Raw genomic sequence first — 126,131 nt, 5'->3', positions numbered from 1 at the left:
ATAATGTCCTCACACCATACCAACATGGCTTTAGGAAATATAGATCATGTTAAACACAACTAATAGGACTAATTGATGATTTTTCAAAAGGTTTAGATAATAGTGAACAAATAGATGCTATCTTACTAGATTTTTCTAAGGCTTTTGACAAAGTTCACCACCATAGTTTGCTTAAAAAATTAAAATATTTCGGCATTAATGGTCCACTGCATCAGTGGATTAAAGACTTTCTGATAGGGAGAGAACAAACTGTAATAATAAATGGCTCTAAATCAACACCGATAACAGTAAACTCAGGTGTACCTCAAGGTACAGTCTTGGGTCCACTACTATTTTTAATTTACATAAATGATTTACCAAATTGCATTAGTTCAGGAACAAAAGTCAGATTATTTGCAGACGATTGCATAATATATAGAACAATAAAAACAACACAAGACACAGATATTTTACAAAGAGAATTAGATGAATTACAGAAATGGGAATCAAATTGGAGCATGTCTTTCCACCCAGAAAAATGTCAGTTGTTAAGAGTAACAAAAAAACTAAAACAAATTAATTCCACTTATCTTATTCATGGCAAACCAGTATCACAGACTAAAAACGCAAAATACCTAGGTGTTATAATAAATGAAAAACTATCATGGAATCCACATATTGATGAAACTACAAAAAAATCAAACAAAGCATTAGGATTTATTAAAAGAAATTTCTATAAATCAAATAAGAACATAAAACTAAAATGTTACTTAACCTTGGTTAGGCCAATAATAGAATATGCATCCTCCGTTTGGGACCCCTCAACTCAAGAAAACATTAAGAAACTGGAACAGACACAAAATAGAGCAGTGAGATTCATAACAAACGAATATTCACATTTGACTAGAGTAACACCTTTAGTAAAATCACTAAATTTAGAAAGCCTTCAGGACAGAAGGCTCAAAAGTAAAGTAGCAATCATACATAAAACACTGAACCATAATCTTCAAATACAAAAACAAAATTTAATAAAATACTCTGAAAGACACAAAGATAAAGGCACATTCCTCGTCCCATATGCTAGGACAAATTTGTACAAATACTCCTTCTTCCCTAGTGCTATTAGAGCATGGAATGGGTTGCCTGAGCTAGCCAGGAAAACCAGTGACTTGGCAGAATTTAAGTCATTGGTTAATATGCATGACTAAATGCATGACGCGTAGGACGTAATCATCTTCTTTTTTGAAGTAACGTCTGTATTATATAAGATAAGATTAAGTAAATAAAAAAAAGTACCCCTTTCAGTACTTGCATATGATGTAAAGCTCATGTTTGTTTGGCCGACGGTTAACGAGAGCGTCATGTGGTCAAGCACAATGACCTGCCGCCATTACTTTCTCCGACGTATCTCAGCCTACTGTCAGGTCCTCATTAAAGATAAGTCGATTTAGGGCACTTTAATTTGGAAGCCAAGCGCATTACCTTGTCGGCACCCAATTACCAAATAAAAATCATATCAGATATTTCAAATGAAAACTTTAAATTATTTATAGAGAGTCAATTGAAATGATTGCTTTTACACCCATTTATCTTATATCTTTTCTTATTTGATCTTATCTTAATTTTATCTTAATTTTATCTTAATCTTATCTTAATCTTATCTTTATCTTTATCTTTATCTTTATCTTTATCTTTATCTTATCTTTATCTTATCTTTATCTTTATCTTTATCTTTATCTTTATCTTTATCTTATCTTTATCTTATCTTTATCTTATCTTTATCATATGTAACATTATTCTACAAACATTTCTTCCAAACAGAAAGAAGGGAAAAAAAGGTTTACATTTAAAGTTGTCTAATCAGTGCTACCGTCTCTAGCGATGGATGATTTATTTGGTAGCGTCCGAAACTACGTCCGAGCTATTTTATGCAAATGACCATCCCGACAGGCTGGACACACGATAAACAAGGATTATTAGACACCTACTGTCCAGTGTCTTGAAACGAACGCACTTGCCAATTAGGGTTTGGGACACATGAATGATCAGAAAAATATTTTAGTGACCCTTGGGTCTCTGAGGGTGGAAGAGAGAGAGAGAAAGAGAGAGAGAGAGAGAAAGAGAGAGAAGAGGAAGAGGTCGAAAACCGCAGAAATTAGAAGACCATTTTTTTTCTTTAGTAAAAGTAATTGTCAAGAAAAAAAAAAAGATCTAGTATTGGTCATCTCGCTTCAGGTCGTGTGGTCAGTTAAATTATGGCCACCATTCCTGTCATGCGGTGTAGGGCTCTCGCTCTGGTCCGTTCCACGGCCCGGTGATCTGTGCAAGATTACACCGACTTAAGAGACGTTGACGCACTCAGGCAGGAACAACTGGCCGCTAGAGGGAAAGGAAGAGGGTCCTCCTTTAAAGCCGGAAAGGGGCTGGACACCGGTCAGTTCCACTGATCAGCGTTGAGAAAATATCGCATTCTACCACCCCGTCAACCCCTCTACCCCAACAGGTTGATCCGCCAGAGCCCAGTTAGTCCCTTCTCTCTAACCAACTTTGCTGATTTACGATTATGAGGTAGGGAATTCTGGGAAATCAAAGCTAATTTGTCTTCGACGGACTGTCCGAGGGTGCTGGTCAGCTAGTCCGTGCAAGAGAACGTGAAGAAAAAATAATAAAACTTGATCAATAAAACAAAAAATGTAAAGCTGTCCATTATCTTATCTTATCTTATATAAAACTTGATCAATAAAACAAAAATATAAAGCTGTCCACTATCTTATCTTATCTTATCTTATAAAAAGAAAGATGATTACTTGCTACGCGTGTTCTTATGTCAATCTAATCAGGCATTATAATCAATAGCTTAAACTCTGCAAAATCGTTGGTTTTCCTGACTGATTCAGGCAACCCATTTCATGCTTTAATTCTAATAGCAATAAGGTTAAAAATACGACCACTTAAAACCAAAACTGATCAACGTATTGATTGATATAAATAGAAAAGACATATCTATAGTGACAGTGAATCACAACAATGCCACATTATCACCAACATTATAAGTAGAGGCTTTCTTGCTTTCCCCCTTCACTTAAACATTACTATCCTCTTCTGAATCTTTTACCATGATCCCGACACCATAACAAGCATGGATAGAAACAAATAGTATGGGAGAGAGAGAGAGGGAGGGTGAGAGAGAGAGAGGGACAAAGGGCGTGCGATAGAGAGAGCGTATGAGAAAGAGAATGAAAGAGCAAGAAAGAGAGATTGAGAGAGAGAGATGGAGAAAGAGTAAATATGAATCAGGGTGAAAGAAAGAAAGAATGTAAGATAGAACATAGAAAGCGACAGTGCTAGAGAAAGAGTAAATGGGAAAGAGTTTGCAAGATAGAAAGAATGCAAGAGATAAAGATAGAGAGAAAAAAACGAGAATGAGAAGAAAGAGAAAGAAGAGAGTGTAAGACAAAGTGTGTAAGAGTGAGAGAAAGAGAGTGTTGTTGTGTAGGTCACTCTTAGGTCTTGTGTCCCAAGGTTCCGGTCCGTTGGTCATCAACTGAGTTCGCTGAACGTTAGAATATTAAATGGTCATCGTTGCACCTTACGCTTTGGAAAAAATATTGAACGCATTTCTTTTTATTTTGTAAAACACACACACACAGCCATACAGACACAGTCATACAGACACAGCCATACAGACACTGTCAGACAGACACAGCCATACAGACACAGCCATACAGACACAGCCATACAGACACAGCCATACAGACAGAGCCATACAGACAAAGCCATACAGACACTGTCAGACAGACACAGCCATACAGACACAGCCATACAGACACAGCCATACAGACACAGTCATACAGACACAGCCATACAGACACAGCCATACAGACACAGCCATACAGACACAGCCATACAAACACAGCCATACAGACACAGCCATACAAACACAGCCATACAGACACAGCCATACAGACACTGTCAGACAGACACAGCCATACAGACACAGCCATACAGACACAGCCATACAGACACAGCCATACAGACAAAGCCATACAGACACTGTCAGACAGACACAGCCATACAGACACAGCCATACAGACACAGCCATACAGACACAGTCATACAGACACAGCCATACAGACACAGCCATACAGACACAGCCATACAGACAGCCATACAAACACAGCCATACAGACACAGCCATACAAACACAGCCATACAGACACAGCCATACAGACACAGCCATACAGACACAGCCATACAGACACAGCCATACAAACACAGTCATACAGACACAGTCGTACAGACACAGTCGTACAGACACAGTCGTACATACACAGTCATACAGACACAGTCATACAGACACAGCCATACAGACACAGTCATACAGACACAGTCATACAGACACAGTCATACAGACACAGTCGTACATACACAGTCATACAGACACAGTCATACAGACACAGCCATACAGACACAGTCATACAGACCCAGCCATACAGACACAGCCATACAGACACAGTCATACAGACACAGTCATACAAACATAAACACGCACGCCCGAATCCAGAGGTGCTACAAGGTTCCAAAGAGCTAAACCGTTCGGTTTTTACAGCACTCACATAAAAAACTGATTCTGGAGATTTTAAAAAGCCATTAACGCCTCACGAAACACACATAAGCAAATGTAATAATCTCTGGGGGCTTCCCCCCTCCCTCTCCTCCCCACACACCCCTCCCTCCTCCGTTCTATTCCTTATGTGTTCCCCCCTCTTGTCCAGCACTCGCAAAGAATCATACAGGATAACACTGAAGTATGTACCCCCTCCTACGGGTTAGTTTTAAAACCTGGTCTGTTGCAATAGTTTCTGCTGTAGAGCTTTTAGAGTTCTTGTACTTATTGAAAGTGCACTGATAGATCATCATCATATAGATCTAGTTTTACGAGAGTACGATACAAGCATAGGTGGAGTTGAAAAAGAAAACGGGGAGGGGTGAAATAGTTCGTTTTTAAATTTTAAAAAAGTCCGAAAATCGAAAATCTTCTTGCAATACTGAAGCGTTTCAAGAAACAAATAGAATTAGAAATATTAGCCACTTGTGCTGCCTTGACATATATAATATATAGGACCGGATGTAAGGGAGTGCAGGCTTGGAGGGCAGGCTTGGAGGGCAGGCACTGCAGCCCCGGAGAATCAACCAACCGCTATGCTCCGAATAAATAGGCCTACATCTCTGGATTTACGACAGGGGGGCTCTAGGTTGGACACCCGACTCGGGCAGAGTTGTGTTTACTGAGCGCCTAAAGGCAGCACGGAAACCCCCCAACTGGTCCACTACTGAGATTGGACCAAAGCGCTCTAAGCATGATATAAGCATGAAAGTAGCTCTTTATAAAAGCCTTAATAATAATAAATATGCTGTTGAAAAGGAGCGTGAGATTAAATCTACAAAACCTCTGCATGTTTCTTCTAAACTATAGCATGTTCTTAGATACCAGTATTTTCATTCATAAGTGGATCTTTATTAGAGCTTTCGAAAAATTGTAGGCGACTCCACTAGAGTCTTTTCCAGGGGCCTCCACAAACTTAAATTCGGCCCTAATGTACTATACATTGTTTCCTCACTTAGCTTCGCATTTAAATGTAAGAGTCACGTGATCAGATTTGTGATTGCTGTCGGCCAGGTTCAATAATTAATTATAAAATTCTTTTTAAAAATGTAATATACAGAGGTCATCGACTGTCAAAATATATCTTTAAACATTTGACTATAGATGAGTTGTTTGAGACCAAAAGATAATCTACCGCTGATGACAAACGCAGACGATGAAAGGAAAATCTAAATCGACCACCTGCTGACAATGGTTATGCTTGCACTGCTTGTGGCAAAATATGTAGGTCACAGCTGGGGCTGCGCAGCCAAGGGAAATAATGTATTCCTCACTAATCTTCGGACTCGAAGACAAGCCTTATATATAGATGAGTTGAAGTTTTAGAAACTCTATGCTCCATACACAGTCAATGTGTATGTGTGTCATAAAACAGAATACTAAACTGTTATATGTAATTTTTAAGGTCAATTATATTGGCAGGCTACTGTTGCCTAGAAGTCGAAGTACCTGAATAGATTGTAATGTAAATTAAAATAATTGAATAATTAGTGCAGTTAAAGGCCATACGCTGGCTAATCTGATGCACAAGTTACCATTACCAGTAATCAACCAAGACATCAGGATATCAAAGATTTTCATGCAGACCGCAGATCAATTTTAAGCCAAATAAGAGAACTCTGTTGATAACTTTAATTGCTGGGAAAGTTAGCTGCCTCCGTAAAATGTATTGCGTGAATAAGCGCCATTGTTCTCTTCTGACTACTGTTTCCATAAATAGACATATCAGGTTACAAGAGGAGACAACTATACAATAAAAAAATTAATTATATTGGTTCTCTTTTCCTTGTGTTAACAAATTAACGAATCAATTTTCGTTTTAACTCTTTCCCACTCATAAATGTTTCTCATAAAATCATCTCATTGTTGACATTTTCTACAGAGACATTAAAAATAAAAAAAAAAAACGAAATGAAGAAGTGTAATTACGGTATAACTAGATGCATTGTCCTGCCTTAAGCCGACCGTCAATCATACCCGCAGGATGATCTTGCGTTCAGGCTTACGTTGTATTGAATTTTATACAGATGCATTCTCAGGGACATTTTAGAGCCCTTGAAAAGTACCCCAATAAATAAAAGCCCACACGACAGTCAAGGACCAATTTGTTCGGGTACTGACTTCATGAAATCGATTTTTTTCATTTCTTTTAAATATTCGTTACTATTTATATACAATGAAAAGGGAAGTAACTGTTGACATGTTCAGGGTGGCTGGTTCCAAGATGATGACAAGGGCAGAGCATATTCTGAAGGTTGAGTTAAATATTTCATATCAGACAAGCAAACAGACTAGGTACTTACATATCCAGATACATACATATCCAGAAATTTATCAGTTTATTTATATTTTTTTAGAAAAAATATAAATATCTTACAACCAATAACACCACATGTGTTATTATAGATACATTCTTCTTATATACTCTAAAATTGAAATAGACAATCGCACTCCACTGTGCCATATAGCAATTGAATAGACCAGTGATGCCCAACCTAATTCGACCCGCGGGCCGTTTTAATTTCCGACACTCATCTAGCGGGCCACATGACCGAAACGTTACAAAAAGGAAAAGAAACTGTTATGAAAACTATTTTGGTAGAAACTTGTGGATTTAATACTTAACTAGCAGGTGATTTGACAATCATCTTTGTTACGTGTCAGACAATAGCTTCATTTCTCGGCTTCCAATGTGAACAACAGTGTAGGTAGCTTGACCACCGACTCATTTTATGGTCTCTTTTTTGGTAAATATTCCCATGGATCCTCCAATCTCTAGTTTTACAATCTTTTAATCGCGACTCAAACCAAGAATGCCGCCATATTTATTTAATAATGCCGTTTCTATGTTGTCGTTTTATTCAACAGACCAGACACTTTCTTGATCAAACAAATATATCGGCTTATTAACCTATTCAACAAAACAAGTAAAGACACGTTCACTTTTCGTGGTAAATTCTACATTCAGAGTTCCAATGCATAAACACACAAATGTTAAAGATCATAATACCAATCCATCGGAGAAAAAGTGATGGCCCAAACGTAGGTAAAGATACATTTTTTCAACCTTCTTTTTTTGGAAGGGAGATTTCTACACTTTGTGCCGACAATTAGGTGGGCCAAATGGAACCACGTCGCGGGCCGGATCTGGCCCGTGGGCCGTATTTTGGGCATCACTGGAATAGACGAACACTGGCCACAAGGTCGGAGGAGGAGTGATCATATAGAGCTAACTGGAAATACTAATAGTAATATTGAAGAATTGTAAGAGATAAATAAAATGAGAATTATATTTCCATATATATATATATATATATATATATATATATATATATATATATATATATATATATATATATATATATATATAAATAGTTTATTTTTCAGGATTTTAGAATAATTTACATTTATTTTTCATTGCGCAATTTATCTCAGAAATAAGATTTGTTATCTGAACCCTCTAACAGAATACGCCTTGCGACTGTGATAGTAAGTGTATGTGTTTTGAGTGGCTGGTGGTAGTGCAGTGTGTGTGCCTGTGTATGAAATGACCAGTGGACCTTGAGTGTACATGGTTCAGTGAACAGCAGTGTGTCAGGACAGCGTGAAAAAGGAGGTCAGTTTTTAGAGAACAAGTGGCTGGAGTAAAGAACATAAATAGAGACTAATAAAATCATTGGGTTTATTGAAGCTCATGTTGTTTTAGTGGGTCTATTACAGCGATCTATAGGTCAGAATATGTGAAGGTCTTCTGTTGGTATGACAGACGGATAACCAGAGTGTCATATGGGCAGCATAACGTTACTCGTACAAAGTCAGAATAGACCCCAAAGAGTCCTAAAAATCCTGAAATTCAAATTCCCAGTCTTCACCAAGATTCGAACACCGGACCTCTCGTTTCGGAAGCCAAGCGCTTTACCACTCAGCCACCAAGCCTCCCTCGAAGAAGTAAATCTATTTCAAATCTTTATTTACAAGTTGTTGTTTTTTTTTCTAAACAAATCCAAGTTTTTTAAATCCTGTCTTCTTTTTTTTTTGTGGCCCATCTGTTTTACTTTTGGTTTTGTTATTGAATTAAATATACACGACAACCTTACATCTCCTGCCTCGTCACGAGCAGGTCTCACGTGCGGCTGACGTATCCTTCCACTCTGCCTGTAAAAGAGCCGGGCCACTTGGGAGCGGATGTTTCTTGGAATGCGCACCTCCTGTGAGCTGGGTCCCACGCAGAAGTTGTTCTTTCAAGTCGTAAGATTTATCATGTAAATAGCCCTTGCAGGACAGGTATACGATGTACGGTGCCTGACCAGGGCGGCTGTTTGGTTTAACACCCCCCCCCAAACCTCACCAGGGCGCTGTTGTAAGCTCAGCTTCTCTTGTGTGGAGTATGTCAGAAAGTGTGTGGGCAGGGGCGTGACATGGGAGGGGGGGATGCTGGTGGCAAGAGAGGTAAGCCTCGCTATCATGAACAGTGTTGCAATGGTGGCGGGGAGAAAGGGGAGGGGGGGCGTTTGTTTATCACCCGTTCCCCGGTGGAGTAGAGGTATACATTTAGCCAATAATCAGACTGTTTGCAGTACAGTTAAACATGACACACACACCGAGGGAAATGAATGTTGCCGAGTCAGGGCTGGACTGATCTTTTGTCGAGATCTTTTTGGAATTCTACCGGTGATGTCGCTGTAATCAGCATGTCGTTTTTGTGATCTTTAGGGGGACCGTTACGGGCGCAAGGCTTCTCTGCAGCACACTCTAGATACCTAGGGAACAGCAATGAAATCATGTTGGATGCGTTCCTTTCAAGCTAGTGACATAAGTGTTTGCACCTTTCCTTTGGGAAATGAAGATCCCTCCAATTATTTACTGGCTTTCCGCCCCCCCGCCCCCCCCCCATCCCACCCCCACCAGTTACTGGAGATCTGGAATATATAGATCATCAAAGTTAAAGTAGCTCTGGACCAATTTCTCCTCGTGTTTGTTTCCTTGGCGTTAACTCTTTCTCTCCTAACTGACGATACCAGCGTTGATTCCACCAGAATGTGGTAGATAATTACGGAGAGAAAGAGTTAAGTTACCAATAATGTATTCAGAAGTTTCCATGGGGGGTTGTGTTGATATAAAGTACAGGGAATTGATCATATCTACATTTGATTTGTGGATCTAAGTGTAGCTTACATTGCAATACGCATAAATACACATTCAGACATAATACAACGAAAATTAAAAAAAAAAAGTGTTTTAAAATGTACTTAGTGCTTTTAAGTTCATGATCATAGATGTGAATATTTAGAGACAGGGGAGAGGGGGAGACAAAGCTGAGGAAGAGGAAGGTTAGGAGGGTGATAGGGAGATGGAGGTAAAGAGATGTAGATAAAGAGATGGAGATAAAGAGATGGAGATAATGAGATGGAGATAGAGAGATGGAGATAATGAGATGGAGATAAAGAGATGTAGATGGAGATAGAGATAGAGATAAAGAGATGGAGATAAAAAGATGGAGCAAAAGAGATGGAGATAATGAGATGGAGATAAAGAGATGTAGATAAAGAGATGGCAATAAAGAGATGGAGATAATGAGATGGAGATAAAGAGATGGAGATAGAGATGAAGATAAAAAGATGTAGATAAAGAGATGGAGATAAAGAGATGGAGATAATGAGATGGGGATAAAGAGATGGAAATGAAGATAGAGATGGAGATAAAGAGATGGAGATAAAAAGATGGAGATAAAGAGATGGAGATAATGAGATGGAGATAAAGAGATGTAGATAATGAGATGGAGATAAAAAGATGGAGATGGAGATAGAGATGGAGATAAAGAGATGTAGATAAAAAGATGGAGATAGAGATGGAGATAGAGATGGAGATAAAGAGATGGAGATAAAGAGATGGAGATAATGAGATGGGGATAAAGAGATGGGGATAAAGAGATGGAAATGAAGATAGAGATGGAGATAAAGAGATGGAGATAAAAAGATGGAGATAATGAGATGGAGATAAAGAGATGTAGATAATAAGATGGAGATAAAGAGATGGAGATGGAGATAGAGATGGAGATAAAGAGATGGAGATAAAAAGATGTAGATAAAGAAATGGAGATAAAGAGATGGAGATAATGAGATGGAGATAAAGAGATGGAGATAATGAGATGGAGATAAAGAGATGTAGATAATGAGATGGAGATAAAGAGATGGAGATGGAGATAGAGATAGAGATAAAGAGATGGAGATAAAAAGATGGAGATAAAGAGATGTAAATAATGAGATGGAGATAAAGAGATGGAGATGGAGATAGAGATGGAGATAAAGAGATGGAGATAAAAAGATGTAGATAAAGAAATGGAGATAAAGAGATGGAGATAATGAGATGGAGATAAAGAGATGGAGATAAAGAGATGGAGATAGAGAGATGGAGATAGAGATGAAGATAGAGATGGAGATAAAAAGATGTAGATAAAGAAATGGAGATAGAGATGGAGATAAAGAGATGGAGATAAAAAGATGTAGATAAAGAAATGGAGATAAAGAGATGGAGATAATGAGATGGAGATAAAGAGATGGAGATAAAGAGATGGAGATAGAGAGATGGAGATAGAGATGAAGATAGAGATGGAGATAAAAAGATGTAGATAAAGAAATGGAGATAGAGATGGAGATAAAGAGATGGAGATAAAAAGATGTAGATAAAGAGATGGAGATAGAGATGGAGATAGAGAGATGGAGATAGAGAGATGGAGATAGAAAGATGGAGATAGAGATACGGAGATAGAGAGATATAGATAAAGAGATGGAGAAAGAGAGATGGAGATAAAGAGATGGAGATAAAGAGAGTGAGATAAAGAGATGTAGAGAGATTGACATAGAGAGAGTGAGATAAAGAGATGGAGATAAAGAGATGGAGATAAAGAGATGGAGATAAAGAGATGGAGAGAGAGGTGGAGATAGAGAGATGGAGAGAGAGAGAGGTGGAGATAGAGAGATGGAGAGAGATGGAGAGAGAGAGATGGAGAGAGAGGGGGAGATAGAGAGATGGAGAGAGAGAGAGGTGGAGATAGAGAGATGGAGAGAGATGGAGTGAGAGAGATGGAGAGAGAGGGGGAGATAGAGAGATGGAGAGAGAGAGGTGGAGATAGAGAGGTGGAGATAGAGAGGTGGAGATAGAGAGGTGGAGATAGAGAGGTGGAGATAGAGAGGTGGAGATAGAGAGGTGGAGATAAAGAGATGGAGATAAAGAGATGGAGATAAAGAGATGGAGAGAGAGAGGTGGAGATAGAGAGATGGAGAGAGAGAGAGAGGTGGAGATAGAGAGATGGAGAGTGAGAGATGGAGAGAGAGATGGAGAGAGAGGGGGAGATAGAGAAATGGAGAGAGAGAGAGGTGGAGATAGAGAGGTGGAGATAGAGAGGTGGAGATAGAGAGGTGAGGATAGAGAGGTGGAGATATAGAGATGGTTATAGAGAGATGAAGAGAGAGATGAAAATAGAGAGATAGAGATTGAGAGATGGAAAGTTACCAATTAGTCTCTTCTTTATTGGTAGTAAATTAATTTAGTTCGCTATTGATTAAAAGAAATAAATGTTATTGTATTGATAGATATGGCAATAAATGTACAGCTATTTCCATTATTTAAACTTTGTTGATTTTTTAAAATATTTTTTTTTCCATTAATATGCATATTTTGTTAAAAATTATTATTTTTTTTTAAATTTGGAGATTTCCTTTAATGATGGGACTGTCTTGCACTGTGGTAAAGACGGCTCTAGCTGAGACCACTCGCTTTAGAAGGGCCTCAATACAGACCTGTGACGTCACCAACTGTGGGCAGCTTAGATCAGCAGCATGTTGCCACGTCGATACAGACCTGTGACGTGGCAACGAGCTATTGGTCTAAACTGCACACAGCTTGTGACGTTGCAGGTCAGTGTTCAGGCCTTCTGCTGGCCTCGCTCTGGTTTGAACACGAATCGGGATTAGGGAATAAGCAAGACACAAGAATAGCCAGCATTAAAGGAAATATATAGATTTGACCCACCAGAAGCAGAGAATGACGCGAGAATTAAGGCCGTGGTCGAATTAAAGTAGACAAAACGTTTATTCTACCGACTTAACTGGGAGGCTGCTAAAAAATGTAATTTCTATTCATCACTTTGTAGAGAGTCATTGTAACTTTGCTGGTGCCACAATCCCATGTTTATTTTTTTTTTGTTCTAAATTAGTTAATCTTACTGCACCTGCCTTGTTCTCGAACTGACATCTATTCTAGATGTACAATTAGATTGGGCTGTAATTTTCTTAAACCCAATACCCTACCTCTTCCTCCGGTGTTCTGTACCTAATTTCCTCTTTGTGTCGCTACAGCGCCCTCCCCCCCCCCCCCACACTCCCCGGCCTTTCTCGCCCTCCCACAATTTATTTGTACCTCCCATAGCTGTAGCTGTAACCAAGGAAGCGAGGCTGGCACTATAAAGATGCCAAGGGGGGTAAATGGAGCCACTGTTTGACACCTGGTGGGATTGTCCCCCCCCCCCCTTTTGTCGGCCTCCGGTAATCACTTTGTCCGACTTGATCTACCTTTCTCTGTCCCTGTAGAACAAGAGGGCCCCCACTTATATATATAGTCTAGAAATACAAGGCCCGCTTCAACAAATAGTACAAGAAACCTATTGACATTATGACAGGCTCGAATGAAAAAAAAAATTTGTATAAATGGACGAGTCAAATAATAAACAGACAAGTACTGTTATATATAGGATCATTTATATCTAGAAGCCGAATATACAATGTTTTTACTTGTTACTCTCCTAATTCCTTCTTTCTCTCTCACATTTCTCACATTGATTTTTATCTCTTATTTCTTTCTTATCTTTGTGCGTGTTTCTTACATTCTTTATCTTTCTTTCTGTTTTTTTTTTGTTCTTTCTTTCTTTCTTGTATCTCTTTAATTCTCCCGTTTGTTTCTCTCATTTTTCTCCCATTTCTCTCTCATTTATATTTCTTCTTTCTAATTTTCTCTTATTTTTCTTACTTATTTTTCTCTTGTCTATTCTGTTCCTCTCTTGTTTTTCTCTTATTTCAAACATCTTTTTTTTTCTCTTCTTCTTTCTTCTCTCTCTCTCTCGCTCTCTCTCTCTCTCTCTCTTTCGCACCTTGTTTACCAAAGTGTATTATGTATATCTTCCATTTTTAAACACACACATATGTAAATATATATGTGTGTGTGTGTGTGTGTATATATATATATATATATATATATATATATATATCGAGTTGTTTACATGTTCAGAGACCATCTTGAAAGTCAATATCCATGTTACTTCGCGTGTCTTTCAGCGTCACAGGTCGATGCCCATGGGCTGTCATACAGCTCTACACACAGAAAGGAAAAAATCGACTTCAAAGTAATTTCAATCTTTATAAAGGTCAGGCTCAACAAGTGTCAGAAGAAAAAACAGAAATACGTAATCAAAGTTGAAAAATACGGAGCCAATAGGAAGTGTTTAAAAATCACCGGAAGTATCTATTTTTATGGGATTATGTATTGTGTGTAAATATAGATATGTTGAACCCCCATTGTAGACAAAAAAATGTGTAACCTCTTGTGAGTTTGATTCGTTTCTTGATAAATGAGGATTTTTATGCCCTAAGCAAAATGCCCGTAGGCTGCAGGGCAGAGTTCAAACCCGGAACAGTCGTGCCGACAGTCCAGAGCGTAAACCACACGACGTGGCACCAATTACTCTCTGTGGTCAGTTTTAAAGCGACAAATGTTTTGGTTACAGTACGGCATGATTGTTCCGCTGTTTTATCCATTTAAGCACCATTAAGGAAAACATGTAATAGACATAGATATATAGTTGGAAAATTCTTCTGACCAAAGAATCTTCTTATCTTATCTGATCTTATCTTATATAATACAGACGTTACTTCGAAAAAGATGATTACTAATTAGGTCAATCTAGTCATGCGTGTTAATCAATGGCTCAAACTCTGCAAAGTTGTTGGTTTTCCTTGGTGATTCAGGCAACCCATTCCAAGCTCCAATAGATTCAGGGAAAAAGTATTTTGTAAAAATTTGTCCTAGCATATGGAACAAGGAATGTGCCTTTATCTTTGTGTCTTTCTTGAGAATTGTATACGATTTTGATTTTTGTAATTGAAGATTATGGTTTAGCGTTGTATGTACAGTAACTACCTTATAAGTGTAAATTAGAGGAAGCGGGTGAGAAGTGCGTCAGTAGAGAAGCGGATTGGTATACGTGATGTAGTGGACCCGCCCTGCAATGTGCTCAGATATAGAATGAGCGAAAGTGAGAAACTGTATTGTTGCTGTTTTTATGCAGCGTCTGCGCATCTTAAGTTGCCTGGCGTCCGGTGACGTTGAAACTGTTTGTTGTGGACGAAAGTTGTGTTTGAAAAAGTAGATAATATGTAGATAATAAGTAGATAATAAGTAGATAATAAGTAGATAATAAGTAAATAATATGTAGATAATAAGTAGGCTAGATATTATGTAGATAATAAGTAGATGTAGATAATAAGTAGATAATATGTAGATAATATGTAGATAATAAGTAGATAATAAGTAGATAATAAGTAGATAATATGTAGATAATAAGTAGATAATAAGAAGATAATATGTAAATAATAAGTAGATAATATGTAGGTAATATGTAGATAATAAGTAGATAATATGTAGATAATAAATAGATAATATGTAGATAATATGTAGATAATATGTAGATAATAAGTAGATGATAAGTAGATGATATGTAGATAACAAGTAGATAATATGTAGATAATATGTAGATAATAAGCAGATAATATGTAGATAATAAGTAGATAATAAGTAGATAATATTTAGATAATATGTAGATAATAAGTAGATAATAAGTAAATGATAAATAGATAATATGTAGATAATAAGTAGATAATAAGTAGATGATAAATAGATAATATGGAGAGAGAGAACATTGGCTAGAGCAACGTTGGGGGGGGGGGGAGGTGGCGTTGCGTGTTCAGCATTGATAGTGTTGTAATCTTGTCCTCCTCCCCCCCCCCCCCCGACTAACCTTTTACCCCACGTTCGAACTATAGTGAATTTTTTGTTTGTTTATTATTCTGGAGGGCGTAAAATGACCCATACAGTGTGTTAGTGTGTTACGGGACATTCAGTTTTGGATTTTCTCGATTGAAAGATTGAGGATTATTTTCTTTGTGTGTGTTTGTGTGTTTGTGGATCAGTGTATGTGAATTCCAGTTGGAGTCTTGTAAAGTATTTCTGTTACTGGGATTATTGACTCATCACGACTGTATTGTGCTTCGGTGAGAGGTCTGCAATCAGAGTGATAACGGCGTCCTAGAGATCGGTGAGTTCTCGATTTTTTTACAAAGCTATTTCCACCTCTGTCTGTCTGGTCAAAAGTTTGTACACGTTATTTCTCCCACACTAAATCTCGGGTCTAGCAGAAAATTTTACAAAATTATTTCTTCGGTCTGACAAAACAAGAATCAATACCAAAAAAAATATTACCAATTAGTTAATTAACTATAGGTTATTTTTAGCGGCCCCCGAAAGGGGGAAAGACGCGATTAGTTTTGTGCGAAATGTCTGTCCGTCCGTCCCGTTTAGATCTCGTAAACTAGAATTAGTTAATTAACTATAGGTTATTTTTTTATATCTATTTTGGTGTCTCGAACAAGGGAAAAATTGTACTTGACTGAAGTGGTGGCGTAAGCTGAGTTAGTCCCCTGTATAGGTCGCCGCTTTAAAGTAAGTTTGAAACAAACAATACATAACTATAGTCTTTTCTAGTCATAAGCACCTCACATACAGAGTGGTTAGTAATTCGGTTAGAGGAGGCCTGAGCCACGAGTTCGTGTTCAGGTCGCCCCCCCCCCCCCCCCGCTTTTTTTTTTTTTTGTGAATACTTTAAAAAATCGATTACGGTGAAATCCACCCAGATATCCCTTTCTTTCTCCCCCCCCCCCCCCCCCAAACTCTTTCAGATACGTGATAGGCTCATAGAGCATTGAGGAAACTAAAATATGAAATAGTGCCTAACGAAATCAATAGTCAAAATATTTTTTTTAATCGCACAGATTTAGTGTTGTTGGTCTAGATCTATAACAAATTTAATTACAAGACTGATCCATACTAATTGACGCAATTACACTTGGTATAAGTTTTGTCTTTAAAAAAAAAGTGTTTTTATTTCTTCTTTATTGTCTCAACCGACGTCCTAACAATTCAACGATTTGTATTTTCTAACTACTTATAAAAGTGAAAATCTTTGTTATGTCTGTCTATCAACTTACAGCTAAGATGTGTTCAGCAATAAAATGTGTCCAGCAATAAAATGTAGATATGTGTCCAGCAATAAAATGTGTCCAGCAATAAAATGTAGATATGTGTCCAGCAATAAAATGTAGATATGTGTCCAGCAATAAAATGTGTCCAGCAATAAAATGTAGATATGTGTTCAGCAATAAAATGTGTCCAGCAATAAAATGTAGATATGTGTCCAGCAATAAAATGTAGATATGTGTTCAGCAATAAAATGTAGATATGTGTCCAGCAATAAAATGTAGATATGTGTCCAGCAATAAAATGTAGATATGTGTCCAGCAATAAAATATATATATGTGTCCATTAAAGGGTGTGTGTCTATTAACTTTAAGCTCAAATGTGTACATTAGCTAATGAATAATGTGTGTCTACAGTCTGAATATTTGTGTGTGTCAAGGAATTAAATGTTGATATGTGTCCAGAAATTAAATGTTGATATGTGTCAGCGATATAGTGTTAATATGTGTCAAGGAATTAAATGTTGATATGTGTCCAGCAATGTAGCGTTAATATGTGTCCAGGAATTAAATTTTGAAATGCGTCCAGTGTTATGGCTCTTCCGCCGTGTCAAATACAAACAATGAAATAAACAGGAGGTAACCTTCAAACACTGTCAAAATGCCAAAAACAATCAAGTTATGTAGTCGACACTGATGTTGGTCAACAAATATGTTTAACTCTTTCTCTCCGTAATTATTTTTTCTCATTCCGATAGTATTTTTTGTTTTGCTCATTTGTATTTCACTATCCTGTTATAATTACGCTTCAATAACTTTTTTGTTTGTCATCAGAAAATTTTATGTTTGGTATTGAATTATAGGAGCGGGCATGCTCTTTGTACACAACACAAATTAAAGTTTATAAATCCGAAAATCAATTTAGTTTAATGGGGGTCAAATCAACGTTGACATCGTTAGTTGGGAGAGAAAGAGTTAATGATCAAGAAGGGACTCGTCCGATGTCAGCTAGGTCCGTACACTACTTCTTATTCTTGCTGGGATAGGAAAAGCGTCTTGTCTCTATCCAAGCCTAGAGCGTTCTTACTTTTTAACCAACTTTACGTCATCGTCGCTAAGTAAAAACTTTCCCCCCTTATTCCCGAAACAAATAACTAGTTCCTAATCATGTCATAACACCAGCAATTAAATTTCCAGCAATTAAAATCTCGATAAGTGACCAAAATACATGTTGATATCAGTCCGCCGAATAAATTACAACTGAAACGTAACGGGTGATCCACAAGTAATTAATACTGTGTGTCTATCGATCAGAGGATGATCTGGGCTTTATCTCAATGCTGATATGTGCCTAGAAACTGTATATAGTTTCTCTTCACAGGGCCTGACTTAGGTACGGAGAGGCCTTGTAAAAAAAAATGGTGTGTAGTCCCAAAGAATTTACAAGTTTAATCTCATTCTTGTTTTATATATATTATATATAAATTTTTAAATTCATGTTTAAAACTTGTATTAATTAATTTTAGGAGGCCCCCATCTGAAGGTGAGGCTCATGGCTGCTGTGCTGCCTCTACCGTTGTAAGTCCGGCCCTGGTGTTTCAAAAATCTCCAATTTTATGAGCCCAACATCTGATTGTGGTTAGTCCTACATTGCCATCATTTGCAAATAAAAATAAAAACTTAGATTTACACAAAAACACTCAGAAACCTGAACAAGTCAGAACAAATATGTACTTGTAGCTTTGATCCAAAAAAAAGAAGAAAAGACAACTCAGTCAACTCATTCTAAATTAAAACACTGCTCTGAATAAACGCCTTCGATTCTATATTTATTTATCTCCCTTAAGATTTCCTCATAGTTTACTATTATATCTAGAAAAAAAAAATCTGATGTATTTCTTTAGTACGAACTACTTTTGTGGCGGATGATGAAGAATAGAGAGAGAGAGAGAGAGAGAGAGATCAATGAGAACAGTTTTACATGTTCATTACTAACGGCTGAAAAAAAAAAGGAGCGGGAGGGAAGTGGGAGGAGCTACAGAAGTAGGACGCCTTCTTTGAGGCTTCTCCTTACCGTTTACTGTGTGAGGCTGGAGAAAGGTAGCAAGCAGGGAGAACTCAACGTCACGCGCGCGCAAGGCCACGCCCACTATCTCTCATTTCGTTTTTTCTTTTTCACGTGCCAGGCGCTAAATCCTTGCCCGAGGTCACGCCGGGTCACGGAAGACGGCCTTCTGATTGGTTAATGCTCCAGACGTCTGCTTTTATCACCAGTCGGAAGCGCGCGGTTGTGGTTCCTGTGCTTTGGCAAGTACCGTGCTACGCGTAAACGGGGCTATATCGTGTGGCGTTTATAGCCTGGGCCATTCTGTGCACCTTTTCTCTTCAAATGATTTTGTCGCTAGTTGAAATTATTTCATTGCTGTATTGATGGTTTCAGGCGCGCTTTACAGCCCGGGGTTTTCTCTCAGCCGACCCGTGGACAACAATAACCCCAGCGATAACCAGGCACATCACAGGATTATTGCCAACAACGCAGGAGGCTTCCGGGATAATCCTAACTCTACCATCTACGGCGGCGGGCGCCTTGGAAACAGCATCCACCCCACGGTTGCGTCAGCGGAGTCCGGGTTCACGACGCCCGGAGGCGGCGGGGATCTCACCACGGCCCTTTACGGAGGGGATTGCCACAGGGGCGGCAACGCTATGAGCTCCTACCTGCCTCTACGCCACTCGGGCGCCCATGGCGTGCCCACGACGCCAAGGGGACCCGTGGGCGCCGAGGACAATGTCATGCATGGCATGGGCGGCATGATGGACAGCGGCGGATATATGGAACACTTTCTGAACATCCCAGAGATCTGCCCCACGGGCAACTACAGGAACCCCAGGTACTACATGGGGGCGTACAACGCAGAGGCGTGTCGCATGGAGGCGCTGCAGCAGCAGCACCGAAACCACCACGACCTCCGAATGGGGCTGCAGGGCTCGAGGCCCTCATTCTACCCCAATATGAACATGGGGATGCGATTCGGGGATGGCATGGACTCAGCCCAGGTGGCTTCGAACTGCATCCCACAGCAGAACAGGGCGGACAATCTATCACCCTGTACAAAAGCAGTAGCCGTGCCAACGGAGTCGGATGCACCATCTTTTTATCCATGGATGTCTATAGTAGGCGAGTATCAATCTGTGTTACTTTAGAATTGTTTGACACATACACATACACAAACAATTACAAATCTCTTTATTTCTCAAACAAAACAAGTTGTTGAATATGTACAATTATCGCCGGCCAATGTTTCATAATTTAACTTCCAAAAATTTGCATAAAGAATGAACGTGATTCAAACGCTATGTAAAACGAAATCGCTCTTTCCTGAATCAAATATATAAAGCCATAGCTAGGTGTAAGCATATATGTTGTATATTGGGTCAATATTAGCACACCGTTTTTAATCTTGACACATCTTGGCATATTTAATACCTAGATCTATACAAAGGTAACATGATATGTAAGATTCCCTAAACACCATGTAGAAGAGAATACTAAAGAAAGAAAACTTTGTTGTATTGGCTTTGTCTTATAGTTGAGAGTAAACCCTAGCAAAGCAAAGCCGGGTACTTCTGCTAGTCCTAAGACATAGAAAACAACATATGTTAAAACAAAGAAGAAACAAAGAACAAATTTGTCGTGGAGTTTGTAATTTGAAAAATAAATAATAACCAACAAACGCACACCACAAGTTACATTGCTAAAATATGTAAACAACTAATCGAATTGTAGGAACCATGAATATACAAATGATAAGAGAATATAAGTGTATAAGAGATAGAGCTAGAGATTAGAGTATAATTAACAAGACATGAGAATATAAGCGTGTAAGAGATAGAGCTATAAATTTTTTAGAGTACAATTAGTAGGAAAGTGTTTAAAGATTAAGCTATGCGAGCAAGGTCTAAAAAAATCAACACAATTACGAGCTATTTCACAATTATTAACTAAATTAAATCTTAACCAAAACAAAAATGAATAAATGAAAATCTGAAGCATTGGAAATTATTGTTTCGGAATATATTTTCTAAAAACAAACTTTCAATACAAATATTTTATAGATCCCTTGTTGTCTTTCGAAACATGAAAATTCAGAAAAAATAAGTCTTCTTGGAATTAGATCAAACTTCCTAGCTTCTAGATCTAAATCCAAAGTCGCTTAACAACAAATTTATTGTGCAGGAATGGAAAAAAATTGTAAAAATATCAAAATGTTTTAAAAAAAAATAAGTGAAGTAAATTCTCCTAAGTGAACATAATTTAACTGATAGGTTTATAAAAATGTACTTTCACAATAATAATAATAATAATCTTTATTATCCATAAGGAAATTTGTCTTACAATTTGTGCATCACACCAAACAAAATATTATAACTAAAGAAACCCAAAATATACATTCACACCAGACACACTGATAATCTACATGTGAAAAGTTTATAACTGATCGTTCAATTCTAGTTAGTGATTTGATTGCCAGGGGAACAAAAGAGTTTTAGTGTCTTGTCTTTGCTATCAGTGTGTCTTGTATCTCATCCTTTGTGATGGTAAAATCACAAAATCCCGTAATTCTTTATTATAAATTCTTTTCACCTTTCTTATGAATGTTTGTCTAAAACAGCTGACCTAAAGGGGCTTGTTTATTTTGCCAGTGACCTTACCAGCAGCATTTATGAATCTATGAAGTTTATTTTTATTTTAAATATTCAGATTGCCATACCTGGCAGTGATAATAAAACTTATAATATTGCAGATATGAGCGTGATAAAACATAGCTAAGTCCTTTTCGCTAATATTAAATGAGGACATTTTTCTAAGTAATCGTAATACTTACTGCCTTTATTTTTTGCTGATATAATCAGTATTTGCAGTAAAGTTTAATTTATTATCTAGTATAGTAACAAGGTATATAAAAGTTTGCACTATTTCAATGGTCTCTCCAGCGACAACAACAGATGTAGCAAATGTTTTTCTGTTTCATACTATTTGATGAATGTTTTTAACCCAGTTTTAAAAATTGGCTGATGAATATATCATTCTATGTGATCTAAGCTCAATTATCGCCCAAACATTATTTCATTAAATCAAGATAAAACACAAAGCCAAATGTTTTGTGTAGAAACAAAACATTTTGAAAAAAAATATATTGACATCTCAGGAGTTACAACATTGCGTTTGCATTAGTGGATCTACACAACTTCAAAATGATGCATTGTAAAAAAAAAGTATTTGTAAATAAAACAGAAGAATTGAACCCTTTCCCACTGAGTTCAGTTCTCTTCATTTAACTTAATAGAAACCTTATTCTACATTCACTTTCATTTAATATCAATAATATTTTTTTTCCCGAAATTATTTTATTAATTTTTAAATTATTATTTTTTTATAAGTTACTCTAATAAAATGTCAATAATGATATTCCTGTGATGTGTCTGTTAGATTTTCAATTCATACAGAAAGCTATATTCAAACTTAAATGATTAGGTCTTAGCTACTCAATTTACATAATACTGCGACAGGGACTTATGTGAGGAAAATCTATGGTGATCGATTATATTCTTCAATAAATATTATAATTTTTAACTAATTGATAGGTATTGATCTGTTAATGGGATAAAGTTGATTGAACTGTCAAAAGTTAAAAACCTTTGCCAAGACTTCCAGAGATTATACTAGAAATAAATGTAGAAATAAATGTAGACCTTTATGGCTGTAAATTCGAGGTAGAGATTGATAACAACACTTGGACAGATAGGCCTAGACAGCTAGACCTAAACAGCTAGACCTAGACAGCTAGACCTAAACAGCTAGACCTAAACAGCTAGACCTAAACAGCTAGACCTAGACAGCTAGACCTAAACAGCTAGACCTAAACAGCTAGACCAAGACAGCTAGACATGGACAGCTAGACCTGAGCGAGCTAGATCTAGACAATTACACCTTGACAGCTAGACATAGGTAGACTTAAACCACTAGACATTGACTACTGTATGAAGAGAGTCATATTGTAAGCTCATAACAACACACTTCGTACACATCTCATGTTTTGCAAACGATTACAATTCTTCTCGGTAAATAACAGAACAAAAATAATCAATCAAATCAATATTAACGATTTCCTTTATAGAATTAACTATATTATTTAAATAGATATAAAATATATTTATTAAATGTTTAAGAAGGAAGTACGTTATACATAGTTTTTTTTTCTCTTTCTTTTTGTCAATATACTGTACCAACAGAATGTACGGGTTTTTATTTAAATAACTAACATATAATATTACGAACAAATTATTACATACTTATTCATATAGTGACTAATATTACAGCAGGTATAAATTAAATATGCTCTATATTCCAATAGTAATTAGTTTCAAAACATCTTGACTTTGTCTGTAAGTATATATTACAGACCTTTTTTGGGGGGACGGTACGCACCGGTACTGCGTACCGGCACCTTTTTTTTTCAATGTGGGGAAAAATTATTACTTTTCTTGTATTTTAAAGTATATTATTAATTTATAGTAGTAGTTAAAAGTTAGGCAATCAGTCACTGAGTACCGGCACCTAATCAATGAGTACTGGCATCTATTTTTTTTTAAACACTGTATATATACATACATACACATATATTATATATAGTTATAGCTATAGATATATTGAACACATTTCAAGTAAGGATTAATAAATAAGGATTAATAAAGCAGTTGAATAACCGGACCTTAATTTTCAGGTCGGTTCTACTCTCAGATGGCAAAAATGAAAAATAAAATTTAAATTACAATTATAAATACTATTTTTAAAAATGTATATTTAATTATAGATTACGTTATATTATATTATTTTAATTGGGCCAACAGTATAATTTACATCTGTTTGAATTATACGTCATATAGACTGCTCAACCTAATGAAGCATACACACACGAGTAAAGCCCAGGTGAAGATGCGTAGTTATATTGTGTGCTCTATTTCACACTGTGAGTTTAGGCAACATGTTTGAATGTTGGAAATACTTTTTTTCTTTTAAGAATCGCAAAGATGTTATCCTGAATGACTCAAAGCAACTTACATATCACACTTTCGTATAAGCTTAATATAAATTAATTAATGTATTTTCTCGTTCGAAAAAAAAATTTGATTGTTGAGTAGAGAATGTATACAATACAGAGAAATATTAAATATTTAGTCTACATAAGTTTCTACCAATTTTATTTTTCCTAGTGTACGCCATCAATAATATTGTTTTTGAAATTGAACTTGCTGTTATGTAGTAAAATTTATTTTAAGTATATTGTCTTAAGAGTTGTCAAAAATCGTAAGAATTTTGAATAAAACTAAGATTATTAATCTATTATCGGGTTATTTGTTTGCAGAAATATTAATTTGATGTACTTCTCCATGTAATGCATATTGCCTCCCTTGAGATTGTCTTCTATGTTCATATCTCAGTAAACCATAAATATCTCATAAAGTCTACTTGCCGGTAGACCATAAATTTAAAAATCATAAATTACGGGAGATATAATGAGAGCGCTAATGTTGTATTTTGTATTCCTACCACACAAAGTTTCCGTACCGTCAATGGTTCATAATGAAGCAGAAATGTGCGGATGTGTGTGTATGTGTGTGTGTGTGTGATATTGAAAGGATGATAAAAGGATGGATGAGATATTATCATTAGGGACAAACATGGCTTTGGAAATCACTTTAGCCGCCATGTTGTCTCCACATAAGGATCCAAATTATCTGCCAAATTATTCAAATTTATTAGAACCTAAAAAATATTGCAATATAAAGGAGTAAGTCGTTTCCTTCACTGATCCCTCATTGGCACAGACTATCTATCCGTTGGGGGGTTAGTCTGTCGACTGTCGGTCTCCATTGTTCCCCGTCTTTCAACTTGACTAAAATATTGATGCTGTCTTCCCATGGGTTTCTGTCTGCCTATTCCTGTTTTCCCTGGTACTGTTCCCTGGAAGAAGGTCTTTGCGAGCCCCGAGGACCTTGTGATGTGGCCATAAAGTTTGCCCTTACAGACTGTGGTCAGCAGTTCATCGTAAGGACCACGGTTCGCTATATGTATGTCTATTGTATTATCTATACAGATATACACCCATGAAGCGGTATATTTTTTTTTCTTAATAGAAAACGAGTAAGATTTATAAAAAAATAAAAAGCCAAAATAATAATTAAAAAAATCAATACAAAATTTGGCGTTTTTTTTCTGAGTACCTGGTATCTGATGTAAAAGTACCTCTTTCAGTCCTTCAATATATAGGGCCGAGAATGTTAACGAGGGTGCCATGTGGCCAGCACAAGGAATAGCCAACCGCCTTTACTTTGCCCCAACTAAAGTCATGTACCTATTAGAGCTCGGTGGACTCAGGGTAGCCCTAAGACATGCAGAAATTCGAAATCCCGGACTTCAACGAGAATCGAACCCGAGATCCCTAGGTTAGGATATTAAGCGCTTTACCACTCAACCCCCTCACCCCCCCCCCCCCCCGGTTTCTATCGTGTGAGTGTATTAAGCTCTTTATTACGAGGATGTATTAAGCTCTTTATTCCGATGATGTATATTTAGAATTAGACCGTGCTTTAAGGAGAGCCATCAACCAGCAGCTGTATTGATTGACGTTCGAGATACAGGCGCCTCATAGCGCGCGTCCTCACGGGTGTGTTGACTCTACCACGTGACTGTAATGTGTATTTGTGTGTGTGTCTGTGTAACTCTCCTATTGGTAAGATCATTTGCTGTCTGGGCTAGGAGAACTCTTTTGGAAGCGATTAGCGGCAGATAAGGAGACTCATAATGGGTCCATAATTTGATAGGTGGAGTAATCGCTATCTCTATATTTATTGATGGTGTTGACGGCCGTTGACCTGTAGCACCAAACTGCTGGCGGACAACTAAACCGCTGCAGGCGTATTTTATCTTAACTTAAAATAACTTAACTCTTTCTCTCCGTAATTATTTTTCCATGTTTTGAAGGAATTCTTCATTTTGCTCATTACTATTTCACTACCCCTGTTATGATTGGGCTTCAATAACTTTGTTGGTTGTTATCAGAAAATGTTTTATTTGGTCTAGAATTAAAGGGGAATGCATGCTCTTGTTATATAGTTCAAAGTCAAGTTTAAAAAAGTAAACTTTAATTTAATTTAATGAGATCTAAATCAACGATGGTATCGTCGATTAGGAGAGAAAGAGTTAACTATCTTTGTGAGCAACACCGGAGATAACTTTTATTACCAAATTACCAAATTTAATTTGGGATAAAATGAAATAAATGTGGTAGACTTTAGTGATAATATAAAATGATATTTTAAACAAATCTAACTCTCTACATAAACACGTCATTCCCTACATACTAGTTTGACCGCATTCACATTTAAAACCTTTTTTTTATATAATTAATGATTGATTACAATTTTTCGATCTGTTTAAAAAAAAAAAAGAGGTCTGAAAGTAAGCTAATTCTAAATCAAACGCTGTAATTTATGAATTTAATGTGTCCTGGCTTGGATTTTTTTATGTTGTCTGTTTGATACTATTTCGCTTATTGTAAACGCAGAGTCCAAACACATCCAAGGGACACAACAATGAAATATACTTAATAAAACTTGTGGACTTCTACTGATGTTTATTTACAGATGGGGGTGATCGTCTTGTCTCTCTCTCCGTCGTTTCAATTAGCAGTCTATTCACTATCCATCTTTCTACAAGCCCTCGCCATATTATTCTTCTATCATGTACCCGTATTCTGCAACGTCATTCGTCTGACTACGTCACTACTTTTACCGTCGCTAAAAACAATGCACCATATTTTTATTTACGAAACTAACATAATCTCAAAAATAAACTAGGTCACTACATATGTATATCATGTTTTTCTTATGATATGAAGATGGTGAAATTTCGGGACAACACTGGTGATTCTTTTACAACTTCATACCCTTCCTCTCGGCCCTCTGCTGTTTCTCAAAGTGTATACGATGGGCAGGCCTGTTCATTCATTGATGTCAACAGTTCATCTTCTGTCTTCCCAGCTTTCCCTAACCTGGTACTGTGTCATGTAGGATTGATTTTTTTAAAAGGATGTCAAATTTTGCACTTTGATCATACCATGTACTAGTTTTAATGTGTGTTTATTGACCAATGACAAATCTACTAATAAACACATCCACAGTCATACTCCAGATCCCTCCTCTAGCTCCAGACTATAAATAATATTGAGTAAACTAGAATTTATTGCGATAGTTTTGTTGATATCAATTGGACTTCTTTTACGCAAATGATCAACTTATGTATTTTGCTCTACTAAAGGTATGAAAACATTAATATAATAAATGGTGGGAAGCGTGGTCGAGAGGCCGCTTTGCTTGGCTTGGCTACCTAGAAAGGGGGCTCGAGGTTTGACAACCGACTCGGGTAGAGTTGTGTTTACTGAGCGCCTAAAGGCAGCACGGAAAACCAACTCCTAGATACCCCAAGCCCCCACTGGTCCACAAATGAGATTGGACCAAAAGCGCTCTGAGCATGCTATAAGCATGGAAGTAGCGCTATATAAAAGCTATAATAATAATAATAATAATAAAAGGCTAGTATACACGATAGGAAGATTTAATTGAATATCTATACAACTACAAACTTTATTTCTAAGTCGTTTTAACCAAACTTTTAGTATCAGTACTCTTTTGTCAGGAGGCGCGGTGTCTTCCGAACCGGAGGTCCCGGGTTCGAATCCTGTTGAAGACTGGGATTTTTACTTTAAGGATCCATGGGCGCCTCTGAGTCCACCCATCTCTAATGGGTACCTGACATTAGTTTGGGAAAAGTAAAGGCGGCTGGTCGTTGTGCTGGCTACATGGCACCCTCGTTAACCGTAGATCACAGAACAGATGACCTTTACATCCTCTGCCCTATAGACCACGAGGTCTGAAAGAGGAACTTTACTTTGTACACTTCTGTCGACTGACCTACTTCTTATCAGCCATACATAAGACACTCTTGATCAGAAGTTCAACCATTCAAATGTTAATAACAAAAGGTCACCCGGTATGTCAATATACACCACATCAATAATGATCACTCAAAACGATGACAGCTAATACTTACTATCATAATTTACTACATAATTTAAAATGTACAATTTAGTTAACGCAAGAACGTTTTATGTGAGAAATAATTTAAGCATTTCTTTTAATGCACATACATCACATATAATAGCTGGCTGGTCGTATGGTATGCGCTCTGGACTGTCATCAGGATAGTCCTTCCATACCCGCCGCCACCAACTGTCATCCTGCAGGAGCTTTGTAAAATGTTTGTTTTGTAAAATGTTTTACATGTTTCGGATGTTCCTTCAGAGTTCCTAGTCCAAACCTCCCGCCCGCAGGACGACGGGGGATGGGAGCAGGCAGGATTTGAACCCTTGACCATCGATAAATTGGAACGACAGTCAAGCGAGCAAACCGCACGACCAGGGGTATGAATAGGGCAACCGATCCAGGCCCCGTTCCTGAAGTGGCCCTGCGATGCCAGAAATTATCTAGTTTGTTGATTTTTCACGTTTAATGTTCCATATGCTGGGACAAATTTGTACAAGTGCTCTTTCTTCCCTAGCGCTATTAGAGCATGGAATGGGTTGCCTGAGCTAGCCAGGAAAACCAGTGACTTGGCAGAATTTAAGTCATTGGTTAATATGCATGGCTGAATGCATGATTCGTAGGACGTAATCATCTTCTTTTTTGAAGTAACGTCTGCATTATATAAGATAAGATAAGAAGTAACGTCTGTATTATATAAGATAAGAAGTAACGTCTGTATTATATAAGATAAGATAAGATAATGTTTATGAATCTTTAGTTACGTTGATTTAAGGCCACTAAATCAATATTAGAGAACTGGGGACAAAACTTACATGCAAGCCAATCTTATATGCAGAACATTGACAATACCGTACTTAATGTACTCAAAAAATGCTTGTAGTACCTATTTAAGGTACTGTGTTTTGTAGCAATAATACAACTCAGCAACGGCTCCCCTTTAATTATGTTAAATGTATGAAACGTCCACAGACTTAAAAAAAAGGAGGAGGACGGTGAGAAATATGTTGTAATGATGCAACCAGGAATTCCTTAATTAGATTAGTAGTCAGACTGAATTTCCATTTGTTGGGACCGATACATCATCTTATCCTTTATTTTCACCCAGTCACAACACGATATCTTCACAAGGCCATGTTTCCACTAAAGAGCTAACACTAAAGAGCTAACACTAAAGAGCCAACACTCGGGCTACACTAATAATTACTCGCAACACTTCTCAATCGTAAATCTGCAGACGACCACCTAATACCACGTGACAACGTTCTGTCACTAAGACAAATGGCCCCAAGACGTTTTTAAACTTATTATTAGATGGCACAGGAGTTTGTTGTCCCCCCCCTCCCCCCGAACCATTGCTTAACATGGCAAAATCTTACCATAATACCATAATTTCTATTTTTTTTTAAAGATTTATTTTCTTTCCTCTAAATCTTTATTTCGTTGGTATATCTATACTATAAAGTAGAAAGTAAGGCGTATGTATGTATGCATTTTACGAATAGAAATCAAAACCGTTTGACCAATCTTGATAAAACTTGGCGTAAATGTTCCTTGGGTACTAACTGGAACCGTGACGTATGTATAGTAACCCTAAAACAAACAAAAAAAAAATTTGCCCAACTCTATGAAAGTATTCCTATTTTATGGATCTAGGCCATGTTTATCATGTTTACATGAGAGAAGATCGAAAGGATCTAGATCTATTTTTTAAAACTACACTTTGCACAGATAGTTTTTTACTTTGACACATGAAAATTACTAAGTATAGTCTATTGATTTCATTATTTAATAACATTAAGCTTCAAATTTGTCTTTCAAAAGCATTTTTACATAAATTCGTTCCTTATATCTGCGAATTTAGAAGTACTGGCGTACTTTATAATCTCCAACATCTAAGTCTAGACTCTAGACAGTCTAGATCTAACTCTATTTCTAGATCTAATTCAAAGAGGAAAGATCTACTTTATATTTTAACATATAAAATAAAGTCCATTCATTTCATTTCTTCATTCATGAAAATTAATCCTCAAATTTTGTGTGTCTAAAGCATTTTTCATACATTCGTTCGCTATAGCTTCCATGTTGACATGCATTTTAATAGTCCCATTCATGTGTCCTGCACACCGCTATGTCAACGCATTATGATTGTACATGCTACATGAGCTCTATATGGGGGATATTAAATATACTAACATACGATAATTAATAAGCTTTTTGAGCCATTGAATTGACTCTTATAATAGTAGGTCTTAAGTAAAAAAACTAAATTTAGAAAGCCTTCAGGATAAAAGACTATAAAGTAAAGTAGCAATTATACATAAAACACTGAACCATAAACTTCAAATACAAAAACAAAATCTAATAAAATACTCAGAAAGACACAAAAATAAAGGCACATTCCTCGTTCCATATGCTAGGACAAATTTACACAAATCTTCATTGTTCCCTAATACTATTAGAACATGGAATGGGTTGCCTGAGCCAGCCAGGAAAAACAATGACATGACAGAATTTAATATCCCGAAGTTTAAAATCCCAGTGTTCACCAGGATTCGAACCCAGGACCCCCGATTCTTAAGCCAGCCAGGAAAAACAATGACCTGACAGAATTTAATATCCCGAAGTTTAAAATCCCAGTGTTCACCAGGATTCGAACCCTGGACCCCCGATTCTTAAGCCAAGCGCTTTACCGCTCAGCCACCGCGCCTCCAAGGGCTAAGTGGTACCGGGGTGAAATTTCTTTGCAGCATTTAGGCGCTCTGATGACACAACTCATCTTAAGAACAGACTTAAGCTCGATCTCCCCCCCCCCCCCGCCACCCTCCCCCCAGCAGTCTTTGCTACATCCCATTCATTGCTACTGTTGTGTTTCTATACTTTAAAAATATAAATTTAATAAATAAATTAATTAAAAATAAATGTTAGAAAGTTTAGGGAACGAAACAAAAGATCTTAGTTTTTTATTCTCTTTATGATCAACAGAGCATAACATCAAGGCCAAGTGTGAGTTTTTAAGTTTTTAAAATCTGGGAGGTTCTTAAACGAGTAGAAAACAAAAAAGGGGGCGGGGGAACGGGGGTGGTCTTGTTTTAATAATTTGAAACATCTTATGTAATCGACTAAAAACCAACTAAAAATCCACAAATGAATATTGAAATTTAAAATACTACACATGTTATATTTTCGTATGTCGCATGTCTCGTGTGTATGTTTCTGTTGTGTTTTGTCTTTATTTGAGATAATAAGCCCTTGCAATCACAACATAGTTCCATAAGGATCAATAAAGCAGTCTTAGTCTTAGTCTTACCATTAGGAAATATATATATGTTTAGAAAAAAAAAATGTAACCCTTCAGTAAGACATTATAGGTGAAAAAGTCAACTTGTTTTATTTGGTAGACCGATCTGTTATTGTCTTGTGTGGCGAAACCAAATAAAAGAAAGATTTCACCTATGAGTCACATTGAAACATTAGAACTAAGCAATTGTGTGGCTCGCACTCCTTGTTTGACACAGATCTACCAGTTGTGAACGCAAGGCCTAGCAATTAGACAAATAGGTCATCGACTCGAATTCTTCACAACTTTTTTTTCTCTACTGTTTCTAATAAATAATTAAAAGTTCAAGGTCATCAACTCTGAGTGTGTGTAGCGGCCTGGAGTTGTGGGCCTTTCGGGCGAAACAGCATTATTGAATGGGTTATTACTAAGTAAACAGTCTTTCCATTCATTGTACTCTTCCCTTGAGCTGAATGCACGAGTAACTGATAGCGACATCTCGAGAGATGGTGTGAATGACAGTGGCGTAGCAATGGATTTGGGGGCCCGGGGGGGGGGCTTGGCATCTTTTGGGGCCACTGCATTTTGACATTCCACATCATGACATGATATAATGTAATATTCAATATTTAATGTAAAACAAAAATTCGAACATTCATTGGGGTCCCCCTCAAGTGAGGAGTCCAGGGGAATTTTCAAATTCCCCCCCCCCATCCCCCAGCATAGCTACGCCACTCGTGAATGACGTTACCAATGAAGCATGGTTTTATCGGAGATTTGAACTATAAACCAAACAATAGTCAAGGACCCCAGATTAGACTTCTATGTTAACAACTCAATGAAAGCTACAAAAGGAAATAATTTAAAAAAAAAATATTCTGCCATGATAAGATGCTCAGAAAAATTATCTTTTTACCAAGAGGCCTGAACAAGACACTGGCCCCAAGACACCCCAAATAGAAAGAAAACTATATGGAGAGCTCCCTGATTTGGAAACCACTGCGCAGTTCATCTATTGGTCTAGTCATCTGAACATTCCAACATAAAAATGACAACGAAGGAGAAGAAAAATTATCATCTAACCTTAAAAAAAAATAACTTGTATACATTTAAATTTGTATACCAAATACACCAAAAAAAAAATAATAATAAAATCTTGTTATTTAATACTATTTTAAAGATTTGCCACCATGTATGACAAACTCTATTCCGTGAGAAGTGAGTTGTGTCAGATGACCGAGATGTGTGTTTGAGTGTTGGACCTGTATTTAATCGCTCATATAATATTATATTATAGATTTAGGAACTCAAAGCTTTTCAGGAACACGTAGTTCATTTATATGTAAACTATATTATAGGCTATTTCATGTTTGTGATTCAGTTAAAGAGTATTTAAAAATGATTGACCTCCTTTAGTGGTAGAATGACTATGGTTTATCTCGTATAGCACTTTTTTTCATGTCATTGTGGAGCCCTAATTAGGAGAGACACTCCCATCCACAAATATAGCAGGTTAAGATGGCTTTCGCTTTGGTGGTAGAGGAATCGCATATTTTTCGTATGGCTAGTTTTACTTCAGTAGCCCATGTTTTTTTCTCTGTCCATGGCTTTCTTGGTCACCATCTCTCTCCATCTAATGCGGTCTGGGGGTTATGTCTTCCCAATGATCAGTATCACTATTAAATATTTATTATGAAGTGATTTGGTGTTAAGAAATCCGCGTAATGTTAAAGAGTATACAAAACAATCTTTGATATGAAATAGGTGACAACATAGTGAAATATTAAATTGTCGCAATCTATATTTAATATAGATACAACAATACATCTCGCTTATATCAATCTCCCACTCTCAGAACATCTTACATAATCTTATACAAATTGTAAATTCCAACTTATCGCCACTGCATACATTGTAAAATTCAACTTTCATTATAAGTGGGAAGGGTGGCCGAGAGAGGCTAAGTGCGCCCCGAATGCGCTTGAAATTGGTTTGGCTTGGCTACCTATGAAGGGGGCTCGAGATTCGACACCCGACTCGGGCAGAGTTGTGTTTACTGAACGCCTGAAAGAAAAACCTTCTCCTAGATACCCCCTCTCCCCCCCCCCCTGGTCCACAACTGAGATTGGACCAAGGCGGTCTGAGCAAGCTATAAGCTTGAAAGTAGCGCTATATAAAAGTCATAATTGATTTAAGTATGAGACAGTTCAAATGAAATGTTTTTGTAATGAACATCCATCCATCTCTCAGGGGCGCTACAGCCAATGGAGGTCCCTGGCCTGCTTTAAGCACATCTCTCCATCCTGATCTATCCTGGGCTTTACGTCTCCAGGCCTGGACTTTAAGCTGTTGTAGATCTGCCTCTACGTCATCAAGTCATTGTAAAGGTCTGCCTTTGGGGCGCCTGCCTTTGGGGCGCCTGCTTTTTGGTTACCAATGAACACCCGAAACTTCCTATACTTCAGTTAGTTCTCTTGTACATAGTTGACAGTGTGTATATAACACAGACATGGACCATTACAGTTCATCTTTTTTAAATTCAGTAGCCAAAAATAAAAAAAAGGTGGGGGGGGGGGGGGAGGGGGGGAGGGGAAGTGGCGTTGCTGTTGTAGTTGTAGTTGTAAGTAAAATTAATGTTGGTCCTCGCACGGTGTGTATGTGTGTGTTTCTATGTAAGGCTGTGTGAATCTGTAGTTTTGGAGCTATGCTGGTCATCAAATGGTATGTTTGATTTTTTAATTTTTTTGGGGGGGAGGGGGGGTGGAGACAGTTGTAGTATTCGACATCTCGTCACTATTGATTCTCTCTCTTGGTCCTCTCATGATATTAGAAAGTTATAGTGCTAACAGACAATGCCCTTACAATGGACCTCATTCACCAACCGTAAACAAACAACATTTAGCCACGTGATAATATTGATAAAACAATGGAAAAAAAAACTGTCACGTGATAGCCATTGTGTATTAAAAATTAGATCGTAATTTGTATAGCAGAGATAGAGAATAGCCATTGTGTATTAAAAATTAAATCGCAATTTGTATAGCAGAGATAGAGAATCACGTGGCTAAATGTTGCTTTGTTTACGATTGGTAAATGAGGTCCATTGGATATCAACACTATTAAACTATTATTATTATTATTGAAATCGAACATTTCATTGGACCGGAAAAGGCTGGGTACCACTGGCCTATATAAAAGTTAGGATTGAACTACGTCCCTTTGACTCTCCACAATGGGCGTTACCTTAAATTTGAATTAAGTCATTTAAATTGAAAATATCGTTTAAGTGAAGACTTTTAATTGTTGTTCTGTCAGCACAACATTCTCGTAAAACATGACCTATAAACCCTTTTAAGGACCCCCTCAACTCAAGAAAACATTAAGATACTGGAATAGACAGTGAGATTCATAGCAAACGAATATTCACATTTGACTAGAGTAACACCTTTAGTAAAATCACTAAATTTAGAAAGCCTTCAGGATAGAAGACTCAAAAGTAAAGCAGCAATTAAACATAAAACACTGAACCATAATCTTCAAATACATAAACAAAATTGAACAAAATACTCTGAAAGACACAAAGATAAAGGCACATTCCTCATCCCATATGCTTGGACAAATTTGTACAAATGCTCCTTCTTCCCTAGTGCTATTAGAGCATGGAATGGGTTGCCTGAGCTAGCCATGAAAACCAGTGACTTGGCAGAATTTAAGTCATTGGTTAATATGCATGACTGAATGCATGACGCGTAGGACGTAATCATCTTCTTTTTGGAAGTAACGTCTGTATCATATAAGATAAGTCAATTGGATCTATAAGCTCTTTAAATTAAAAAAAAATCAGGAGCTATATTTATTAGACTTTCACATTATAAACTGTATAGAACAGTGACTCCCAAACGTTGCCCTTAGCTGAACACTTCGCAGATTCTGAGTATTTAGCGGAACACTTCGCAGATTCTGAGTATTTAGCGGAACACTTCGCAGATTCTGAGTATTTAGCTGAACACTTCGCAGATTCTGAGTATTTTGCGGAACACTTCGCAGATTCTGAGTATTTAGCGGAACACTTTACTAATTTTTTCAGAGAGGTTAATTGACGTGCTGGCCTACTAGTTGATTATTCCAGTAATTCGTAGAACATCTATTCAGGCCTCCCGGAACATTTGGGTTCCGCGAAAAACAGTTTGAGAAACACTGGTAAAGACCCTTATATATTTCATTAGAACACACCTTACAAATTGTATTTGATCTAGCTAATCATACAAATATCTTATTTTTTTAAATTTTCACATTAATACGGCTTAAATAATTAACTCCAAAGATCTACTTTCATTCCATATTTCAAAAAGAAGATTTCCAAAATATTGCGCCTTCTGCGGTATTCTTCAAAAGCGTCTGATGTGACCACCAGGGGACAAAACTACCGGGCGGGCTGGGACCACAGGGACAACTCTCCAAGGGGGAGACCATTCTAGCTGGAGTTCATGCTTGAGTTATCTTCCGAATCCTTGTCACCCAAAAGCCACCGCTAGATGTCGTCCATCTCAGTGGCCCACTTGACGGAAGATATTTAAGAAGCTGACAAATGGTCATAAACTATCGTCTTAACACCGGACTTGTCCCCCTTTCATATTTATATATAGACCTAGTTAGGTTGTACCAGAAACATTGAATACAAAATGTAGCCTCAATATAATGCACAGATTTAGACGTCATTTTTCTGTCGGTGTACACATAGGCCCTATTATAATTTGGCTTACACTTGCTGTTCAACTTACATGCTATCAGAGATGCAGATCTTGATGGATTTATGCTAAGTTTAACAAAATTGCTTTCCGTTAGTTTGCAAATAAAATAAGGACTTTTGTTTCCATAGCAACAGTGGGGGGTTGTTTTTTTTTGACGTTTTATTGGAAAAGAAAATACCATAAAACGAACTCTAACAATTTGAAGCTATGAGACGTCAGCCATAGATCTTCAACAAATATAAATCTAGATTGATTGTATATTTTAGCCAAATGGAAACAACTGCTGTGGACTAGTCTATGCAGTTCTATGTCTATGGGTTTACCCTTGATATTGCATATTACTTTTGTTTTAAAATTGAAAACAAAAATTATTAGTATGCTATGCATATAAGCTGAATATAATAAAACATGATTTAATAAGTGTCGAACTCTCTAGTTTAGAGATGCAACCATAGAAAGACATTATTTTGTTCAGGTATTGAATTAGAGATTGGAACTTAAGAAACCGATCAATTATATGATAATCCAATAACATCAGATAAGCCAGGTTCACATTGAACCATATCTCTGCAATTATCTTCTTTGGTATTTTACGTCTCATGTGATGATCATTTCCCTTTGCAACTTTTTGTGTGACTTAAGAGGCCAATCCTTGATACACAGCTGCGGTCACAGGTTGGGCATATGTAATCACCAGGCGGCGTTGCATTTTCACCCTTCCTTCTACTACTGTTGTGTGTGGCATCTGTAATCCGAGACCCTTCCTTTATGCTCTCTCTCTCTCCATGTGGATCTATTCAGTGCCTCTTTTCCCCAGCTGTTTGTGTCGATTTTGAAGAGCTTCATGTCGCGTTTGCATACCTCAGTATACCGTAAAAGCGAACGGCCAGTGGCTCTCCTTTTGTTAGATCACCGTGTCGTGTCTCAATCATCAGTTCATTGGATTCATATGAATATTAACAATGTAATAATAATAAGATGAATATAAGCTCATGTCCCTGTCGTTAGTCTGCTTAACAATATAATAATATCGGTTACGTACAGGTGTTTTCCTTTTTGTATTGGCTGAGATCGGGGGTTGTGTTTGTTGATAGTTTTTTAGCTCATAGCTTCTGATATTCTTGCTGAAAATATTGAAAGCTGTCTTTTTACCTGCCTGAGTGGACCACTTCAAGGGGGGGGGGGCGATTCAGAGTTTGTGTTTTCACAACTAACTCCCTTTGTAACCTTTTTTTTTTATTTTTTATTTTTGATTATTTCCTCAATTTTGAGATTTTATGACAACTTTTCATTTTATTAACACCTAGATCTATATATTTTGAGGTATTAGTTTATGCAATTAATTAATCACGAATAAGTGGCATTTCTTTGGTTGGAAAAGCATCTTTCGACTTATAGCTAATAATTAGCTATACACAGAAGAATGTTCGGGGAAGAGTAGTCTGAAAAAAATTAAGAAATGAAATGGCCCTGAGACCAGATCCTGTAGCCATGGCCCTGAGCCCAGGTCCTGTAGCCATGGCCCTGAGCCCAGGTCCTGTAGGCATGGTCCTGAGATCAGTCCTGTAGGCATGGCCCTGAGCCCAGGTCCATTAGGCATGGCCCTGAGCCCAGGTCCATTAGGCATGGCCCTGAGCCTAGTCCCGGTAACTAGTTTCTAACGCAGAGAGAGTAGAACAGACTACACGGACAAGACCGCTAGGTACACGCCATATATATTTCTGCTCCGAAGGTCACTATGTGCTACAGACAAATAGAAAGACACAGACACACTCACACGCACACTAATATAGACACACTCACACGCAGGTTCACATAAGAAAAAAAAAAGTTCACCCGATTAAGTATTGATTTATTTGTTGCTTTCAACACACAGGTGTGTTCAGGTCATGGGGGAGAGCGGGAGGTGGGGGGAGACGCGGGGGTTGGAAGTGAAACGGTTGACGTTTGATGATGTCTGTGTGTGTGTGTGTGTGTGTGCGTGTGTGTGTTAGGAAGGAATGTGAAGCTTTGTTCTATTGCCCCACCGCCAACTCATAAATTAAAACTCTAGAAATAATATTCTCTTCATGATGAAACGGGTGGTATTGGGTTCCAATCCTTGGTTTAATACTCAAGCTTTGATCAATCTATATACTAAGGTCTAGAACTCAACTGGTCAGTCTAGATTAGTTAAGGGCACTGGTCATTACTTAAACCTCAACACACCCTCATGAAAAATTTGAATGTCTAAACATCATATGCTCAACTGCATCCCAAAATAAGAAATTTTTCAATACTTTGCATTTTAAGAGATTCCTCACAAAATGTTTTAAATACCCCATTAAATAATTTTTAAAATAAAGATAAATAAACACACTGCATATTTATAACTCGACTAATAGAAACGCCAATCTTTCATTACACCGAGTTTGTGATTTTGAAGTCTAACTTTTCCGAAAAGAATTAGAATTTGTTAAACCCAGCTACAGATTGTAAGAGTTTAACTCATTTTGTTACAAAGTCCATGACATGTATTTATTTTAATATTAAAACGTATAAACTATTCATAATAAATAAACCAACACAGCAATAAAGCACAATATACGAGTCAGTTATTTCCCCTATAAACACATCAGACTTCCTCGAACAGGGCGCATAGAGAGCAGTGATTTACAGCCTTACATCTTTAGTATCTGCCTCCATAAAAACACACATTCATACACACTACACTACAGCACCAGCCGTCACTCACACTCTAATATCACAGCCTCATCAAATATCGTATGTGACTTCAACTTTGACTATTCTTCTCTGGATGTGATTATTAAAAGCTTAATCTTGGCCTGTGCGTGGTTAAGTCTCCATCTACGGTGTATGGATGAAATGTCAGGTATCAATACTAATAAGGCAATGAGCTTACTGCGTTCGTCCTAGGGTTATACAAGATTTATATGCCTTTAGTATGATAACTTATCAAAGACAAGATTATAGATTTAAGTCGAGTTTTACAAACAGTTATGGACAAAGAGAATACTTTTAAGTCTAATGACTTTAGAGCCAATGACCTTAAAACCTATGACTTCAGAATCAGTGACTGTAGAAACAATGACTTTAGAATCAATTAATTTTTAAATACAATGGTCTTAAATACATGAAATGCACCAAGATACCTGTGTGTAGTCGCTGAATGAACTCATTTATGTTGTCTGTTGTATTTATGTGTATTTTTCTGCTGTGTTGTCTTTATATGAGAAAAGAGTCCTTGTAATCGCAACAAATTTCCGTAAGGATCAATAAAGCAGTCTTAGTCTTAGTCTGAGTCTTAGTCTTGGTCTTAGACTTTAAATACAACGACTTTTGGTCAAGTGGCTTTAGATACGATAACTTAATGTCCAATACGTTTATATCCCATGACTTTATTTCCAGTCATTTTAGGTCCTATAACTTACGTCCTATAATTTTAGGTTCGATGTCTTTGGGTCCAATGAGTAAATCCAATGACTACAGGCTTAAGGACACTGGCCTGAATGATTCTATGTCCAGTAAAACCTGATCATGTTACTTTATAATGAAAAAAAGAGTACCTTTGCTTATATTTGATAACCCTAACCTTTGCTTATATTTGATAACCTTAACGTATAGGACGATCCGACGAAGTCATATTTATACTTTACATTTTGTTAGTTACAAACTAAGTGGGTATGGTAAGGGTACTATAGTCATGTCGCTACTAAGTGTTAGGTATGTAACGTATGTTTGTACACAGTCTATGAAATAAAATCTAATATAGATCAAGATCTACACGATATTTTGGACTCAAATCAATAGTTGAATTTAGGAATTTAGAAAAAAAGATGTGTAAATATAGATCTGGGCCTAAATGATTATAGATTTATCTTATCTTATATAATACAGACGTTACTTCAAAAAAGAAGATGATTGCGTATTCTACAGGACTAACCTTGATCATTACAAAAGACTATTCTAGAACCAAAAAAAATTGATCATACTTACTAAGAGAGGACTGGGAAAACATATAAAATTAGATTTCCATAGTATAGGCTTTGTATTGATTACAATTTTTATTAAACAAACAAATGAAAGCTTATTCTGAAATATGGCAACTGTCTAATTTGAAAAGTTAGACAAAAAAAGGGATATAGTTTTCTCAGCGGGAAAAGATTGAACGAAATATTTTTCAATCATTTGGTCTCTTACTATTATAAAGATAGGGACATTATTTATTTTGCAAGAAAATAGTCTCTGTGTCCAGTTCAGATATAATATAAATAGATCTGTGTAGATGTTAACCATTTCGTAGGACCTACATCTTCCATTCATTTCTATTAGCGACTTCCAGCTGATTTCATTATTCAGCGCACTTAATATACTGACTAGACTTTTTACAAGTATACAAAGAAATCAATTCAGTCGTATATTGAAGAAAAATGACAAAATGTGTTTCCGTACAAAAGTGTGTACATTTAAAATAACTTGTCTCGTATTTTCTGTAATTGTCCAAACTAGCTGCAATATAGTACTGTATCTGAGTTTTTCTAAATTCTAAATGTAAATATATCTCTCACTACAAGTCATTGGATGTATTCTTGAATACCAGATTTCATATTATTTTTTCCAATATAATTTCTGTTGTTGTTTTTTTTTAATATATATATAACATCCTATAGTCTTCACGCATCAATAAAACAAGTGAAAAAAGTACAGATATAAACTATACTATAGGCCACTATATTGAAAACAATTACAATGGAAGTACTATTTATAAAGACATGGTGACATTATGGTGCTTAATGTCAGGATTGCATATAGACGACTTAATAAGGCTTTAAGTCTAAGCTATTATAGATATAGGGCCCCCTAGCAAACGGGGGCCCCAATCTATAGCTAACGTTGCCTACAGGTACATCCAGCACTCATTAATATACTGAAACAATAAACCCTTCTATAAATAAATTATACAATGGACAGTGCCATGCACCAAACAATCTCACACAATAGACTTTCTACTACAGCCGCCTCCTATCTTTATTTATTCCAATACCACATCCTATATTTAATAACATTTGAACTAGACATCCACACACATCCACACACATCCACACACATCCAACACTTCCACACACATCCAACACTTCCACACACATATCCAACACTTCCACAAACATCCACAAACATCCAACACTTCCACACACATCCACAAACATCCAACACTTCCACAAACATCCACAAACATCCACACACTTCCACACACATCCAACACTTCCACACACACATCCAACACTTCCACAAACATCCACAAACATCCAACACTTCCACAAACATCCACAAACATCCAACACTTCCACAAACATCCACAAACATCCACACACTTCCACATACATCCAACACTTCCACACACATCCAACACTTCCACAACACTTCCACAACACATCCAACACTTCCACATACATCCAACACTTCCACATACATCCAACACTTCCACACACATCCAACACTTCCACATACATCCAACACTTCCACATACATCCAACACTTCCACACACATCCAACACTTCCACACACATCCAACATTTCCACACACATCCAACATTTCCACACACATCCAACACTTCCACACACATCCAACACTTCCACACACATCCAACACTTCCACACACATCCAACATTTCCACATACATCCAACACTTCCACATACATCCAACACTTCCACATACATGCAACACTTCCACATACATCCAACACTTCCACATACATCCAACACTTCCACACACATCCAACATTTCCACACACATCCAACATTTCCACACACATCCAACACTTCCACACACATCCAACACTTCCACACACATCCAACACTTCCACACACATCCAACATTTCCACACACATCCAACATTTCCACACACATCCAACATTTCCACACACATCCAACACTTCCACACACATCCAACACTTCCACACACATCCAACATTTCCACACACATCCAACACTTCCACATACATCCAACACTTCCACATACATCCAACACTTCCACACACATCCAACATTTCCACACACATCCAACACTTCCACACACATCCAACACTTCCACACACATCCAACACTTCCACACACATCCAACACTTTCATACACATCCAACACTTCCACACACATCCAACACTTTCACACACATCCAACACTTTCACACACATCCAACACTTTCACACACACATCCAACACTTCCACACACATCCAACACTTCCACACACACATCCAACACTTCCACACACATCCAACACTTTCACACACATCCAACACTTCCACACACACATCCAACACTTCCACACACACATCCAACACTTCCACACACATCCAACCCTTCCACACACATCCAACACTTCCACACACATCCACACACATCCAATACTTCCACACACATCCAACACTTCCACACACATCCAACACTTTCATGCTATATGAATCTATGTGTCAGTAAAAAAAAAAAAGTTCCCCTTTCAGACTATGCGGTCTATAGGGCAGATTATGTGAAGGTTAACGAGGGTGTCATGTGGCCAGCACAACGACCAACCATGCGCCTTACCACTAAGTCACCGCGCCTCCTGATTACATAAAGATGCTTAACATAACACAAAGAACAGTTACTTAAAAAAAAAGTCTTGAAGATGTCCGATGCAAAGCCGATATTAGATTTTTTTCTGTATTTACAAAGTATAACAATGTCATAAAAACACAAGACAAACACTGAAAATGTAATGGTCCCCAGAGAGAGAGAGAGAGAGAGAGAGAGAGAGAGGGAGGGAGAGAGAGAGGGGGGGGGAGCAAGGCAACCGTTAGTCATTAATCTTTCATTATTTCTGGCTAATTAAGTTCTGCAAGGTTCCACCTGCAGACACCGTCTAACAAGTGTAATGTAATCACACATTTCGAGATATCCTCACAAATCAAAGCTTTCCATAAAAGAGTTCCTGAGACTATGGACCGCTGAAGAAACAAAGTCTTTGTACCTAATAAGGCTTTGACTTACACTACACGTACTTAAATTTTTTTTCATAGGGGTCTAAACTTTTACAACGTTAGAAGCGCTTTTTTTTTAAAAAAAAATAAGAAACCTCAGAATTTGCGCTATTCAATTTTAGCTTTATCGTCATAGGAATCCTTGGGCCTTAGGCCTCTTTTCTTTGCCTCTTTTTTTGGGCTTTATATGCCTCTTTTATGGACCCTCTTGCCTCTTTTGTTGGCTTTTTGTTTATTTTAATTTGTAAGTTTTCATAATTCACAAGTATTAAATCATAAACTATTGAAAAGTGATTAACCTAAAAATATAATAATAGTAATAGAAATATTATTTAATATCAAAAACATACTACCTACCCATTGAAACCAACAGAGACAGAAAAATGATACAAGGATCCTCTAGCCTAGAACTATCAACACAATATCAATTATCCCTGACCCCCAACACCCCATTTCTGGAATACTGCCTGAGTATTGTACAAGCATATGAAAATCAAACTAGATAATTCTCTACCCTAAAATCAATAATTTTCCTAAATGTCAATTCTAGGTGATTAGGATCAAACACTTTGTTAGCTAGCCCAAACAAGATTCCTGTATTCGGAAACAATTATTAAGTTTCAGCTGTGTTATATTTTGGTTTTTAGTTTTGGCATCTTGTTTAAAACAATAGACAAGTTAACATTCACATAGTTGCCACAGTTAGCTTTTGATAAGTCCCTTACAGTACTGATAACTTTAAGGAATAAGGGACATTCCAAATACATATGATTTTAGCTTTATCATCATAGGAATCCTTGGGCCTTATTTCTTTGCCTCTTTTATGGGCCCTCTTACCTCTTTTGTGGGCTTTTTTATTTATTTTAATTTATTTTTTTCATTTGTAAGTTCTCATAATTCACAAGTATTAAATCATAAACACTTGTAAAGTGATTAACCTAAAAAATATAATAATAGTAATAGAAATATTATTTAATTTCAAAGACATACTACCTAACCATTGAAACCACTAGAGATAGAAAATTGATACTAGTATCCTCTATCCCAGAACAATCAACACATTATCAAATATCCCTGACCCCCAACACCCCATTTCTGGAATACTAATTGTACAAGTATATGAAAATCAAACTTGATAAAATCCATTATTTTCCTAAATGTCAATTCTAAGTGATTAGGATCAAACACCTTATTATTATGTAGACATTTGAGCCAGCTAGACCAAACAAGATTCCTGTATTCGGAAACAATAATCAAGTTAAAGTTATGTATCATTTTATTTTTTAGTTTTGGCAGCTTGTTTAAAACAATAGACAAGTTAAAATTTACATATTTTCCACAGAAATACTATTTAATAATAAGAACCCCGGAAAAGGTAAAAAGTAACTTTAGTTAGTTCGCATTTTAAATATAAAATTTGAGTTTTATAATAAGTGGAATATGCCATACATAAAATAACACCTTTAAGGCTACAATTTAAACTTTCTTATTGAACCAATATATCAGCATTACAGAAGTGGACTTCACTTCAAAACGCGACTGCGGTCATCGTATCGGTGAGAACGAAGAGTTATAGTCTAAGTTATTTCTTAATTCGTAATTTAGTCTAGATATTAAAAATGATCACTAACTCAATTAATTAAGAGGTGTTGCTAAAATATTTCCGTAGTTTGTCGATATAGATGGAATTGAAAAAAAAAAAGCTTTAAACTTTGAAATAAAATTTAAAAAAAAAAAAAAAGACTAAATGAAAAGATATTACAGCAAAATAAAGAAAAAAAAAACAACTTTTTAACACAATGCTTTAATAAGGGCAAGAACTGTACATTTACAGCCATATACTCCATACTGTAAGTGTAAGATCTATTTCCCTTTTCATTTATAAACAATTGACTATCTTATCTTATCTTAAATAATACAGACGTTACTTCAAAAAAAGAAGATGATTACGTCCTACGCGTCATGCATTTAGTCATGCATGTTAACCAATGACTTAAATTCTGCAGACTACCACTAATAATGTAATAAATCGGGTAACTTATAAATTTGATTCATGTTTTGTTAGGGACAATTAATAATCGTACCAAAAAAAAACACAAAAAAAAAAAAACAAGAAAAACACTCGCGCGCTGGAATCTAAATATATATGAGAAAAAAACTTGCAGGTACATTAGGACTTGACCTACATACAAACCGGAGCAATCCGTCACATTCACAAATTGAATAAGGGCATATCCAGAGCTTGTGTGCCACAGAATGTAATGAGTTCAATGCTTGAGATCTCGCGGGCTTTCCGGGGCAATGGTGAAAAGCCCTAATGTGTATGTTAGATCAATATTGCTTAAAAAATAGATTATCTTGAAGGCGAAATGCAAACAAACAAAAATGGGGCATAGTCAGAGGAAGAGTGGGAGTGAGTGAACGAGAGGAAGAGAAAGAGAAAAGGAAAGAGAGAAAGAGAGAAAGAGACAGTGAGAAAGAATTATACCATTTCTTCACAATATGAATAAAATTAATTGTTTTGTTTGTTTTACATGTTTCGGATGTTCCTTCAGAGTGTTGAAGATAGTTTACTTCCTAGTCCACGACGGGGGAAGATAGCGGGCAGGGTTTGAACCCTCGACCGTCGATAAATCCGAAAGACAGTCCAGCGCGCAAACCGCACGACCAGGCAGCCATTATACATATTGTGTATATCGTTAGCATCTTATAACTGCGAGGTCCCAATACATGTTAAGTAGAAAGACGCCATGCGATTAATGACCGATTACAAGCTCTAACTGATGCGGCATAAACGAAGTTAGAAGTGTTTAGTACACAAACCTATAATGATTCAACATGACACGTGACATATCATACTAGCCAGGGCCGGTCTTAGGCCACTGCAACCTATGCGGCCGCAGTGGGCCCCGCAATCTGTAGGACCGGCCCTGATACTAGCAGCACTAACTAGCCACTAAGGTTCTAAGGTTATTTACAGAAGAAGGTAAAGAAAATACGTCGAAACATAGACAGGGCAATCCAGAGGGGGATTCGAAACAATGACCGCAACCAAGTACCAAAGTGACATCAACTTTTCGCCATCCCGCTCTTAAAAAAAACAAAAGTGTTCAAACGAATGTAGTTATTTGGTCCTGCATCATCACCCAGGGTCACGTGATTGTGGAGATAACCTTGGTACCTTAGTGCTGCTATTATTATATGTTACATGTCATGTTTATTCTAAGTGATATGGGATTAGGTTGTTTTTTTTTTAAGTAAGCAGAGGTCAAAAGGTCGAAACACTGAGCGAAAATCTGGCTTACTCTTAGTTACTCCTACTTTTGGCAATTTTTAATGTAGAGTTTCCCGCCCATTGCAAAGACATGAACAAAAGAGAATCATGGTTTTCATTGCTTTTTAAAGCTGACTCGTTTATTGGGCCTACGAAATAGAAAATAGTTGTAATAGCAAAGTAAAGTAAAATCCCAGAGGATGTAAAGGTCATCTGTTACTGTGGAACGCGATTAACGAGGGTGTCATGTGGCCAGCACAACGACCAACCGCCTTTACCTTTCACCATTAGAGCTGGATGAACTCAGAGATCAAGAAATTAAAAATCCCAGTCTACACCAGGATTCGAACCGATCTTCCTGATACCCCCCCCCCTTCATTGGTCCACAAATAAGATTGGACCAAAGCGCTCTGAGCATGCTATAAGCATGAAAGTAGCGCTATATAAAAGCTATAATTTTTAAAAATTTTATAACAGAAAACTAATGAATTGGCAAAAGAGATGTCTCAACATGGCGTCATTGACATTGTTTAGTTTGTTTACTTAGCTTAAAATTCCTCCCGATTCCCGCCTTCACCTTTTTATTTCTAACGCTTTCCATCCATTTCGCTTACTCTTCTTTATCTATCTTACTGTAATGTTATCGTTCAAAGAAAGTCGAACGGACTTTGAACATTGAATGGCAATCTTAGAAGAGAACATTGTGTTTAAACGTTGCTGTGAAAATGGACCTCATTCACCAATCGTAAACAAACAACATTTAGTCACGTGATCTTATTGATAAAACAACGGAGAAAAAAAAACTCACGTGACAGCCATCATGAATTAAACATGAGATCGTAAATTATATAGAAGAGATAGAGAACCACGTGGCTAAATGTTGTTTGTTTGCGGTTGGTGGATGAGGTCCATTCTCTGTTGACCTACTTTGAAGAGAAATTTGCCTTATGCTGAAAACAATCCATGATTAAAGCTATTGGTCTAAACTGCCCACAGGTTGTGACGTTGCAGGCTAGTGTTTAGGCCTTCCGTAACGATTGGTCTCGATTGAGGTCACTACAGTTAGGACCTTTGAGAAACTTGCATCGTCCATCCGTATGAGGTCCCTTAAAATATGGCCGCCATCGCAACTCAGTAAATTAATGAAACGTACCACCCCCCCCCCCACACCCACACACATTCCCACACTCCAAGCGCACCCAAAATCTCTACTCCGTCAAATCTAGGCATAAAAAAAAAAAGCCGGCATATGACAGGGTCTCAAATCTTAGAGCAAGGGGGACACGGTGATAAGGAAACCGAACAGGGGGTCCTACTCTATCACCACACTCAGCTACTGACTGACCCATTGCAATCGCAAGTGTGCGTGAATGCGTTCCATCTGACCACATTATGGCTGGACATTGGACCGGTGTACGTTTTGTGTGTGCCGAGTGAAATATAATGATGATATAGGAGTGGTGGTGAGTTCGTCTCGATTCTGTAATTTTTTTTCCTCCCCCTCCTCCCATTTCTACTCTGTATGTCCTGTGCACACTTCGCCCCCCCCCCCCTTTTTTCCATATTCCCCCAGCGAACGCAAGATAAATATGTATGTTATGTCGGTGAAAAGATAGACAACTCCCCGTCCCTGATCATAACTAGAAGTTCAAAACCGTCAGAATGTCCTCCCCTTGAACAGATAAGTACAGTGCCGGCGCAAAGAAGGGAGATATAGTCTCTCATAAACTGCACTACAAATGATGCCTGTTGCCCATACGTTAGCCCCTATCGTAAATCCGGACCCGCTAGAGAAGGGAGAGAACCGAGCCAGCAATACGATAAGAAAGTTAACTCGAAGATCTCCGTGGACAAACTGAAGTTTTTAATTATAATTATTTATTAGATTATTTATCATATTTAGTGGGTAGGAGTTCTATTAAGACGGGCTACATCTTTTAAAGGAGTTTTTAAATAACTACACTCAACAAAACATTTATGCAATATTTAAAAACCAATAATATTACAAGAAATAAATCTTAACTTCTTCAACTGCGATTGTAAAGGTAGCACTGCCGCATGCATCCCACAAACCAGTTATTTGCTTTGGATGAACCTCCGTCAATGGCAGACCGTCGCTATTCTTTTTCCTGGTACTGTTCCATGAAGGTATGTTTTTTCGAGCCCCGAAGACCCTGCAATATGGCCATATCTTAGCTAGCAATTCACAAGTACCTCTTCCATAACGCAGGCACATTGAATATCTAAATCTATTTATTTGTTTATGCTACTTTAAGAACCGGATTAATCTTGTATTATCTTATATTAAAGATTCTTTGAAGTTTAAAATATACATGGATGGCTGCCTGGTCGTGCAGTTTGCTCGCTGGACTGTCGTTCGGATTTATCGACGGTCGAGGGTTCAAACCCTGCCCGCTCCCATCCCCCGTCGTCCTGCGGGAGGTTTGGACTAGGAAGTAAACTATCTTCAACTCTGAAGGAACATTTAGCTGCTGTGTTCTGCAAACGTCTAAGTAGTTACAAAGTTTAAATATACTCAACATTAGCGAAACAATCATTTAATCACAGTTTTTGCTGTAAATAGAAAATGTATTTGTAATTAAAGCCTCTGACATATAGTGAGATACATTATTCTGGTAGTTTTAGTATAGATCAGAAAGAGACATAGACATTCATTAGTGAATAGTATGGGTTGCCTGAATCAGCCAGGAAAACCAACGACTTACTAGAGCTCAACATTAACATGTATAACTAGATTGGCACATGAAATGCGTAGAACGTAATTATCTTTTTTAAGCATCGTCTGTAATAGATAAGATAAGATAAGATAAGATAAGATAAGATAAGGTAAGATAAGATAAGATAAGATAAGGTAAGATAAGATAAGATAAGGTAAGATAGATCTTCTCGACACTTATTCTTCTTTATTCGCAAAATGCTAGTTTTAAAAATGTTTGTTCTGGGATCTATTAGTTCTTTTGATATCTTCTTACATTATAAGATAAGATTTTTAAATATAATTTACAATTAAGACATGTCGACAGTGTGACAGTACCAGAGGAAACACGTAACAATGGCGTCATCGCACGCTTCTCGCATGATATAATCTCTAAACCGAGACATTGATTTGTTTGTTCTATGACATCTGTGACAACTATGACATGTATGACATATAATACAGGTGAATAAAGGCTGGACAATCAGGAAAACAGCCAAAAACAGCTCGGAGGGCAGCAAATGAACGATGTGGTCAGCTGCATTACCGACAGCTTATCTCCCACACAATCAAATGTCAGCTGTCCTTCTTTAACATTTACATACCTCAAGGAACAGACTAAGATTCCCGAATGTCGGATGCAATCCCCCGCCCCTTTCCCCAAGCAGCAATGTTTCAACTCGTGACCAATCCCCCGCCCCTCCGTTCTAAACCCATTGCCTGGTCAATAAGAACGTCAAGATTAAAACTCTAGATACTAGATTCTAAGCGCTTTTCAAAAATGAATTTCATAAATCTTCTTCTTCTTCTTCTTCATCGTTCTCATTGTTATGTTGGAATGTTCAGATGACTAGACCAATACATGAGATGAACTGCGCAGTGGTTTCCAAATCAGGGAGCTCTCCATATAGTTTTCTTTCTATTGGGGTGATTTGGGGGCCAATGTCTTATACGGGCCTCTTGGTAAAGAGAGCAGTTTTGGAGGACGTGGTCGGCATTTTCTGGTGACACTCCACATGGGCAGATTTCACTGGTTCCAATTTTGAGCTTCCGGTGCATGTTTTATAAAACTTCTAATTTATAGTGTTTCTTGTTTCATCTATATTTTGAATGCCCCCCCCCCCGCCCTCAACCGAGTCGATCCAACTCTGACTTAAGGTTGGGGAAAGTAAAGGCTGTTGTTTGTTGTGCTGGTCACATGACACCCTGCTCGTTAACATTTGGCCAAAGAAACAGGTGATTTTAAGATCGTCTGCCCAATAGATTGCTTGGTTTGAATGGGGAACTTTATTGACAATATTATTTTGGAACACCCGGTATATCTAGACCTAGGTTTAAAATGCAAGGATACAGAGATACTAAACATATAGTTACAGTAATAATTTCTTTGAACAACTAAATTTTGTTTTAAGTATAGTTTTTCTTAATTGTTTATTATTTCAGTCAATAAGTAAAACGTGTACAAACACGCATAGTCAATGGAGCAACGAACGTAGATGACCGGGGAAAAAAAAAAGACTCGCTAGAAGACCTCTCCTGCTAGAAAGATGGGAATTCTTGACAGTCCTAACCTAATGGCCAGAGAAATCTGACTCGGACCTCAGATAATGGAGTCACTTCCGTCTTGCGCCTAGTAGTTCAAACACTAGAGAGAAAACAGAATTAGTTTTTTTTTTTTTTTTGATGGTAAGGTAACCCTATAATTGTTCTGATTGGCTCAACACAGCACAGTTTCAAAACTGGGGAGGGCATTCGTGGTAAAGTCCTAACAGTTGTAGTCATAACTGGTCGTAATCCTAGCGGTCGTAATCCTAGTCGTAACTGGTGGTAATCCTAGCGGGCGCAGTCATAACGGTCGTAGCAGGCCCACATAATGTCCTCTCTTTGTTTCAGAAAGTCGATACTGATAGACTACACTATTATGCATTCTTGATTAACCAAAAAAAATCATCTAATCGTACCCGCGATCTACAAACAAACACACACACACACACACCCTTAAGATTAACAAAAAAAAAAACAAAAAAAAACAATTATATACTTTTTAAACTCATAAGTTTCATGACTCGAAATTACATTAAGGAATAGCGACATACAAGTTACCAAATAGTATCAACTTAAATATTTTACATTTTAGGGGTAAATTCCGAACAGTTACAGAGTAGCCGGTACTTAATCCACGAAATTATAACCAGGAATAGAACGAATAATAGTCAGGAAGTGAACTCTAACCTCCTGATGCTCAATTTACATAAACATAGAGTTGAAGCTAGGTGCTGAAACAAATGATACATACATATATTAAACATAAATAGATAACAGCACTACTTTCTCTCTTAAAAACTTGGTCCCTGGTGCTGTTATCTATTTATGTTTAATATATGTATGCTCAATTTATAACATGCTCATTTATAGAGAAATGACTTTCAAAAGAAATAAAAAAAACATTTCGTTAAGATTTATAGAAATTTTAAACTTAAGCTCATATAGATAAATCTTTTTAGCCAGAAATAATGTTTTCCTTTTAAATCCCCCTAAGACTTCAGAAGCCGCTCACTTAAACACAAATACGGTCAAAGTTTGTAATCACCAATTCTAGTTCTTGTCACTTCTATCTAGCACCCACCCTATGCCCATACTATGTTGAGCAGTGTTTCCCAAACCTTTGACCTGTGTGTACCCCTTTCATAAGTTTTGTAATGTTGAGTACCCCATTTGCCCCCCTCTCTACACTTAAATTTTATTAACAGAACATAATAAATGGGTATTTTAAAAAATCAGCAAAGTCAATCAGGTTCAACGTGTACACCCCCCCCGCCTCCAAAATCTACCGTACCTATAGTAGCTAGGGTGGTGGGGGGGGGGGAGATTTGTAAATCCCCCAGGACCCCCCACTTGAGGGGGGGGGCCAAAACGAGTGTTTTTTTACATTAAGTATTAAATATTACGTAAAATGCAGGGCCCCAAAAAGAGATAAAGCCCCCCCCCGGGCCCCAAAAAGAGGTAAAGCCCCCCCGGGCCCCAAAAAGAGGTAAAGCCCCCCCGGGCCTCAAAATGATGGAAAATTCCTAGCTATTTGAACACTATTTGTTAACATTTTTATGGGAATTGAAAGAGTCAAGGAAGATTTGTTGCGAGAAAAATGTTTTTTTATTGATATTTTTTTTTCCTTTTTGATATCCCTGGAGATCTAGACCAATCTTTTGCTATTAAACATTACATCGATTATATAAAAGTAAAGTCAAGTTCCCCCCTTTCAGACCATCCGATCTATAGGACAGATGATGTAAAGGTCATCTGTTTATGTGGCTAGCACAACGACCAACCGCCTATACTTTTCCCTAACTAATGTCAGGTACTCATTAGAGCTGGGTGGACTCAGAGGCGCCCAAAAGACCCCGAAATTAAAAATCCCAGTCTTCACCTGGATTCGAACTCGGGACCTCGGTTCGGAAGCCAAGCGCTTTATCGCTCAGCCACCGCGCCTCTTACAATGACTACATACTCATGATTTAATTATGGTGTAATCTACATAGATATATAAAATTTAAACTTACGTTGAGTAGGCCTATACAAAGATTGCACACATTATATCCACACCACGAATCTACTTCGTTCGTAAGTTGTACTTTTTTTTCATAACATCACATAATGATCTATCACTTTCTAGATGTTGCAATGACGTCAAATAAAAATTAATCTGATTAGAATTTCGCGTTCATTTCATGTATTCCGTTGTTTATTTGTTGTTTGTTTGTTTTTTTACCATCCCTGCGGCCGACCAAACGAGAAACATGCACAAGTTCTGACTTCCTGACTTCAGACCTGACCAGACTCAATTTCTTCCCTCCTAGTTGTTCAGGACCTGAAATTGGCGAAAAACATTACCTTTAAACCAACCGCCATCTTCCCTTTCATTTTACCCCCCCAGACCACCTCCCCCCCCCCTTTTTTTTTAATACACACAAATTTAATAGATAGATTTTATTGTCCGCCATCTGCATGCTAAATCTGGCCAATCCTTTGCCCCGCTAGACTTTTTCTTTCTTTCTTTCAGACTCAGGGCAAAATGCTAACAGTTCACTCAAACCAAGGTTTCAAAAACTTGTTCTTCTGTTGATGTGGAAAGGGAGAAAACTGCGGACATAAAATGAAAACTTCAGCAATGTGTGTTTTTATTACAATTTTTCACCTGAGAAGTTTTAATACCGTTATTATAATCATTTAACGACACTTTCTTTTTTCCCTACTAGGGTTGTAAGAATTTTTAACATTTTTTTTAGGATGGAAAAATTTAGCAATTGTACATGTGGGTGATCACCTTATCCGAGCATCGATTAGGATAATTTTTTTTTAAAGTAAACTAATCGAGAGCCTTAACCGTACCAGACATATATATATCTATTACACAATAGGCTACACGACATATAACTCCATACACTGTTTGTAAAAATTGAACTACTATTCATTCCTGTATAGGAAATACGAAAAACATGCATATATGTAACCCTGCCGGACCAAATTAAACAAAGGACGTTTGGGCCACGAGGCCTTCATCAGCTACAAAACAAACAAAAAATAACAAACATATATTCATAAATCATATTCATATATCAAATATTCATTCCTGATTCATTTTCTTTTCTCCGCTCTTTCTCTCTGTTCTCTTCTATCTCTATGCTTTCTTCCGTCTCTTCCGTTGATTGCCAACATACAGGACTTGGTGACTTGAATTGTGGAATGTTAAACAGTGGCACAGAACTATCCATGCTCAACCTTATGTAATTCATACCAACGTGTTAAAGGAAATGGGCTTTTAAAAAATAAAAAAGTGCGACATTGAGAAGTTATAAATACTTCTGATGTACTCTATTATAATGTTAATATTTTATCAATGGACTCTATTCACCAATGGTAAACAAACAACATTTTGACAATTGGTTCTCTATCTCTTCTATACAAACTACGCAATCCATAAAAGGCTGTCACTGAGAAAATGATGCGATTAGTTACACCTAGATCTAGTCCCTAGGGTTTGGTCATACACTTTTTTTTTTAAATTATAGACCTCGGTATCTATCTAGATTCACTCTCTAATTTCAACTAGATTTCGGTGCTTTTAAACTTATGCAACATGTTGACCTTTGCTTGTTTCAATGTCTACTCTTGTAAAGAAAAATAGCTGGATTTTCTAGACTTTCTAGATCAGTGATTCCCAAAGTGGTCTATATAGACCCCCAGGGGTCTACGGAGACTTCCAAGGGGTCTTCGAGACAAAAAATTTGGGAATCACTTTTCTAGATCTATATATACTATCGTAAAGGGCGTGGGGGCTAAGCGGTTAAGCTCTACCTTCCAAACCTGGGGTACTGGGTTCGAATCTTGGTTCGAATCTTGGTAAGAACTGTCACAGATAAATATAGATAACATACTGTAGATATGAATCAATAATAACAATGATAATAACAGAGACTTTGTGTTTATACAGGTAGACATAGAAGACTATCTTTTTTATTATCTCACTTCCTGTTAATTACTTACTCACAAAACATTCACAACAAACTATGACGCAATATAAACAGCATATTAGCACACTCTCATCTAGATGTGTAAGTTGTAATCTGATGTCACATAGAACCCCGGTGAAAATTTTTGCTTTAAATGCGAAGTAAATCTACGCCAGAAAAACATCAATTATAAAATTATTATTGAAAAAAAAAAATTTAAATAATAATATATTCATCCTCTGTTAATCAAAACATATACACATGGAATGCGTTGCCTGAATCAGCCATAAAAACCAACGACTTAGCACCGTCACTGATTAACAGAGACTAGATTGACAATGAAACGCATAGGTTGTAATTATCATCTATTTTGAAGTACCGTATGTAATTTATAAGATAAGATAATGTTTGTCTCAATCTATGCCAATCTTAATGGAAATTTTGTACATGGCTTCACCCTGTTGATAAATACTGTTTTAAAATAAATTATGTCTGTCTTATCTTTTATTTATATTTCCTATTATTTTATAGACTTTCCCTTTAAACAACAACAAAAAAAAAAAAACACACACACACAAAGATTATTATTGTCATACCAATTTGTTAATCATACATTTTAATTAGAGACTTATGCTCTAAAAAGTTTGGTTTGTCTGGCAGTAGAGAAGAGGGAACACTTACAGAAACTTGTTCTAGTTTATGGAATAAGAAATGTGCCCTATACGAAATATGTAAAGACAAAGGCTTATCAATATCAAAGTTAAGAGTGTCACTATTTTAATTCAGGTCCAGTTTAATTGAGATTCTAAGCTGCACAGATATGTCGTTTATAAAATTAAGTTGTCTGATGGGTCCAACACGAGCGGCCCACCCAGCTTACGGTCGATGGGGTTACCGCCTTTGAGTCTTTGACTATCAGCTTTCCATCCCTATAGTTTCCCGGGATGTCTCCATTCTTAAAACACAGCGAACAAATCGAATCGCCGAGGATAAGGCTCGCTTAACTCTTTCTGCGGGCTATCTGCGGGAGAATTCATCTAGAACGCCAGGATACGCGCAAGACACTCCCGCACGACGCCGGCGGCTCCCACTGATGGTAGGCATCTCGAGACTGTTAACTTAATTGCAGCGCAACCCGCTCTGGGGGTAGGGTGGCGGCATTGGCCACAGTGTAACATTTTTTTTTATGATCATTTCTTAACTTTCCTTTCAAGGTTTTAAAAAGCTTTGTTCGTTTTTACAAATATTGAGCATGGGGTTTTATTGTACAGAGGCGGCTCCCGCTGATCGACTCGGGAGAAAAGGTAGGGAATGAGGTGGGCCAGAAAGAAAGAAAAAAAAAACATGAATAGAAACGGGTACAGGAACATTTTGAAAAGTAATAGAAGGAAGAAGGAACACGGTATCCACACTTTTTTTTTCTTCCATTCCTTAACGGTGAATATGTTTTTCCGGGATCGCGCGTTGGGTCATAAAAGTCGCTCCAAAAGGACAAAAGATCAAAAGGTGTAGCGCGCCAGGGAACGGTTAGCCCAGCGGAGAGGAAAGAAGGGGGGGGGGGGGGAGGAACTGGGTGCCTAGAAACGTGAAGTTATCTGTTGAGAACCGCCGAGGAGACAAGTCTTTTGGAAAAAAAAAAAAAACTTTAGATATAATGGAATAAACAGGATTTATACGTGTGTTGCAAGTCTGTGTGTGTGTGAGAAAGAAAAGTGTGTGTGTGTGTTTGTTAGAATGTGTGATTGAGAGTGAGCAGACTCGCTGTCGGTGTTTCGACATATTGTCAAAAATCACTGAGCCGCTCAACCCCCCCTGCTAAAGCCCTTTGGTCGATCGTGCGCCGTTTCAAGTATTTGAGAATGCACGACATTTGTCACTACCTAGCGATGTCTTCTTTCTACAATTAGATATTAAAACAATTAAACACTCTCGACTGCCCAGTAACACATACTACCCCCTCACCAAAACAAACCACACAGCACTATGTGAGTGTCTGGTCTCGGGATGAACGCTTGCATATTACCTATAGTTTGTTATTCACTATTTCCTAAAGAAATTTTTAAAAATCTTTTTGACTCCCAGCTTACATGCTCTTCACATTCTCAAATACAAACACACGCAAACACACGGGACTTTTCAGCACCTCTAGCTTGGATACTCCCTCCTTCCCCATTTCGAATCCCCAGTTGTTGTTTTTTTTCTTCCCTTGTATTCCCTCTCGTGGCTCTGGTCTCCACAGCAAGCTTTCACGGAACGCCACGCAGTCGTAAAATTTTATATTCGTCTGGAAAGCGCATTTCACTGCCCAAGCTGTCTTTGATTTCATAATTACCCCCATATGCCCCACGACCAGTTTTTTTCCTCTCTTTTTCTCTTTCTTTAGTTCCATTTTCTTTTTTTTCTCTTTTTGCCGCTGTTTCTTTTACCGCGTTTTTTTCCCGTCGTCTGCTTTGAAGTTCACCACGAGAAGGGGAGATAAGTGCTTAAAAGGTAGGATTGTCGAAAGACGGGGCCCACTCGCTGCAAGTTAGAAGATACTAGAAGGGTTTGTAGAGTTAAGCATGCGACTCTAGCCATCAAACGGGGGGGGGGGGGGGTGCTGTTGCCTCACCCCCAGGTTTCTATTATGACGATACCAGACACTACTTGTAAGCCCCGCCCACTCGAGGCTCGTATTCTGGTCCTGCCACACAGAATCGCCCGCACAGAGTATTAATACATAATATGAAGTTTCAAAGATTCCAACTCACTGTTTCATACCAACCTGTGCCTGTTCCGGAAGTGCTCTACTCATTGTTGACTTTTTAAATTCAATATGCTAGGACAAATTCGTTACAAGCGCGCTTTCTTCTTCAGTGCCATTAGAGAATGGAATGGGTTGCTTGAATCAGCCAGGAAAACCATTGACTTAGCAGAGTTTAAGCAACTGATTAAAATGCATGACTAAATTGACATATGAAATACATAGGACGTAATTATCTTCTTTTGTTTAAAATAAATGTCTGTAATCTAAGATTGACAGAACAAAATCACTAAAGACTTTTTAAAATAAATTTTAAGAGCGTGTCAGCCAGTTGACCCCCCCCCCCCCCCCCAACTGTGAACATTGTTACTCACACTGTCCAACCAGAGTCTTGTTCTAGATCTGTTACTATTTTAGTCATTGCTAGTAGTTTGAGTTATCGGCTCCAGCAGCAAGAAATACTAAAGAATTTTTTTTTTTTTTCGATGTGTTTAAAGGGAGATCATTCAGAATCTAAGATAAAGGGCAGTTCATTTTGTATGTACAAGTTTAAAAAAAAAACAAACTAAAGTATCCCTTTCAGACAATCAATAAGGCAGATGACTTAAAGGTCATATGTTTCTAAGGGCGATGGTTCACGATGGTGTCATGTGGCCAGCACAACGGCCAAGCGCATTTACTCTCTTCAGCTAGCGGCTTGCATGGCAGACTAAGAGAAGTCTTTAACTCTTTCTCTCCGTAATTATTTTTCCCCGTTTCGACGGAATTCTTCATTTGGTAATTACTATGTCACTGCCCTGTTACGATTAAGCTTCAATAGCTTTGTCGTTTGTTAACAGAAAATGTTTTATTAGGTTTAGAGTTAAAAGGGGAACGCATGCTCTTTTAATACAAAACAAAATATAAGTTTATAAAATTAAACATTAATTTAATTTAATGAGGTCAAATCAACAACGGTATCGTGATTTGGAGAGAAAGAGTTAAAATCTTAAAATTAAAAATCTCAGTCTCCATCGAGATTCGAATCTCGAAATCCTTCTGTTCAAAAACCAATCGCTTTACAACTCAGCCACCACGCCCCCTACCTATAATATGTACCAAAAAAAAAATAGCATAATTTAATTTTATGCATAAAATCTACTCCCTAAAATATACCGAATACTTGTTGGGTAAATAAGTCCACCTTCCAGCCATCACATGATATGTGCAGTGCAGTTTATCTAGTTATGGCAAGAAAAAACATTATATGAAAATATTAAAAAGCTTTACATTTAAATTAAGGAGTTATTGTTGTGAATGTACATGCTTGCAAAGTCCCTTTTGGTTTTGTGTTGTCTGTCTGACCGTCTTTCCGTCTCGCCTCAGGTCCGCCGCCAGAACCAATTGGGCCCCAGACTTCAGGGTACGTGTTAGCCCCTCCACTTCCTCGCCTCCACCAACATGCCAGAAACAAATACGTTTGCAAAACACACAAAAAGAGTGAAGGGGGCCCAATCAGATTGGAGCCCGGTGGCGGGCCTGGCCGTCTTTCAAGTTTTGGTTTCTAAAAACACTCAAACCACTAATAACATTTCATTTTATCATCCCTTGTATCGTTTTCGGAATCGGGGCAACATTTATTTTTTGTAATCGAACCTTTTTTTTTTTTCCAATTTATTATACAAACTGTTGTTGTTGTTTTTTCCATAAACATATACACCATTTTTAAAATCAATATTTATAGTCTTATATAGTCAGGCCAGTGTATATTGAATTCAGCCGCTAGGCGCAGTGGAAATCAATCAAGCAGTTTAGCCCGCACTGATATTTATGCATAAAATGTTTATAAGCATTTGTATTTTTCAAATGTGTACCTTAGGGAATGTGTACGTAGGTGCAAAATTCACTGATATTTTTTTGAAAGCATTTTCTTTAGTTTTATGAAATATGCATTTTGTTCACACTTTTTCAAAACAAAGTTCTAATGGCTTATCCGAACTTTTCTGTGAAATTTATGAGCTATTGAATACATAGCAATGTGTGAAAACGATTGACCCGCAGGAGTCCTCCATGAGTTTGTCATTGACATGAACTCCCTAAATATGTTTTAAAAAAAGATTCAATGCATTAATTCTTGTTTCAGGCTAAATTTGCTAATTTAATTTGAATGCATTGCATGCTTCTATTAACTCTTTCCCTCCGTAATTATTTACCACATTCTGTTGGAATCAACGTTGGTATCGTCAGTTAGGAGAGAAAGAGTTAAACTGTTTATCTATTCCAATTAGGTGCGCTGTATTACACATGACGTCATGACAACGTCTGCTCCCCTTTAATTCCATCTCATCTTAGCCACATTCCGTATACACACACACACACACACACACACACACACACACACAAGTATCGCATACACACACACCCTGCCGAAAATATAATGAATGATACGCCTCTGATCCACTGAATTCATTATGTCAAGATATAGGTCAGTGCAATCATAAATCACAAGGGGACATTACTGTATCGGAATAATGCATGAAAAGAAAAGCAGACGAAGAGAGAAAAAATGGCGGGAAAGGGAGTAGAAAAAGGGAAGAAGAAGAAGAAAAAACAACTAATGAATACAGGCTACCCCGCCTTGCAACCCACTGGGCTCTTCTTTCTCGGTAAGCAGGGCCGACTGTCTCCATTGTTGTCCATGGCCACAGATGTTGACCGGAAGTCGTAGTAATATAGGCTTGGGTTACAGATTATAAGGCAGCATGTGTACCTTTTTATTAACACACAAAAATACATACATAAACAGAGATATAATAGAACATACTACGCAGAGGGATAGTCACACTCACACTGAAAATTAAGCATGTTAACCTTTTCGAGGATTAACGCCAGCATGTGGTAATGGAGTCCTCTAGCAGTGATTACTGGATCATTTAGAGCAGCGGTTCTCAACCTTTTATGCTCGGCGACCCCTTTTTTACAATCCCCCACTCTGCCTCGACCCCCCCCCACACCCACACACACATACAGCAATAGAAGAATAGACAATAACAATCTATAATTTCGATGGTCTTAGGCAACCCCTTGCAAATCGTCAATCGACCCCCCAAAGGGGTCGCGACCCACAGGCTGAGAACCCCTGATTTAGAGTTTGTTGATCCCAAAACAAGAAAGCCAGCTGTATAGTAGTAAATATATATAATGAATGACTACCTTGTGATTCAAATCACTTTAGAAAGTGTTGAAATGAATTGTTTCGAATTTAACTCCAATCCTTGTTTCAAGTCTTGTTTTTAGGGCGACTAGAGTTAATAATATTTTTTTAAATGTATATACAGCTGTTAACAAAAATAATGTAGGTTTAAGGATCAGAATGCGCTATGAGAACATAACATACATAAAAACACGAGAGTTAAAATGACCAACTAATCTAAACAAGTTTACCAAGAGAGTTAGTGTTATCACAAAACTCAGAGGCGGCCCCTGAGAGATCCGTTCATGCACAAGGAGAATTAACGTCATGATCTCGTTTTAATTAGTACAATTGTGTTGGCCTTCTTCAGTCGTAACGCCTATGGTTCATCTCGCAGTACACTTTTTTTTCATGTGACTGTGGAGCCCTATTTTGGTGAGACACTCCCGTCCACATATATCGCAGAGTAAAAGTCATATTGTAAATAAATACAAAGAAAACAGCATTAGATTTTTTTTATAGCGTAAATCCACTGTGTATTCAAAGTTAATTTTAAAATAGATCAAGATGTACTAGAATAGATCTACTAGAGATCTAAACTCTTTTCTCTAGATCATGATCAATTATTAGTGTATTATTTAGTAAGATCTTGGTCTACATGGCATCTCTAGGTCTATTATTCTTATATCTAGATTCAGGGCCGGTCCTAACAATTGCGGGGCCCTTTGCTAAACTGATTGCGCGGGGCCTAGTCTGGGTGGGAAAAAGGATAATAAGTGAAAATTAAGATTTTGTATTAGAAAATAAATTCGACTTTGAATTTTATTCATTTTTTTTACTAAGTACAAAATTGCGATCAAATTAACTTTGCTATACGAACCTTGCAACCAATGGCACATTTATTTGCCAGTGACTATACAAGTAAATCTTCGAGTCCATAGGAAATGAGAAATGAATTGTGCTCATCTTCGACCACAAAGGAGGAGCTATATAAGTAAATAAAGTATTGGAACTCCCGATTAAGGTGAAAATTCGCCCGATTATTACATTTTATTAATGAAAGTTGACAATGCCTTTATTTCTTTTATCGCGCGTTTTCCGCAATGAATGACACCCACAAATGAAAATTTTGTATATTTTGAGGAGATTTTTATGAGATTTTAATAAATTCAGGAGATTTCCTGGAATTTTTTGTATATATTTTGCAATTTAATAATTACAACTAGAATTAGCGCGGGGCCTATGAAAGCGCGGGGCCCACTGCGAACGCATAGGTTGCAGTGGCCTAAGACCGGCCCTGTCTAGATTCAGTAGATAAAGTATATTCAAATTCAAGAGTTGTAAATATAAATGCAGCCCTGAATCCAGACATCTTACCGAGACTGATTTAAATCACTGTACATAAACATAACTAGAGAGATCTAGATAAGATCTGGACTCTAGATCTTCCCATTTCCCCTTTCGGTGACCGCTAAAAGTTCTGAACAGATAGGTCTTACTATTCTTCATGAATATGGTGAAGCATGTTGTCTGTCTGAGATCAATGGGGAAAGAGTTCCATTCCTTTGGTCCACACACTAAAAAAAGCCCGTGGCACAACTCGAGTCCAATATGGAAACCTCTCCCGAAAATCCCCCTCTGAGCTATATACAAGTAAAAAATTAATAAATAAAAGTTACGCATAGACAACTTAATATTGAAAGTTTAAACATTTTTTTTTATTTCTCAGCGAGGTATCTAGGTCACTATTAGGCTGACTGACGTCATTGCGTGTTGTTTTTTTTTCTCATTGTAAAGAGATTTAAAACATCCTAAAGTGATCTCAAATTTCTTGATATCTTGGAACTGGAAGACACTTTGTATTGTTAATAGAGATTCTACCTCGAAACACAGGAACCCCCCCCCCTCTCATCTCTTCTCCCATCTCTCTCTCTCTTTTACTTTTTTACTCTCCTGTTCTGTTGCTCTTTTTTGCTTCTTTCTCTTTCTTACTCTGCGTAACTTTTTTTTTCTTTCTTCCTTCTTCTCTTTCCGTCTTTCTTCCCGTCTCTCTTTCATTCTCTCTTTCTCTGTCTCTTTCTCTGTCTCTTTCTCAGTCTCTTTTTCAGTCTCTTTCTCTGTCTCTGTCTCTTTCATTCTCTCTTTCTCTGTCTCTTTCTCTGTCTCTCTGTCTCATTCTCTCTTTCTCTGTCTCTTTCTCTGTCTCTCTGTCTCTGTCTCTTTCTCTGTCTCTTTCTCTGTCTCTTTATCTGTCTCTTTCTCTGTCTCTTTCTCTTTCTCAGTCTCTTTCTCAGTCTCTTTCTCAGTCTCTTTCTCTGTCTCTTTCTCTGTCTCTGTCTCTTTCTCAGTCTCTTTCTCTGTCTCTTTCTCTGTCTCTTTCTCTGTCTCTGTCTCTTTCTCAGTCTCTTTCTCAGTCTCTTTCTCTGTCTCTTTCTCTGTATCTGTCTCTTTTATTCTCTCTTTCTCTGTCTCTTTCTCTGTCTCTTTCTCTGTCTCTGTCTCTTTCTCAGTCTCTTTTTCAGTCTCTTTCTCTGTCTCTTTCTCTGTCTCTTTCTCTGTCTCTGTCTCTTTCTCAGTCTCTTTCTCAGTCTCTTTCTCAGTCTCTTTCTCTGTCTCTTTCTCTGTCTCTTTCTCTGTCTCTTTCTCTGTCTCTGTCTCATTCATTCTCTCTTTCTCTGTCTCTTTCTCTGTCTCTCTGTCTCTTTCATTCTCTCTTTCTCTCTCTCTTTCTCTCTCTCTTTCTCTGTCTCTCTGTCTCTTTCATTCTCTCTTTCTCTGTCTCGTTCTCTTCCTGTCTCTCTCCCCTTCTCCCCATATTTCCATATTACACACACACACACTTACATATATAAACACACACTACCTCCTACTCTCGCTCTCTAATTTTTGAGGTATTCTATCTTATTCCTTTTTTTTCTCTCTTTCTTACTCTTTCTTTCTTAAGCACTCTCTTTCCCTTTTTCTTTTATTCTTTCTTTCTTTCTTGGGCACGACAATGCCTAAATTCTGCCGATGTGCCTAAAAAAAAACAAAATATCATATCTTTCTTTCTTTTTCAATTTCTTTCTTTCTTTCACTATTTCACTCATTCATTGTTTCTTTCTCTGTTTCTTTCTCACTCTCTGTTTTATCTCTCTTACTATCTCTTTCTCTCTCTCTCTCCTTAGCTACCTCTCTTTTCTTTCTATATATGATTGGATTAATAAAAGTTATCTTATCTTATCTTATCTTATATCTGTCTTTCTCTCTCTCTCTCTCTCTCTCTCTATCTCTTTTTAGTTCTCTCTCTCTAACATTTCTTTCTTTTTCTCTCTATCTTGTACTCTCTAAAAATGTTGCAATGATTTCACTGGAAAAATCTTAAGGGCTAACGCTACAGGACGACACCCATATATCTTTGAGTGCGTGTGTGTGTGTGTCAGAGAGAGAGAGAGAGAGTGAGGATAGGAGAGAGAGAGAGAGGGGGGGGGGCGAGTGAAAAGAACATGAAGTTGTGAAAGATGTAATAGGCCCGGGGTTTAACATGAATAATTGACTTAACAATCTTCACCAGAAGTCCAGATGAAAATGGAGCATATTTGTTTTATGGGCCGCCAAACCTTAATTCTTTATGGGGCCCTTGATCTCCCCTGGGGGCCCTTAGCGGATTTTTTTTTTGTTGTTGTCCGGAGTACAAAATATTCGACATAATGGAAACCTGGATGAAACACGAACTGACGTGGAACATAAGGAGAGGGCGGTGGGCGTGTGGGTGGGGTGGTAATGAATTTAAATGTTTCTGTTTTACTCTAGAAGGTTCCAGAGTTTATTTAAAGATAGAACGCTAGCATACTTTTAATCTAAGACTTTTTTTTGTGTATATAGTCTCTATCACGGTAATGCAACTAATTGATTTTAGGTATGAAAAAAAACATATTTGCAAAAAAAAAAAAAGAGATCAATGGACAGATAAACAAACTTGAAGGAGTAAAAAAGAAGAAGATATATATAGAGTGAGAAAGAGATAGAGAGACAGAGACAGAGAGATAAAGACAAGACACTATACGCTTCTAGAACTCGCTCACGTTTGGTCAGTTTCATAAACGCCATGGCTCTGCTTGCATATTTGATGGTTCTGGATTTATTGATGGTGTTATTGGGAGAATTTTGATCGGGCGTTCGATTTGTAGGGAAAAATAGTAATAAAATTACACAGATGCTCACGCGCGCGTGTGTGTGTGCGCGCGCGTGTGTGCGCGCGTGTATGTTTGTATGTTACAGTGTTTGTGTTTGGATTTTGGATTCAATTTTTTTTCTCAGTTGTATATTTTTTATAATACATACTTCCTCTTCTCTCTCTCTCTCTCTCTCTCTCTCTCTCTCTCTCTCTGTCTTTATCTATGTATGTATGTATGTATGTATGTATGTATGTATGTATGTATGTATGTATGTATCTATCTATCTATCTATCTATCTATCTATCTATCTATCTATCTATCTATCTATCTATCTATCTATCTATCTATCTATCTATCCATTCTTCCATCCATCCATCCATCCGTCCGTCCGTCTGTCTGTCTGTCTGTTTGTCTGTCTGTCTGTCTGTCTATCTATCCATCTATCCATCTATCCATCTAATCTATCCATCTAATTTATCTATCTAATCTATCTATCTAATCTATCTATTTAATCTATGTATCTGTTAACCCACCTATTTTAACTATCTGTCTTCCAGTTTACCTGTCTGTCTATATAACTATTTTAAATCTACGTCCAAAGTACAGTGCTATGAATAATTGAAAGCTAAGGTGATTGACGAATAATATATTAAGTAGATATAGCCCCTGCTGCAGCAACACTTTTGACTGTTTCAGCCTAAGCGTGCATGCCCATTAAATAAAATAATTATTAACATTTACCTCTTCACACAAGTAAAAAAAAAGTTTCCCTTTCAAACCTTGCGATCTATAAGACAGATGATGTTAAGCTCATCTGTTTCTGTGGCCAACGGCGAACGAGCAGGGTGTCGTGTGGCCAGAATAACGACCAACCGCCTTAAGTCAGGTACCCATTAGATTTGGGTTGACTCATGGGCGCCCAAAAAAATCTCGAATTAAAAATCTCAGTTTTCGCCGAGATTCGAACCCAGGACCTCAGGTTTGGAAGCCAAGTGCTTAACCACTCAGCCACCACCTTCCCCCCCCCCCAAATCTTCACATAAATATACTAATAGTGTTTGTCCACAGCTTCAACCCCATTATTTAAAAAAAAAAAATTCTAAACATTCCAAAAGCTATGACACTCCACACATTGCACTTTTTTTTCTAGGCACCCACCATCTGATAGTCGAAGACACGCCTCTGTATGAAACACCCGAGCCGTGGTTTAGAGCTGATATTGATCTGAAATGGAAAGCTTGTCATGGGAGTAACGGGAGCGAATTACGGCCGGGGCTAATCTCTTAAGACAAAAAGCCATTCATTTGCTTTTGTGGCACACGCTGTGAAGGACCGGATCGCACAGTGTGAGATACACCGACCACAGTTTCAACCTTATGGTAAAAGAAAAAGTTTTTTTCCCTCCCCTAGCTCTATTCACCTCTCCATCCCCCCCCCCCCCCCCATCTAGAGATACAACAGCCGTGTTTCTTCAACATAGGCATATATCGATCGTGTATTGATTGGATGGATATATGTATATATATTATCTTATATAATACAAATGTTACTTTAAAATAAAGAAGATGATTACGTCCTACGCGTCATGCATCTGGTCATGCATGTTAACCAATGACTTAATTCTGCCAAGTCACTGGTTTTCCTGGCTGACCCAGGCAATCTATTTCAAGCTCTAATAGCACTAGGGAAGAAGGAGCATTTTGTACAAATTTGTCCCAATCATATAGGAAACTCTGCTTTACAAAATAAATAAAAAAGCGAGGCCATCGTTAGTTACAAACAAGCGAACAATATATCTACTTTGTATATTATTTTTTAATCAACATAATTATAAATTATTCATAGCACTGTACACTTCTTTATTTACTGTCTTTTCAAAACAAATTGATTGTATACAAAAGGTATTATAATAGATTCAAACAGTAGATAAAACTTATTAAATTGGTGTTAGTAATTTTTATTAAACCAGTGTTTCTCAAACTTCTACTGATGGCGCCCCAGTAAACAAATAAAATGACATATTTATAAAATGTGGACGCTCCTACGATAGTTACGTCCTGGTCTAAATCTCTTTGAGGACGCCCGGAAATTGAAAGTAGCAGGGATCGAACTTGGGACCATCGAAGCGATAGTTCCAAGCGCACACCACACGACCAGTCTGCCACTCAAATATTTTTATGGATAAAATAACAACTTTCATACTTTATTGAGTACATGTAACATAATTTTTTTTAACATAGAATTCCTCCTTTAAGAAGCTAATGACGTTTATTTTGCTTTTAATAACTAATGAATGACAAAGTAAAAAAAAAATTAAACCCTCTTTATTTTGTTTCTGGATGATTGTTTATTTATTTAATCCTTTAACTCTTTAATGAATACATACACGATACTCGCTGAAGTGCGTGTGTTTAAGTTAGAAAATGTCTAAACCTCTAGACCAAATTTAATTTTAAAGAAGTTTATTTGAAAAATCATAACGGTCAAACCAGGGTTTTCCCTGAGTATCAAATAAGCTAGTACCTTTTTTTCCAGCATAAATGTCACATTTCTCGGGAAATCGTTTGAACCGTTTCGCGAACCGTGTCCGCCCTACCACCCTTAATCCTCGAAGAGTTTGCCAGCTGAAAGGAGGAACTGTAAAAATTAATAATTAGAAACTTAAATCCATATCGTTGAAACGGTGATATTGAAATTGGATTAATACAATTATTCTAGTAGGCTAGATATAGTGAAGTCCACTATGAGCTTCAGAATTACTCAGTTGTCTCTGAAGTGTATTAAATTTAGGATGTGAAATTGGTTTGCAATGATTTTATTTTTAGTCTGGCTATAAATAATTGTAGTTAGGACTAGTACATATATCTAGTTGGTCTTTGATCGCGTTCGCAGGGGCCGCCTACGAGTTTTCAACCTAGCTGGCCTAACAAAACCTTTTTCCAAGCACCCACCCAGAACTGCCCCCCCCCCCTCCGTTAAGCTGGCAGATTGCTACGCTACAGGTCACAAGGCAAAGAATGGTGTCACTGTCAGCTGTGGCCTCACCTGTTCTGTCGGGGTGATTTAAGCTTGTAGGGTGGGAGGAATCGCTCATCGGGTAGTGGAACTTGGTATCCGCCCCGTTGGAAAAAAAAAAGACAAAATTAAAAAAAAAAAGGGGGGGGGCATACAATTGAGATATTGATTCAATGCTAGGAAGCTATAATCAAGTTTCACCGCTAAGTCAGAAATTGTGAAATAATTAACCGAAAATCAAGTTGCTTTTATAACCAAAAAGTAAAAAAAAAGTATATTTTCAATTGCTTTATATCCCGCATCTTATAGCTGTTTAAAACTTTTTAGATTTGTTTGTCATCTTAGCTCTCGTGTGTATGTTTGTAATGTTATCACAGCGCCTTGAGCTTACATTTTGTTTGTTATCAGCGCTATATAAATTAAATTATTATTATTGATACCTGAACTATACTTCAGCGTAAAGCATGCTCAGTGCGCTATGGTCCGGGCTCTTTTGTGGACCCTGAGGGGGAGGGGATATTTTTTATGGCCTCGGAGCAAACATAGCAGACTACATTAATAGCAATCACCGAGATTCAGATTTTGTTCGCTTTAAACTAAAATTCAATCGGTTGTTGAATAATAATAATAATAATAATCTTTATTGTCCGTATGGAAATTTGTCTTACAATTTGTGCATTACACCAAACAAAAAACATTATAATTATAAGAAACCAAAGTGTACATTCATACCAGACTCACTCATAATTTACATGTGACAAAGTTTATATCAGATTGTTTTCATTTATTTGCTGCAATTGTGGCATATCGATATCACAATGTCTCTGTATTAATCTCGAGAACAAAACTGTAACTTGTTTGTGGTCTTCATCGTATCATTATTTCATACTCTCTGTTTGGTCTCACTGAACTAGGTATTTAGTTCTCATTGCCTTTTGTTTTTTTTCCGAGACACTGGCATGCGCGATGGGTTGGAACGTCGAAAGGGAGATAAGCAGCAAAGAGAATGGGATCTTCTTAAAACAGGGGAGACTCCAGTCCCTCCCTCCTCCATCGCCACATCCACCTTCCTCCCTACGACTTACTAGATTTAACACAGTTTGGCGCTTGGCAGCTTTGGACTTGCCTTACGAGGGGGAACTCTGCCTCGTTGACACCACCAAGACCAAGCTGCCGGAAGTGATATTTGAGCGCGTTCTACCGCCATCGTGTCAAACCTAGGGGACTATTGCGGGCCGTTCCCTGTGTGTGTGTGTGTGTGTGTTTGTATAGGATGAAGAGATTATGTAAGTGCATGGGTATGTGTGTGAATGTTATGGAGTTCAGAAGAGTAAGCATACAAGGAGAATCCATTTAATGTTTATTTAGGCTGCGTTGTTTTTCAAATCTTCTAACTACTGTTTAAACTCTAGAAAATAATGTAAAATTTCCAAATGCTCAAAGATCAAAGCTTTACAATATATTTACAAACTAACGAGTCGACTTTTTTTTTTCTTACATAGTAATCGACTATTTGTGAGCTTACCAATGGACCTCAGTCCCCAATCGTAAACAAACACCATTTAGCCACGTGATTCTCAATCTCTTCTTTACAAATTACGTAATATACTAAGGCTGTCACGTGATACGTTATTTCGGTGTTTTATCTATATTATCAAGTGGCTAAATGTTGTTTGTTTCTCGTCCCATATGCTAGGACAAATTTGTACAAATACTCCTTCTTCCCTAGTGCTATTAGAGCATGGAATGGGTTGCCTGAGGCAGCCAGGAAAACCAGTGACTAGATGCATGACGCGTAGGACGTAATTATCTTCTTTTTTGAAGTGACGTCTGTATTATATAAGATTTGTATTGGAATTGTTGTCAGAGTTACGGTTGGGGACATATAAAGTTTGACCTAATGTGTGTCACACTTAAGCCTTCCTCTTCGCCAACAAAATTCGTACAGGTGTGCAGTGTTATTTACATACCACCCCAGGCTGGCACATTGATTTCGACGGACGTTGTTTTGAATTGTTCATTCTGTCATCTTGATGTCATTGTGTCATCCTGATGTAATTGTATCATCATGATGTCATTGTACCACCATGGTGTCATTGTGTCATCTTGATGTCATTGTGTCATCATGATGTTAGAGTGTCATTCTGATGTCATTGTATCATCATGATGTCACTGTGCCACCATGGTGTCATTGTGTCATCTTGATGTCATTGTATCATCATGATGTCACTGTGTCATCTTGGTGTCATTGTGCCATCTTGATGTCATTGTGTCATCTTGATTTCATTGTGCCTTGCTGATGTCATTGTGTTATCTTGATGTCATTGTGGCATTGTGCCATCTTGATGTCATTGTGTCATCATGATTTGTGCCATGATGATGTCATTGTGTCATCTTGATGTCATCGTGACATCACGATGTTATTGTGTCATCATGATGTCATTGTGCCATCATGATGTCATTGTGTCCAATCTGTGTTACGGTGGCTGTGGAAATGGAGCAGGAACTGAAATTTCAATTTCTTCGCTCCTTGTCTACTTCTCTTTTTTTTTTCATTCCTGATGGAGAATCAAACCCCAGTCGCCAATCCTCACCACTATAACTACGTGGAATCGCCACCACTTTCGTTCATTAAGACAAAAACAGAAAACTCCAAAGTATAATTTCGTCCCTACTCAGTCAGACTTTATCCGAGTAGCTCATTGTCTGGGGATCATGTAAAAGACTTTGACCTATTTATATGTTACATACAGTTGTAGTCATTCAAAAAAAAAGTCTTTGTCTTTTTTTGTTTTCATTGAAAATAGTAATGAAACATATTTCCAATTAGGATCAATAAATCAGTGTTAGTCTAAGCACTAATCTTACATTCACATTGACTGATCGATGACGTCTTTTGACTTCCGTCTCGCTGATAACCTTTTCTTGCTTAGACGAGTTATGCATATTACAATGAAATTGTATAATGTGCATATACTGTATTGTGCAGAAATTATAATGGGAAATGTCCCTAACCCTGACCCAACTGGAATGTTTGCTGGGGACTCAGCCTGCTTAGGACAAATTTGTACAAATGCTCCTACTTCCCTAGTGTTATTAGAGCATGGAATGGGTTGCCTGAGCTAGCCAGGAAAACCAGTGACTTGGCAGAATTTAAGTCATTGGTTAATATGCATGATTAAATGCATAACGCGTAGGACGTAATCATTTTCTTTTTTTGAAGTAGCATCTGTATTTTATAAGATAAGATAAGATAAGATATGATGTGATGTGATGTGATGTGATGTGATATGATATGATATGATATGATATGATATGATATGATATGATATGATATGGATATAAAATAACAGAAGTCCTGCTATTAAAATATTTTTTTTTAAATTCTCCAATTGAAACTCATGGACATATTGAACACACACTATTAACATGCAATAAAATTTAATTGCAATAATAGATTCACAAAAGTAGAATTGACATGAAGCTTGAAATTTATTGAACGATTTTGCGTATTGTCGTATATACTTGTATATATATATATATATATATATATATATATATAAATCGCAATCAACTCAAAGGAGAGAGAGAGAGAGAGAAAAAAAAACAAGAAAAGAGAAAGAAAAAAGATAGAGAGAAAGAAAGAGAGAGTGAGAACATATAAAAGAGGTAGATCGAGGTATCACAGTTAAATTTGTTCAGACAAAAAGTGAAAAGACACCACCCCCTCTCCTCCTTGCCTCCGTATTTAACAGAGCCCCAAACTCTCTTGAGGCGCCTAACTGACTCCTCTAATAACTATCAACATACTCAAAAGCTGAGGATGCCTATACATACACACGCTACCCGAGGCTCACTTCTAGAGTTATTCAATACTAATCTCTCTCTGTCTCTCTTTTTTTTTTCTTTTCTAATATAGACCCCCCCCCCAACCCTTTCCATTCCCCAAAAGTTCTATTCGTATTTGCGCAGATACCCCCCCCACCCCCCCACCCACTCCCCAACTCACCTACTTCACCGGCTACCGTAGGAACAACACGAATCGCAAAAGTCTGAAGGGGGCAATAAAAACGGGCGCAACCGTAGCATGTATTGGAAGGGCCAGCCGAAGACAGGGGGAGGGCAATAAAACTATGAGTCGACTGCCTAATCGTAACCCGTTCTTAATTGAAACACTTCCACGGGGCATTGGTAAAATACTTTTTTTTTTTTTTTACTATTGTGGCTTTTTAAACGCCTCGTCTTTGTCAGTGAAGTGCTCTGTTTTTATGTCCCTTTCTTCCATTGCTGTTTTTTTTTTCTGTCTCTTTCTTCTGTTGTGGCTTTGGCGTGTTCTCGTTTTTTATTTGTTTCGTTTTATTTATTTTTAGTTGTTTATTTTTATTCCAACCATTTAAAAAAAATATTTTTTTTTTGCCTTTCTAATATATTTGTTTGTTTGTGGAAACGTTTTTTTCACAGTGAAATGATTTAATAAAAAAAAAGTGATGATAAAGATATCAAGTCAAACAGACTATTAGATTAGATACATTGATGGATGGACAAACAGACAGATAGATAGATAGATAGATAGATAGATTAGATAGATTAGATAGATTAGATAGATTGGATAGATTAGATAGATTAGATAGATTAGATAGATTAGATAGATAGATAGACAGACAGACAGACAGACAGATAGACATATTCGTAAGTCAAACACACACACACTTAAACTTGTGTAAAAATTCTTTTTTCCCCCTATAAATCGAATAGCAAAACAACTTGTATCTGTGCCTTTTCAATATGTGTTTATTGTTAGATTTTAGGCTTAAGTGAATATATATATATATATATATATATATATATATATATATATATATATATATGTATATATATATAAACGCATAAATTCAATATACTCTTCGCTTCTGTAGTGAAAACATGGTATTAAGTAGACTGCGTTATCTCTGTTAAAACCATCTCTGGGATACCATTTGGGACTTAGACAATCAACCCTCATCTTCTTCTTCTTCGTTCTCATTTTACATGTCTGGGAGTTGAGATCGGTAATCCTACGTTTGAGGTGAACCGCGCAGTGGTTTCCAGACCAGGCAGTTCTCCTTATATTGTTTTGTTCTATAGGAAGGTTTTGGGGCCAGTGTCTTGTTCGGGTCTCTTCATGTAGTATGCAGCTTAGAAGGACATGGTCAGCATTCTCTGGTGATGCTCCACAAGGGCAGGTTTCGCTCGTCCCGACTTTAAGCTTCCGGAACATATGATGTCCCGTTCTGTTGTGTCCGGTTCTGAGTCGAAAAAAGATGCGCTGGTCAAGTCGGGATAGTTTATAATAGGCGTCCTGTTTCTTGTAACTGGGATGTGAGCTGGTCCAGTTCTCATTTATTCTACACTCTATTATTTTCATCATTTTTTTTTTTTTGGGTAGAGAGGGATTTTCATTTGTTGGAGCTTCTTTATTAAACCTCTTCTGAGTCCACCCAGCTCTAATGGGTACCTGAAATTAGTCGGGGAAAATGGAAAAACGGTTGGTCTTTATGCTGGCCACATGACACCCTAGTTAACTGTTGGCCACAGACACATGAACTTTACATCAACTGCCCCATTGATTTCAAGGTCTAAAAAAGGGAGTTTATTTTGTATTCTGTTGTTTGTTGTCAGAAGTCGCGTAGCTTGGCGTTAACCTTATTCAAACATCTACATCACATGACAGCATCTCCACACAAACCAAAGCACAATCTAAGAGAGACTCTCTTTACAGACACGGCAGAGCAATAGGTCGATACCTTAAACACAACACTAGTGACGTCGGGAGTGACGAACTCCCAGCGAACAGGAAGTGAGCACAGAATCCACTCCGAGACCCACGCAACCTTCGGTAAAAGCTTAAGGGTTGCCATGGCAATATTCTACAAACAATTTAATTAGGGCAATAATAATTACCAGGGCCTCGTCGTCTGCTCACGTTTAGCGAATAGAATTTCAAAAGACGTCACGCAGACTCTACACAATGGTTATTAGGAGGTCATAGTGAAGAGCTTGAAGTCAAGTCACTTGCAACTCTATCCACTAGATCTAAATAATCTGCGTTACATTTTAATAATGCCTTGTGGAACGTACCAATGCATAAGGCTTGAGTGAGTCACATGCTTTATATTATAGGATATATAGTGAAATTGTTGATACTTGTTTGTGAGAATGTGTTCACAACATTGATTTAGTGTGCTACTGTCGACGTCTCTTTCGTCAGTTCATGTGTCGTTCTAGCTAAAAGCCTTGTTTTAGGTTTCTCTGCATTGTTACTGTAATTCTTATCAAATCCAAGTGTAACAAATGTTTTGATATCTGACAGATTTAAAAGTGATTTTTCATTTTTCTTTAAGGCTACCCAAACGCGCGAAGAAATACGAAGGTTTTTTTTTTTTTGTTTTTTTTTTTTTGTGTTTTTTTTTTTGTGTTTTTCTTTTTTTTTTTTTTTTTTTAGCCAGTTAGTAAAAAAAAAATCAACAACATTTTCGCATTTTGTTCAACAAAATTGAATCCGGTATTGAATTCCGAGATTCTCCTCCACCACCGCCTCACCCGCTTTCTCCCCCTCACCCTTTCCAGGCTCCCCCCTCGGTCCAACCGGCACCTTCGACATAGGGGTCACGGAGGTCACGGTCCAACACTCTGTCTCATCATCGTTTCCCAAATGCTAGCAGTCAAAATGGAGGGGCGCTGAAATCTTTCGCCCTACCCGCGACCCCCTTGGCCGTAAAACACACGAGACTTGAAAAGGATTTTCTTTTATTTTTGACGTTACCACTGAATTATTAGGTTGGCAGAAGGGCCCACCGTCATCCTCGGTCACTGGGCACCATGTGAACACTGTTTGTGTTTCAGTGCTGATTTAAACAACATGGATTTACTTGTTCATGTGAACTAGAAGTATTGTAATGATTTTTGATAGCAATTCATTATATAATTTAAATCTTCTTATCTTATATAATACAGACGTTACTTCAAAAAAAGAAGATGATTACGTCCTACGCGTCATGCATTTAGTCATGCATATTAACCAATGACTTAAATTCTGCCAAGTCACTCGTTTTCCTGGCTAGCTCAGGCAACCCAATCCATGCTCTAATAGCACTAGGGAAGAAGGAGTATTTGTACAAATTTGTCCTAGCATATGGGACGAGGAATGTGCCTTTATCTTTGTGTCTTTCAGAGTATTTTATTAAATTTTGTTTTTTTTGTATTTGAAGATTATGGTTCAGTGTATCAATCGTATCTTTTTAGCACATTTTTTTTTCAATTATATCATTTTTAGAATCAAATGAATTCTTTTTTTTTTTTTTTTGGTCACACGAGTTACCAAGTGAGTTACCAGGTATGTCACTAGGTAAGCTAGCTGGGAAGATTAATACACATCAAACACGTTGTATTTTTCGTTGTATTGGTCGTTACAACACAACATACTCCCCAGTCAGATTTCTATTTTTCCATCTCATTTTTACCCCTTTTTCCCCCCCCCCCCAAAATTAGAAACAAAATCAAATACACATACATTATACCACTGATAATTTCAGTTCGCAAAAAAAAAACAAAAAAAAAAACAAGAAAACGTACTCGGGGATTGTGTAGTCCAGTGATGCCCAACCTAATTCGACCTGCGGGCCATTTTAATTTCCGACACTCGCGTCGCGGGCCAACAATGTTTGTTTTGTAAAATGTTTTATATGTTTTCGGATGTTCCTTCAGAGTTGAAGATAGTTTACTTCCTCCTAGTCCAAACCTCCCGCAGGACGACGGGGGATGGGAGCGGGCTGGGTTTGAACTCTCGATCGACCGTCGATAAATCCGAACGACAGTCCAGCGATCAAACCGCACGACCAGGCAGCCAACATGAACGAAAAGGTCCAAAAAAAATTGAAATTGGCCTGAATTTGAAACTATGTCTTACATTAATGAATTAAACATTTGAAGCATATCTCCTTTTTCACGCTCCATAAAATGGCTTGATTTCTGTCCTTAAAATATGAGCAACCGATGTAGCTAGCAACGACTCATTCTCTCTTTCAGTAAATATTCCCATCGATCCTCCAATCTGTAGGCATAGTTAAACTTATTCTTTTATTCGCGGTTTAAATCAAGACTGTCGCCATATTCATTTTATTATGCCGTTTACATGTTTTTCTTTTCAAAACAGTCTTTCTTTACAAATCAAATATGTTGGCTTTCTATCATGTTCTACAAAAGTAAAGATTCGCTCACTTTTTCTGGTAGATTCTACATTCAGAGTCCAATTTAATGAGCGTACAAATATTAAAGGTCATGGTACAAAAAAAATAGAGAAAAATTGAGGGCCATAACATAGGTAAAGATACATTTGGCATTCGATTTTTTTGGACTGGGAATTTTCTTTACTTTGTGCCAAAACTTTGTCGGGCCGGATGGAACCACGTCGCGGGCCGGATCTGGCCCGCGGGTCGTATTTTGAGCATCACTGGTGTAGTCCATACACATTTTACTTGGTGAGAGTGTTTTCGATACAATGAAAATTTGAGGAGATTTAAAAAAAAAAAAAAAGCAAAATATAGACCGGGGATGTTTTTATCAATATAAAACTTTACTGGGGATGGTGTTTTAAAACCTACTTGGGTATAGTGCTAACAATACGAAACAATAAAAAAAAAGATGACAATTACAGTTAAGTAAGCTTTATTTCCGTTTGTTACCTTAAAAAAAACACAACTTTTTTATGAACTACACAGAATGCGTGTCTGTAAAAAGCTCCTGCTTGAAGTCATAAATTTAACTTTTTCTGTGTGTGTCTGTCTTTCTTCGCTCCGTCTGTTCTTCAAGAAGTTCAGAGTGAGTAGTTTTTATGGCCATTTATACTCACTCGCGTGTTGACAAGCCCCACAAAGTGGCACTCACCAAATAAACTGCTACTTTTGAAATCACACCGACTGTGTCATCGGCTCTCGACACTTAAGAGACCCGCGCATGCGCATACCTTGTGAAGTTTACTCACCCCACTCACACCCCCTCCCCCTCCCCGCTTTTCCTCCTCTTCACACGTTGAGGTGTTGGTATACAAAAAAAAAAGAGAGAGAGAGAGAGAGTAGAGAACAAAAAAAAGAAAATATAAAAGAGAAACAGATATACACAGAGGAGGGTGCAGAAGAAAGTGGGGGGGGGGAAGGGAGGGGGAGGAGGATGATTTATTGTTGGGCTCCCCATGGAATGTGACAAAATGAAAGATGTGACAGATAGATGTATACTTAAGAACAAGGACAATTACGCCCTCTTTAGATCTTTGCGCATTTGTTTGACATGATCCCCTCTGAAGTTATCCTGAGAACTGTCATCTGCGTAATGATGGCTTTGTTTGCGTGGCCGTGGAGTGAAATACGTCTGGAGGGACCGGAGGCGTGCAGAAGAAAACATAAGGGTGGGGGGGGGGTGAAGGGGGCGGGGGCGGGCGGTTGTAAGTACACTGGAAGACAACAGAACGTCATGGAATACTTAAAAGCAAAAAAAAAAAAAAAGAAAAATGCAATATAAAGATTGATAGATGTGCTTTTATTCTTACTAAGTACAGACATAGTCTTAATAGAAAAATGACTATACAATCTAAAAATAGATCTTTCACACTAAAATCTCGATGGTACTGAAACTAAATGTTAGTGTTTTATCATGTTATGTTTCATTTACAATCTGCGAAGACATACTCGTATATAGTATGGCAATAATAATAACGTTAAAAAATCTCAGTATCCCGGGGTATCGAGCTATCAATGCAACAGCATCAGCAACACTTTCGACACGCGCACATCTCTTCTTTGTGTATCGACGGAGAGAGGAGTTATGATAGTTTGTAGTTCATAGTTTCTTCTGATATTCTTGTATGAGCCTACCACTTCCGGGGCCGACTTTGAGTTTGTGTTTTGACACAAACTCTCTTACTAAACTTTTTCTTTCTGCCTTTTTGAAATGGCTTATTGACTAAAAAGTATATCGACTTAGGAACTTAACTCGTTGGGACTTTTACAAAAATTTCTTTAAAAAATGTGAAAATCTGCAAATGCTCACAATTTCTACACAACCTGCTTTTTTTTTTGCTTGTGTTTTTTTTTCCATCATCAAAAATAGGTTTAAATTTATTTTCCATTGCCAGTGTTTTATCATGTTATATTTCATTTGTAAGCTGCGAGGACATACTCGTAGATAATATGGCTTGCCTTTAAGTCCCAAGTTTAAAGAAGACTTCAGTATTTCACATGGTTTAGCAAACACAGCTGTGACCTATATATTTTGCCTCATTCAACACAGAAATTGCCTGCGGGGGTCGATTATCGTATATATTATAGTATATAATACAAACTTTAATATGAAAAAAAAAAAGGTTTCTAACGTGCCAAATATTTCTTTTTATACTTTCTTATACTTGTGTGCTTATAAAAAGCCTTTTTTAAATTCTTAATAATGATTAATGATCATATCTCTATATTAATTAATTAATTTAAGCTATAAGCCAGCCTTCCCTTCCACACAATCAGGGGAAGATAACTCGAATAGATCATTTCTAATTGTATTTGAAATGTTAATCCACTGGCTTCTGTCCCCCTTCCCCGCATTTCCAAGCAAGAGATGACGCGGCAGCTGGCGCTGACGTTATATTTATGGCTCGCGGTGGATAAGTACGGCGCACCATGTGTGCCATTTTTAATGTAAAATTGTTGCCGCTTTACAAAAAATAAATTATTTTCGCAGCTTTGTCTTCTGGTTAGCTTGTTTATTACTAAAGTGATAATTTATTTGTATTTTGCAATCATCTACGATTGATTCTACTTGGTGAAGAATATGATATTTTGTTTTGTCCGTGAAATGTCTCCGCAAGAACACACACACACACACACACACAAGAGTAAAGATCAAAGGACGACGCGGACTTGCAAAATATAAATTAGGAAAGAGCGGACGTTGACGCACACACACACACACACACACACACACACACACACACACACACACACACACACACAAAGATATAAAATAAGTACTGAGAAGCGTACGCGGATTTGCCAAAAATAAGTAATGAGTGTTGTAGACGGTCGTTGACTTGTAGCACCAAACTGCTGGTAGACAACTAATCCGCTGTAAGTGTATTATATCTTGTAAAACTTGAAATAACTGTAATAACATCTTTTTGTGAACAAAACTAAACATAACTTTTATTACGATATAGGCAAATTCAATTTGAGATAAACTGAAATCATTGAAGTAGCGTTAAGTAATAATATAAAATGGTATTCTGAACTCACTACAAAAACATGTCTTTTCAGTCTGACGTTCTGGAGTCGTCTGCCCTAACTAAGACCGCTGACGACACTGCCACAAATCTTGCATCATTCTCACAGCATAGTTAACCTCTTCCCAACGTCACCATAGAAACACACACACACTTTATAACAATTAGAAAACGGACGCATTGTTGACACTGTGACGTATATTTAGAACTACCCAAACACAATCCCAGAATCCCATTGTCAGTTCAAGGCATTTCTACTACCACTTTTCCTATTAACTGCCTTTCGTCTGTCATTTTAGTGACATTTTATTTCCTGGTCTGTAAATTGTCTTAAACTTTTCGACCACATGCAGATTTTTTTTGGGGTTGTCTTCGCTGCATGTGGCAAAGCATGTAGGTCGCATCTGGGGCTGCGTATCCAAGGGAAATACTGCATTCCTCATTAATCTTCGGACTCGAAGACGAGCCTGATTAATTATTTAAGTCATTAAAACAGACGCTTTTCCTGGCAAATAAACTGTCATTTTTTTCGTGTCATTTAGACTACCAAATTTTCTTTTCATATAAACTTTTATATATCCCGTGATAAATTAAAAAAAGACCCATAAAAGTAGGCCAATTTAAAATACTTTTTTTTAAACAGACAATACCTCCTTTATGTAACTTATTGAGGGAATCGTTGTTTTTTTCTTAAAAAAATTAATGAATGTTAGATTTCAAAACATTTTTTTACCCGCCCCGTCTCCCTGCGAAGAAATCCTGGTTAAGCGAATGTATAGATCTAGTACACCTTTTAATATTCCAATTATAAGCCTTTAGATCTAGACTTAGAAGACCGTGCGCACAATTTTTTCTGGACATTAATTTATTAATCTCTTGAATCAATAGAGAATTACATTCGGAAATTCCCGAACGCGGTAGTCCTTTTAAAATTGATGTAGGATCTAGACCTATATTTAGTCTCTAGCCAAATTTACATTTATTTTATTTTTACTTTGAAAAATTATAACGGTCAAACCAGAGTATTCCCCATGTGGCCAACGAGCTAGTTATTCTTTTCTCAGCGATATACATCAACAGTTACATTTCTAGAAAAATCATTAAAGCCATTTTGTTTTTTAGATCAGCGTCCGACCAAGTTCAATGAAAGAGTGACTCGAATAAAGGTATTGTAAAAAAAGTGTTTCCAATCGATCAGACGGACCACAAAGATTTTATTTGTTCATTTTAAATTTGGGGAAAAAATTTAGGGAAAAAAAAAACTTTTCAAAGTATTTGGAGGGTGGTGTATGGTAGATAAAACTATGCAGACAGGAGGTCTTAAAAAAGTGTCTCCCCAGCATTCCCAGTAATGCAAGTCACGTGGACGCTTTGAACTTGACGCGTCAGTCCGCATGTCACAGGACGAAACCGTTCAAGGCGCCAAAGTCAATTAATTTATAGCGCCATTGTTTGCATACGGCTTGGGGGATAAAGAAGTTATATCTAGATTCTATCTATCTATCTATCTATCTATCTATCTATCTATCTATCTATCTATCTATCTATCTATCTATCTATCTAGCTCAAGCTATTTAGCTATCAAGTTATTTATACGTTTGTCTGTCACTCTATCAGTCAGTCAATATTTTTTTTTCTCTCTCTCTCAATCTATCTATAATCTATTTATAATCTATCTATCTATCTATCTATCTATCTATCTATCTATCTATCTATCTATCTATCTATCTATCTATCTGCCTATCTGTCTATCTATCTATCTATCTATCTATCTATCTATCTATCTATCTATCTATCTGTCTGTCTGTCTGTCTGTCTGTCTGCCTGTCTGTCTGTCTGTCTATCTATCTATCTATCTATCTATCTATCTATCTATCTATCTATCTATCTATCTATCTATCTATCTATCTATCTATCTATATATCTATCTATCTATCTATCTATGTATCTATCTGTCCGTCTGTCTGTCTGTCTGTCTGTCTTGTCTTCCACCAGAAGCTATATTTCCTCGCTTAGAATGCTAATGACGTAACTATTATGTTGCTGACATAATCAAATGTTTTAGTGACGCAAACGATTTGAATCCTAATAGCCGGTTAGTCGGATACATTGAATTCGACTGTATATTAGGTTTTGTTCAGATTCGAACGGTCCGATTAACCGGTGCTCCGATTAACCAGATTCGACTGCAATTAAAACTACACATCATTAAAAAAAAAAGATATTTTCACGAAGACATCTTTTTTTTGCATCTACAGCGCCTGTCCTTGACACAGCCATGAAAAACGACTTTTGAAAATTCGACTTTTGCTGGATATCTTCTACCTCTTTAACCCAACAGCTTCATTATTTAAGAGTCCAGGAACATGTCGTCTACATGTCGTAAACAGTTTTTAGACAATTTGGGAGGCAGCTTTAGTTTATTGGAATGGAATCGGAGGGAACACAAAATCTGGCCACTTCTGCTGGTATAAGGTATCGCCCGCTCTGACAGCACTGGGATATAAAAATGTCTGGTGCTAACAAAACAAAGTTTTTGGCATCCATTGTGTGGGTGTTTAGCACATAGCACTTTCTTCCTCATCCGCCCCTTTCATTGGTCTCCCCCCCCCCCCTTTCCCGGCTCTATTGCCTGGTGTCAGTGAATTGTTCGGAAGCTTAAGTTCAATGAGATTTTTTTTGTAAACTTAATTTGTTCTCTAGCACTCTCTTCCCTCATTTTAATCTTTCTCTCTCTCGCTCCCTCTCTCTCTCTCTTTCTCCCTCTCTCTCTCTCTCTTTCTCCCTCCCTCCCTCTCTCTCTCTCTTTCTCTTATCACTCTCTTCGAACGTTTTATTGTAACTTTTCCTCTTCTTATTCTCGTTCTGTCAATCTCTCTCTCTTTCTCGTACTTTGTCAGTCTCTCTAGTTCCCCGCCAAACTCTCTTCGTCTCTCTCTATCTCTCTCTCACTCTAAGTCGCTACTTATCTCTTCGGCCCCCCCCCCGTCTCAGTCTTTCAATCTCTCACTCTCTCCATTTGTTTTATTGTTAATACATCTCATTCTATCTTGTTTTGTCTCTCAATCAGTCTCTTCCAATCTTTTCCATATTTAAAATCTCTCTCTTTCATTCTCTTTTCTGTCTCTCTCTCTCTTTCATTCTCTTTTCTCTCTTTCTTTCTATTTTTTGTCTCTCTTTCTTTTTTTCTCTCTTTTCTGTCTCTGTCTCTCTCTTTCTTTTTATCTCTTTTCTCTCTTTTTTCTCCTTCTTTCTCTCTTTTTCTCTCTCTAATTCTCTCTCTTTTCTCTCTCCCAGTCTCTCACTCATTTCTCTCTCTCCCTTTCTTTCTTTTTTCTCTCTCTCTTTTCTCTTCTCTCTCTCTTCTCTTCCCTCTCTCTTTTTTTTCTTCTCTCTCTCTCTCTCTCTCTTTGATGAAGGAAAAAGATTACATATTAAATTTCCAGGAATTTAAAAGGAAAAAGTTATTAAACTATAGACCATGGCGTTCAAATATCTTTCTTAGCTGGATTTCTTTATAATTTATTATTTCGGAGTTGTTGTTTTTTTTTTTTTTTTACGTAAATGAATTTTTTTTTTACTTGGTTCCTAAAAGTGCAGAGATGTTGTTAGCAACTAAGGTTTTCCACTCCTTCTAATCCAGGTGTTCTCAACCTGTGAGTCGCGACCCCCTTGGGGGGTCGATTGACAATTTGCCAGGGGTCGCCTAAGGCCATCGAAAATATAGATTGTTCTTGTCTATTCTTCTATTGCTGTGTGTGTGTTAGGGGGTGGCGTCAGAGTGGGGGATTCTCAAAGGGGTCGCCGACCTTAAAAGGTTGAGAACCGCTGTTCTAATCAAAGGCAATCTTTGTGAGAGTTAAGGAAACGAAGTCAACCAGTGTTTCTTCTTGCAAATGCTTCTCTGTTCTTTCCCCTTGACTGTATTTATGTTTTTTTAATGGTTTACCCAGCGATCAGGGGGGACAACGGCTTTGTCTGCATCAGTGTGATAAAATATGCAGGTCACAACTGGGCTTTTGTAGTCATGTGAAACTCTGCACTCATCCTTAAATAAAATACATTACCTTATTATACGGAGCAGTCTAAATAGTTCGGGGCATCTTTAAGTTCAAAGACTTCTCAAAACCTGATATCTTCGGAGAAGAAAAAGAAGAGTCAGACAGAGAAAGCGATGGGAGGACAGCATAAAAGAATGGACGGGCCTTCCATTGAAAGAGGTTCTAACTAAGCCAAAAGACAGAGAGGAATGGAGAAAGACTGTCGATAAATCTTGCATGGTGCCCCAACGGTCCAACGGACTAAGGGATAGGTAAAGGTAAAAATTAAAATTTTCTGAGGAAAATAAATGTGACTTATTTGTTCAGAACACCACGTCGTACCCTTATCAACTCCTTCAACCAAAGTAATAACTTTAAAAAAAAAATTGAACAATTAAAATCTAAACTTTTAAAACCTAATCTCGATAATTGAAACAAAATGTTATCGTCTGGCCAGGGCGGTGAGCTTGATGCCTAATTAGGGAAATTATTTCATTACGATTTGAATTGTGGCCATTCGACATAACATATCAAATGTTATGCTTCTTATCCCATCACGTGCAGCCATTACGAGAAGTCGTTATATGTCGTCGTTTTTTTAATCTAGTTAAAGCCTTTGTGATTGGTCCGTTTAAAATGATACACACATAAGGAGATAATTGAGAGGAGTTCTCTGATTGGCTAAATGGTTTAATGTTACGGTTTCTATATTCTGTTTTTCTCGGGTTGATGGTTGGCCTCAGAAGGTCATCTCCAGAAGCGATTGCGCAGATGTTGTAGAGAAAGGGTGAATTGTATGGGAGAGAGTGAGATGTGCATATATGCCGCTTATAATTGAATGGGAGATGATGTTGTGTATACTTGTTCGTGTTTTAATGTGATCGCTTGGCAGTTCATCATTATATATATATATATATATATATATATATATATATATATATACATATATATATATATATATATATATATATATATATATATATATATATATATATATATATATATATATATATATATATATATATATAGCCTACAAATTACAATAGCACCATAACACAATGCGATTTTTATAAACGGGAGTAAAACCGTTAATAACTACTCGATATTTTATCTCCCCTTTCCATTGTCTTCCCTTGACTCTCACCCCCAACTCTTTAGACCATCTCTCTCTCTCTTTCTCTCTCTCTCTCTCTCTCTGCCTCTCGAATGTAATAATGCCTTCGTATTATTTTTAAATCCTGTCTTTGCTTTTTATGGCTTTGCGTTATGATCAAATGACACGTCATCGCTCGTGATCTGTTATGATAATTGTCTTGCATGACACTAATGTATGACATGTACGCATGACATTCAGCGTTAGCTATCTCCGTTATACAGTCGGTTGTTCTAATTCAGTGATGCCCAGACTACGGTCTGAGAACCACATTCGGCCTGTATCGAAACTTATCTTGTCATAGTAAAGCCTTGTTCCAAGATCGGTTCCACTGGATGGCTTCCTTGTCGTGTAGTGTGCGCTCGATGGTCTCGGGTTCGAAACCTGCCCGCCGTCATTTTTCATACCTTGTATAATATATGTTTCATTATAGCTTCTGATTAGGACAGCTCTAAGCTAGTTAACTAAAGCTAGGAGGACAATTTAATTATACAACACAATTCACTATATTAAAATACAAATACTTAAAAGCATTTCTCTCTCTCTCTCTCTCTCTCTCTCTGTCTTTCTCTCTCTCGCTATCATTCTCTCTCTTCCCCCAGCTTCTCTCTGTCTCTGAGATGTATGAATGCTGGGATGGCTGCTTGGTCGTGCGGTATGCGCGCTGGACTGTCGTTCGGACTTCTCGATGGCCCGCTGCCATCGCAGGTCGTCCTGCGGGAGGTCTGAACTAGGAAGTAGATTATCTTCAACTATGAAGGAACATCCAAACCGAGTAAAACAGTTTCACAAACATTTTTACAAAGAAGTGATGAATGACTTCGACACTAAGTTTGACTACATTCTGGCCGCATCTGGCGTGTAGAGGAAAAAAAGGTTTAATTAAATTAAAAAGAAAAAGATGCCTCTTCTAAAACCAATGTTAAGATTATTTTTTTTACGATGCTAGGCTAATTTCATTAGCTTTAAGTTGCTTTTTTATTGCTTGAATATGACTGGCCATTTGTTAATGAGTCTAATCCTTTGCATAAAGTAAAACGAAAGACACAAAATTACAATACATACTATCAGCCACCCAACCTTTCTGCTACCCAACCTGCAAGCCACCTAGCCTGTCTTCTACAAAACCTGTCTGCTACCCAACCTGCAAGCCACCTAGCCTGTCATCTACAAAACCTGTCTGCTACCCAACCTGTCAGCAGCTAAAACTGTTAACCATCTATCTTATTAACAAATCAACATGTAAACAAACCAAAATCTCTTTATTTGTATCATTCTTGCATTAAAACATGACAAAAGCATCATGGCGTCGCTCTATGAAAACTTTCGCGCAAATTGCAGAGGACACTAGAACAGCGCTGGCAAAAGAAAAGCGTCCAACAAAAAAAAAAATCAAGGCCAATGATACTAGCTGCAACTGGAATAAGCCCAACATTCCGGGCTCACATAGGTCTTACCAGACACACGAGGATTCACAAAACCCCCAGTGCAAAGCCCTCAGCCTCCTGAAGGACAAAAGCGGTCATCATCGAACAATGATGGACGAACAATGTTAATTAAAACCTAGTCGCTTTTTCTCCCGTTTCCCCGACCCCCAATCACTGTATCATCTCTCCCCCCCCCCCATCACTATCATCTACCCCCCCCCATCACTGTATCACATACCCCCCACCAATCACTGTATCATCTCCGCCCCCATTCAATGTATTATTTCCCCCCTATATCACAGTATCATACCCCACCCCCACCCCAAAAAAAAACAACAACATATTATTACCTCCCGTCTCCCCCTCCCAATAACTGTATCATCTCCCCCAGCACTTAATCATCTCCCCAGCACTTAATCATCTCCCCAGCACTTAATCATCTCCCCATCACTTAATCATCTCCCCATCACTTAATCATCTCCCCCATCACTTAATCATCTCCTCCATCACTTAATCATCTCCCCCAGTCACTGTATCATCTCCCCCAGCACTTAATCATCTCCCCCATCACTTAATCATCTCCCCGATCACTTAATCATCTCCCCAATCACTGTATCATCTCCCCCAACACTTAATCATTTCCCACATCACTTAATTATCTCCCCCATCACTTAATCATCTCCCCCATCACTTAATCATCTCCCCAATCATTGTATCATCTCCCCCAGCACTTAATCATCTCCCCCATCACCTTATCATCTCCCCCATCACTTCATCATCTCCCCCAATCACTGTATCATCTCCCCCATCACTTAATCATCTCCCCCATCACTTAATCATCTCCCCCATCACTTAATCATCTCCCCCAATCACTGTATCATCTCCCCCATCACTTCATCATCTCCCCCAATCACTGTATCATCTCCCCCATCACTTAATCATCTCCCCCATCACTTAATCATCTCCCCAGCACTTAATCATCTCCCCCATCACTTAATCATCTCCCCCCAATCACTGTATCATCTCCCCCATCACTGTATTATCCCCCCAATCACTGCATCGACCCGCCCCCAAAATCGCAGTATCATCTCCCCCCTCCCCAATCACTGTATTATCCCCCACCAAATCACTGCATCACCCCTTCCCAAATCACAGTATCATCTCCGTCCCCCTCGACCCCCCCCCCCCCCCCAAATTACTGTATCATCTCCGTAACACGATACAATCATTTTTTTTTGTCCGAATCGAGTCACGTTGAATGTGAATACCAAAACAAAAACATCTGTCCATGTGGGCTACTCCTCGTCTCTATCCGTCCGTCACGGTTCGGTCCCATCTCTACTGACGCCGGAGTCCATGTCTCCCTGTGCTTCAGGGGGTGGTTTCCCTGCTCTACGGAGGCCAGGTTCTATGTCTGTGGCGACGCGTCGAGGGTGGGTTCCACTCCACGGACGCCGTATTCTGTGTCACTCTTTTATGATCGCCTGATGTCTGGCGAGTTGCTTTTAGAGCCGGCGCTTCTGATCCTTGCAATTATATTTCTATGAGAGCACGAAAGACAACAGAAATATTGAGGGAATGGGGCGCGCATGCACGCGGGAGAAAGTCAGAAAGAGGCTGAGTATTGATTTTTTGAGGGTATGGACCCTCCCATTCGTCTGCGCTCAGCTCTATTTATGGTTCCTGACGTCATTATTAGCCAATCATATTTAATTTTGATGTTATAGGAGATATCGCGTTCTTTGCCCTCTCGTTTGAAAGTAATAGAATATACAAATCTTCCTTTCTTTATGTTTTGACACACTCGATAGTAAGTGTATACACACACACGTACAAACATAGACACACCCATACACACGGATACTCAAGTAAGTAAATTAAAGTAAAGTTCCTCTATCAGACCTTGTGGTCTATAAGGCAGATGGTGTAAAGGTCATCTGTTTCAGTGGCCCATGGTTAATGAGGGTGTCGTGTGGCCAGCACAACGACCAACCGCCTTTACTTTTTCCCCAACTAATGTCAGGTACCCATTAGAGCTGGGTGGATTCAGAGGCGCCCAAAGATCCCGAAATGAAAAATACCAGTCTTCACCAGGATTCGAACCCGGGACCACCGGTTCAGAAGCCAAACGCTTTACCGCGATACCCAAGTATATGTACGTAAAATACCCCTTTCAGACCTTGCGATCTATTCGGCCTTGATGTCAAGGTCATTTGTTTCTGTGGCCATCTGTTAACAAGGGTGTCGTGTGACCAACATGACGACCAACCACCTTTACTTTTACAAACCCTTAGACCTGAGTGGACTCAGAGGCGCTCCAAAGATCCCAAAATTAAAAATCCCTATCTTTACCAAGATTCGAACCCAGGAAACCCTCGGTTTTTGGTTCGGAGGCCAAGCGCATTACCACTCAGCTACTGCGTCTTCACGCGTATATAAAAGAAATAAATATATAAGAACATACAGTGCCGCTTATAATTTGTACACATTCAATATGTACAAACAAATCAAGTGTATATAAAATAAAACTAATAAGTCTTTTGTAATAGATTAACTAAATGGTTCGTTTTTTTAATTTATTCATGTTTAGTTTTCGGCAAGAAATAAATTTTAAAAATTTCAACCTGGGAAAAAATGAGAAAAAAACAACAACGTGTAAACGAATTCACCCAGACAGACAGACAGACAGACGAAGTGAGTTAATATACTTTTTACAAAAGAACTTAAAAAAAAAAACAGCAACACGTCTCTCGTATCAAGGCTTTAATCATCTAGAATATTCTAGAAGGACAATTCGCTTCACGTCTGCACAGCACACATACAGACACAGACACAAAGCAAGCTTGGCCGACCAGGACAAATCAGTTCACAAAACACAAAAGAAAACATATCTACACAACATTGGGGGGTGTGAATACACACCGCTTTTAAAAAAAACAAACTATTTGCTATCGTCTGTCCGTAGATACAGTTAGATCTAGTAATAAGTAATGTATTATTATTATTATATATAATTTGGATGTTACTTAATTTTACAGTCGACCGGAAAAAATTACAGGATATTCTAAAATAAAATTAAATGAAAGTAAAATGGAACGCCAGATCGTATTTACTTTCACCTATAATTAATGTACAACCTGGCACAGTGGAGTCTTTGTTTTGCCAGGTCATCGCATTCAAAACGAAAGCTCAAACCAAATGAGAAAAAAGAAATTAAAATAATTTAAAAATAAAACAGAGGAAATAATAGCTTTGTTTTTATTTTGTTAATGATTCGAGACAACTCCTTCTGACAATAGGACTGCGTCCCCTTCTGTCAAGAAAAAAAAATCTCTTAAGGATAATTTTGGTAAAAGGCATGAGGCACGACGCAACTTGTTTGTAATTTTCATGACCTAATCCTATTGTTAGCCCGTGTCACGGTAATCCAGAGCGTCGTCTGCTTCCTGACATTCTAGAGTTGCTTCCCCTCCAGTGATAACTTCTAAGCAATAAAACAAACGTAGGGCTCTTTACGATTCAGGCTCTACCATTAAAAAAAAAAAATATTGAAAACATTCTTGAAAAAAAAAAATGAAATTGCGATAAACTCTCAGGTATCCAATTCGTTGCACGTGCTACGAACGCTATGAATGAGAAACGAGCAGGATAATAATATAGAAATGACTGGATGGGTAGGGGGTTTCAACTAGCTTCTTGACGCCACACCCCCTGCGCCAATATCATCCTCCTCCTCCACGAGGATAGGCGTTTCTTGTGTCTTGTCAACGCCGCAGCAGCCGCCAACGTCGTCCTTTCCATTTTTTTTTCTTCTTCCGCTGCACTATCATCATCGTCGTTGACGTCGTCAGTAAAATAGCTATCATCGAATTTAGCGAAACAAAACAAAAGAGTCATGTTTTTAAGTTTTGACATAAACCCCCCCCCCCCCCCCCCCCAAGACGATTCAAAGCGAAAGTATAGGGCGCCATAAAACTTTCGCTGGCAATAACTCAAATTGTATTTCAACCTCCCATTTGAGCCACGCGCCGGGCAGTGGCGTAGCCAAAAAGAAGGAGGGAGGTCAGAAACCAATAAAACCTTATTAAAAGATGGAAGAGTGTGTCTGAAAATTTATTTTCTCTTCGTTCCTTAACTCCCTTTCAGCTCATCGTCCGCCCTTTTAGCTCATCGTCCGCCCTTACACACCAGTATCTAATAACTCCATTAAGCTAATATTACTTCTGAGGATCTTCTGGAGAGTTGCGTTGAATCCTGAAGTACTCAATGAAAACAGTAAATCAAGTCTGAGTTTTTAATTTTAGAATTGTTATATAGATTGAATATCATTATAGGTGTTTGTGACCTGGTGTCAATGAGACTTAATGTAGATTGGTTGTTTTATTAGTTGATAGTCTGAGATACCTATGTGGGCAAGAGTTAATGGTCTGAAATGCCTACTGTGTGGGCATTAGTTTTTAATCTGAGATACCTACTTTGTGGGCATGAGTTGATGGTCTGAGATGCCTACATTGTGGGCATTAGTTGATGGTCTGAGATGCCAACATTGTGGGCATTAGTTGATGGTCTGAGATGCCTGGCGTGTGGGTCTTAGTTGATGGTCTGATATGCGTAGCGCGTGGGCATTAGTTGGTGGCCTGAGATTCCTAGCGTCTGGGCATTAGTTGATGGTCTGAGATGCCTAGCGTGTAAGCATTGGTTGATGGTCTGACATGCCTAGCGTGTGGGCATTAATTAATTGTCGAAATGAACGTGTATGAACTAGAGAGGAAAAAAGAGAGAAAGAGAGGCGGAAAGAGAGAAAGAAGAGACATAAGGAAAGAGAGAGAGAAAGAGAAATGTCTTTAATTAATAATTAATTGTGCATTTTAAACCATTTTTTTCCCGAATTCTTTTATCACCCCTGGGCTTGTATATGAACTGGCTTTGGTCCACCAGCTGACCAGTTAGTTAAATAATCTGACGTCATTCACAAACACACTGTTTCCTGTCACCTATTCTGCTAGACTGACACATTGTAGTCTGAATAGTCAAGACCATGATCAATTGTCATTTGTAGTCAAACTGAATTTCCCTATGATTGGATCAATGACATTATCTTATCTTATGTTATCTAGTAGGCTTTTTATTTGACTATAATTTGATTCATTAATCAATCAAATATATATATATACATAGAAGTAACTATGTATCAACAGTATTTTTGAACATTGCCATCAGAGCATGCCGGTACCGTGAAATATAATTGTATTTATTTATGTTGTATTCTGTTTGAAATGGCAGTCCAAGTACACTCTGTTTGTATTCAGTGTACTCAGCTCTGTACACGAGTTCTAAGTAATTCAGCAAGCTTGTTGATTCTTGTTTATTTATATGTAACAACATGAGAAGCACAGTTTGGGAAGCACTGATGTAGTGGGTTGTAGTTTGAGAAGCTTAATCACTCGATGTGTCGCTTTATCTTTAATAAAAAAGTTGAATCTTAAGTTTCCCTGAATTGTTTATTACATAATTCTGTGGTACTGTGACTGTACAAAATTAATATGTGCTCGTAATCATACCTTTATTATTGCTGTAACAAGGTTATGGTTGTTGGTAAAAAAAAAAAATAGTCTACCTAAGTTATAAAAATTGTTTGATATCAAACATAGTGCCTTAAAACTAGCGAAAATGTAAATTTACACTATTTATATAATTACTGTTGGTAAGGATTAGTAATTAATTATTTGTTTCGGAAATAGGGAAAGTTTTGACTTAAGAGACAATGACGAGACTAGTAAAAACATGGATAGGTTTAAGACAGATAGAAACAGACTACTTCTAGGACGCCTTAGGAAGCCTTTTATGAACTTCGAGAGTTCACTGACATTCGATAGTCCCCTTCATAGCTATTGAACTTCTTGTTCAGTATCAGCGTCGACTAACTTCTATTGATAATTCGTGCCTTTCGCCGGTGATTACGTTGACCAGGGGTGGACTGGGTATCAAAACCGGCCCGGGCATTTCTAAACCATCCGGCCCATAAATTGTATATTAGATGATGGACATCCAGTTCTAGGTCTACCTGTCCTCAAAATCATTCTGTTAAATTTGATAATGTATCGATAGCTGTACACAGGCTTACAGTGAACACTATGTCCTTAGAAGGAATAAAGGCTTTATGTTGCTTTTAAATCGCAAAGTGTCTAGGCCCTAAAAGAATGAAGCTCTACCGATGTAGGCTATTACATTATTTCGGAAAATGTGTTCGATTAAATGAGTAGGCCTTACTAGAGTCTCTAAAAGATTTTAAAGAAAATACTTCGCTCGGAGGCCCCTTCCCCTGAAAAAGGAATACTATGAAAAATTTGACAATTTAATAGTGGCATCCATGCGGCCCTTATCTTACAAAATACAGACGAGATTTCAAAAAAGAAGATACTTACTGTGGTTCTACCGGCCCATTTGGATACCGGCCCACCTTGCATTTGCCCGAATGCCCATATAGCCAGTCCGCCCCTGACGTTGAGTGATACCTCCGTTTGGTTTATCTGCATTACACACCCGCGGAGGCGACTAACATTACATAAATGTCACTATTACAAATACAATTGACACATATTTTATAGTTTAAACATTAAGGAGTTAATCATATTTTTTTTCTCTTTCTCTCTGACAGGTCCAAATTCAAATCAGAGACGACGTGGCCGTCAGACGTACACCAGATTCCAGACCCTTGAGTTGGAGAAAGAGTTTAAATTCAACCGCTATCTAACCAGAAGGCGGAGGATCGAACTCTCACACATGCTGTGTCTAACGGAAAGACAGATCAAAATCTGGTTCCAGAACCGGCGAATGAAGGAGAAGAAGGAGCTTCAGGCCATTAAGGAGCTCAACGAACAGAGCCGGGGCCACGAGAAATCCCACCAGGGTGGCTCGATGGCCAAGTCAGAAGACAAGATGGCGTCCCTTACGTCATCATCGTCGCAGCACGCCGCGGAGTCACCGAATAGCTCCGGTTCGGAGCATAGTTGAAGATGTTAGCTAGTCCTTGCAGTCTAGGACGAGTCCAACTTAATATTAGTACAGATTTACATGTCGTTCTATTGCCTGTATTGTAGTAGACAATGCACACACATAATTGGTCGAATCGAATACGACCATTGTCCTGCATTAACGCACTCCGATACCTTCACATTACAATAAAAAAAACAACAACTAAAAAAATGGAAACAGAATTAGGAGATTAGCAGGTATTGATTACCACATACGCTCTGTGCTGTCATATAAATAATTTGTTATCTAAGGAATATGGATTCGATATTATCACGTAATCGATTGCAAACAGAAAAAGAAACGTTGACTCTATCCGGACGAAGCATATTGGACGGAAGTATTAAAAAAAAAAAGTACTCTCAGGAATCGCTTGATTTATGAATGGGCGATACTCGCCGGATTCGTTACAGTTGAGAGATTGTATTCGATGAGATGAACGCCCCGACACAACGATACCAAAATCTGGTTCTAATGACCTACTTCGTTTTCTGTGTTTTTCTATTTGTTTGGCTTTCTCGAGTTGGTGTGCGTGTGTGTGTGTGAATTGAATTGGACCCATTTCTCAAACATAGATTCATTCTTGGACTATGCAACTGTTCTCAAGGCACCCACGTCATCAGCAACACGGATCTCCATGACAGCAACTACTCGGGGTGTCTCCTAGTCTACTTCATCAGTCTGACCACTGGCCAGTCCCCCCTTCTTCTCCCCTCCCCTACACAGTGACCAGTCCGATGGAATTCGATGCAGGAGCATTAACTCTGAAACTGGTCTCCCTGTAGTAGGCTTACGAATATATGGTTAGAAGCTATGACCAAGAAAAAAACTGATTCAAAGTTATCATTACAATCATTGACAATCAAGGGAGGCTACACACGACATTGTTTGCTGTCTCTTCAAATGTGTTACCTTTAAATCAAACAAATGTTCTAACTAGTTCAAAATATTAGGACATTTCAAAAGTTTTCCACTCAATATTTTACACTTTAAAATATTTAATTAGCGATTAATTGAATTGTACAGAATTTTTTTTTTTTAATTTACAATGTTGCAAGGCGAAAATAAACCACAAAATAATTTTAAAATATTTTTACCTTGTGTATTATGCGCACACTCCACCACCCACATAAATACACTCTAAATGATACCTTGTATAACAGTGTAATGTATAAAAATAGTCACACGCAGGATATAGTGATCAGGCGAGAAGAAGGAGACGTGTAATTATATTTAAGAGTTTTATTTGTTGTCGCAATTTGATTTAGCAGTCAGAACCATTAGCTGACAACATTTATCGAATTAAAAATAGAATATATAACTAACTAAACTCTTATACATGTACACAAATGCAATGTCCCCTAACGTGCCCATTATACACCTGAACTCCCTTTTGCCATTCCTCTCACCCTAAGTCGGAAAACAAATTTCAGTAGAATTTTAGCCAGCCCTATGATTTAGGCCTATTATTAAACAAACATCGAAGATAAACAAAATCACGTGATACACTTGAAACAAATCTAATGAACGAAATGGGAAAAGTGACTTACGGTAAACTATTACCAGCCAAATCATTCTGTTCTTGCACTCTGGGATCATCCATACAACAAGGCCCACTGACGACACTTGTCTCTAGAGGCACGATCTAGCTTTTGCAAATTATGTCTATAATGTATTGACCAGCCTTTACAGCAAACAGGGCCGGTCTTAGGCCACTGCAACCTATGCGGTCGCAGTGGGCTCCGCGCTTTCATAGGCTCGTGCTAATTCAGGGTGTAATTATTAAATTGCAAAATATATACGAAAAACTCCTGGAAATCTCCTGAATTTATTACAATCTCCTGAAAACTCTTTAAAATGTCCAGAAAAATAGACAAAATTGTCATTTGTGGGTGTCATTAATTGCGGAAAACGCCAATCCTACGCGTGATAAAAGGAAAAAAGGCATTGTCACCTTTCATGTAATAATCGGGCGAATTTATACCTTAATCGGAAGTTCCAATACTTTATTTCCTTTTATAGTCACTAGCATATAAGTATGCCATTGGTTACAAGGTTCGTAAAGTACAGATCGCAATTTTTAACTTAAATCTTATTATCCGTATTTCCACACAGACTAGGCCCCGCGCAATTAGTTTCGCATAGGGCCCCGCAATTGCTAGGACCGGCCCTGACACCAAACGTGTCCTAAGATGATCCTTAATACCTATAATAATCCTATCGGTATCTATTTAATTAAAGGAATGATGTGTATCTTTTCCAGGCGTAAAAAATAATTAAATATGTAACTAGAAATTTACATAAATGAGTTTTAGTTTGTGCTGTATGTAACTCTACATATGAACATTGTATTTACGGGGAGAAGTGTCAGTTGATACGGTTATAGATACCGTATCATCAGTACCCTTTTAGAAATTGTAAGTTATATTAGTATTAAGGTGCTAGAATTTAGGAAGAAAAAATATTTGAGGTTTTTAGAAATGTTACTGCAAACTGCTCATGACGGGATATCCGATGTAATAGTTTCAGGGTCGTAAACTGTTGCTGTGTCAATCAGTGTGGCCTTGACCTAGTACAACACTTCTGAGTGTTATTTCAGAAGCGTCCCATTTGATTCAGGATAAATGTGTCTTGACTTTAAGTCGTACAGTATGTCGGTCTGGGTACCTTCAGGGTGTCATCTTCTCGGTCATGACATTGCGTCTTACTCTGTGTCTTGAGGCATTTACCCTGTGTCTTGAGGTATTTACCCTGTGTCTTGAGACATTTACCCTGTGTCTTGAGGCATTTTATGCCACGAGAGACCATCTTTTCCCTTTGCAACTTCTCATGTGAGGCCAATCTTTGATACACAGCTGCGGACACATGTTGGGCATCTGTAATCACCTGGCACTTTCACCCTTCTTTCTGCTGCTGGTGTGTACGCCATCTGCAATCCGGGACCCTTCCTGTATTCATGGTCTCCATGTGAATCTATCTGGTGCCTCTTTTCCCCAATCGTTAGTGTCGATTTTGAAGAGCTTCATGTCGCGTTTGCATACATCTTACTTAGACTTAGGTCCTCCCGCGCCGTTCGGCGCATTGGGCGGCAAGCTGTCTCCATAAAGATCTGTCACTGGTACATCAGTACGTCTTAACCTGTGTCTAGCCCAGTGTCTTACCCTGTGTCTTAACGTGTGACCTGACACTTATTACATCACAGCGCCTCACTAAACTTTTGTGCACTATGTAAAGCAGCAGCTCAGCGTGTCAGCTGCTTTCAACTGTGTCCCTTCGTTCACCTGAGCCAACAGACGAAACAAACAATAATATAACACTGAAAATAATAGCAAATCAAAATCACACACACAACACACACACACACACACAACTTTCCAAAAAATGTCCATGAAAATTGTATTTAATGAATGGAATTTTAGTCTGTGTGGAAGGAGGGGGGGGGGGTTGGAGTGGAGAGGATACGCCAACAGCCAGCATTTATCATCATGAGATCAACATGAGTGCGTTGATCTGATATTATTTATACATTCAATCTTCACTTGTCTCCTCATTGAGCTAGTATTATCGGATTTTATACTGTACTATGACCATGCAATGGACTGTATTATCTATAATAATAGACTTGTTAAGTCAGACTGAATGTAAAATAGGTGAACATGTGTATGAATGAAATGCACGGTATTGTATGAATAGTGAATGTAAAATTGAAATGTCTTCTGATGTTGTAATAGTTGAATGTTGATTGATTGTGGTCATTTCTGGTTCCTTTTGTCCGGTATCGAGATATATATGGTAGTAAAATATAGGTAGTACATTTCTGTTACAATAGCTGTGTTTTGTAATCAATGTCATTGAATAAATAAACAGAATGTCAATGGACAGTTTAAGATAAGCCACGAGCTCTCAACTGAATTTTTAATACATAGATCAGCAACAATACTTTATTTTGTATATTTACTGTTGCACGTCTGGATTAACGATTCGATTGATACTTTAGTTTCAAAATTCTAACATTTATTCGGGTAACTGTGATGTTAATTACCCCCCCCCCTTTTTTTTTTCTTGTATTGTAACAATGTCCTATTCTTAGTTTCTAGAGTGTTAAAGAACAATAACCGGGGATGCTAAAAGATATTTAAATAATGGATAATCAAATAAAAAAGAATGCTAAGATCTACTTACAGGCAAAGAAAGCGCGTATAAAAATATGTAAACAAATGCAAGAGTTATCTTTCTTCTTTCTTTTCCCAACGGTTGGAGATTAAAATTAGCATTCCAAATACTTAGCGTAAATAGAAACCTAATTATCTCTATTAAAAATAAATAAACAGATGAATACAATTAAAAGTAACTAAATATTCTTAGACACAAGAATCTTAAAGCACCAATCGTTGGTTAATTCTTATAATCAAGTAATAAGAATAAGACTGTATGTCGAAGACCAGCAACTAGTTACATAATTCTCAATGAAGACGCAGCATTAAGGGATTTCGCGTGTGGAATCCGTCCCGTGTCCCGCGTCTATGAGGGGCCCCGCGATAACAGAAATTATTACTATCCAGATTGTTGATTTTTCATACAAAATTGTTTCTAAATAATTAATCGTTGATTAAAGTTCACTAAATGAATAGAGGACTATGACTAAATCTTACATTACAATGCAGAATGTAATGTAGCCAACAGGCTAATATTTCAGTACCTACGCAAGGTACTATGTTTGTTAACAATAATTTAATACGGTTCCCAGACACGAGCACGACACTCGCCTGGGGCCCTGCGTACTGTAAAGGCCGCCTCTGCTCTATTTGACGATGATATAACGTTGACCATACAGAATGTCCAGTATTGTCCATCGTTTTGTCGGACTTTAAAGTATTTGTATAAAAATATAAAGACGTGTTGACCTTTTAAAATGTTTTTGTCTCTGGCCATTAATCAAACCACTCTAGATACATTTAGCATGTTATTGAATACCACGATTATCAAAACGCCTAATGTTTATGATTCCTCATTGAAATCTGTTTAAGATGCGCCTAATTTTGGGGTCAATTTGTATTTAGCAAGTCCTTCTGACATCTTCATTTCTCTAAACTATTTGGGCATTTTTTTTTATTTTTTTTTGTCGAACTCTTCTTTCTATCTCTCTGGAGCAGGGGCGTAGCTATGAATTTTCCTTAGTTTGGGGGCCCTGGGAGGCTTGACCTCTTTGGGGGCCCCCTGCATTTTGAGCATAATTTATTTTTTTATTTAAAAAAAACACTAATTTTGCCCCCCCCCCAATGTGGGGGAGGGAACTTTTAAATTCTCCCCCCCCCCCCCAAACTCCCACCCTAGTTACGCCACTGCTCAAGAAGATACATGTCGGTTCCGAGAAGATACAGACTTGGAAAAATAGACAAATAGACGGAGGCAGAGAAAAAGAAAAGAGAGAGAGAGGGAGAGGGGGGCCCGGTGGAAGTAAACACATTCTCTCTCGCAGATCTAAACTCCCTGGACACCGTGTTAGACATAGGCTTGAATTTATCTCCAGATTGTCCTGCCCGATACCAAACACAGCCCAGTCGTGAAGATGTCAAAAAGACTGGCTGCAAGCGGGACTGGTTTAAGGGAGAGAATAAACAAGGGGTTCAGCAGCAGACGATCCCAGGAGTTACGTCCCCCAGACCACCTCCCACAGAGTCACTCCCCTCTCCCCCCCTGAATAATCGAACTTTTCTTTGTCAACATCTGAAACTGTAAAGCAAAGGAAATGTTTGATATATTTCCAAGTATGTAATTTCTGGATCACTTCAGTATCACTATAAACAACATACAACAATAGAGCAGTAAACGGTTGCGTAGGTGTATACTTTATATACTCTATATCTACAAATTAGTTACATTGGTATATTATCGAGTTTCTCAATACGTTTGTTTTTAAATCCTGAACACTATAAATGACATGGTATTTAAATATTCAAAGTCGTGTTACCAAATAAATAACTTTAATTAATCTGTGTTGCAATCGAAAGGGGCTTAGAAATTTCAATTTACGTTGCTAAAAAAAAATAATATTCGCTACGACTTTTAAAAGTCATAAATAATCCACACTTCCTATTTTCTGTACACCAAAAATGGCTAGCTATTTATAGCTGTCCGCCATATTTGAAAATCTCCACTACAGCAGTATCGTTTGTAAGTGTGACAATATTTGAGTGCCAGATGACAAGGATATCTGGACGGTACGTTGGAATTGATCAGACAATACGTTTCTGATGTTATTCTCTGATCTCTCAATTGTCTATTGTCTTTAATCGCAAACAATGTCGTGATGCCGGAGATAGTACTTTAAAGTGTTCAACTCAAAACTGAGAATTTTATTTTGCATAAATACAAATCTCTTAATTCTGAAACTAGGATTAAACTTTAATAGTACCGGTTTACAAACTACATACGTGTACAAAACAATTTAATTTAAATTATTCGGCTTTGGTTTTCGCGCCCCTTTCAAACTCAAACATAACCTTGACCTAAAAAGTATTCAATCTAAAAATAAACTTTATGCAATAGTTTCATTATGTTACAAGACAGAAAGGATTTGTTTAAAGATACATGTTTTTACTTTGTAATATTTACACGAGAGAGAGAGAGCAAAAAAGAAAAAGAAATATTACAGTCACACACTTTTCTGTGAACGTAGTCTTACATTTCTTTAAAGTAATACATTTTGAAAAGTAAACATCACTTAACTATATATTTTGTTATCTCAGTAAAAAAGAAATATTTTTAATAGTCTCTAGACACTGTGTGACGCTTAGAATGTGTATGCGTCAGTAATAGACATTGTCTCAGGATATAAGCTGATTATTCAATCCCATAAGTCCTGGGTGAACAACCCTTTTCGGCTAGAGGACCATATATATTTCTTTCGATCGCTTTAAGGGGCCGCATGCCTCAAAAAAAAAAAAGTCGATGAGGGTGAGGGCTTAAGTATGCATTGTGGAACGGTCAAAGGTTGCTTATCGCTATCTAGGTTTCTATCTTCAAGTTAGATAATTGTTTAAGCTATTAAAGAAAGCTGCCCACTGACTCACTAATCAAATTAATCCGGGATAATTTATGCATATCATTCAAAGAATTGTAAATATGTGTATGACAGTGTGATTTGAAACTTTTTGTGAAGTAGCTGGTTATAGCTGGTTATAGCTGATTGTAAAGTTCATTTTGAGAATGTTGTTTTGGCGAAAAGTCAAATCCAGATGAGAATTGTCTTTGTAAGAAATATGTTGTATGTATCATGCTCCGAGAAACGTTAGCATCGAATGAATGAACAAGATGATGAAACAGATGACTGAAATAGATGATTTAAACAGATGGTGAAATAGTTGATATGAAATGTCAACACAATAATTGTCTTTAAAAAAAAAATCAAGAAAAACATGTTTTCATTTTTAATCAATTTTATTTGTATGGCGCTTGTTTTGATTTTCAATAATTTATTTTTTATAAAGTCAAGAAATCCATGTGGCATTGTTTTTTTTTAAATGCATAGCCTCCATGTTGTTGTACATGTCCTGTATATTGTGTTATGAATTTCTGTTCAAACATTTGTTCATTCAGTAAATCAAACCCCAGCCTGGTACTGTTTTGTTTACATCTAGGGCCTAGTCAATAGCGCTCCTCTAGACTTAACACACAGAAACAAGCATTGACGAATTTTATAATTGAAAAAAAAAAGGCTTAGTACTTGTCTTATTAAAAATGGCGAAACTTTTCGGATACGAGGCATTTTTTTTGGGTAGTAGAAATAGAGAAATACAGTTCACTTAAAAGCACAATGTATAGAGTAAATTCTTCCCGTGGATATCGATCATTCGTAAATCAATGTTTAATATTGTTCTCTTTTTATTCTTTTATATTTTTATATTATGTTTGCCGTATTATTTTAAGTTAACTACAAAATGACCTACAAATGACCATCAGCTTAAAATACTTTTAAGTGCACAGTTTAAACAACAAAAACAATGTCCTAACTCGTTAGTTGTCCAAAGGTTATGAAGACCTTTAGATTGAACCCCGTTTGTTGCTTTATTTACAGTGGGTTTTTTTCTATTTTTAGTTCGTATACTCTCTAACGAAATTTGTATACTCTCTATAAGATGACTGCGCAATAATTGTTCGCAAACAATTTTTTTTGTAAAACTCCTTTATTGTTAAGAATCTGTTACGCTTTAATCGTTTAGCGCAGGGACAATATCAAATGTGTAGTCCGTGACGCTATGACATGATCCATTAATGTCCATTTTTTTAATATGTGGACCCAGGTGTTAATATTTTGTGTTTTTGGTATTGTTATAGACTTTATAACTTACACGGTTTACCTCATTGTATAAGCCTACGTGTGCGTGCTCTGCTGTTTCCCATCTCTACAGACACAAGAGTACTTCAGCGTTTCGTAAATAACAAGCAGTATATGAGGTGTTTGATCTCGGACATATTCCAAGCATATAGTTAAATAAATATATGTATATGTCTAATCTATGCCTTATTTGGTTAAATTTTAGCAAGATCTACTTAGGACTCAAAATAATCTTTTAACAAAATTTACCTGGGTTGAAAATATTGTGTTATAACGTTTGTCTGTTTCTTTAACAAACATTTAAAAATTATTCCCCTTATATGAATTGTAAGTAATAAAAATAGAAAGTTTTGTTTCGGGAAATCCCTTTTATTGTAACGTATTTGTTGTTGAATATCGCTAGTAAATTAACAATTAGAGTCGTCTATTGTCTTGTACAATATTACATGATAGCTACATTGTATTAGTGAATCTGTCCAACGTTATTTTTGAGAGAGAGAGAGAGAGAGAGAGAGAGAAAGTTTTCTTTATCTGTTTATATATTAAAGTATGTCTTTACAAATTTTTGCTTATATTTGTATTTTATGTTAAAAACGAGAAATTCACTTTCACACAATTGTTGTATATCTATTTTATTTCCGTGAGAGCTATGTACACATGATTGAACTATTTTCACAATTGTTGTATTCTTTATGTGTTGTACATAAGTAACACAAAAACGAGAAACTTTTGCAATAACATGAAACAAAACATGAATGAAGGAAACAAATTAAAACAAAGTATTTGTTTACTTTAAAAGTTCTTTGTCTTTTTTTTTTTTTGAGTGTTGTATTGCTCTTGTCGGTGCCAGCGTGCTAAAGGTTTTATACGATTTCTGGTTTAAGCCGCTTTGATGATGAAGTGAGGGGGGCACGAGTTCGAACCTTCATGACAACTAATGTAATTTGTCGACGACGCAATAGCCATGTTATAGTAGCATGTAGACCAAAGCGCCATGAACATGCCATATTAGCATGTAGACCAAGGTGCCCTGAGTGTGTCATAGTAGCTTGTAGGCGAAAGCGCCCTGAGCATGCTATATTAGAGTGTAGACCAATATGCATAGAGCATGCTTTATTAGCAAAGAGGTCAAAGTGCCATGAGCATACTTTAGCAATGTTGAGAAGTGAGCGGCTCGAGGTTATCAGTGTCACAAGAAGATCAAATAGAACCGCGGATAGTATAGTAGCATGTAATAGAGCTATTTTAAAAAATAGTAATAGTAATATAGGTCATGATTAGATGAATAAATATCTACAATGACTATGCTTACAATAATAGTAGGCCTGTAACAAAATAGTAGTAATAATATATTTATGCCTCAAACCAACAAATATCAACAATGATTATATTTATAATAATAGTACAAGTGTCTTATTGAAAAATGGAATGGACACTGTCAAAACCTTTACACCAAAATTCATTAACGACTCCTCTATCTTTGAAAGCTAAGGAAATTTAACATCGACAAAACAATAATTAAACTTTTCTATACAGCAACCATCAGCAGTCTAATTAACTTTGCCATCACCTGCTGGTATGGTAATACTTCACTGGCACAAAGACTTTGACTATATAGATTAATTTAAAAAAGCATCGTATATCACTCGAACACAGCTACCATCTCTTGAAGAAATATTTCATGAAAGATGCCTTTCCAAAACACACGATTTTTAAAGACAACTTGCACCCATTAAACCACTGTTACATCAGATCTGAACGAAGTGGTCGTCTCCTTTCCATTAGGACTAAAACTGAAAGATTTAAAAACTCCTTTATCCCACTTTTGGTCAGAGTGTTACAAGATCAGCTGTCGTCATCGAGAAGTACATAGAAGCCTAATTTATAAAGCGCTGATTGTGAGTGTGTATTATGTTTCATGTGTGAATGTTGTTCGTATTTGCATCTATATTCTTGTTGTTACAGCAGTGACGCTGATGTGGTCAATTGTAGTCAAACTAAATTTCCATTTGATTGGACCAATAAAAATTATCTTATCATATCTCTTATTTAATAACAACAGCAAATTAATTTGTGATATTATGGTGTGTACAGACTTGTACCCTCTCTCCCTGAGGAAGCATTAACTAATTTGTTTTGTGTAATATTATGGTAAAGAAGAAACTGAATAAAAAATAAATAGTAGCCTATCGTCATAAAAAAAAATTGAAGAATTTTGTAGTTAAACAATGTCCCGTAACTGAAAACGATCCTAATTAAATTCGATAAATAATTTATAAATAATCATAGTAAAATGCAAAATGGTTGTATTAAAAAAAAAAAAAGGTTTATGGACCGCCCTCTTCAAAAAGGAAAGTAAAGCTACCCGAAGAAAAATGAAACCATTTGCTGGAGTATCAACAACCCGGCTGCATGCGACTCCTTCTTTCGCCACGACGTCCACGAGTTCGAAACAAGCCTGCCATCATCTCCTGTAGTCTTTCAAGAGGGCCTGGGCCCTGGGCCATGACGTAATCATCACCCTTGAAGTAACGCCCGTAACTCTTATGACAGCGACCACTAGGCTGCAAGCTGCAATGTCTAAAAATAGAAATCATCTAGTTTTAGTTTAAACCAATAAAAGCATTTCAGGACAGAAGATAAAGTAGCAAAAGGTCCTACTAAAGGGCCGGCCTTTGATATTTAGAGACCCTAGGTGAAGTGAATTTGGGGGCCTTCAATGAAATGATAATAAAAAAAAAAAAAAAGAAACAGCGAAAAAAACAACAACCCCGCAATACATTAAAAACATATTCTTTTATATATAAACAACAAATAACTGAAATTCATATTTATCAGTTTCCGTATAGAAAATACGAAAAACATGCATATATGATCAGATCAGTTTCCGTTGTAAGGATTTACACTAGTAAACATAGTCATAGTGCTCTACTGTATTTGAGATCTGACCCAACTTTTTCCCTTAAATTTTTTTTCAGTCCTGTGAGAGGCCCCCTTAATTGGAGGCCCTAGGCCGGGGAGGGGGGGGGGTCTTGTTTGCCTTTGCCTAAGGCCTGCACTTCATACTTACAAAAAACATTAATACAAAATTGACGAAATACGAAATACAAGAACATAACCTAACGAAATACTCAGAAAGACACAAGGGTACATCTCTTATGTCTAATGATAGTGCAATTTTGTACAAACGCATACTTTAGAGTCACTAGAGCATGGTACGGGTTGTCTGAATCAATATTTATCATCTAATAAAACAATACGGAAAAAATAAAGAGATCCAAGCTTTTAAATATTCTAAAATGTATTTTACTCCACAGTTATTTTAATATATTGTGTCCACTAGTAGAAGTCGATTAGGTCGGTGGTGGACTTACAAACATATAGACGTGCCTCGCGCAATCACATACTCAGAAATGTCCAACGCGTCCTTGACCTCGACAAGTTCGGGGGCTGTTGCCCGGTCATAAAATCACGACATTCCTAATGTTGACATTCTTCACCGCTCTCTTTCTATGCCTAATGAGCTTTGAAGATGTGTATTGTGTCATACACTGTCATGGGCTAGACTAGTCTTGTTTTGTGCTTACATGTTTCCTGTTTTCCTTCAGGAGTTGGAGGATATTACATCCTAGTTCAAACCTCCTGTAGGATGACGGGTGGGGCGGGAGGGGGGGGGTTCGAAACCTCGAACATCAAGACCATCAAACGACAGTCCAGAGCGCATGTCACACGACCAGGAAGCCATTCTTGATATCCAACATTATACCAGAAATTAAGTATTCGTCTGTGGATATGTTGAATGCATAGTGTTTTCATATGTGGATATGTTGAATACATGTCTTCGTGTGTGGATATATTGAATAGTTACTGTTTCCATCTGTGGATATGTTGAATACATAATGTTTCCATCTGTGGATATGTTGAATACATAATGTTTTCATCTGTGGATATGTTGAATACATAATGTTTCCATCTGTGGATATGTTGAATACATAATGTTTCCATCTGTGGATATGTTGAATACATAATGTTTCCATCTGTGGATATGTTGAATACATAATGTTTCCATCTGTGGATATGTTGAATACATAATGTTTCCATCTGTGGATATGTTGAAAGCATAATGTTTCCATCTGTGGATATGTTGAATACATAGTGTTTTGATATGTGGATATGTTGAATACATGATGTCTTCATATGTGGATATGTTGAATACATGATGTCTTCATATGTGGATATGTTGAATACATGATGTCTTCATATGTGGATATGTTGAATACATGATGTCTTCATATGTGGATATTTTTATTCTAAATGTGTTTTTTGTGTTTGGATATACATTAATTAACTCGTATTGGATTTAACAACCGGATACAATACCAAACCGAAAGTCAGGTAAGTGAAATACTCTTTAATCTATTGAAAATTTTGGATTTTTGTTCTTTATGCATTCAGTCTTAAACCTAATTAAAGATAATAAAGAAATACTTTTATAATGACAGAGGGGTCTCGTGTAGGAGGAACTATAGATACTATATGTAATTCTTCTTCTTCGTTCTCATTTTACATGTCGGAGGGTTCAGGTCAGTAATCCTATATCTGAAATGAACTGCGCAGCGGTTTCCAGATCAGGCAGTTCTCCGTATAGTTTTTATTCTAAAAGAGGGCTTTGGGGCCAGAGTCTTGTTCGGGCCTTTTGATATAATATGCAGCTTTGAAGGACCTGGTCAGCATTCTCTGATTTTGCTCCATAAGGGCAGGTTTCGCTAGTCCGACTTTAAGCTTCTTGAACATATGTTGGTCGCCCACGCGTCCACTCAACTATAAGGAAAATTTAAAATTTGTTGGTAAACGTAAATGTGGTTGGTCATATGCTGGCCATAGGACACCTTAGTTAACCGTCCACTACCGAAATAGATGAGTTTTTTATCTTCTTCCCTCGTAGATTTCAACATCTGATATGGGTACTTGACCTTTGCTACTGTTATAATGGGAAACTCAGATTAGCTAATATTAACACAGGTTGATGCAATTTGTCAAATAAAACAATTCAGTAATATTGATAGAACAAAAACAAAAGAAAAACACTTAAAAAAAATTTTTTAAAGGATAGTACCTCATTTATACAGCTAATAGAGCGATTATTTTTCTCTAAATAACTTATGATTGTTAGATATAACAATTCAAACATTTTTAACCCCCCTCTCTCTTTCCCATTCATCCCTCCCCCCAGCCCGAAAAAGAATCCTGGTGAAGCGAATGTATAAATCTACTAGACTTTATAATATTCCAATAATAGACCTTTAGATCTAGACTTAAAAGACTATGCCCAAAAAGTCCCTGAACATTCATTTATTAAACTCTTGAATGAAAAATACCTACGTGTGGAAATAACCAAAGTCGTATAGTCTGTTCAATAAATTTCTTCGTTTAAAACCCAAATTTAAATTATTTTTTGTTATTATAACGGTCAAACAAGAGTTTTCACATAGTGGCCAACGACTTAGTAATTCTTTTCTCAACAATATATTCAGCTATCAAACGTCTAGGAAATCCGTTAGAGCCGTTTTCGAGATCCATTTCCAGGTTTTTGAATTTGAGCCCACTCAGTTTCCATGAAGTTATAAGCTAAATAGAAGTATTGTACAAATACAGAGAATTGTTTAATATGTAAACTTATCACCTTAAAAACAAGTCTAACTTAGGCCTAAATTATAAAACTAGAAAAATATATTTTCCTAAAAAATATTTCCCTATATTTCTACTCCATAATATTCTTTGTTGCTATATGCTCGAGTTCGAATTACGGTGAAGACTGGGATTTTTATTTGCTGGATCTTTGGGCTCCTCTGAGTCCACCCTGCTCTAGTGGGTACCTGACACTAACTGGGAAGAGTAAAGGCGGTTGGTCGTTGTGCTGCCCACATGGCACCCTCGTTAATCGTGGGCCACAGAAACAGATGACCATTGCATCATCTGCCCGATTAGATCGCAAGGTCTGAAAGGGGAACTTGACTTACACTCGATGACATAGAAACATTCACACATTAAATCTAGAACCGAAAGATTTTAAAACCTCTACATTATATGAACCATTTATGGGGGGTTTCTAGGTCAGTCGTCACTTGTTTTGTATGGAAGCTATGAGGCACTACGCCACACAGCAGAGTTCCTTACCAGGGCACTACGGGAGACCTGGGTCCCCCAGTCTTGTCACCAATCGGAGTTCATCTCAGGTCAGTCGTCACCACCGCGAAGTACATAGAAGTCTAATTCGACAAGCGCTGTTTTGTTGTGTGTGTGTGTGTGTGTGTTCGTGCGCGCGTGTACGTGTATGTGTGTGTGTTTTTGTTATGTCTCTGATATGCCAATGTTGTTTTTGTCTTTGCCTCTATATTGTTATTGTTATAGAAGTATTGCTGAGTTGGACAACTGTAACCAAAACTAAATTCGCATGTTTTTGAACCAATAAAATTATCTTATCTTTTTCTTAATACAAATATTATTATTTCAGTATGAAGTTATTATGTTTCAAAACTGACGAACCGTTCCGCTAACATTTATGTATGAGTCTTTGTTTGCATCTAGAATGTAATCTCGATACATGGAAACAAAGAGAAGTAACCAACAAATTATTCTCTTTGTTTATGAGGGTAAGGTAATTTAATTGACTTAATTTGAATGCAGTTTCGACTTCTTAAAATGTCGGTGAGTCATCGAGTTTCTCTCATGATGTTTTGAGGAATATTTGCAAGCGATTCTCCCGATATATACCTTTTGTGACGAATTAGCTGGTTATAGTGTTCAGTCCATCGATTTAGTATAACCGCCTTACTAGTGTAACGGATGCATGTGTATATCAAATGTAGCTGAAGTATTTCTAGAAGATCCTTAATTAGACCAAGTGCGTGCGTACCTTGTTTGATGTATTTCAATATTGAAATCATGCACACCGTCACAAATATAGATAAGGTACTAACAGAACACAGACTCAATGACCAAGTTGACTCAAGGTGAACTTCAAACAAACGTTTATTACAGAATGGGATACAGTCTAGTCTGTCACTAATAACGATGTTATCCCCTCAAGAGTCTAGCAGTAACTGTTTAATAAAAATTTATTCTAATCTCTAACCCAAAGTCTATGTCGTCACTATAACATGTATGTTCAACGTCAGTCTAACAAAGCGCGCTACCCAACTGACTAAACTAGCTATCTACACACTAGTTAGTAGAGTGGAACCATTGGAACATCTTAGCGCGACGTAGTCTGGTAAGTCGGGCTACAGGCACATCAAAGCGGCTAGTAGAACGAGCGTGTGTCACCAGTGTCAGCATGTCCTTACTAGTTTACGGACAGTTCAAGCCAACATTTTTTTTTTAAGTTCCCTGACCTTTGACTGCAGAGTGTGACAAGAAGCTTTATAGAGAGCTCTGGCTGCATTGTCATTAGGGGTTTTACAGAAACAGAGCGATAGCAGTTGTGCTTTTTCTTTAGCAGCTCTTGAATTTCCACATTGTTCTCATCAGAATAGTCTCTATGGAGTTTAATCATGACTTTGTCTGTCACGTCCTTAAGTGTTGTTTTTAACTTGTTCCGGTTACTCTCTTTCTAAGGTCAACATCAAGTACCCCCCCCCCCCCGAATTGCTCTTGTGCGTCATTTAGCATATCAACATTTTGTGCCCTAGAAGAGCCATTTGTTTTCTGATCATGTTGGTGATGTTCAGCTTTGTCCGAACAGTACGATGGTCCGCGTAACAGTCGGCGTTCGGCTTTTTACTCTAGTATTCACCACATCTCTAGCATCGCACTGTCTCTTAAGTATGTAATCCAACAGGTGCCAGTGCTTTGAGCGTGGATGCCTGACGGTGGTATTGAATTCGGCTTTTTTGTGTTTTTTTTTTTTGTTTGGGAAATTGTGTTGGTCTTTGTAAGCTTTGCTTCCGAGCAGAGTTTCAAAAAGTGTAGTCTGGCTTTTTTTTTTTTTTTCCAATCGTTGCAGAGGCCAATATGTATACTATATGCATATAAATACAAACCATTTTTATAACATGTTTTAAAGATTGACATTTTAAAAATATTTACATCCTCTTAATGTGAATTTTTCATATCTAGTTTGGATTAGCTGGCCCAAAGCTCTACATAATAATAAGGTGTTTGATCCTAATCACTTAGAATTAACATTTAGGAAAATAATGGACTTAAGGGTAGAAAATTATCTAGTTTTGATTTTCAAATACTTGTACAATTAGTATTCCAGAAATGGGGTGTTGGGGGTCAGGGATATTTGATATTGTGTTGATTGTTCTGGGGTAGAGGATAGTTGTATCATTTTTCTGTCTCTAGTGGTTTCAATGGTTAGGTAGTATGTCTTTGATATTAAATAATATTTCTATTACTATTATTATATTTTTAAGGTTAATCACCTTTCAATTGTTTATAATTTAATACTTGTGAATTATTAGAACTTACAAATAAAAACCTATATAAAAAAAAAAAAGAAAGCCCACAAAAGATGCAAGATGGCCCATAAAAGAGGCACATAAAGCCCAAAAAAGAGGCAAAGAAGCTAAAATTGAATAGCGCAAATTCTGAGGTTTCCTTTAAAAGAAAGAAAAAAAAAACGCAGACCACGAGGGATTAATGCGGACTTCACCTGTCTAGAGCGGGACAATAGGACAAGTAAATGAACGCAATATCTATGGACAATTACTGGACATAGCTTCTACTACTTTTCTTGTTGCGATACCATAAAATTTGTTGTTATTTTTTTTTTTGCAATGTAATCTTTTGGAAAGTGTAAAAATAAAAATAAAAAAGCAGCTCTATGTTAACATCTGGAGCCGGCGCAGTTCCACCAACTTGTGGAGGTCTCTCCTATGGTGATGTGGAGAACCGGTAAGAATAATCAAGTTCCTTTGGACCTGTATAGGCTACAATGGCGCCGAACACACACGTCTTATCTGCAACGTGATAAGGACTGAATGATGTCCAGGAACATTGTTTGCATTGATTGGCCCAGTTTTAAGTATATAGTATTGGACATTAACAACATTAAAACAAATTGGACTTCAGGCTGATTTGTCAGCTGGTAAACACTCTACTGGATAAAGACATAAACAACAGGATAGCCAAGGCAATGGCCACCATGTCAAGGTTGCAGAAAAGAGTCTGGGACAACATATTGCTGACTAGCAGTACTAAAGCCCTAGTCTACCGGACCTGTGTGTTGAGCACCTTGCTGTACGGAAGTGAAACATGGTCAACCTACTCACGGCAAGAAAAAAATCTGAATGTCTTCCACCTCCGATGCCTAAGGCGGATCTTTAAAATAAGGTGGCAAGATAAGATAACCAATGAGGAAGTGCTACGAAGAGCAGGGTGCCAGGACATCCGCTCTATTATCAGCAGCAGACGCCATGGCTGGCTTGACCACGTTCGTAGAATGCCAGTAGGTCGACTTCCACAGGACATCCTGTATGGCGATCTAATAGAAGGCAGGAGAGTCGCTGGTCGCCCACTTTTACGTTATACGGATGTATGCAAACGCGACATGAAGCTCTTCAAAATCGACACTGGCAACTGACAAGAGGTGGCACTGGACAGATCCACATGGAGAGAGAGCATAAAGGAAGGGTCACAGATTGCAAATGTCATATACAACAGAAGCAGAAAGAAGGGTGAAAATGCAACGGCGCCTGGTGATTATATATGCCCAATCTGCGATCGCAGCTGTGTATCAATGATTGGCCTCTTTAGTCACACAAGAAGTTGCAAAGGGAAAAGATCGTCTCTCGAGACGTAAAATGCCACAGGAAACCCGCCAACAAAAACATTTAGCATTTTTGGCTTCCAGGCTTCCATGGGAACTGGAGACGGCTGCCTTCGGAAGAATCCCTGTTTCATCGCTTGGCATGTGAGGATTCTGCCTCGTCTCAAGACGTAACCAAAGCCAGTGACTCATCTGGGGCGCATCCATTGTCTTCAGAGACAGAAGGAGCCATATATATATACATACATGTGTCAACAACAGAGAACAATAGCCATGATGTCTACAGCCGGAAAATAGGACAATCAAATGAACTATGAACAATTTCTGTAGAAGCATGATATTACTTGTTGTGAGAGACCATGAAATTTGTTTGCTTTGTTTTTGGCGATGTAAAACCGTTTGAACTAATGAATAAAAAAAAACGTAGATCTAGGTTAATAACACTAATACACTACATCCCTGTCAATACGATGAATATAACAGGCTTCATATCATAAATTAGTACACCTGGTTATTACACAATGTGCCGAGTTTAAAAACGTTGAGACCATCAAAACATTTGCCTGTTTTCTTCCAGCACCAGCATTAGACAACTGTACATAATGTGTACATGTTATATTTTGTATATTTGATTGTTGTCATGGAAACAATGGTTAACTATTGCTTTACGAAATGTCACCATGACAACAGTAACATGTAACAAAAGTTTTCATCGATTATAACATTTATCACAAATAAATAAAAATTGTCTTTTTTTTTTATGTAAAAAAGAAATGGTCTAGATCAGGGGTTCTAAGCCTGTGGATCGCGACCCCATTGGGGGTCGAATGACGATTTGCAAGGGGTCGGCTAAGACCATCGACAATATGGATTGTTTTTGTCTATTCTTTTATTGCTGTATTTGTGTGTGGGGAGGGTGGGGGTCGCGGCAGAGTGGGGGGAATTGTAAAAAGGGGTCGCCGGGCTTAAAAGGCTGAGAACCGCTGGTCTAGATGATATAGACTTCTGAAAGCCGAGACCGTGCTGCCAACTTGAAGAGCATACAGTCATAGGATAAAGTTCCTTCAGTACTTTCGGCCTATGAACGATTTCTAAACAAGTTTTACAGTTCTTGCTGTCAGACATTGAAACTTGGTTAGTTTGTCTTGTGTGTTGTAGTCAATGTAATCTTTGGGAAACAGCCAATACATCGGAAGAAAAAACCGATCAATATCATTTTATAGAGATTCCAATACTTACAATACTTAACAGAAATCTGAAATAGATTCTTGTCAAACATCAGCTTTAAATTTGTAGAAACTCATGAAATAATGATTAATTTTTTACTAGTTTTAACTCACTAAAGAAAAACATTAAAAATACTTTTTAAAAAAAAAAAGCTTGTATTAACTCTTTCCTATTTGACGATACCAACGTTGATATAACCCCATTAAATTAAATTAACATTTGGCTTATAACCATTAATTTGTATTGAGTAAAAGGAGTACGCATTACCCTATAATTATATATCAAATATAACATTTACTAATAACAAACAAAGAAAGTTATTAAAGTTTAATCATAAAAGAATAGGGAAATACAAAAAATGAGAAAAATGAATAATTCCATTACAAAGTGGAAAATATTTACTGAAAGGAGAGAGTTAACCGTTAGGGGCGGACTGGCTATATGGGCAAACGGGCAAATGCCCGGTGGGCCGGTACCAAAGAAAAATTATAAATATATTGCAGAGGGGGGGGGGTGGTAAAAAAAAATCCCCTCCACCGAAAAAATCCTGGCTACGCCCATGATATGACATGCCATTTGTGGGCCGGTTTATATGGTAATGCCCGAGCCGATTTTGATACCCAGTCCGTCCCTGTTAACCGTAGTGGTATCGGTTTGGGTCATGTAATTAAATTTGTAATAGATATAGACTCACGGTTTTGTTTGATAAACAGGGAACTGTCTCAACCATGAACGGAAATTGAGAATATTCATTCCATATGCTGGGACAAATTTGTACAAATGCTCCTTCTTCCCTAGTGCTATTAGAGCATGGAATGGGTTGCCTGAGCTAGCCAGGAAAACCAGTGATTTGGCAGAATTTAAGTCATTGGTTAATATGCATGACTGAATGCATGACGCGTAGGACGTAATCATCTTCTATTTTGAAGTAACGTCTGTATCATATAAGATAAAGTAAAACATTTTATTGTAACCAATATAAAAATATAGTCTTACATTTTGTGCTATTGCTATTTTAGCACGGATTTGACTCGTTTGAGACAACGTTACTCTATAACGAATAGATTAAAAATGATAAAATGAGTTTTTCTTTTTTTTATAAAAAAAAAGGAGTTCGCTTTTTATTGGGTTGAGAAGTCAAAGGTTACACGTTCCCCCCCCCCCCTCTTTGACTAGACTGTCACTAGACGACTGATTTGAATGTGTGTATGTGTGCGTCATAGACGTGGTGGTCGAGCGCTTAGTTTTCGAACCGAGGGGTCCCATGTTCGAACCCTGATGAAGACTTGGATTTTGAGTTTCTGGATTTTTAGGGCGCCCTTGAGCCCTCCCAACTCTAGTAGTTAACTTACCTTAATTGAGAAAAAGTAAAGACGGTTGGTCGCCGTGCTGGCCACATGACACCCTAGTAGGCCACATAAACAGATGACCTTTTCATCCTCTGCCCTATAATCTAGACCGCATGGCCTGAAAGGGGAACTACACTTCTTCCTTATGCGTCTGGTGCAGACGATCTCTCCTTCACCAAAGCACCAGAACCCGACAGGCCCATAGGCTGTATACCCTAGTATTTTATAGTAATAATGTTTATTTTAAATAACACTTTTTATACAAATTTAAACAGCGAGAAAGCATTTCTTATTCTATATGTTAGGACAAATTTATAAAAGTGCTCTCCTTCTTTCCAAGTGTTATTAGAGCTTATAAAGGGTTGCCTGAATCAGGCAGCAAAACCAAATAACTTAGCGTAGTTTTAAGTCTTTCATTAACACGCATGTTTAGCTTAACACATGACTACGCTTTGGACGTAAATATCTTCTTTTTTAAAGTAACGTCTGTGATTTATAACATAAGTTAAAAAGATAAAAAAAGATAACATACAAAAATTAAAGGGGAAGAAAGAGAGAAACAGATGTACTGACAGTAACAAATAAAAAAAATAAAGAAACAAAAATAACAACAATAACATTTTTCTAAAATTATAACAGTAGAATATAAGCGTACACATAAAATCGATCTCCACGACATGACTTGTATTTACCAAAGTGACTATTTAGTGGACAGTATATTGTTGACGGACTCGACATGGTCAACAGTCACCGGACAAAGTGTTTATGTTTGAATAGAAAAGGGGGGGGGGAAGATAAAGTACTCTTTGAACACACGCCCTTACACAGTCACACTCGAACACACACACATACACAAAACCAATATGCGTACAGCGCTGTTCGTTCTGGGTGGGTTTCTACAGTAATTGAATCAACGCTCCACAGTCAACGGACGAACAAATCTCCCATCGGCTTTCACAAAGGCTGACCAATTCCCCTGCATCACTTGACCACTCTGAACTCCCCGGGGGGATCCGGGGCGGACGAGATGTGTGGACTTCGCTCCGTGGACGTCACCTAAATTTCACGAAACGACCGTCCAGCGGCCTGCGGGCCGGCAGTATCCAAGACTTATGTGACGGACTTTTATCAAAGGCCTGCGCCCGGGTCAGAGGAAACGAAAGGGCGAGGCGCTGGGTGTCGGGGGTTAGGGAGGGAGGAGAACTGAAGAACGTGAGCTTGTGAGGAGGAGGAAGAGAGAGAGAGAGTAAGAGAGAGAGAGAGAGAGAGTGAGAGAAAAAGACAGACAGAAAGATGAGTGATAAAATAATTTCGGAACAGGAAAACTATTGGAACATCCATTGGTGAGTACTAGTTGAAGATATCAAAGCCTTAAAGCGTCACATCCTTGTGACTCTTACTGCGGTTATCAAGTCGTTGTTGGTTTTGTAACTCCATACAGCTAGTCCAACTGAACCTATGATGGGCGTATTAGTCTATTACGATAGAACTGGAATCAAGCTTCTTTGTCAGCAGAAATGAACTGAACATTTACTACAAAAGCTGCCTGGATGGCTGCCTGGTCGTGCGGTTTGCGCGCTGGACTGTCGTTCAGATTTATCGACGGTCGAGGGTTCAAACCCTGCCCGCTCCCATCCCCACGTCGTCCTGCGGGAGGTTTGGACTAGGAAGTAAACTTATCTTCAACTCTGAAGGAACATCCGAAACATGTCAAACATTTTACAAAGCTTATATCTTATATGTCTATCTTGTGCAAATTGTAAACACGAAATTTCTCCTACCTTCTCGGATCTAGTTCAAACTTTATTCATATTCACTGCACCTAAAAAAAAACATGAAGCTGCTGACTTATCTCCCAACCAACCACAGATTTAATTTTCACCATATGATTGAAAACATTAACTATTTAAAGACAATTAAGTTAATAGGAGCCAACCACATTTGTATTTACAAAAGCCAATGCTAGAGTGTTTTTATAACATTCAAGAAGAGATAACTCTGATGGAATAGCCCTTTATGGTTTTGCATCTCTTAAATGATCTTAGTTATGGCAGATCCTAACCTTCACATCTGCTATTTTTTATCTATAGAAAACCTTAAATCCATTCATTAAACTTCTGGAAGAACTGAAGATAAGTGAGAGCTTTGCTAACGAAGGAATTAATTTTCAATTAAAACTTTTAATTGAAAAGTTTTGTGGAGAAATGCCCGTCATTTGTGTGCATGAGATCAATGTGAATGACGTCAAACATTCTACAAAATCGTGCAATCAGTGAATTGTGGTTAAAAAAACGAAATTCTCTGTAGATGCTTGAACAAAAAAATTCCCGTATTTCTAATCATAAATCTAACTACCTATTTTTTGGAGCACAAAATAGAAGTAAAGGCAAGTTAATTTGCATTTCGTAGTTGATACCCTAGGGACAATATTTTTTTCTAAAAAAAAAAAGTTTATTTTAATGTCAAGTACGTATTGACATTTTATTTTTGTTCAATAAAATATTAATCATTATAGAAAAGTATGCTCACTTTTTTTAAGGGCCCCATTTATCTTACACAAAATAAATTTGTTATATATTTTTTTAAAAAGTTCAAGCTGAACTTCATATAACTTACAAACTAAACATCACGATTTAAGAGATAACAGACTTTAGATTCCCGTTTTATTTTTGTTTTAGTTAAAAGATTATTGTGCTGCATTCAGTAAGTTAACAATAAAGCGACTCGTATTTAACTAGAGTAACTTAACAAAATCTATATACGTCAGGACAGAAAACTTCATAACTAAAATAGAAATACCACATACAACACTTAACCATAACTTACAAATAACAAGGTTACAAAGAAAGTTTGTGTGGAAACACAAACTCAAAATCGGCCCCCGTAGTGGTCCACCTAGAGTCTTCACCAGGATTCGAACACGGGACTTCCGGTTCCAAGTGCCTTACACCTCAGCCACGTTATCTCCATATATTCATTTAGCGTACACTTATATTCTTTAAAATAATAATTATTAACCTTATTCATACATTCAAAATTAATAACATGTTACATGTAATAAAGAGAAAAAAAATTATTCTTCTAACAAAATTAGATAAATTGGCAACATATTGGTTAATATGCATGACAAAATGCATGACGCATAGGACGTAATCATCTTCTTTTTTGAAGTAAGGTCTGTATTATTTAAGATAAGATACGATAATTGTTTCCTGTTTGAGTTATATCTAATACTGTGTCAGTCTATTGAGTTCTAGTGATTATTAAACTGCATTCCCTAAATGTCAGATGATTGTGGAGAAAATGCAAAACGTGGCACTCAACTAGTAAAATCTTGACTGCAGATTAATAGCTCGCAAATAAGTAATCACAATGAAAATTAGAAATACATTGATAGCATAAATCTATAGTTTCTGGGCGGTTTAGACCAGTGATGCCCAAAGTAAGGCCCGCGGGCCAGAGTCGGCCCACGACGTGGTTCCATCCGGCCCGCCGAAAAGTCGGCACAAAGGTAATAAATTCTCCCCCCTTCAAAAAAAGTTTAAAATGTATCTTTACCTTTGTTAGGGCCCTCACTTTTTCTCTGATGGATTGGTACCATGACCTTTAACGAGTATGAGTTTGTGAAACGGAACTCTGAATGTAGAATCTTATCTTCTTATCTTATATAATACAGACGTTATTTCAAAAAAGAATCTACCCAGAAAAGTGAATGGATCTTTTTTGTGGAACATGATAATAAGCCAACATATTTTGTTTGTAAAGAAAGTCTGGCTGTTTAAAAAAAACAACATATACAGTGGCATTATAAAACAAATATGAAGACCTTCTTGGTTTGAGCCGCGTCTTAAAGATTGGTTAAACTACGCCTAGAGATTTGAACAAAAAGAGACAAGAAAATAGTTGGTGCTCTCAATTTAAGTAGAAATGAAGCAATATTTTTAGACGCGTAAAAATGATAGACTTTAACTATCCCATTAATTAATGTAAGAACTAGATCAAATAGTTTCAAATGGTTTCAGGTGAATTTTGATTTCATATTTTACCATTTTGTTGATGTGGCCCGCAACACACGTGTCGAAATTTAAAATGGCCCGCAGGTCAAATTAGGTTGAGCATCACTGGTTTAGACTGTTATCTTTAAGGAGCTAGCCAATTTTCATCAACCCCAACTATCTTTATTGTAAATTAAGGCCATAGGCAAACTGGGCAGCAGCCTAGGGCCTCCGATTGGTGGGGGGGGGGGGCCTCGAACAGGACTGATTAGAGAAGAAATAACGAAACTAGGGCCCATTGTCGGAGGTACACAAGGTTTTAAATAAATTGCGTAATTTTTTATTTTTCTATTTCATTTGGGGGCCACCCCAGGGCCTCCAATGACCTAAGACCGGCCCTGATTAGGTCGATTCTAACAGAAATATCGACTAACGAGGGTAGTATGTTCATTAAAGATAATTAATTTAAAATGACTTCCTTTTTTTTTTTTTTTTTAGAATTGCGTTTAATTTTTCTTTTTTGTCAATTCAAATATTTCCTCAACTGTAAATGGACAAAGAATTAAGCCGCATAACAAACAGATCAGACCAGAACTAAAAAAGAAAACAACTGCATATACATTTATATTTCTGTTTCCTAGTTTTTACGCTAGAAGGTAGATCTCTCGTTTTATCAGTGCTGTAGATAGGCCGCGCATTTCTCAGGTTTTATGGCAAATTAAAAACACGTATCTCCCCGCGGTTATGTTCTGTAGCTCGTTGGGGCAATGGCGCACTTCATTATAACCCATTGGCTGGTCCACTTCGTGTGGGCGCGGTAGTAGACGGATGGTATGGAGCCTCTTCTCTGGAACTTCCCTCTCCCAGCGAGTAGCAAGAGAAGCATCAGAGGGGGGAAAAAAAAGAAGGGGAGTGGGGCAGAACATTCGTTAAAAAAAAAATAAGGAAGAGTCCTTGGAAAAAAGAGGGGCCGGGGGGGGGATATAGCTAACAGCTCAGCAGCAAAATGCTGGCAAGAAGAAGGGGGGGGGGGGGTTAGAGGATACATTATATGTTGATTAAAACTTTTCGAGATGACGCAAACAGAAGGGCGATAACTAATAGATTGCCCGGAGGAGGAAAAAAAATACGATATCATGTTTAAGGCAAAGGACTAAATCTATTGCCCCAAGATATCTTGACAATATGAAAGTTGATTAAATTTGCCAAATTTAAACGCATCCATGGATGAAGTCGAGCGGCAGGGGGTTCTGGGAATTAATGGGTTCTTGGGAGACTTCCACGGCGGGGTACCTGGCTGAAAATACATAGGTTAGTGAAATAAGTGTTAACACCTTCTATCTATCTATCTACCTACTTATCTACCTACTTATCTATCTATCTATCTATCTATCTATCCATCTATCTATCTATCTATCTATCTATCTATCTATCTATCTATCTATCTATCTATCTATCTATCTATCTATCTATCTATCTATTTGCAATCTATCTATCTATCTATCTATCTATCTATCTATCTATCTATCTATCTATCTATCTATCTATCTATCTATCCATCCATCCATCCATTCATCCATCCATTTATCCATCCATCCATCCATCCATCCATCCATCCAGCTACCTAGGTCTTTATGTATACTGTTATAACCCTAGTGGCGGACTGAAAGGGTTAATGTGTGTGCGGCCTACTGACGCACATGATTCAGGCCAATCACACAGGTCACTGGCTGTTGAACAAGGGACATTACTGCTAATGCACGCAATATGACCAATGTTATGGTCATGTGACGAGAGACAGTGTGTTAGAAAGGAGTAGAGTCCAGGACAGCAAGCAGTAAGGACTGTGTGCTACAAAAGGAGTCCTCGAAAATGTAGCTCTACGAGCAAGAGAGACTTGTAGTGATTAGTTAGGCAGTTCTGTTGTGTAGCAAAGCATTTGAAGTTAGTGTAGCCAATTGTGATTAATGGCTGTTATTGATGTATTTGTAAATAAACCATCACTTTGTTTATTGAAGCTATTGTTGTCAAGTTGATACTTTAGATGTGTTGTGTTGTTGGGCAGTATTTACAGAAGGCCTGATAGAAGAGAACGTAACAATATAATAATAATAATTATAGCTTTTATATATGGCTACTTTCATGCTTTCATTTGTGGACAAGTGGGGGGAGGGAGTATCTGGGAGAAGGTTTTCCGTGCTGCCTTTAGGCGCTCAGTAAATACAACTCTGCTCGAGTCGGGTGTCGAACCTCGAGCCCCGTTCATAGGTAGCCAGGACAAGCCAAGTTCAAGCGTACTCAGCCTTCGACCACGCTTCTTACAAATATGTGTTTATGTGTGAGCGTGTGAGCGTGTGTTTGTGCCTGTGATTTTACTTGCGACCAAGGTCGACATATAAATGATAATAAGATGGAATCAATAATTCCAACCGGGTGACAAAAACGATTCTCAAACCCATTAGGCTGAAGTTGATATATGTCTATGGGCGTTCAAGGTCTTTAGCGAGCCTCGAAAGTGAAAAGTCACTATTAGTGTGGTCTGTCGGTATGTCTTTTCATTTAGATATCAAGAACTACAAAAATTCGATTTTATGATACTGTACTTTACAATGTTTGGTGCAAATGCTAATGTTTGTACTTTCTTAAAACTTCACGTGTTTGTTTTTTAAACTATAAATTTAAGGCGTTTTTATATATAAAATGCATCGCATTTCAAAGCATTTACTATTAATGATAAGACCATGGGAGGCTATATTAAGTAAGGGAGGACACTCTTCTGTATATATGTATAACATTAATTCAAATGGCTTTGTAATTTCTTTTTTTTTTAAATCTAAAACTATTTACATTTAAAAATTGTTTTTTTTAATTACAGCTTCTAACAATTTACGGATTACGTTTGTTTACAAAAAAAAAAAAAAAACACAACAAAGATAAACACATCTAGCTTGTATAAAACTGAAATATATTTTTAAACAAGATTTATTATAAAAATTATAATTTATCACCCACTTCTCTAATGAATGACCCACTTTTCTAATGAATGACCCACTTCTATAATGAATGACCCACTTGTCTAATGAATGACCCACTTCTCTAATGAATGACCCACTTCTCTAATGAATGACCCACTTCTCTAATGAATGACCCACTTCTCTAAATAATGACCCACTACTCTAATGAATGACCCACTTCTCAAATGAATGACCCACTTCTCTAATGAATGACCCACTTCTCTAATGAATGACCCACTTCTCTAATAAATGACCCACTTCTCTAATGAATGACTCCTCTAATGAATGACCCACTTCTCTAATAAATGACCCACTTCTCTAATGAATTACTCACTTCTCTAATGAATGACCCACTTCTCTAATGAATGACCCGCTTCTCTAATGAATGACCCACTTCTCTAATGAATGACCCACTTCTCTAATAAATGACCCACTTCTCTAATGAATGACCCACTTCTCTAATGAATGACTCACTTCTCTAATGAATGACCCACTTCTCTAATGAATGACTCACTTCTCTAATGAATGACCCACTTCTCTAATGAATGACCCACTTCTCTAATGAATGACCCATTTCTCTAATGAATTATCGTTGTGATACCCCATTTATCATTAAAAGGGGGGACCTATGATAAGCCTTTCTCCGACTCTTTGAGATAATCCAAAGTGAAATTTTGTTACACGAGTCCTTACATCAAGCCTTTTAAGAACACGCGCAGACATTAAAGATGAAATAACTATGGGTGGGGGGGGGAGGGAGGTCAGTTGATGGAATTACGAAAGAACAGGGAAAGCCCATAAAGGGGAGGGTCGTTATTTCGAGGTGGAAAAGGGGGGGGGGGGTGGGGGGAGGAAAAGAACTCGGGGAAATACCCTGTCTTAGGATTACCATGATAATGAGCAGTGATCATAGTTTATGTGACGTCACCGCCGGTCTACGAGCGTCGTGACATTTCATCCGTTGCGCATGCGCGCGTGACACCCGAGCGCTATGGAAAAGGAGAAAGTCTGGGTTTGGGGGGGGGGGGTCGGTCTCAGCCGTCCAGCCTCCAGAGATGGCGTTATACAATACGCCATACGCAGGGGCGCAAGTCAGGCGACGCCCCCGCACCCTCCCAGGGCCGGGCGAAGAAAGTGGAAAGGCGAAATTTGATGGAATAAATACATAGGACCTTTTTTTGTTTTGTTTTGTTTTGTTTTGTTTTGTTTAATATCCAATCTTCTACGATTCACATTTTTTTTCCTCCCCCGACATCTGTTTTTTTTTTTTTTTTTTGTAAATAAATGTTCGAAACTAATTTTCTCTTTACAATTAGAAACCTTTTATTTTTCCCCTAACTACAGTAATTTTAAGAAAATTTTAAACAAAAGATGTTTTGTAAATGGAGGCCCTAATAAAAGGGGAAAAAAAAATCCTCCTTAACTTACACACACACACGCAGACACACACACAGGGAATTTAATTCGACACTGAAATCTAAACACAAAAGATACACACACACAAGCACGTACACACAAAGTCACGTGATTATTTATATTTGAAACTGTTTAAAACAAAAGGGAAATATGGAAAGTGGGGGTTGGGGAGGTGCATTCATTATTTAACGTCGTGTATAGATGGGAGGTCGGAGGATGAAGGCAATGTGTCTGTGTCTACAAGGGAAGGGTGGAGAGAGGAACATTTGTAACCATTAGTTACACGAGTTTTTGTTTACATTGTTTGTAATTTTTACAAAGCTTGTATCAACTCACTCTGTCCGTCTGTCTGTCTGGTAAAAATTTTGTACACGTCATTTCCCCCACTTTCTATTCTTGTATTGAGTTGAAGCTTTGCACAATTATTCAATGCGGATGACAGCACATGAAAGGTCATGAGTTAAAATAAAAAAAATAAAAAAAACAATTAGTCACTTGGCTTGGTCACTTGGTTTTGTCACTGGTTTAGTCACTTGGTTTGGTCACTTGGTTTGGTCACTTGATTTTGTCACTTGGTTTGATTACTTGGTTTGGTCACTTGGTTTTGTCACTTGATTTGATTACTTGGTTTTGTCACTTGGTTTGGTCACTTGATTTGATTACTTGGTTTTGTCACTTGGTTTGATTACTTGGTTTGGTCACTTGGTTTTGTCACTTGGTTTTGTCACTTGGTTTGATTACTTGGTTTGGTCACTTGGTTTTGTCACTTGGTTTAGTCACTTGGTTTTGTCACTTGGTTTTGTCACTTGATTTGATTACTTGGTTTGGTCACTTGGTTTGGTCACTTGGTTTGGTCACTTGATTTGATTACTTGGTTTGGTCACTTGGTTTTGTCACTTGATTTGATTACTTGGTTTGGTCACTTGGTTTTGTCATTTGGTTTGGTCACTTGGTTTGGTCACTTGGTTTTGTCACTTGGTTTAGTCACTTGGTTTGGTCACTTGGTTTGGTCACTTGATTTGATTACTTGGTTTGGTCACTTGGTTTTGTCACTTGATTTGATTACTTGGTTTGGTCACTTGGTTTTGTCATTTGGTTTAGTCACTTGGTTTGGTTACTTGGTTTGGTCACTTGATTTGATTACTTGGTTTGGTCACTTGGTTTTGTCATTTGGTTTAGTCACTTGGTTTGGTCACTTGGTTTGGTCACTTGATTTGATTACTTGGTTTGGTCACTTGGTTTTGTCACTTGATTTGATTACTTGGTTTGGTCACTTGGTTTGGTCATTTGGTTTAGTCACTTGGTTTGGTTACTTGGTTTGGTCACTTGATTTGATTACTTGGTTTGGTCACTTGGTTTTGTCATTTGGTTTAGTCACTTGGTTTGGTCACTTGGTTTGGTCACTTGATTTGATTACTTGGTTTGGTCACTTGGTTTTGTCACTTGATTTGATTACTTGGTTTGGTCACTTGGTTTGGTCATTTGGTTTAGTCACTTGGTTTGGTTACTTGGTTTGGTCACTTGATTTGATTACTTGGTTTGGTCACTTGGTTTTGTCATTTGGTTTAGTCACTTGGTTTGGTCACTTGGATTGGTCACTTGATTTGATTACTTGGTTTGGTCACTTGGATTGGTCACTTGATTTGATTACTTGGTTTGGTCACTTGGTTTTGTCACTTGATTTGATTACTTGGTTTGGTCACTTGGTTTTGTCATTTGGTTTAGTCACTTGGTTTGGTTACTTGGTTTGGTCACTTGATTTGATTACTTGGTTTGGTCACTTGGTTTTGTCATTTGGTTTAGTCACTTGGTTTGGTCACTTGGTTTGGTCACTTGATTTGATTACTTGGTTTGGTCACTTGGTTTTGTCACTTGATTTGATTACTTGGTTCGGTCACTTGGTTTGGTCATTTGGTTTAGTCACTTGGTTTGGTTACTTGGTTTGGTCACTTGATTTGATTACTTGGTTTGGTCACTTGGTTTTGTCATTTGGTTTAGTCACTTGGTTTGGTCACTTGATTTGGTCACTTGATTCGATTACTTGGTTTGGTCACTTGGTTTTGTCACTTGATTGGCTGCCTGGTCGTGAGGTTTGCACGCTGGACTGTCGTTCGGACTTATCGATGGTCCCGGGTTCAAACCCTGCCCGCTCCCATCCCCCGCCGTCCTGCGGGAGGTTTGGACTAGGAAGTAATTATCTTCAACTCTGAAGGAACATCTGAAATAAGTAAAACAAACAAACAAACATTTGATTACTTGGTTTTGTCACTTGGTTTTGTCATTTGGTTTAGTCACTTGGTTTGGTCACTTGGTTTGGTCACTTGATTTGATTACTTGGTTTGGTCACTTGGTTTTGTCACTTGGTTTAGTCACTTGGTTTGGTCACTTGGTTTGGTCACTTGATTTGATTACTTGGTTTGGTCACTTGGTTTTGTCACTTGATTTGATTACTTGGTTTGGTCACTTGGTTTGGTCACTTGGTTTTGTCACTTCATTTGGTCACTTGGTTTGGTCACTTGGTTTGGTCACTTGGTCGCTTAGTCGCTTGTTCACTTTTCACTTGGTAATTATTGGTTATTATTTTTTTATATAAGAAGAGAAGATAAATATTGCAGTATTGAGATATATGACAGTAATTGTGGTATTCTTCCCCTTACGTAAGCTTTTTTCTTTCTTTAAATATTGTTTTTATATATTACGCTTGTTCTATATTACTTTTATATTGTTGTAAACCTGGTGGTGACAGAGATGGGGATTGGGGGGAGGTGCTGTGTGTTTTTAGCCTACCCAAATCGCCCCAGTCCAGCGCATGACGAGCGGTCAACCGTGACCAGTGACAGTACACGCCAATTCGGCAAGGACCCGTGTCGTAAATATTACGCACGAAAGTCACGGCACGGCGAAAGTGATCAACTGGAGTGGTCAAGAAGGTTTGAGTAGGCCAGTAGAGACACTATATAAGAGCGAGTGTGTCAGAAAGACTTCACTTCACGTTACCTCGCAATGTGACCAGTACGAGGCGAGAACCAGCACGGTGTGAGAAGTCAGGCGGAGCAAGACTAGGTTTTTGTAAAGACAGTGTTAATGTTGTTGCCAATTGTGATGTATTTGATATTAAATTGACTGATACTTTGGAGCCCTGAGTTGTGAGGTTCTTTAAGTTCGTTGTGTCGTGTGGTGCAGTTTGTAGGGAGACTGGATATTAGAGGAAATACGTAACAATATTTTTAAACTTGGAAATTTGCATAGAGGCTACAAAGATTTTTTTTTTAGGCAAAAGGTTTAGGGCTGTACAGAGGCGTAGCTTGTGTGGTGGTAGGGAAGGGAGAATTTGAAAATCCCCTGGGCCCTCAAATGATGGCGAATTACTAGCTACGCCACATGAGGCTGTAAAAGATAGAATCATTTACACAAGAATTGTGGGATATATGCACTCACTGTAGAGTAGCAATTATACATAAAACACTGAACCCTAATCGTCAAATACAAAAACAAAATCTAATAAAATACTCTGAAAGACACAAAGATAAAGGCACATTCCTCGTTCCATATGCTAGGACAAATTTGTACAAGTGCTCCTTCTTCCCTAGTCTTATTAGAGCATGGAATGGGTTGCCTGAGCTAGCCAGGCAAACCAGTGACTTGGCTGAATTTAGGTCATTGGTTAATATGCATGACTAAAGGCAAGACGCGTAGGACGTAATCATCTTCTTTTTTGAAGTAACGTCTGTATTATATAAGATAAGATAAGAGACTCTAAATTCTCCTTCAGTACTTTTACTTTGTTTTATTACCTACGGGGTCACTTGGTTTGGTCACTTGGTTAGGTCACTCGGTTTGGTCACTGGGTTTGGTCACTTGGTTTGGTCACTTTTCACTTAGTCACTTTGTCTCTTGCTTGCTCAATATAAATATAAATATAGTAATAATGGCAATGTCTTTGATTCCGAAAATTAAGAACAAGTTGCAGTGTTTCACGTGACTACGCAAACCCAGTTTTGACCTGTATATTTTCCTGCATTTAGAGCATACAAAGCTGTTGTCTTTTGGCGGCCCATTTAGTTTTCTTTCCGTCTTCTGCGCCTGTCTTCAATAGGGGCTTTTTTTAAAAAGATCAAATGTTTGTTCCGCTGCCTTTGTGAGAGCTCCCCAACTCTTTAAGAGTTCATCTGCTGCCACCTATATTCCTCTATGCCAGTGAGGGCGACATGGCGCCTGAGTTGATCTTTATAGCACTTACGGGCGGGGGGGGGGGGAAACTTCTGTTACGCCGTCCTCCTGTAAGCTCGCCAAAGAAGATCGTCTTTGGCATGCGGTAGCAGAA

At 37.6% G+C, this 126,131-nt stretch overlaps 1 protein-coding gene across 1 annotated transcript; it reads left to right on the top strand.

The window, feature by feature from the left end:
* Positions 1-19,268: 19,268 nt before the first annotated feature.
* LOC106060502 (homeotic protein ultrabithorax-like) lies at positions 19,269-96,585 on the top strand. Its single transcript, XM_056004641.1, has 2 exons — positions 19,269-20,125; positions 92,320-96,585. Exons 1-2 carry the CDS (start codon positions 19,378-19,380, stop codon positions 92,673-92,675), a joined length of 1,104 nt encoding a protein of 367 aa, XP_055860616.1. The 5' UTR covers positions 19,269-19,377; the 3' UTR covers positions 92,676-96,585.
* Positions 96,586-126,131: the final 29,546 nt, after the last annotated feature.

The sequence above is a fragment of the Biomphalaria glabrata genome, chromosome 11 (assembly GCF_947242115.1).
Source record: "Biomphalaria glabrata chromosome 11, xgBioGlab47.1, whole genome shotgun sequence".
NCBI lineage: Eukaryota > Metazoa > Mollusca > Gastropoda > Planorbidae > Biomphalaria > Biomphalaria glabrata.
This window is presented reverse-complemented; position numbering and strand designations above follow the sequence as displayed.

Excerpts from the sequence above, each read along its gene's own strand:
- LOC106060502 (XM_056004641.1), top strand. The coding sequence starts at position 19,378 with ATGGTTTCAGGCGCGCTTTACAGCCCGGGGTTTTCTCTCAGCCGACCC. Across the intron at positions 20,126-92,319 it reads TCCATGGATGTCTATAGTAG|GTCCAAATTCAAATCAGAGA; the intron begins GCGAGTATCAAT and ends TCTCTCTGACAG.